The sequence below is a fragment of the Rhododendron vialii genome, chromosome 13a (assembly GCF_030253575.1).
Source record: "Rhododendron vialii isolate Sample 1 chromosome 13a, ASM3025357v1".
Lineage (NCBI taxonomy): Eukaryota > Viridiplantae > Streptophyta > Magnoliopsida > Ericales > Ericaceae > Rhododendron > Rhododendron vialii.
Genome location: NC_080569.1, coordinates 3,555,127 through 3,677,910, shown reverse-complemented (window position 1 = coordinate 3,677,910; position 122,784 = coordinate 3,555,127). Strand labels below are relative to the sequence as shown.

The 122,784-nt window shown below is 39.0% G+C and overlaps 9 protein-coding genes, 2 long non-coding RNA genes, 1 other non-coding gene and 2 pseudogenes across 23 annotated transcripts; 7 read left to right on the top strand and 7 right to left on the bottom strand.

Annotated features, from left to right (window-relative positions):
- The first annotated feature begins 5,489 nt into the window (after positions 1 to 5,489).
- Positions 5,490 to 8,068, top strand: LOC131313193 (11S globulin seed storage protein Ana o 2.0101-like; annotated as a pseudogene).
- A 9,349-nt stretch (positions 8,069 to 17,417) lies between these two features.
- LOC131313066 (11S globulin-like) lies at positions 17,418 to 20,118 on the top strand. Its single transcript, XM_058341137.1, has 5 exons — positions 17,418 to 17,782; positions 17,959 to 18,221; positions 18,439 to 18,960; positions 19,098 to 19,242; positions 19,743 to 20,118. Exons 1-5 carry the CDS (start codon positions 17,461 to 17,463, stop codon positions 19,982 to 19,984), a joined length of 1,494 nt encoding a protein of 497 aa, XP_058197120.1. The 5' UTR covers positions 17,418 to 17,460; the 3' UTR covers positions 19,985 to 20,118.
- An 8,141-nt stretch (positions 20,119 to 28,259) lies between these two features.
- Positions 28,260 to 42,959, bottom strand: LOC131313065 (protease Do-like 9). Its single transcript, XM_058341136.1, has 10 exons — positions 42,546 to 42,959; positions 40,552 to 40,786; positions 38,327 to 38,526; positions 35,853 to 36,018; positions 31,865 to 32,056; positions 31,537 to 31,769; positions 31,311 to 31,397; positions 29,320 to 29,376; positions 28,945 to 29,052; positions 28,260 to 28,627 (listed from the first exon to the last, which is right to left on the bottom strand). Exons 1-10 carry the CDS (start codon positions 42,894 to 42,896, stop codon positions 28,487 to 28,489), a joined length of 1,770 nt encoding a protein of 589 aa, XP_058197119.1. The 5' UTR covers positions 42,897 to 42,959; the 3' UTR covers positions 28,260 to 28,486.
- A 354-nt stretch (positions 42,960 to 43,313) lies between these two features.
- Positions 43,314 to 55,351, top strand: LOC131313064 (protease Do-like 9). The gene is made up of 6 exons (XM_058341135.1): positions 43,314 to 43,652; positions 47,603 to 47,837; positions 51,831 to 52,030; positions 52,914 to 53,079; positions 53,501 to 53,692; positions 55,083 to 55,351. Exons 1-6 carry the CDS (start codon positions 43,329 to 43,331, stop codon positions 55,334 to 55,336), a joined length of 1,371 nt encoding a protein of 456 aa, XP_058197118.1. The 5' UTR covers positions 43,314 to 43,328; the 3' UTR covers positions 55,337 to 55,351.
- A 123-nt stretch (positions 55,352 to 55,474) lies between these two features.
- Positions 55,475 to 59,152, top strand: LOC131313062 (uncharacterized). The gene is made up of 4 exons (XR_009196061.1): positions 55,475 to 55,527; positions 58,433 to 58,492; positions 58,597 to 58,704; positions 58,916 to 59,152. It is a non-coding gene; the product is annotated as an uncharacterized LOC131313062 (long non-coding RNA).
- Positions 59,153 to 64,180: 5,028 nt separating this feature from the next.
- On the bottom strand, positions 64,181 to 65,918 carry LOC131313061 (transcription factor MYB4). Its single transcript, XM_058341134.1, has 3 exons — positions 65,654 to 65,918; positions 65,406 to 65,535; positions 64,181 to 64,885 (listed from the first exon to the last, which is right to left on the bottom strand). The coding sequence occupies exons 1-3, from the start codon at positions 65,784 to 65,786 to the stop codon at positions 64,414 to 64,416; spliced, it is 735 nt and encodes a 244-aa protein (XP_058197117.1). The 5' UTR covers positions 65,787 to 65,918; the 3' UTR covers positions 64,181 to 64,413.
- A 5,433-nt stretch (positions 65,919 to 71,351) lies between these two features.
- LOC131313059 (protein root UVB sensitive 2, chloroplastic) lies at positions 71,352 to 75,939 on the bottom strand. Of its 2 annotated transcripts, none has more exons than XM_058341130.1 (10): positions 75,775 to 75,939; positions 75,450 to 75,587; positions 74,252 to 74,340; positions 74,075 to 74,159; positions 73,709 to 73,768; positions 73,523 to 73,616; positions 73,250 to 73,347; positions 72,808 to 72,987; positions 72,272 to 72,394; positions 71,352 to 72,188 (listed from the first exon to the last, which is right to left on the bottom strand). In XM_058341130.1, exons 1-10 carry the CDS (start codon positions 75,784 to 75,786, stop codon positions 71,763 to 71,765), a joined length of 1,305 nt encoding a protein of 434 aa, XP_058197113.1. In that variant the 5' UTR covers positions 75,787 to 75,939; the 3' UTR covers positions 71,352 to 71,762. The 2 variants fall into 2 exon arrangements, with proteins under 2 accessions (XP_058197113.1, XP_058197115.1); XM_058341132.1 differs by lacking the exon at positions 75,775 to 75,939 and adding an exon at positions 74,515 to 74,578 and having other exon boundaries at positions 75,450 to 75,588.
- Positions 75,940 to 79,518: 3,579 nt separating this feature from the next.
- Positions 79,519 to 80,785, bottom strand: LOC131313060 (ethylene-response factor C3-like). The gene has a single exon (XM_058341133.1). It carries the CDS (start codon positions 80,521 to 80,523, stop codon positions 79,891 to 79,893), a length of 633 nt encoding a protein of 210 aa, XP_058197116.1. The 5' UTR covers positions 80,524 to 80,785; the 3' UTR covers positions 79,519 to 79,890.
- Positions 80,786 to 89,922: 9,137 nt separating this feature from the next.
- On the top strand, positions 89,923 to 90,359 carry LOC131313192 (ethylene-responsive transcription factor 14-like). The gene is made up of 2 exons (XM_058341359.1): positions 89,923 to 90,100; positions 90,184 to 90,359. Exons 1-2 carry the CDS (start codon positions 89,923 to 89,925, stop codon positions 90,357 to 90,359), a joined length of 354 nt encoding a protein of 117 aa, XP_058197342.1.
- A 488-nt stretch (positions 90,360 to 90,847) lies between these two features.
- LOC131313058 (uncharacterized) lies at positions 90,848 to 95,952 on the bottom strand. Its single transcript, XR_009196060.1, has 3 exons — positions 95,665 to 95,952; positions 92,337 to 92,418; positions 90,848 to 91,478 (listed from the first exon to the last, which is right to left on the bottom strand). It is a non-coding gene; the product is annotated as an uncharacterized LOC131313058 (long non-coding RNA).
- Positions 91,748 to 91,855, bottom strand: LOC131315452 (small nucleolar RNA snoR100). The gene has a single exon (XR_009196780.1). It is a non-coding gene; the product is annotated as a small nucleolar RNA snoR100 (small nucleolar RNA).
- A 4,365-nt stretch (positions 95,953 to 100,317) lies between the features above and the next one.
- On the top strand, positions 100,318 to 101,145 carry LOC131313057 (ethylene-responsive transcription factor ERF096-like; annotated as a pseudogene).
- A 3,347-nt stretch (positions 101,146 to 104,492) lies between these two features.
- LOC131313191 (RING-H2 finger protein ATL16-like) lies at positions 104,493 to 105,506 on the top strand. The gene has a single exon (XM_058341358.1). It carries the CDS (start codon positions 104,493 to 104,495, stop codon positions 105,504 to 105,506), a length of 1,014 nt encoding a protein of 337 aa, XP_058197341.1.
- Positions 105,507 to 107,840: 2,334 nt separating this feature from the next.
- LOC131313055 (autophagy-related protein 9) lies at positions 107,841 to 116,277 on the bottom strand. Of its 11 annotated transcripts, none has more exons than XM_058341119.1 (11): positions 115,884 to 116,277; positions 114,256 to 114,392; positions 112,992 to 113,642; positions 112,505 to 112,825; positions 111,810 to 112,032; positions 110,883 to 111,062; positions 110,557 to 110,763; positions 110,011 to 110,088; positions 109,860 to 109,930; positions 109,621 to 109,731; positions 107,841 to 109,089 (listed from the first exon to the last, which is right to left on the bottom strand). In XM_058341119.1, exons 3-11 carry the CDS (start codon positions 113,567 to 113,569, stop codon positions 108,240 to 108,242), a joined length of 2,619 nt encoding a protein of 872 aa, XP_058197102.1. In that variant the 5' UTR covers positions 113,570 to 113,642; positions 114,256 to 114,392; positions 115,884 to 116,277; the 3' UTR covers positions 107,841 to 108,239. The 11 variants fall into 11 exon arrangements, with proteins under 11 accessions (XP_058197102.1, XP_058197109.1, XP_058197108.1 ...); XM_058341126.1 differs by having other exon boundaries at positions 114,313 to 114,392; positions 115,884 to 116,256; XM_058341125.1 differs by having other exon boundaries at positions 114,313 to 114,382; positions 115,884 to 116,256.
- Positions 116,278 to 122,784: the final 6,507 nt, after the last annotated feature.

Below are 122,784 nucleotides of genomic sequence, written 5' to 3'. Positions count from 1 at the left end.
TCTTCCCCAATCGCTATCTGAATAGCCGGAAAGATTCAGGTCACCGCCTGACTGATAGAATAGTCCGTCATTATGAGTTCCTTTGATGTAGCGGAGAATCCGCTTTGCTGCGAACAAGTGTAACTGATCTGGCGTCTCCATGTATCGACTGACTAGCCCAACACCATAGAGTATGTCTGGCCTAGTACAGGTTAGATATCGCAGACTTCCAACCAAGCTTTTGAAATAGGTTGGATCAACATTCCCAGTATCACTTTTCTTCAGTTCCAGTCCACTGTAGACTGGAGTCGTCACAGGATTGCATGTCTCCATCCCGTACTTCTTCAGTATCTCCATGGCATACCTGCTTTGGGAGATAAAAATTCCTTCGTCACTTTGCGTCACTTCAATGCCTAGGAAGTGAGCCATAAGTCCGATGTCCGTCATTTCGAACTCTTGAAACATCGTCTTCTTGAATGCTTCAAACATGGCTGGATTGTTGCCTGTAAAAATCAAGTCATCAACATAGAGGCATGCATACAACTGGCTTCCATCAGTCTCCTTCTTCATATAGAGTGCATGTTCGTAAGGGCACTTCTCGAATCCATTCTCTTGGAAGTACTTATCAATTCTGGTATTCCATGCACGAGGCGCTTGCTTCAGCCCGTATAGCGCCTTCGTCAATTTGTACACTTTGTCTTCATGACCTTTCTTCACATATCCAAATGGCTGCTCAATATAGATTTCTTCTTCTAGAAATCCATTCAGGAATGCTGTCTTGACATCCAACTGGTAGATCTTCCATCTTTTCTGAGCAGCTAATGAGATTATTAGCCTGATTGTCTCCATCCTGGCAACAGGGGCGAATACTTCGCCATAGTCGATGCCTTCTCTTTGTTTGTATCCTTTTGCTACAAGCCTTGCCTTGTATCTCTGAACCTCTCCTTGAGCGTTCTTCTTAGCTTTGTAGATCCACTTTACTCCAATTGCCTTGTGACCTTTTGGGAGGCAGGTTAGCGGTTAGCTCCCAAGTCTTGTTCTTCTCTATGGACTGAATCTCTTCATCCATAGCCTTCCTCCATTTTCCTTCTTGGGTAGCTTCCTCGAAACTAACTGGATCACAACTGATTTGCAGACAGAACATGGTAAAATCTGCATCCATCTGATCTGTATTCTGATACAGATCATTCAAGTTCCGAATTCCTCTGGGCCTCATGTCTGAAATTTCTCGTTCAACTGGTGAGGATGGTTCACCTTGTTGTGGTGAAGAGAAACCACGGGAAGATGCTGGTTGATCTTCTGGTCTACCAGGTACATCTCTGGTTTGTACCTGTTCTTCATCTTCAAGTGTTAGCTCCATATTCTTGGTAGCTTCTATTTGACCCCAGCTCCAGGATTCATTTTCCTCGAAAATGACATCTCTGCTGAAAATCACTTTCTGAGTGATGGGATTATACAACCTGTATCCCATCGTTCTGTCACCATATCCAACAAGGATACACTTAACTCCTTTGTCTTCGAGTTTGGTTCTGTTAGCCTCCGGAACTTTAGCATAGGCAATACAACCAAACACTCTGAGATGACCCACACCTGGCTTGTGAGTGGACCATGCTTCTTGTGGTGTCTTCGACTGCACATTCTTCGTAGGACACCTGTTCAGTAGATAAACTGCACACTGAACTGCTTCGGCCCAAAATCTCTTGGGCATGTCTTTATCTTTCAACATGCTTCTAGCCATGTTGAGAATGGTGCGATTCTTCCTTTCAGCTACACCGTTTAGTTGAGGAGTATAGGCAGGTGTGCACTGGTGTCTGATTCCTTGTTGCCTAAGGAATCCCTCAAATTGATCTCCAGTGTACTCTCCTCCTTGGTCTGACCGCAATGTCTTAATGTGGTAGCCGCTTCCTTTCTCAACAAGAGCTTTGAACTCTTTGAACTGTTCAAATACTTCTGACTTCAATTTCAGAAAGTATACCCACGTCTTTCTGCTATAGTCGTCGATAAACGTGAGGAAGTATCTGTTCTGACCGTTTGAGATTGGCTTTAATGGACCACAAACATCTGTGTGTACTAGCTCGAGAGGCATAGATGCTTTCCAATCAACTTGCTTTCCAAAGTTATTGCGGTGTTGTTTGCCAAGAATGCAGCTTTCGCATACCTCATTTGGATGTTGAATATGAGGTAAGCCCTTAACCATCTTCCTATTTGCCAACAGCTTCAAGCTTTCAAAGTTGAGGTGCCCATATCTGAGATGCCATATCCAATCTTTGTCATTGATAATGGCATTGAGGCACTTTGGCGTGTCATAAAGAACAGTTAGCGGAAACATCCTGTTCTTCGCCATCATTACTCGAGTTATCAGCTTCCCTCGAGCATCCGCAACCGTCAGCTGCATATCCTTCAGGCTAATTTGATAGCCTTTCTCAAGGAATTGTCCAAGACTAAGAATATTAGTCTTCATGTCTGGAACATAGTAGACGTTAGAGATGAATGCATGATCTCCATTCTTCCTTTTGATTATAATATCACCTCTCCCTCAAACTGGTACTTTAGAGAGGTCACCAAAAGAAATATCTCCCTGAACCTTTTCATCAAGTTCAGTAAAAAGCTGCCTTGAGCCAGTCATATGATTACTGGCTCCAGAATCAAGAAACCATGTACCTTGATCCTGCTCGATTGGGCTGTGTGCCATGAGACTCATTGAATCTCCTCCTGATGGCTCCTTGTCTGCATAGTTGGCTATTTCGCCAACTTGATCTGATGCTGATCTTCCCCGGCACTCGTTGCTATAGTGGCCATACTTTTCGCAATTGTAACACTGAACGTTACTTTTGTCAACGTTCGAACGATTGTTGTAACTGCCTCTTCTGCCTTGTCCTACTTCTCGTGGATTATGACCTTGTTGTCCTCGTCCACCTCCTCTTGGAGCATAATTTTGTTGTCCTCGACCACCTCCTCTTGGAGCATGATTTTGATTCCCTCCTCTGGAGAATCCTTTGCCACCTCTGCCTCTGGAATTTGAATTTCTAGAGCCTCTTCCATGGGAACCATAGCCTCGTCCCCTCTGAGATGTCCCCCCTTGCTCGTACCTTCCTTCATTGAGGGATAACTTCATTTGTAGAGCTTGTTCCGGGGCTCTATCATCGTCTCTGTGCAACTTCTGTTCGTGGGCTTGCAGCGAACCCACGAGCTCTTCAATAGACATGGTTGAAACGTCTTTAAGTTCTTCTAACGTAACAACGATGAAGTCGAATCTGCGATCCAAAGATCGCAAGATCTTTTCTATAACTCTCGTGTCGGTGAGAGTTTCGCCATTTCTCCTCATTTGATTTGAAACCACCATAATTCGAGCATAATACTCAGAAATAGATTCTGAGGATTTCATTCGTAAAGACTCGAATTCACCTCGTAGTGTTTGAAGGCGAATCCTCTTTACTTTGTCAGCACCTCTGTAGGTCTTCTGCAGCTTCTCCCAAATTTCTTTGGAAGTTTTGGCGGAAGCGATGATCTCGAATGTGGCTTCGTCAAGTCCTTGATAGATGATGGACTTGGCTTTGCAATCCTTCTTTCGCTCGGCACGAAGTGTGGTCTTCTGTTCCTCCTTTAAAGCTGTTTCAGCTTCTTTTGAGGCGGGTTCATCGTAACCTTCTTCTACCATCTCCATAACATCTTGAGCACCCAGCAGTGCTCTCATTTGGATAGACCAATTATCATAATTATCCTTGGTGAGCTTTGGAATAACAGCTTGGGATGTTCCATTAGCCATCGAAACTAGAAATGATGGAATCTAGTTTACTGGGGTCAAAGTGAAATCTTTGCAACTTTTGAACTTTGACTAGATAACTTCAAAAGTACAGGAGTTAGACTGCAATTGAACCTTCGGTGGACCAGCTTTTATGGAAAGTAGCTCGGTAGGAGTAATGAGATCAGACAACTTGTCTGGTGGTGAAATTAAATGTAATCTTTTGTTTTTTTAAAAAAAAACAAAGACACCTGCTCCTTTCTTCTTTGATTTTGACGATGGAACCAAAGAAGAAAAAATTGCTTCTTCAATCTGGAACTACAGAGACACACTGTCCGTCTGGCTTCGGGTGTGACCACTCCGGCTTCGTCTCAATGATTCGGCTTGGTTCACCAGACTTGTGGAAGATGAATAGCTGCGCTTTCACCTCCAGTCGGACGGCTTCGATCTTGCCGGGACTGAACTCGTCGGCGTGAGACGATTCAGTTTATGGAATCGAAAAACTGAGTGTCGATCACTTCTGTTTTTCTGGTGGAAAAAACAGATGGTTCTTTTTTTTCGGCGCACTCAAAAATCTGGGCAGCACCAAAAAAAATTGATTTTGAGTCTGTTTGAAAAATAGCAGGGCGAAGGTATGTTTTGTGAGAGAGATTTTTTTTTTCGGGATTAGCCTAAGAGCTCTGATACCACTTTGTTGGGTGGAGGAGTATTGATCACACACTTATAATGTATGAAACTCACAAGAGAATTGCACAAACACACTCACATATATTGAACTCATTCAATCTGAAAATAACATACAAAGAGGAGGAATTTCTCTCTCTGTAACTCTCTTATTCTCTTACTCCACTCACATTTTTTTCTCTCAATACAACCTGTATTTTATAGAGGAACTCATACAATTGGTCATAACCATGCGAGGCTTCCAAGTCTTCAAGCGTGGGCTGTCAATTCCACGAATTCGGCTGAGCCTCATCCATTCCACAAAGTCCACAAAGGCTGCCAAGCCGTCCTATTTTCACATGTGGGAACCCACTCCAATAATTAAGATTAAATCCACAAACCAATACAGCCGTAGGACTATCAGAAGGAGAGATGTAGAAGGGATCATCTACTCTTAATTCCTCCAACGCAATAGTTCCACACGTTCCAAATCAAGCTTACTGTTTATTTCAACAGAAAAACCTTTGTCAAAAGAAAACCTTCCTAGAAGTTGAATCAAGGATCTCTCCCATCCCAATTTCACGTACCTCATACAAACCACTTGTGCTAGAATTGACATTGTGTTAAAACATGGAACATTTATATAAATATAATATATTTGAATTTTTTTTTTTGTTGAAAAAATGAGGCCCTCGTTTTTTTGAAATTTCGGAGGCCTAAAGCGCCGGCACCTCGGGTTTTAGCCCAGGACCGGCCCTGGACTAATCCCACAGTCCACTACCAGGTTTCAATTACCAACAAACCGCAGTCAAGATGTAATTCAAAAATTAAACCCATTTTGGAAGCAGTATCCAGCCTAGACTGAATTTTGACACCAGACTCACAAGACCAACTTCATCAATCTTGATATGATTATCATGATCCCCTTTTCTTCATCAGTCTTCTCAGCACCCTTGATGGACTCATGGTTCATCACTGATCACACACCTCAACTCACTGGAACAGAACACAAACTGAGCTCCTTGTCTTCTTCCCAAAAACCAAAGACAAACTCCACCTGCCGTTAACAAACCCCTTAGGTGTCAGCCATTAACTTTCAGTACCCATGCCAACTGCAAATGTGTCCATGCAAACTGCAAAATGTCTCCAACCCCACACCATATGTAGCGACCCAAAAACCCACTTCTCCTCTCCTATAAATTTCACCCTCTCCAGTACTCCTCACTTCACCTCAAACCCAGAAGAATCATCAAAAACCCTCTTTCCCTTTTCAATGGCTAAGTCTAAATCATTGTTCTTCCTTGCTCGATGTTTTCTTGTTCTGTTCCAATGCTCTGTTGCCAAGCAAGGAGCAAGAGGCCAGCAGCAGCAGGGCCAGGGGCAGCAGGAGCGAGGGTAGTGCGAGCTTGGGAGACTCACTGCTCAGGAGCCCCAGTACCGGGTTCAGGCTGAAGCTGGTGTGACCGAGTTCTGGGACTATAACGATGACCAGTTCAAGTGCGCTAATGTCGCCGTTTGCCGGAGTATTATCCAGCCCAGAGGCCTTCTCTTGCCCTCTTACACCAATGCTGCAAAACTCATCTACGTTGTCCAAGGTAACTGTGTTACATGTACCCATTTTGTTTTTGGGATATTAGCTATGGAAACCGTGTTTTTTAACATTTGTTGGTGTGGTTATGTGCACATTGTGCAGGAAAAGGTATGACAGGGGTGATGTGTTCTGGTTGTCCGGAGACATACCAATCCTCCCAACAATATGAACAATACCTCGAAGAACGAGGACAGAGCCAGAGATTCCGTGACCAGCATCAGAAGGTTCGAAACTTCTGACAGGGCGATGTTATTGCACTGCCGGCCGGAGTTGCACATTGGTGCTATAACGATGGTGATGAAGAGCTTGTTATTGTCGCTATGGAAGACACTGGCAACCATCAGAACCAGCTTGACAATAACCCCAGGGTAATAAATGAATCCCACATTGCTTGGGAGTGGAATGTGTGATCACTTAATAACATATGTGACCTATTCACTCATTGCCTATTGATTTTGAGATGGACATAAAGTTTCTACATGGTATCAGAGCAGGGCAGAGATGGGTAAATCCCCATGAAAAAGGGGGAAAGGAGGGTGAGGGGAAGAGGGGGCACAGCCCTCGGCCCGATCATCCAATTTGCTCCAACAGACAGGCATGGTTCTGTAGTCAAAGCAACTTCATCACAAGCGGAACGTAGGCGCTTTAGGTGTGTGTTGACCATGCACTCTCGTGTCGTCAAATGTCAAATGTCGTATGTAGGAAATGAATTCCACATTGCTTGGGAGTAGAATGGGTGATCACTTAATAACATATGAGACCTCTTTCACTCATTGTCAATTGGTTTTGAGATGATGAACATAAAGTTTCTACAAAATAAGCCTTTCTCTGATATAATTCTCGATCTTCAACTGAATTGGGATGTTCCCAAAAATGAAAATCTAATTTGGAAGTTTAAACCACCTAATATTGCTCTTGAGTCTTGACATTGTAGAAATTCTTCCTTGCGGGAAACCCCAACAACAAGGGCAACAACAACAACAACGACCAAGACAACAACAGCAACAACAACGACCGCAATACAGGGGAGAATACGGCAGCAGGCGGGGCCAGGAGCAACACAACGCGGGCAACGTATTCAGCGGCTTTGACACGGAGGTGTTGGCCGAGGCATTCGGGGTGGACAGAGAGACTGCAAGGAAGCTCCGGGGCCAAGATGACCAGAGAGGACACATTGTCAGAGTTGAAAGTGGGCTTCAAGTTTTGAGGCCATTGAGCAGTCAAGAGGAACAAGAAGAGCAAGAAAGAGGAGGGAGATATCAGACCGCTAATGGGTTGGAAGAGACCGTTCGTTCAGCGAGACTCATTGAGAACATCAACGATCCGTCACGCGCAGATATCTATAACCCACGCGCCGGGCGACTGACCTCTGTGAATGGACACAATATGCCCATTCTCAACTATCTCAGACTTAGTGCTGAGAGGGGTGTTCTTTACAGGGTATGTCATTCTTTTGCATTTATATATGCATTATTATTTTCACTCAATTTTATCTGGCAGTAAAAATTGAGAAATGGCATACAAATAGTAAAAATTTAGAAAAACTGAACTATTCATTTCTGAAAGACCACTTTCTTGAAAATGCACTCTAAATTTTATACTATGTCAGTACCATATTTCATTTTCGAACTTATTTAAGTACCGTGAATGTATATACATGGTGATCATGTAAGAATTATGCAATTTCCTAAAATGACCTCCAAACTCAATTCAGAACGCCATGATGGCACCACACTGGAAGATAAATGCCCACTGCGTCCTTTACGCAACAAGGGGCGAGGCCAGGATGCAAGTGGTAGACCAGAGAGGCCGGGCCGTATTCAACGGAAGGGTCCGAGAGGGGGAGCTTCTGGTGTTGCCGCAGAACTACGTGGTGGCCAAACAAGCCGGAGACGAAGGGTTCGAGTTCGTGGCATTCAAGACCCACGAGAACGCCGTGTTCGACACTCTCTCCGGTCGCACCTCGGCCATCCGTGCCATTCCCGTGGATGTGCTGGCCAATGCTTACGGGATGTCCCGCGACGAGGCTGAAGACCAACAGGAACGAGGCTATCTTATTGGAGCCAAGGTCAGGGTCGCAGAGGAGGGGTTGAATAAGTGAATGTAATGTGGAGTAGTAGTGATGTGGGATGTGGTTTTGTAATCTCTTATCGTCGAGGATGAAATCGCTTTGAGGAGAGTTTTGAACATCTTCAATGAATAAAATTATGATTTTTGGATTGGTACCTTCCTTTTCTCATCGCACCTTTTGGTTTATGAGTTTAAGATATATTGAAATCTTCCTTTGGGATTTTATGTTCTGCGAGCCATGCAGTACTGCAGTCACGTACAGTTCATTTTGCAAGGCCGTCGTCGCATAGCTCACATTGAGTTTCAATTCTTTCATGCCGTGTTTTGCTTTTGAATTTGTTTTCTTTAAGCTTAATTTACTGTCGATTAGTACCTTGCACCAATTTCTAACGCCGTAATATTCCACATAAAATCAAAACCCCAAAGCTATTAGATTGTACCTCGGATTGTTACTCACATTCTTGGCTGTAAAATCGGACACTCTAGGCTTTAAGATGTGGGTCTGTTCCTGATCGGACACTCTAGGCTTTAAGATGTGGGTCTGTTCCTAATAGCAAAATCCGACACGCTGAGTCGCTAACACACCTCTACCGGCTGACTCAGTGATCGGAACTCGGATTGGTGGCTGTGAAGGTCAACGTTGATTTGCAATGATTATAACGGACTACGACCAAAAAGCCTTTTGAGAAAGGAAAAAAAGAAGTCGTCTTGCAATTTGTAATTAAGTGTGCACAGCTAACTTGTTTTCATTTTTTTCGAGGTATATCTTCTCCAATCAAATACCATTAGGTACTCGATCAACTTGATATTTTACGAAATTATTCTAATAAACAAGCTCTACAACATGGATGGCATTGCGTCGGGTATTCGGGCTCGATTCAGATCCCTTTGTTCCATCGTCCTTGGTTCATATATATGTCAAATGCAGTCAATTAAAGGATGCCCATAAACTTCGCGCGATGAAATGTCTGAACCAGATGTGGTTTCTTGGATTGCTTTAGTTTCGGGGTGTGCTCAAGTAGGACATGAAAGTGAGGCAAAGGAGGTCTTTGAGGACATGGAGGATAAAGGGATCGAGCTGAATGTGGTACTATCTTGCAATTGGATGATTGCGGAAGTCCATGAGAGTGGATGTTATTCGGAACCAGTATTGACGTTTCGAAAGATGCATTTATGTTCTTCCTAAAGTGGGGGATTTGGAGGATTTGATTTTGGGCAGTCAAATTCATTTGTATGTGAGATGTCAAAAGTGTTTGATGAAATGGACGCATTAGATAGAGGCGCTTGTAGTGCACTGGTTAGTGGGCTTTCTAGAAACGACTTTGTGGATGAGGTAGTGTTGGTATTTAGACAATTCAAGTACAGGACAATTTAACATTTATTTTTCAACTTTCTCGCAAGATTTCTTCTTATCAAATAAACGCACAAAAGAAAAAACATTTTGTTTTCCTTTAATTTCACTTCCACTAAATTTTTTTAGAGAACAATATTCATGCTCTAATTTCTTGACCAGTAGATGGAGCCCAAGATTCAACCCTTCTAAAATGCCCACATCTATATAATGTTACAAAACATGTCACATGAATTGCTTTCTTTGCAAGGGAAAATCTTACAAAACTGTGCGTCTATTTGAGCTTTAAAGGATTAACAAAAAAGTTAAAAAGAAACAGAAAAAGCCAATTCACGTACAGCACAAATCAGTGTTGTACTGTACATATGGAGCTTAGCGATTCCATCGATTATGTGAAGCAGGAGTGCAACTCAAGCTATGCTTTATAGATATCTTCTCTTAATCAGCTGTTTGCCCCCTGAAGGACAATCTTTCTGGTTTCGGCCCTATTGCTTCCCACCACACATCTGTTTGTACACAAGGGACCAGGTTGAAGAAGTGAAAATATGTCCCTCCGCCTCGTATTTTTAGAAACTTCCTTCCCTTGGAGATTTGTAGAGCCATTTCTTCAGAAAAGCCGGTAGCATTGTGGAGTAAAATCATATGCCGTATACAGTATATAGGATTGAAGAATCTGCATAGTTTCCCACAGTAGTGAGCGTGAGGCAGATGTCAAAGTTATTGAAGGATATCACAAACATTGGTGGAAGGAATGCCAACATGGCTACCATTTTCATGAACAATGTAGACATTGTATTGGGAGATGGAAGGTCAAGTTCTGGGAAGACTGATGGGTGGGAGATGAGCCCTTGAACCTCATGTTTCCAAGATTATTCAGATTAAGCACTGTTGTAACGAACGCTATGAATGCAAGCTAAGAACGAGAAATTGAAAACTAAACAAGAAATCACAAAGACACAAGATATACGTGGTTCCCCAAATTGGGTACGTCCACGGGCGAGGAGAGAGAGGATTCACTAACCAACGTGAAGAAGAGATACAAAGAGCCGGCTATGATCCGTAACTCGTCTAGAAAGGCCACCAATATGACAGCCCCAAAAAGATGATCCTTTAGGAGTTCCCCAAAAGCCCTATTTATAATAGGCTACATAAATAGGAACAACATAGATAACCAATGTGGGACTAAAGAATACAAGGCATATACAAGGCATTCCCAACAATTCTCCACCTTGACTTGAATTCCACCGAACCAAATCACCAAATATAGCTATCCCCTTCTAACCTCTCACTCGCCAAATGCCCCCGAGGGGCGATCAACTGCAAATACCAAGCAAGCCCAAGCAATGCTTGAACTTGGCAACCGGAACCGGTTTAGTCAACATATCTGCTGGGTTATCTGCCGTACCCACTTTCTTCACCTCAACTTGCTTCTGTGAGATGATATCCCGAACGAAGTGATACCTGACATCGATATGCTTGGTCCTCTCATGATACATCAGATTTTTAGTCAAATGTATAGCACTCTGCGAATCACAAAATACTGAACTCACACCCTGTGTAAGACCAAGCTCACAAAGCAAACCTCTCATCCACAATGCCTCCTTCACAGCTTCAGCAATGGCCATATACTCCGCTTCTGTTGTAGACAGCGCAACTGTAGCCTGTAAAGTAGCTTTCCAACTAATGGCACTTCCGGACAGAGTAAAGACATAACCTGTCAGAGACCTCCTCTTATCGTGGTCACCGGCAAAATCCGAATCAACATAACCAACAGCATGATCACCAGAATTGACAATCCCAAACAATAGACCAACACCTGCAGTTCCGCACAAATACCGTAGTATCCATTTCACAGCCTCCCAATGTGCCTTTCCTGGACGCCCCATATAACGACTAACGACACTAACTGCATGTGAAATATCAGGACGAGTACATACCATGGCGTACATAAGGCTCCCAACTGCGCACGAATATGGAACCTGAGACATATACTTCTCCTCATCCTCCGACTGTGGTGACAACTCAGCTGAAAGTCGAAAGTGTGCTGCCAAAGGGGTACTGACTGGCTTCGAGTTCTGCATGGCAAAGCGCTCAAGCACTTTAAGAACATAAGACTTCTGATTCAAAAATAGTTTGCCAGCTACTCGATCTCTGCAAATCTCCATACCCAAAATACGTTTTGCTGCACCCAAATCTTTCATCTCAAATTCACCACCTAACTGTTGTTTCAACCTGTTGATTTCTGATACACTCTTGGCAGCAATAAGCATATCATCAACATACAACAGTAGATAAACAAATGAACGATCTGGAAGTTTTCGAAAATACACACAACTGTCATACTCACTCCTAGAATATGACTGGCTTATCATAAAAGTATCAAACCGCTTATACCACTGCCTAGGGGATTGTTTGAGGCCATACAAAGACTTACGAAGTAAACAAACGTGATCCTCCTTACCAGAAACAACAAATCCCTCAGGCTGACGCATATAAATCTGTTCTTCAAGCTCGCCATGCAAAAACGCAGTTTTGACATCAAGTTGCTCTAACTCAAGATCATAACATGCAACAATAGCAAGTAAAGTGCGAATGGAACTATGTTTTACAACTGGTGAAAATACCTCATTGTAGTCAACACCCTCCTTCTGGCTGTATCCTTTCGCCACTAGCCGAGCTTTAAACCGAGCGTCTTCTACCCCTGGAATACCTGGTTTGCGCTTGAAGATCCACTTGCATCCAACAATCCTCTTCCCTTTCAGCGGTTCTACTAACTCCCATGTCTGATTCTTCTGAAGAGACTCAATCTCCTCATTCATAGCAACAAACCACTGTGCAGACTCAGCGCTCAAAACAGCTTCCGTATAGCTTGAAGGCTCCTCATACTCAACTGTTTCAGCAACTGATAAAGCATAGGCCACCATCTCAGAATAAGCCGAATACCTTTCAGGAGGCCGAATCTCCCTCCTTGGCCTATCTTTAGCAATAGTGCGTGGTTGCTCAACTAATGCATCAACCTCTGTGTCTGAACTCTTGAACTCCTCTTCAATTGGCTTCTCAATGTGCTTCTTCCCTGAGTCGGAAGATTCACCCAAAAACTCCACCTGCTTTGGAACACTATGTTCCTGAACTGTATAATCAACCTGCTTAGACTCCTTAATCAGATAATTTTCATCAAAAGTCACATCCCTACTGATCAAAAACTTCAAATCATCAGAGCACCATAACCTGTACCCTTTGACACCTGCTGCATAACCCAAGAAAATACACTTCTTGGCTCGTGGCTCCAATTTACCCTCATTCACATGAGCGTAAGCTGGACACCCAAAAACACGCAATACAGAATAATCAGCTGGATGACCTGACCATACCTCAAACGGAGTCTTACACTCAATAGCAGTCGACGGAGACCTGTTCACCAAATAGCATGTTGTGGAAACGGCTTCAGCCCAAAATTCTTTGCCCAATCTGGAATTGGACAACATACAACGTGCCTTCTCCAAAAGAGTCCTGTTCATTCGTTCAGCCACACCATTTTGCTGAGGGGTTTTTCTCACTGTGTGATGCCTCACAATGCCCTCATCACTGCAAAATTTATCAAACTCGCCAAGACAAAACTCCATACCATTATCAGTTCTCAAACGTTTTATTTTCTTACCAGTCTGATTCTCAATCAAAGTTTTAAACTGTTTGAATGTATTAAAGGCGTCACTCTTATGTTTCAACATATACACCCAAACTTTACGAGAGAAATCATCGATAATACTCATAAAATATCGAAAACCACCTTTAGAAGTTACCTCTGCGGGACCCCAAAGATCCGAGTGAAAATAATCCACCGTGCCTTTGGTGCGATGAACAGCTGTACTGAATTTTACCCTGCACTGCTTGCCGTAGACACAATGCTCACAGAAATCCAGCTTCTCAATTTTCTGGCCACATAGCAAACCCTGTTTGCTCAAAACTGTCATCCCCCTCTCGCTCATATGCCCAAGGCGCATATGCCACAATCGAGTCAAGTCTGAATCTGAAACCTTGGATGAAGCAACCGTTGCTGCAGCACCTATAACTGTACTGCCCTGGAGTGTATAGAGGTTACCACGCTTCTGACCCTTCATCAGTACTAATGCACCCCTTGAGACTTTCAAAACTCCACCTTCACCGAGAAATTTGCAACCATGAGAATCAAGAGCACCCAGGGATATAAGATTTTTCCTCAAATCCGGAACATGTCGAACCTCAGATAAAGTCCTAACAATACCGTCATGCATCCTAAGCTGAATCGTTCCAGAACCAACAGTCTTACAGGCCATGTTGTTGCCCATCAAAACTGTACCACCATTGACCGCCTCATAAGTAGAAAACCACTCTCTATGCGGACACATATGGTATGAACATCCAGAATCTAGAACCCACTCGGTATTAGAGCGAGAATCGCCCTCTGTAACTGATAACACATTATCTGACTCATCTGAACTTTCAGCAATTCCAGCAATTACTTTACCCCCTTTCTGGTCTTCTTTTTCCTTCTCCTTGAGTTTTAAACAGTCACTTTTCCAGTGCCCGGGTTTCTTGCAATAATTACACTTTCCCTTCTTCTTACCTGATGACCTGGATCTTCCCCTATTACTCGACTCCTCCCTTCCTGTTGTTCTTCCCCTAACAAACAAACCCTCCGCATGTGCATCACCCTCACCTGACACTTTTTTCCTCAATTCTTTCGAATATAGGCTGGCCTTAACATCCTCCATGGATATCGTGTCTTTGCCATACAATAGGGTTGTAACAAAGTGCTCATACGAAAGTGGTAAAGAACATAGCAAAATTAGGGCTTGGTCCTCATCCTCAATTTTACTATCAATATTTTTCAGATCCATAATAATACGGTTGAACTCGTCTAAATGATCTTTAACAGGTATACCTTCTCGCATACGAAATGTATAAAGACGTTGTTTGAGATATAACCTGTTGGTGAGCGACTTCGTCATATATATGCCTTCCAACTTCAGCCAAATTCCTGCTGCTGAAGTTTCTTCTTCCACCTCGCGAAGAACGTCATCTGCCAGACTCAACTGAATAGAACTTAGAGCTTTGGCATCCATATCATCCCAATCTTCCTCTTTGATTCCAGAACTAGTCTTGCCTAACAAAGCCTTGTGCAATCCTTGTTGGGTTAACAGAGCCTTCATCTTTACTCTCCAAAGACTGAAACTGCTGCTCTGCCCATCAAACTTCGCAATCTCGAATTTAGCCGCCATAGCCACAATCGGAAACGAAACCCTAGTTTTTGCAACCTAAGGCTCTGATACCAGTTTGTTGTAACGAACGCTATGAATGCAAGCTAAGAACGAGAAATTGAAAACTAAACAAGAAATCACAAAGACACAAGATATACGTGGTTCCCCAAATTGGGTACGTCCACGGGCGAGGAGAGAGAGGATTCACTAACCAACGTGAAGAAGAGATACAAAGAGCCGGCTATGATCCGTAACTCGTCTAGAAAGGCCACCAATATGACAGCCCCAAAAAGATGATCCTTTAGGAGTTCCCCAAAAGCCCTATTTATAATAGGCTACATAAATAGGAACAACATAGATAACCAATGTGGGACTAAAGAATACAAGGCATATACAAGGCATTCCCAACAAGCACAAACAAGGAGATAACTGAGGCAGGGATATTTCAACTATGGAGACCAAATAGGTCTTGGGATTTTCAACCAAGAAGGAATTGTATTCATGGGAATTGGAGGAATGGCAGATCTTAAGCAATATGTTGACACAAGCTTCTACACGTCTGGTGGTAGGAAAAATATGGATAGATAAATTATGGAGCATTGCAGCTCCACCTAAGGTTCAGTTCTTTGGATGGATGGCCTAGACGGGGAGGGTCAAAACTGCTGAGCTGCTTTTTGCTTTGGTTGGGAATTTTAACAGACCATAATCAAAGGGTATGCCATTTCTGTGGTGTCGGCTATGAGATAGTGGATCACCCTCTTCTTCAATGTTACCAAGTGTGGGCTATGGTAATCAATAGCATCTGAAGCTTGGTGAATCCGTATACTGCCCAGTTTTTTGCAGTGGATGGTCTCATATTGTTACAGCTGTTGCTATGATGCTTGTGGTGAATGGTCTCATAATGTTACAGGTTGAGTAAACGATGGAGAAAGAGGTTATTGGATCTCCACCACCACCACCACCGCCAATTATACCACCCAAGTCAAGCCAGAAAAACTGGATCTGCAGAAGCATTCTATTACCAATAGGCATGGGTCAGGTAGTGCTGGGCAGCGCATTTCTTTGTTGGCGAACCGACTCAAAGTTTCTGTCAAATACCCGGATGAGATGTTTTATCAGTACGGTGTATGATAACTACCATATGTCCATTTTTTTGGCCTCCACATTTTTGGTACTGTATGATACATGCAGGTTTCTATAAGTTCTGAAGATAAGAAAGCCGTTGAGAGCAAGGGAACTGGGAGAAAGTTGTTGACAAACTTTACCAAACATACTCCTCTGAACTTGGTCAGAAGAACGCCTATGATGGAGAGAAAACTTTGTACACAGTGGGGCCTCTTCCACGAAACAAGTTAGAGTTCGCAGTGGTTCTTGAGGGGTCATTTGCAAAACAGTGAGTCTTTTGATTGTATCTGTTCAGTTGAATAGTTGTACTGCATTCTAATTTTAGTTAATAGACTAAAATCGTTTCCCAAGACTACTATGGCAGTAAATGCAGTGGCAACCCATCTCACAGTGGGAGCCCTAGTGAGGCCACCAAAAGTTCAACGTGCTCCTTTCAGTCAAGGAGGAGTTTATTCCGTACGACGATTGCCTGTTCAATGTTTTGCTCCAAAAGGGAAAGAGAATGAGAGAGAGAGTGCTAGAAATTCCTTTGACGTATTTGAGCCTGGGAAGGAAGATGACTATAGCAATGGAACAAGAAGCCAGAAGAAGAAGATTTTCGTTGGGCACAAAAGCAAAGCAACCAACCCATACAGAACTTCAATGAGCTGAATATCATTAATTTGTTTATCGATATATCTAGCTTTATGCCTTTATCCACATTGTGTCAAATTCAGTTTTTGGTTTTTTCCTTATTCGTTTAACCCAAAGGCTGTGTAATTAGGAGTGGGTACAAGCTCATGAAGCCAACAAATCATAGTCAAGATGTAATTCTTCATAGTAGTGTATCTTTCCATTGAAAAATCGCAATTAACTTCAATGAGCTAAATATCAAAATATCACCGCATGCCAGTGGATAAGAGCACAAATTTTGAACAAACCTTAAACTGGGCTATCTTATGTTGATAATTTGATTTATTTCTTGGTAACGCGAAACCAATCCTGCCAATTGCAATCTTAAGTTTTCTGATAGAACCGTTAATTAGACCGTCCTTCCGCAGCTTTTTTGCACGAGCTAGCTTTTGCTTGCAAAAAGGGTGGCTCAAATTTTTAATCCTTTCTAGAGCCCGAAATATAAACATGTGTTTGTAAGGTACTTATTATGCATAACTTATTTTTCAATCGAACCCAAAAGGAAAAATTAATAAAAAAAAACTGCTCTCCCAAAATTCTCAACACCCTTGATGTCATGATGTGATCCCATGTACTTCATCAATGTTCTCAACACCCTTGATGGATTCCCCGTTCCGCTAAGGGTTTAATAAAATATAATATATTGTCGGATAATGACATGTCTCGTAAAACGAAAAATATGTATTTAAAAAATAAGAACTCTAGTGGACCGGGCCGGACTCAAGGTCCATGACAGATCAAGCTGGCACCTCAATCTCACTCAAACACCCTCCACAAATCTCCAAGATACAGACCTCTTTGTCTTCTTCCTAACAACCAACACAAAGCTCCACCTGCCGTAAACAAACTCCTTATGTGTAAGCCATTAGCTTACAGTACCCATGCAAACTGCAAAATGTCTCAAAACCCACATCAACACCACACCATATGTGGCAACCCACAACCTACCTCTCTTCTCCTATAAATTACCCTTCACTCTCCATCACTCACTTCACCTCAACCCAAGAAGAATCATCAAACCCCTCTTTCAATGGCTAAGTCTAAATCATTACTCTTTTTTGCTCTTTGTTTTCTTGTTCTTTTCCAATGCTCTGTTGCTATACAAGGAGCAAGAAGCCAGGGGCAGCAGGGGCAGCGGCAGAAGGAGCAAGGGGAGTGCCAGCTTGGGAGACTCACTTCTCAGGAGCCCCAGTACCGGGTTCAGGCCGAAGCCGGTATGACCGAGTTCTGGGACTACAACGATGACCAGTTCCAGTGCGCCAACGTCGCCGTTTGCCGCACTATCATCCAGCCCAGAGGCCTTCTCTTGCCCTCTTACTCCAATTCTCCTAAACTCTTCTACGTTATCCAAGGTATCTACCTTTCACATCTAAATGTCCTTAAATATATCCATCCAAAAAATCTTGTTAAAGAAGAAAATCTAGATCGCTGTGTTGGATGCACCTCTTCAGTGCACTATTGTTTATAATTCTTGTGTTTTTTTGTGATGCAATTTGTTTCTAATTCTTGTTGGTATGGTTATGTGCAGGAAGGGGTATGACAGGGGTGATGTGTTCCGGTTGTCCGGAAACATACCAATCCTCCCAACAATCGGAACGATATCGCGAAGGAGGACAGAGCCAGAGATTCCGAGACCAGCATCAGAAGGTCCGAAACTTCCGAAAGGGAGATATTATCGCACTGCCGGCCGGAGTTGCACATTGGTGCTATAACGATGGTGATGAAGAGGTCGTTATCCTTGCTATGGAAGACACTGGCAACAATCAGAACCAGCTTGACAACAACCCAAGGGTAAGGAGAAATAAAATTACCAGTCACCCAAACAACCTAACAAAAGTTTCAGGACGTGTTCATATGTGATACAAATGACATGCCACTACTAGATGACAAACACAGTATGACTTTTTGACGTGTGAAACAATTGTGGAGCACTTTCATTGATATAATTCTTGATTTTGTCACCTTATTTCGGAATTTAAACCACCTAATATTGCTCTTGACATTGTAGAAATTCTTCCTTGCCGGAAACCCCCAACAACAAGGACAACAACAAGGGCAACAACAACAACAACAGCGACGACCAGGACAACAACAACAACAACGACAACAATACAGAGGAGAATACGGAAGCAGGCGCGGCCAGGAACAACACAACGCTGGCAACGTGTTCAGCGGCTTTGACGCAGAGGTGTTGGCCGAGTCATTCGGGGTGCACAGAGAGACGGCAAGGAAGCTCCAGGGCCAAGATGACCAGAGAGGACACATTGTCAGAGTTGAACGTGGGCTTCAGGTGTTGAGGCCATCGAGCAGCCAAGAGGAACAAGAAGAGCAAGAAAGAGGTGGGATATATCAGGCCGCCAATGGCTTGGAGGAGACTGTTTGTTCGGCGAGACTCATAGAGAACATCAACGATCCGTCACGTGCCGATATCTATAACCCACGTGCCGGGCGACTTACCTCTGTGAATGGACACAATATGCCCATTCTCAACTACCTCAGACTTAGTGCTGAGAGGGGTGTTCTTTACAGGGTATGGCATTCGAAAAAGAAGATATGCAGTATAACCTTGCCGTTCAAAAAGATATCTACTATTAGTTTTGCTGTAGTTGTCTTTCTCAAGTTGTTTAGTACTACTCATCGAACCTTGCCGTTCAAAACTTGGTGCAGAATGCTCTGATGGCACCGCACTGGAAAATCAATGCCCACTGCGTCCTCTACGCGACGAGGGGTGAAGCCAGGATGCAAGTAGTCGACCAGCGAGGCCAGGCCGTGTTTGACGGAAGGGTCCGGGAGGGGGAGCTTCTGGTGGTGCCCCAGAACCATAGTTTTAAATCGCGGTATCGGTCGCCGTCGCGGTATCGGTCGCGGTATATCGGTATCGGGACATATCGGTGATACGTCGCGGGAATCGGGTGTCGCGGTCGTGAATTTTTAAAAATCATCAGCAACATGTATAAAACTTGAAAAATATACTTTTACCCCAAACATTGGCTTAATTATCACATTTACTTATTTTCCAAGACAAGATCCAAAATTTTTGCAAAAAAGCTGTGAAAAAAGCTGTGAAAAAAGCTGTGTGGAAGGAGTTTTTTGTTTTTTGCTTTTCTTTTTTTTTTTCAGCACCGATACGTATCGGCCGTATCGGCCGTATCGGTCCAAATATCGGTTACGGACCGATACGTATCGGGAACCGGCCGATACGCCTGTGAATTTCAATCTCACCGATATATCGGCCAATATCCGTATCGGAAGCCGAAAATTCCGGTACGTATCGGCCGATACGGTACGTATCGGCCGATATTTAAAACTATGCCCAGAACTACGTGGTGGCCAAGCAAGCCGGAGACGAAGGGTTCGAGTTCGTGGCATTCAAGACCCACGAAAACGCCATGTTCAACACCCTCTCCGGTCGCACCTCGGCCATCCGTGCCATTCCCGTTGATGTGCTGGCTAATGCTTACGGGATGTCCCGCGACGAGGCGAGGAGGCTGAAGATGAACAGGAATGAGGCTATTTTGCTGGAGCCAAGGTCTGGGTCGCAGAGGAGGGGTTGAAAGTGGATGCAATGTGGAGTAGTGATGCGGGATTTGGTTTTGTAATCCCTACGTAATAAATATCGTAGGATATGAAATCCCTTTTTATGTAAGGAGAAGAGTTTTGAACATGAATAAAATGACTACTTTGTTTTCTGAAACGGGTTTGGTTTGTTACTAGTATACGTACAATTATGTGGGTATACATACAACGGTTGTGGTGCTCCCAAGTGGTTTGAAAGCACCGTACTCCTATTATTTTTGAACCGTTGGATCTGATTGGTTTCATCTCAACCATTGATAAAGCTTTGTAAGATAGTAAGTGTTGTCATACTCTAGAGTAAGTTTTAACCTTATAAGATAGTAAGTGTTGCCTTCGTCAATAGTATATATAACACTTGTTTCTGTAGTAAGTATACCTACATTTTTTGTCAAAAATTCACAAAACCATCTCGTTTTTAACAAAATTACTCTACTTTTTGTTGATGATTTTGATTCAAAGGCTGTGATTTCCCTATTTAAGATAGTAAGTTTAATCTTATTAAGTGTTGCATTAGTCAATGATATATAACACTTGTTTCTGTGGTAAGTTTATTGGGAGTATGGTGCTCCCATACCACTAGGGAGCACCATAGAAGTTTTGATGGACGGTCACACGGGGATGAATGGCCTGCGTTTGATCCAAGTCTAACTAGCCTATCCGGACACACTTTCGAATCCACGAGATGTACACAATTTAGGGCACCCATAGTTTTTTTTTTAAATGCATCCCCTTTATCTCCTTTACACTTTTTTTTCATCATTATTGAGATGAAATTATTAAATTAGCCTTACTTGTACACTCACTTATTACATGGAAAGGGTAATTTGATTATTCTACATCGATAAAAGCATAAAAAAAAGTGCTTAATAATGTGAAAAACTAGTGTCGAAAACATTTTCTCTGTTTTTTCCTTCTTCAATACACTTAAATTCCGTATCCTCTGTCCTTTTCCCTTTCTGAATTCCGATACCCACTGTCCTTTACAAAGCTCATTTTCTTTCTTAGAGGGAAAAAGGTACTAGTACTACAAATTTTCTCGAGAAACAAACGACCTCTTGTGGCTGGAAAGCTGGTCGGAGGTTTTCTGCTCTCCAACCGCTCCTTCTATCGCCGACTATTAACATCCCAACAGGTTGGTTTCGTTTCTCCGCCATCATCTCAACACCCCCATATACTTGCACACGTTTCTTTGTATAAGCATATATATATATATTCGTTGTTTGTTCTTAGACTTTTTTTTTTTTTTTTTTCTGGTGTAGGTTTCGAATGCATATACTAGACTAAGTTTGGTTCCGAATGATGGAAGCTGGGGTTATCGCCGATTCGGTGTCTTCAATGAGTTCTGGGAGGAAGTTAAAGTTGAAGCTAACAGGTGTACTCACACTCCCCAAAGCCTGTTTGAGAAGAGAAAAAAAAGGATTAAAAAGTTTCTCGTCAAATCACTCATTTGGATTGAGTGATTTGGTTAAAAATGAACAAAAATGATTTGCTGTGTCGGTTGACGGTTTCTTTCCTTTTCTCGCCAAATCTTACCATTTTCAAATCTCACCACCCCTTTGTCATCACACCTAGGGTTTAAACAAGCCGAATCGATCTGAACACTTTCAGGCCCGGCTCAGCTTGATAAAAATGTTGGTATGGCTAGAGTCCGACTCATCTAAAAATTTTCGAAGCTTAAGCTCAGCTTGATTTAGCTCATTTGAGTTTAACGAACCAAATGGAGCTCAACTTAGGCTTGAGTTCGGCTCGCTTGAAACTTTTGAAGCTCGGGCTCACTCGTCAAAGCTTGTTAAACTCAGACGAGCCGAATTCAAGAACAAGTTAGATAATTTTATTTTATTGATACATATCACTATTACCTACAATAAGCCAAAAAAGTAAAATCCTTCAAGACATGATCAACAAAAATCCCTGGTTTTGCGAGCCTAATAGAACCGAATAATCTTAGGTTTGGGCTCGGCTCGTTTATGGAAGGAGCTTAAAAATGAGGCTTGGGTTTGGTTCGTTTAGTAAACAAATCAATCGAACTCTTACCAAGCCGAGCATCAAACCGTTCGCAAACGACTCGATTCATTTGTAGCCCTAATTATGCACATCCTTTCTCAGTGTTTGTTACTCCTAAATCGAGCATCTCCAGTCTTTTTTCAAATTTTTGCAAATCTGTGTATAGTTTTACCCAAATTTGAGTAAAAGCTTCATTTGATATGAAATACTCCAATGGGCAAACTCAAAGCATAATATGAGTACATGATTCATTAATTGCATCCTTATAAATTTGATTGGCCGTTCGAACCAAAATCCTTATAAATTTTGAGGGGGCAAATGGCCTTATAAAATTTGAGAAAAACTCAATTTGATATGGGTTTAAATTAAGGAATGAAGTGGTTTTTTGGAGGTTTTACTCGTATTTTGGTTTTCAGTCAAAAAAAGAGTAAAGGCTGGAGATGGACCAATTGGAAAACTTGTATATTGCACCTGTTCTTACTACAATGCAATTTGTACAGCCATAATGCACATATAATAGTAAGCATTTGTAGATAGTCATCTGTACAGGCATCAAGAACCAAAAATATGTTCTCATTGTGCTCTGGCTACTTCAAAAATGAGTTTACACGGGCAAGATACCAATGTTTGTCAATATCTGCTCGTGCCTCAGCATCCAATTTGACATGTTCTGAATGATCTGTCTGGGTACTCTAACAAAGTCTATCTACCATGTTAGATTAGAGCCTGTTTAGTTGAAAAGAATGAGGCAACATCAAATAAGAGCAGTAGAGTAAAATCTAAACCTGTTTTATATTTTGCACTGCAACTGCCATATTCTCTTTATGATCCTGTTCATGATCATAGATTCTACTTGAAACTCTGGTGTAAATATTATCCTGCCCATTCAATTGTTACGAGGGACATGCAAGCATGCTCTAATTGTTTGGGATGTCATCTACTCACCTTTCCATTCATTTGCAGAATTCAGCTATTGAAAGAGTCACCTAAGTTGCTGAAGGAGAGGATGGACGAGATAAAGGAGAAGGAGATAAAGGAGAACGTGGACAAGATAAAGGGGTCCACCAAAGATACGGGAAAATTTAGGTAAGTTTCTTATCAATTCGGTCACATGTTTCATTGTCCAGGCTGTTCATTTTTCAAGGGAGACACAAACATGCTCTAATTTATTGAATGTTATGTATTCTTCTTCCCTTTCAGTTGGGTAAGTCAGGAATTCGGAGAAACACACAACGGAATGTCGGAGAAGATGGACGAGCTACAGGGGTTGGCCTAAGATCTGGGAAAACTTAGGTAATTTTCTAATCAATTCGGTCATATGTTCCGTTGTCCAGGCTGTTCAATTTACCGATGGAGACACATACATGCTCTAATTGATTGGGATGCCATCTATTCATCTTCCCTTCCAGTTGGACAAGTCGGGAATTCGGAGAAACAATCAAGTTAATGTTGGAGAAGGCCAATTAGGAGGCAGACAGGGCGATGGAAGATCTGAAAATTAGGTAATTTTGTAACCAATTTGGTCACATGCCTCGTTGTAATCACTTAAGCTTGTTTTGGTTTAAAGGCTGAGACATACTATTGTATGTCAAGGCTGGACAAAGACTTCTAACAAAGGCCCTTAGTGGTAGTCATTAATGAGCTTGATACTGATCAACTTCATTTGAAAATATGTACGAAAATGAACTCTCTTAGATGTTGATGTTAGCGTTTCGACAACAACTTGCAAACACAAAAAATCGTATTGTTATCAATGAGGTTGAATATGCCTCTTTGGAAATGTGTAACTAAGCAACCATCTCATTGAATATTGATCTTTTATTTAGTGCTTTTCTACAATGCATAAAAGAAAAAACATTGTTGCCTTCACAAATAACTGGCTGACTGAGTTATATTGGGAGAGACGACTATAAGCATTGGAAGGACTACAAAATCAACTATGTAATGAATTGGGTTGAAGTTAGTTTGGAGTGACTAATAGCCTAATGGGGTTCGAATATGAATCTATTTTAGTTTGAATTGCAATACCTTTGAGTGTTCATTGTTTCCTTAACGTAGTCAATTATATATTCAATTTTGAATAAAATTGCATTATAACTTTTTCCTATTGTTCATTTGAACTTGGGGGTAGTGTCACCAATGTCCAGCAAACAGTTGAGAAGCTATACAAGACGGAGGAGGTGAGACTGACTTTACAAGTTATCTGCCATCCGCTTGATGCTCTACCGCAATCCACGAAGAATGAAAAATAGGTAGATCAAATTTGTTTCTTTGTTCTGTGATTCAGGTCGAAGAGACTTTAGGGATTGCGAAGGAAGAATCCTCTGCATGTTCAGCCACTTCAGCTAAGGATGACGTGAAAAATAGGAGTAATGTCACTTCTGGAGATAGTGATACTTTAAGTTCTTATCCAATGAAGCTTTTACTTAAATTTTTACTCAAACTTAAGTAACAGTATGAGCAAGGGATTAGTACTAGGTATTCGGATTTGATGCGGAGCTATAATTTAAAACCAAAGTGTTAAGTGCACAAAACCAAGGGCCTGGACTACCAAAACAACATGGAAAGCCTGTAGAAATGTCTTCAATCTTTATGTTCTAATTTTCAGTCTTCTGTGAACTTTGGGTCAAGTTTGGGTCAAGATTTGTCCTTGGTTCATGTTATAGCTCATGAATTTATTTAGAACATTATTGAGGCGGATGCCTGCAACTTTTTGGAATGGTATGCCATATTTCTAAGAAACTGTGAGTGAAGATGTTGCATTCTCAAACTCCCATGCTTCAATTCTCTCTCTGAAATTTATTAGGTGTAAATTTTGTGTATGGAGGTAATGTTTTGTTGACTGCAAGTTCATCCTTTGAGATAATGTTCAAAGCAATCATCTTGCCCAGTTCTTATCTACATTTACCTCTGGTTCCAAAGGCGAAAGTGATTTTTGTGTTATCATCGTCATATTGATGAAAGTGATGCAGGTCTTGTCTCAAATATTGTTTACTGCCAGGGAATATCTTTCGGTCTAGTGAATTTGGGTAATATGCCAAGCCATTTGCTTTAGATGTTCACTTCTGTTGATGTATAAGCAACCTTGTGGTACACATTGGAATTCGGATCCAATTGATCCTTGTACAAGTAGCTATAGCCGGATTCTTGGGGTTCACAGCGCCCATGTCAGTATCGTATACACTAGCCCAAAAGCAGCAGATGGGCCGATAGGGTTGTAGATATGAAGTACTTCCCAATCAAATTATCAGATATTTAATTTCTTGGAGTTATATGACATTGCATTAGGATGTGTGATGGCTGCCTGATGTACGATTCTGCTGAATCTTGTCTTGAAGTTTAGTGGGGATTAGAGTCTTGACATTGTAGATTTGCTATAGATAAATATCGTAGTGCCAAAGAACACAACATTAGTACTTAGTACAACTGCTGGAAGAAGAAGTGACCGTTTGTGAAATTTCCAGAAATCAATGTCGTTGCAGAAGAATAAACTCTGTAATTTATAAGGGTACGGGTACGGGATCCTCTCTTCGTAGATCCACTGGTTATGGCCCCAAGATCTTCAAAGATTACAGAAATTGCAAGGAGCAGGAGGTGGATGGAAGCTTGCTTGAAAAACTGACTTCCGAAAATATATTCAAGTTTGACTCGTTTATTTTTCTAAGTCCATGTCTAATGAGGTCGTCTGTGTTGAATGAAGTAAGGAATGATAATGACTGGGATCAACCTAATTTCTAAGCAACGAGAGAATCTTTGAGGTTAGAATTTACAGAAAGTAAAGGCAGCTGAATTGTCCTCCACCATTGAAAAGGAACTCTAAAGGCATCTTGCACTTTTCAAAAGATTCAGAATTCAAAAGAAGAACAAAACCGAGCCCCTAGATGCAAAATAGTACAGCAGAGCCCTAATCCAGAGTGGTAAACCACACGCATAATCAAGTTCACGACCGGTATGGCATAAGAATCCTTCTACTTTTTTCGTGGGGACTCCAGTTTTCATGATCCGAACTCATGTTTTTTATGAGCTGTAACACTGTGATGATCACATTTGAGTATAATTTGATATGATACGTACTATTGACCAATAACGTGTTATGTGAAGACCATCAAGTAATATGAACCATGCCATGAAAAGTGACAAGTAAGACACTTCAAACGTGGTACCCAAATGTAATCACGGGAACCTTTCTGTTCTCTTTAGAAAGAGGAAAACACTTTTACCAAGCTGCGTAGCACCTTGGTGTAGCTTGGTGTTGCTTTGCATCAAAGAGGTAGCGTAGGAACCAAGTCCGCAAATTGCACCAAGCAGATGAATCCAAATTTTAATAATCCCCAGCGAATCCAATCCTCACTTCTCCATTATAAAGAATAGGCTTTTGCGGTCTCCTCAATCGTCAATCCTGCACCCCTCTCACATGTCTTTCTTGAAGTTGGTTAAGAGGCTTCACCCTGCTAAAAAGGCATGGAAGATCTTCACCAAAAAACTCCATACCAAACTACTCCACAAGCTCAACAGGTCCAAATCCATAAAGAAGCCAATGAAACGGCTCAAACCTACAACCAAAGCTGTCCCCTGGCCGGCCTTCGCCTTCAAACCCCGCCTTAAACACAGAAGACATGCAATCCAATCAACCCGCATTTTTCGTTCTTACCACCGCCAGAAAAGGCCACCACCTGTTTATATCGATCATCCCTTCATAGAGCCGCCAGCTTCTGTGGTGGAGAACCTCTGGCCACCAAGAACAGTCGCAACACATATGGGGGAGGTGAGAGAGAAGAGTTCACAACAAAAAAGGGAAGCAAAACTCCCTTGCCGGTTTGCTGACGATGTATGTGGGACAAGCGAGGAAGTTGTGGAAGGCAATGACATGATTTCAGATGCAGATGGCATGTGGGAATCGTTAGCGTTGGCATCACCATTGATGCATGGAATCGATGAAAGAGCGGAGGAATTTATCACCAGAATCAGGGGAGAGATGCAGCTTCAGGAGATGATGGCTCGTCGGTTGTAGCTAAAATTCTTAGTTTCTTTCCTGTAGGATCAGTTTTCCCATCTTCAGAGAGAAGTTAAAAAAGCAAGGATTCCGGAAAATCCACAAGGATTGGGGTAGGGGTGCAGATGATGTACATAGCGTATATTGTCCACGATCGATAGTGTTTTTTTTTTTTTTTTGTTGAACGGCCACGATCGATAGTTGAATTGTTTTAAATTGGACCCTTCTATAGAATTCCACAATTTCTTTGATGCATAAAACGCCACACCTAATATTAAAACCTGCAAGTGGAGTAGAGTGCAGTCGGTGTCTCCCTTAGTCCCTTGTACTCTCATGCACATGTAAATGGTTCGATTCCCGTAAGCACTTATTCTCTTCCCAAGTTTTCTAGGATAGAGTAAATTAAAATTAACGAATAAAAAAAAATTATTGAAACCTTGTATTTTTTTTATTTTATTCCAACACCACTTTCACACAAAGAGATCTCATATCCAAAATGATTTAAAGTAAAATAAAAAACGTAAGCCAAAGAGTAGAACCAATGTTTGGTGTTACCCTAGTCCCTATAACACTGCAGAGGAGAACTATATTGTGCCACTTGTACGGTCGGAGGACTTCTGAGTAGACCACGCAAAGAGAAAAGAAGGGTAAAAAATGCTTCTCGTTGAATATAACTATCATTGTCCGATCAAGATAATTTTTAAAATGAATGAATAAATGCTCTTTTCTACAAGTCCCCTGATGTGGTCCATATCATGAGAATACCAGACACACAATTGTCTAACTTTTATTCAAAATTCATTCAGTATTTAAGGTCCTAAATTCTAAATAGAAAATTAAAAGTTCGTTGATCCCTTACAATTATCTGATTAAGTTGATGTTTGACAATATTAGTTGAATAATTATTTTAAAATTATTGAACAGCTCAGATTATTTGTGTGAGACTCCTAAATGGAGCTTACACACCATCGGTACCTTAGGAGACCCAGAGTCCCAACTTTTTGGCATAATCGAATTTGGTTTTCTCAATGCATCCAAACGGACCATAATTTGTCTTTTAAAAAAAAAAATGCAGCTTAAGGGTCCATGTGAAAGAACTAGTAGTTGTGATTCTTGTGAACCTTCAACCTTTAAGGAAGCAGACTGATTTTTTCCTCTAACTGGATTGGTGCAGTCTCCAGTCTACACCATACAACCTCTATATACACAAATAACACATGTCCATGCCTAAAGACACAACTTAAAAGAGTTTTGGTGCTCCATACGGGCTTTCGGTGTCTTCACTTTCAAAATGATATGAAAATCTAGCTAACACAACCAAAGGCGGTTAAAACTCAAGCTAAGGATCAACACAAACCACAGTGCATCAGTTAGTACCCAAAAAAAAGCTCATTTTTTTTTTTCTCTACCTTACAACTTAAAAAGGGGAAAAGACTAACGACACTCTTAATCGAAATTCTAGCTAACACAACCATTCAAACTTTCAGATATCTATGGGACTTTCTTTGCCTTGAGTCAACTTTACTACCTTCTTCAAATCATCAGACATAGCACAACCTATGGAATGTGCTTGAAGGATATCCGGAGTTCTTGATCTGGCAATATTTGTCGGCAATACTAGAATCTGTACAAAAATAACACAAAAAAGAAGAAAAAAACTTGCCAATGTTAATAAGATAGTTAGATCAAGATGAAAATTAAAATCTAGTGGTAATTATAGGGTTTTCATAAGAACACAAAATTGGTAAGAAGAATGACCTAGTAATTATAGGGTTGTCATAAGAATACCAAAATGATAAGAAGAATAATGCGAACAAAACCATCTACCGTTTTCTTGATCCAATTGAAAGAACAAAAAACTCCAGAAGATGAAAAATTGAGAATAAAATTAGTTCGCCTTTGCCGAAAACTAAGAACAAAAATGGAAAGGGGTCCGTCCACCTTGTGGTTCCCAAAAGTGAACTTCATGAAATCCTCATTACAAATCTCTACCATACTGACCAAGCTCTTTAGTCCCTCAACGGGCTTATCATTAAAAGTGACGAGAACCTACAATACCATAAGCAATTGTAAGCAAATCAGCATAAGGGGGTCTATTCATATATAGTTGGACTTCTGTATTGAAAGCAATGTTTTAAAAGTCACTAGGCGCTAGTCGGGTAGTCGGCCACCTTCGAGCGATTAATCGGTGCATATTAATTAGTAATCGGCGATTAATCGTTAGTCGAACCTAATCGGATAAGCCCCGCCAGCGACTAATTGCCGATTAATTCCTTATTTTAAAACACTATTTGAAAGTAGCACAAATTTCCAAACCTGATCCTGCACTAAGAGCTCCATGTCACACCCGTCATTGACGTCAGCTTTAAGCACCTGACAAACATATTCACTCCCGAAAAATAAATAGAACTCAAGAGACCAACATTTTCATGCTTGCTTTCCCCTAAAGACATATTCGCACCAAAACCTTGAGCAAATATTTAGCTTAGCACCACTGTGCAGCGTTTGTGGCCCTAAGGCTACCTAATAAGCATAAACTATTGATAATTAGCTAAGAGGCACGGACACTTCAAAGAAGACACGTCAATGTCCGACACATGTCAAACATGGACACTTTTCGGACACTAAGCCAATCTCTGACACGTGCCATTGATAGGCTGATACTACTTTTCCGCGTCCATAATTAGGAATAAAAATCTTAATTCGAACACTCTATTTTGCAACATGTCCGACATTTCTTAGGTGCCTACGACTAAGACACTAATAAGTCATCAACGCTTGTTTAGATGCTTACTAACATGTGATTACCAAAAATTGGAATTTTGCATATCGTTGTCTTAAACGAAAAGGTAAAATATTAGTGTTATGGCTAATCATATTTAAACCTCCATTACAATGTATAAAGAAATTACAAAGGATATGGTCCAATGATTCTTGAGTTATGTGGCCTTCTATGTTGTTCATTATTTATTTTCTCTTGTCTACTAAGAAATTTTGGATGCAGACTTATGGTCTCCATAGTTTTTTTTTCCTGAAGAGATTAGTATATAGTTGGCTATATATAGTACAACATGTCCCTTACTTTCTAGAGAAATAATGTATCCACGTGTCCTTGTCGTGTTGTGTATGTGTCCGTATCCATGCTTGGATAACTAGAATCCCAAACATCATATTCCATAGTTCTATTGTAGATTATGTAGGAAAAGATGATAATTGCAAAATATATCATCGACGCTATGAGTAAAGTTGTCAGCACATAACCCATATGGTTTGCATGACCCATATTCTGCCTAGCCCAGATGGGTTAGTAAGTAATTGGTAGCCACAAACCATTGGGATGGACTATACAGTCTCATGGCCAAAGGGATTATATAAACTCCAAAGGGATATCCATAATCGGCTGGAACTAACAAAGGAAATTTCCTTTTGAAACTAAAAGTCGGCCGCTAATAATAAGGGGCAAAAAGGTTCGTGCAAAACATTGTACAACAGCTGTCAGAAATGAAGGCCAGAGGAAAAAAAATTCGAAGAAAATTTGAAAGCATTTAGTTTTATAACCTCTAGTTATATGGGTACGTATTTATCCCATCATGTTTCATAGTTACTAATTTTGCACTTTTTATTTATCTCTTGAATGCATGGTTTAATCCATTAAATCATGCATTCTTGACTCATTTTAAATAGTTCAATAATTTTGGATATGAATTCAATCACTTTTTTACCTGATTTTGAATTATTGATTAATTGTTTTGCCATGTAATGCAACTCTTATTTGAAGTACTAGGCATCTTTGGTGATTTGTTCTCTAACTCATACATCCGATTTTAGGTCTTCAACAATAAGATTAGAAGGAGCAAATAGTGATTTATTAAATAGGCTTAAAAAATATATCTTCCATGGAAAGAAAGATTGATTTCAATACTATTGTGAGGAGTCAGAATCAAAAAACTAAAGATTCAAGTAATATCAAAGCATGAGTTTAAATTCTGAGACCAGTCACTTTAATTTGATCAGTTTCGTTCCTACAATCAACTTATTTAACAATCAACTTATTTATTAGTTCTTCCTTCTGCTTGTTCAATTTTGACTTAAAAAAATACATCACATTTTTGTTAACTAGAGGTTAGTGTCTAATCGCTTTAGATTTATGACTTCTTCTTTTCTTTTCTTTTTTGGAAAAAACTGAAGTCCTTGTGGGTTCAGCCTCTCTCTCACCTAAATACATATCAATACAATTCGTGAATACATTAAATTTTCACAACACTAACCCGTGAGAATAATATATTATGAAATGAACAGAAGGTCACCTGACAAAGCACAACACGCTCTTCGTATAAAGCCTGGGAGAAAAGCTCATCTTCGTCTGGCGTCTTATATCTATCGTACCTACCATCCTAGGATAAGAAGTTCAATAAATACAAGAAAAGAAGGCACAAAGGTTAGGAACATACCATACAAAGAACGAAACAAAGCCGAATAATACAACAATTTTATCAAAAGAGCTACCACGAGAAATCTAAACGAACCACTCACCATAACTTGCATATATGGAAATGAAAGAGTTGTGAAAACAAATCCTCCAATAATGTAATACGGAAGAGGAATCCCAATTATGTTGGTTGAGACGAATTGTTTGTGTGTTGCAAGATTGATGATGAATTCATGTATCTCTGAACCTCGGCGCACTTTAATAACAATCTTATCACCGTTATATTTTTTACCAATAAGATAACTGAATTCTATTCGCTGTCCTCTTGAAAATGGAACTGAAAATTAATTGACAGTTAGAGCATAAATTTAGAGATGTTTGAGGATCAAATGTTTCATAAAGTAAAAGTAGAAAAAAGAACGAAAGAGTTACCTGTTCCATCATTATTAATGTCAATCCCATCAATACTGAAAAGAACATCGTATGGTTTTAGAATCACAGATTCTGGATAGTTAGGCTTGACTTCTGTAATAAGGACGCCTTGTTCATCATGTTCCATCTTCATGAACAAGCGTAAATAAGGACTTTCCATCTTTTGCCACTTGATGGCAAGTAGTGGCAATCCTATCGGGATGCTTAGATTATTGAGAATTCGGAAAACCAAACACATGATTTAAGTGAAGGAACATAAAAAATGAGGTGTAGCGGCACTGGCGATAACAAATAGAAAGATAGGATCAACAAATTATTAGTATTAGTAAACGGTAGAAATCCGTATAGTGGCCACAGGCCAGAAGCAGCTATTTGATCGACATTGAGAGAGCAAGCCAGACATGGGAGCTATTTGACACCACCCTCCCATAAAGATCTAGAGCAAGCGAATCCATCTCATTCTAATTGACAAGGTGCCTAGGGTTAGCCCCAATGGAATTTCATAATGGGATATCCTCAAAACGGAAAGGGGGAAGCGGAGTTGAAAGTCAAATGTTAATCAGAGGGGCAGAGTGACTCGACCTTTAAGGTGAGGAGACAAGTTTGTGAAGGCAAGGAGAGCGGATAGGGAGATAGGAAATAACAGGATTTTGTTTCGAAAAACAAGTAAAGTGGCTTCTAGATGGGTTTAGTCCATGGATTTTCATTCCTTTTGCTGCATTTCGCTCAAAGCGGGCTCTCAAGAAGCAAGGGCCAACTTGATCATCTTCCCAGGGAGCCCAGATAAGGCTGTAAATGAACCAAAGCCGTTCATGAACGACTCAGTGTTCGGCTCATTTTGGGCTCATTCGAGCTCGGTTCGTTAAGTTTTTATTGAGCTCGAGCTTGCGAAAAAATTAATAAACAAGCCTAAACATTAGCATGCTCTGCTCCGCTACATAAGGCTCGTTTTCTTTTAAAAAGGAGAACATTACTTCTTATTCTTAGTTGCACGAAGCAACTGCGTGAGCGGGGGAATATAGAAGCTCCCAAGGTTGGGAGCGTGAGAGGTGTATACAGATATTATGAAAATCATGTAGCATAGAGTATTCAGTATTCATTTTAAAAAGTACAATAATTTAGGAAGTAAAAATATGGCCCAAGTCCTCCGTAAGTGTAAGAAATGGGCTAGTGGTACAATGCATAATTTTCTTTTCAAGATATCATGACTTAGGCTAGATATATGAGTTCATCAAAGACCAATTAATAAATCCCAGTTTTTCTACACAAATATCATACAAAAACTCTCATCTTCGTAAGGAGCGAGCTCCCATCTCGATGGGAGCAGGCTCCTGTAAAGCTCCTCAGTTGGGAGCGCAAAAACGGGGTCCCAAGGAGAGAGCGACACCACTTTAGGAGCTCCTTGCAACTAAGTTCTTACTCTATTAATTTAAAAGCAATATGTTGATGTACAATACTCAAAAACTTTAGTAAATTATATATATCCCCTTCCTATAAGGGCGTCCACCCCCAGCAAAGTGCGGACCTCCCATTTTCCAATCGAATTTCGATGATCCGAGCTGCTTAATGTGATCAAAACGTGATTTTAAGGGTCCCTGTGAAAAATCAGCAAAAAAAAAAGAAGACTGGGAAGGGCTTTATTTGAGCAGTTTTCATTAAACGGTTCAAAAAAAATTACTCGGATTGGAGCCCTTTCCGGTCATTTTTTTGCTGATTTCTCGCGGATACCCTTAAAATCACGTTCTAAACACATTGAGCGGCTCGGATAATCGAAATTCAATCGGGAAAATGGACAGCCGCACTTTAACACAGTACGGACGCCTTTAGGTGAAGTTTTGAGTGTGTGTATATATATATATATAAAGTTTCAATGAGGACCTCTTAAAATGTGGACCCCCCTTTTCTGATTGAATTTCGATAACCCGAGCCGCTCAATGTATTCAGAACGTGATTTTAAAGGTATCCGCTAGAAATCAACAAAAAAAAAAAGACCAGGAAAGGCTTGATTTGATCAGTTTTTTATTAAACCGTTCAATAAAAAACTATTCGGATGAAACCCTTCCCGGTCTTTTTTTTTGTTGATTTCTCACGAGTACCTTTAAAATCACGTTCTGATCACATTGAACAGCTCGGATCATCGAAATTCAATCCATCCGAGTAGTTTTTTTTGAACCGTTCAATGAAAACTGCTCGAATGAAGCTCTTCCTGGTCTTTTATTTTACTGATTTCTCGCGATAACCATTAAAATCACGTTTTGATCACATTGAGCGGCTTGGATCATCGAAATTTGATAGGAAAAGGGGACGTCCTCACACTTTGCTGAGTGAGGACGCCCTTATAGGAAGGGGATTGATATACGCAACCTTCACATAAGGGCGCCCTTAACTTGCTAAAATTCGGACCTCCCATTTCCTGATCAAATCAATGATGATCCAAGCTGTTCAATATGTGCAGAATGTGATTTTAACGTCCCTTGCAAGAAATTAGCAAAAAATATGACCGGAAAGTACTTGTTTTGAGCAATTTTTTATTGAACCATTCAATGAAAATTGCTCAGATGAAGCACTTCCCGGTCATATTTTTTGCTAATTTTTTGCGGGTACCCTTAAAATCACGTTCTGATCACACTGAACGTTTCGGATCATCAAAATTTGATCAAGATCTATAAGGTCCGCATTTAAGCTAGGTAAGGTCCCTCATAAGAAGGGGACTGATATATATATGAATCGGTCCCATATATATATAAGACAGATGCACATGCACAATCAAAACTTCTTATACTATGCAAGTATGTATGTATACATATACACATATACATATGTACATACATATATGTGTATGGCTCGTTAAGGCTTGTGAACAAGCTCGAGCTTGAGTCAAGCTTCAACTGGCTCGGCTTGTGCTTTGCTCGTTAACTTTTCTATATGTTTGAACTCAAGCTCGAGCTTAGTAAAAATTTAATAAAAAGATTGAACACGGCACGACACAGCTCGTTTTCAGCTCTAAGCCCAGTGGGAATCCTAAGAGAGCCGCTGACTCCAGCTACAATGCGTGAACGCCATACAAAGGATAGACAGGTTTAATTGAAGAGAATCTTTCCTTTGATCAAATCTGAATCATGTCGTACATGAGCAAGCTCCGTAAGATTCAGTAAAATAAGTGAAACTACATCAAGGTTTATCTATTTCACTCCTTTAATTCACGATTAATTAAAAAAAATTCATGTACCCAATCTAATATGAATTCTGAATTCATACATTTCTTTCCTTTTTTTAGCCCCCTTGTTCATCAAGCCGGCTAGTTTCATTTGTTTACTATGGAACAACTATCCTTTCAAGATTCAGCGCCAAAACACTTTCGATTAAAAACCAATAAAGGAGAGTATCACAACCTGTCTAAGAACGAGCAAGAAAAAAACACGCTTTTGCCGTCTTGGTACTTAACCGCATAAGCGGTTCCTGCATTATATTCAATCGGAGTTTTATATAACCATATAGATTGGCTTCTTTTTTTGACAAAAGAGTTCTTTAAACTATATATTAAATATAAATACATGCCTATTTAATTTCTGCTTATTTATAATTAATTTCTACTTATCAAGGCTTATACGGACTCACACCATAGACCGTTTGGGTGAAGGTAGTCCGCATCTTCTATTTCACTGAGCCAATCTCTGAGACGGTGCCCAAGCATGTATACTCTTATACAGGAGTTACGTGGTTTGGCAATGTGGGACAGTCCCTGCAATTGTCTGACTACGAAGACGATAGATTACATTGGGGCTGCCGTATCCAACACTATCTAACTAAGACAAGAACTTTGTGAAAAATACCACAAGCACCATTATGCATGGCTTACCATGAAGCTTCACACTCCCTAAAATAGATTTTCCTATTTAAGAAGCTTATGTAAAAGTAATAATTAGAAGAACGATCAATAAAAAAATAGGAGCGTTAGGATATTACAAGTTGCAAAATCATACCATACCAGTAAATGCACCATTGTTGTCATAGTCTTGAATGAAGTGCTTAATAACTTCTGCAGGTATAACGTCACTTTTGTTGCCTTTGGACTGAAATTCTATTCCTACACATTTGCATATTTCATCAAAAACAGGTCCCTCGTAAATCGCTCCATTCCCGGCTACATTGACCTGTTAAATGCAAACAGAGTTTTTTTATTTGGTTAACCAAAAACAGAATGGTATATCATTACAAAGACCAATGGAGTCGCTTAATTTTGACCAAACAATGGAGGCCCCACTTAGGCATAACTCTTTTCCTTGACAGAATAGTAAGATATCATTTCTCTTGGGCCTCAGGCCCTCAATTGATATCAAATTTACCAAACCAACTTAAGGTCTACAGTTGATAATTAAAATCTATTAACCATCAGGGTTAGCCCAAGAGAAACAAACTCTTGACCTCTAATTAATGGATGGCTGTTCGCCAAATGTAAGTAGGAAAATATTTGTGAGTATAGTAATTATAATTGCCGCCGAGTCTGGAGCATGACTTTTCAAAGTTCAAATTGATCAAGTCACAGCTTCAGGGCCTATGACCTGCCTGACAGTTTAGAGCCTCAAACTTAGGACCTAAAGGCACTAAAGAGGTGACACACAATTCTGCCACTAAACCACAACACTAACTTGCTTCTTTAATTGAACAACTAATTAATATTACAACATAAAAGAGGCCCCATTTTCAAATACCGCCTAAGGCCTTGAAAAACTCAAGGCCGGGCCTGCATAGCTTACCATAACAATGATCCTTCTTTAAAGTTGATTTTATCGCTTTAAATTCTGTGTAGCCCAAAAAGTTAGGGTATCCCTATAGAATTGGCAAATTTGGTTTTACATGTTTGATACAAGTCCTACCTTATACCAGAATATATATGATTGAGTATCAAACAAACATGTTGCCAATTATATATACTTAAATGATAACCCCTCGATGTACTGACAATGAACAATAAAACATATATGTATATCTATCTATATACATGCAGATGTTTGTTGTAGCTGAACTTATGGTAAAGTTGCGAAATAAAAAGCAGAATTTTCTTTTGAACATCTAAAAAGTGAAAATCAAAAACCATACTAAAAAAAGCTTTTTCATCTTGTTGAAAAGTTGTTTTTGACGCAAGCATAAACAAGAAACTGGGACAACAGTATACATAAGTTCTGAAAACCCAACCATTCAACCAGAATTCAGCCATGAGATCATAAATATGTCACAAATATATTCAAGTCTCAAGACAAGAAATACAACAGATATAAACAATTTGTTATTTAAAGACATTCTTTAGATGCAGTTGTTCAGTTCCCAACCAAGAATTCCCAAGTTTTTGGTGGTTGGGGATGACGACGGTTTGGAGGATCAGTGAGTTGATAACAATTAGAGAAGCTCTCGAAATTATTTCTTAAAATGATCAAAAACTACCTAACAAAGACTCTAGACATCTGTTCATAGACTCAAGGACCCTACTAAACCTAAAGGATGCTAAAACAACAAGTGAGGCTTTCTTGTTCCATAAAAGCACTCCCCAAACTCTTACAATCCACATCCGCTAGATATGTTTAAAAGTTGGCCGGATACTATAGCCATAATACTTCGAGTGGTGGTATAGAGTTATATTTACTGCCAAAAAAAAAGGCCAGTTCAATTGACCCACAACATGTTTGATAGGTTGCCCGGTCAACCAGGGTTCTTTTCGATTCTCGCTAATACTCTGGTTTTATCTCTTTAACAGTTTTACATTTAAAAACATTGCACTGCAGCACAGCTTCCAAGACAAGAAAGTCAGGGAACACTGCTTAGGTGTAGTGTACATGATACCAGTGAACACTCACATTTGAAAGAAATGCAATTCGTTCGTTAAATTATAGTTTCCAGGCTCTGTGTCCAACCTAAACCAACGTAATCAATGAGCACTTTCTTCTCCACAAAATTTGCATAATGATAGTCTTACATTAGAGTACTTCCAATAGTTTGCTATATACATTGCTACACCCATATTTTGGCATCAAGTTTCATTTCCTTCTTTGGTGGTAAGGTAAAACAACTGGTATAACTTGGCTGTTGGCACCAGTTTAACTATTAACTAAAATCTTATTAACTCCACTGTTTCTGCATCTTTGATGATGGACCCATATTTAGCATTTTTAAAGTTTGAGAAAATAGAAGGAAAAAAAGAAGCTGCATTTGTACCATTAAAGTAACAATTTTACAACATGGCACTATACCACAATTTTTACAATAAAGAATTATGACACAATTTATCGCAAAGTATAATAAATTAATAAGCTAATCCTATAACTAATAAACTACTGGAAATTCTCTTATGCAATTGCCGTGGTGGAAAAAGGAGATTTCAGAAGTTAAACTCCTGAAAAAGAAGTGGAACTCAACCATAAGATTAATATTACTAAGAAAATTACGGACAATTTTCCTTTACTGTACCTGCAAAGCCAGAAGTGTGGTGCCCCAAAACGAATAGCGTCTCATGCTCAATCTCGACACACTAGCAGCCATCAGAGACACATAATCTCTATCTTCTCGATAGCCAGTAAAAATCAATTTATCCCCAGGGGATGGCATATCCCCAAATTCCACCGGCTTAACTGCTTTCCAGAATTCATCATCATGTACTGTTAGCATCGCTGCAAGCAAAATCACCCCATATAATATAACCCACTCATTTTAATCGAAAAGTCATTCAAAAGTCCATCAAAAATGTAATCTTATCCAGCCTATCTTTCTTATTTGTTGACCAAGAATGCCTATGGTTTAGAAGTCTCTTTGTTTTTCCAAGAGTTGCTTCTTATTTTTTGAAGAGCTTGCCATTATTTACTGCAAACATGGAGATATAGTATCTTGTATTGTGCAAGATCTATAGCAGTCCAAACGAAAACATCAAACAACAACAACCACAGGACCAAATAAATTATTTGGCTGTTCACTTTTTCTGACCAGCTAAATTCTGCAAAAAGTTTTTCTTTTTCTCATTTGGGTAGAGACTCTATACAAGAATCATGAAACCAATTTTTCAAACTTGAGAATCAAACATGTAAGAACTAAGAAAGCCCCACATATAACCACACAAAAAATGCAAATAAGAAACAAACCACTGTTCACTTTTTCTGGACGGCAAAATTCTTCAATATTTTTTTCCTTTATCTCATTTGGGCAGAGAGTATAAACGAGAATCACGAAAACAATTTTTCAAACTTGAGAATCAAACATGTAAGAACTAGGAAAGCCCTACATCTAACCACAAATAAAATGCAAATAAGAAACAAACCACTTGAGAAAGCCAATAGCTGGAGGTATGTAATCAAATCCCTACCTTATGAAATAGAGATTTTAAAACACAGATGTATATAAGGGCAAAACAAATGGATATAGAAAAAGCAGAACATCTAATCAAGTGCTAGAAAGGTCAAATTGATATAAATACGTATTGGCATGAGTATTTTTTGAAAAAGGAACTATCTTTTAATCAGTCCAAAATTCTTAGGTTAAATTTATTAAACCCAAACCAAAACAAAATGCCCCTTAAATTCCAATCAATTAGGGTTACCTGCGAGGATAAGTTTTTTCCCCTTTGATCCCTATCGAAGGCATTGTGGTCCATTAGATCCAACAAACTTACATCCTCGAACAACCAACTCTAAGGTCCATTTGTAGCTACCTACCCCTTCGTTAGTGCCCCCAACTACCAAAACCATATCACTCCTCCTAACTATTGCATCGACCAATCTACGATAGGCATGTCCAAACCACCTTAATCTCTCTTCCCTCAACTTATCTTCTATAGGTGCTACTCTACCATTCCCCGAAGGTTTTCGTTTAATAATTTTGTCTCACAAGAGCTTTCCACACATCCATCTTAACACTCTCATTTCAACTACACTCATCTTGCTCCCATGTTTTTCAGTAGCCGAACACGCCATTTGTATAACATGGTTAGCTTTATAGTAGTACGCTATAATCTTTCCTTCAACTTTCGGGTATCCTCAATTCACACAACACTCTCGAAGCACTCCGTCACTTATTCAATTTACTCCATCGGTCCCCAGTTGTTGGTCCCAGTTACCCCTTTTTGTCTTTTGTTTTTTTTATCAGAAAGTTACCACTTTTTGTTGTCCCAAAAAAAATTGTCCCACTTCAAATTAAAAGAACAATATTCAATGAAGTTTCTCTTTTACCCATCACTTTTGAAATTAGCAGTACTCCAAAAGTAATAAAAGCAATAAAAGCTAATGACTGGAGGATAAAATGGTAATAAGACATGCAATGATAGTGTTTCCTTATTAAGTTCGGACAACCAAAAAGGGACCAACAAATGGGGATGGAGGGAATACATCATCCTCACTCTCTCCATCCTTACTACCAATTGAGCTAAGGTACTTAAAACACTTCGTTTCCTGGACCGTCACTTTGTCAACACTAGCACTTCTATTACCACTAAGCTTCCACTCTATGCATTCTGTTTACTCCTGTCCTGAGTCCTTTTGATTTTTTAGGTGGACTAATTGTTCTGAAAAAATAAATCAAGGAACACTAATAGGTAAAAACATAACTAATGTTTGCACGTTTGCCCAAAATCTCATACTTTAGCCGAATTTAATGATACAAAAAGGAATGCATTAAATGATGGAGAGAACAAGCAAAGTAAATCATACCAAGATCACACTCAGGTGCTATAGCAAGCATTGTAGCTGTATACATTGTATCACAGTTGTGTTTCTTAAGTTTCACTAGAGTGTGGTGATCAACTGAATGAGCAGTAGTTAACACTTTTCTCCCACTCACAATTAACCCAGTACTATAAGACTCTTCTTGTACCCTTCCCCATGGGGATGCAAAATCCGGTTCTGCCATAATGCAAAATACCTTGACGACTGCATCTAATTGTGGCTGCAAAAAGAAACCAATAATTAGCATATCCTTTCTTATTGTGGTATTCCGCATGATCACCGCAGGAGCACTGATAAATAATATAACTTCCAATGAAACCATATTGATGGTCTACCTTATCTAACGAGGATGTACGAAGAATGAAATAGAAAGCAGAGAATGCTATTATCTTTTGACAAATTCACTTAGTGTAAAAAGAATTACTAGTAGAGTTTATCTTGCTTTTTGCATTTGCTTTTCTGTTTGCCTTTTTTTATTGGTCGGCTGCTTTTCTTTTTGCTTAACCAACCTTAATGTGGCATGGCTGCAAGTAAGTGGTTTTTTAAGGGCTGAAAGTACAAGTAAATATAAAGAATACAGTCATACTACATGGGGTATCACTGATCAATAGAAAGTCTAAACATTGTAGAGAGTACAGCACATTGTATTTGTGATTTTTAATGGCAAGGGACACTAGGTAAACATGGTGTAGCAGTCAAACTCAATTCAATATCATTATTACGGTCCGTTTGGAATGTCTATAAAACCATCCCTTTTCAAATCTTAAACTTATTGTACTCCTTAATTCTTGTGGTAAAAAGCTTTGCACTTTTTTCAGGATTATCATAAAATCCAAATTGACTATATCTGCAAATTTACAATAAAGGGCAAACCCAGTGCACGAGGCTCCCGCCATCGCGACCAAATTTACAATTCACTTTTTAATTATTAATTGTTGTTCTTAGTTATGACTCTTATGAGATCACAACCACAGACAAAGGTAGTGCGGGCCAAAAGGGGCTGCCCCTGCCCCAGCCCAAGAGGACAAACAAAAAAATGAAGAACCCCCAATTAGTGAGCTAGGGTATTCACCTTATATAGTCTGATTTCAACCAAATACAAAGGGAGGTGTGTGTCTATGCACTCGTCACGCATAGCGTCACCCACTCACCCCGTGCCTCTGTGGGCAGGTTAGTGCATGGACCGATATTGGCCCCCGTTCATATTCGTGCTTGATCAGCCTAGCACTATCACAAGATCGCAAAACTTAAGACAAAACCAAGCCAAAAAAATCATGTTGATGTGATAACACATGATCGCAACACAAACAAATTGACTTTTGTTCCAGTGTGCCCATCTGTTTTAACTCAATATGTGCTTCGAAATCATAATGCTCGATATCTGATGAATAGGATTTTTCTTATTACTGACAAACTAAAGTGATCTTTCCTAATCATCAAATCGACCTCAAATCTTCGGATACCTTAATTATTATTTTTCGCTAGGCTGTAAAGGACGCCATACTACTTGCAATAGTGTGTGTGCTGCGTTCTCAAAATTTCCGTCATTGGCGAGCTGTCTGCATCCTAGCAGCTGGACTGCTCCATGAAGATAATTATAAACGGGAGACAAACCTGATCTCAAGTGAATCAGTTGAATGCTTAAGCAACCCGTGTTTTTTTATATTTAACAATCCCTCGTGTAAAATTTGTTATATAAAAAATAGTGACAGACGACAGGAAATTTGACTTTCAAGAGAATCCAAACAGGCCTGTCTATCTGATAGTATCTGATTAAAATGATAGACACCCGCAGGCCCTATGGACTCTTGAGTAAATGAGAGAAAAGAGAGGATTGGGTGACAAAAATATGGTGAGAAACGAAATGTACCAATAAAGATTCATCTTTTTTCCATCTCCTTTCTTTTCTATTTTCACCATTCGAAGGGTGTTAAAAAAAGAAAAGAAAAAAAAAGAGGCAGATAATTAATCGAACTTACGATATTCTTCAGCTCGTGTTCATCATCGTCATCATCATCGTCATCTTCACGATCTTCAGCCAAAACTAACAATTTCTTCCCAAGCGAAGAGACATCACCCCTGACAGAGGCGCGAGAGGTGAAAGACCTCCCAATAATGTTACTAGTACGATTATGTACTAGTAGAGTACAATGGTCGACCAGATCAGATGAAATTGAGAGGAACGATTGAAAACTGTTATTAGCCACTGGGAATTTGGAGGCACAAGAAACAACCGGCGGCCAACCGATGGGTTTTTTGGAATCTACGTTGGTTGACTTAAACTTACAAAAGAGAGGATCAGCGATGGGAGAAGAAGTAGTCAACATCATCTTGCTGGGATGAAGAAACGACGGACGGCCGAACTGAGAGATGCCCACGCTAACTGTACTTGTTGCCTTGTTGGAGACTTGGAGACAGGAGTATAAAAAAGCGTAACAGTGAATATCTACTTTTTATGCTTTATTTGAATTAAGATTTAGACACCAATAAAAATAATTTTTAAATTAAGATTTTCCTTTTTATTTCATCCTTTTCCACCATCAAAGAGGCTGAACGAGACAGGGCCCGCGGTTTAGCTTTTTTTGGGCCCAAATTGCTGTCGCCATAACAGCAGGCAGCTAAAACCCTACTGGAGGAAGCAAAATTTATGGAGTAAAATATGCCCACACAAAACCCAAGATGAAAACAAAATGGGGCGTCGGACAGGAATACAAGCACAATATTAAAGCTGTACGCGAAATTTCCATCCCTGCGTCGAAACTATGTCTTCTTCCCTGATCAACACTAGTAGTATTCCCTTCCTCCACAAGGCTAAGTTGTCGATAATAGATGAATTTAATGATATCAAGAAACCCTACCCTTCCGCCGCAAAATTCTCCAATCCTATCGTCTTCTGCTCATTGTATCGATCTTTGCCGACTACTTTTTCCAAGTGCTCTGTCCGACATTTGGTTTCTTCGGTAGGGCATAATATTGTAGATTGGGACTGCGACCATGACGAGGAGGAGAAGGAGGAAGAAGAAGAAGAACCGAAGAAGTCCTATAACAAGGTTCCGAGGAAATCCTATAATAAGGCCCACATAACTGTAAGCCCCGTTCGGATAAGCTACGGTGGCTTATTTTTTGTTTTTATTCAAATTTTTTTCGTATCATTTGGTTTATTATCATTTTTTTGGAATTATTGCATCATCATGACAAGTGGAATTTTTAGAATTTAAAAAGTAAAAAAATTTGACCGAAATCCAATTTTTTTTGAATAAAGACGAAAGTTATTGATTTACTTTCGTCTTTATTCAAAAAAAATTGGATTTCGGTCAAAATTTTTTACTTTTTAAATTCCTCTTATCATGAGGATGCAGTAATCCCAACAACAAAATGATAATAAACCAACAAAATGATAATAAACCAAGTGATACGAAAAAAATTTGAATAAGGACAAAAAATAAGCCAAAATGGCTTATTTGTCCGAACACCCCCTAAGTCTGATTTATTATTTGTGTTAATGTGTTTGTATTTTGAAATTCTTAATATGCACACATGCCTGTTTGGTTTCTCTTTGGGCGTGAATTTTTCCCGATTTTTTTTTTTTTTATAAATTTATTCAGGAAATAAGGAAAGTGGAAAACCCTTTGGGGTAATCAATTGTTGCTGTCCCGTAACTAAACAGAACAGCTAAAAAAATCCTAACTTGGTGTTTTCCCTTTTTTTAAGCTGTCATGGTTTTTCTTTTTCAAAATTACCCTCCGAAGTTATGATTTTCAATGGACAACGGCAAGGGATAAATGTAAAAGTAACTGCTGACCCAAATTATAATTTCTCAGTTTGAAATCTAGATTCGTGCACCCCGTGTTGAATCACAAGAATAGTTTTCTGTGCTTTGAACCGAGCCACTCACTAATTGTTCGAGGTTTGAGTCGGTGAAGACTCATTTGAGTTCGATTCGCCTACTATATGGACCGAACATTAGCCTAATTTTTTTAGGTTCATTTAATATATGAGGCAAACCCGAGCCTGATATTTGAATATGTACGAACTTATATTACCAGTAGTATATGTATAAATTTATATTACTATAACTTGTATATACATAAACTTTTACATTTGAAATAAGCTTAGTCATGTGTATTTGTATGACTTTGTATATGTATGACCATATATAGGACCTTAGGTGCATATTAAAAATTTAACATTGCAGTTTTAGACCTGTTTGCGAGCATAAATATTGATATTTTTGGCTTGTTAATGCTCGTGAACCAGCTTGGGCTCGTCTCGAGCGGTCAAGCCTAGTCTTGTTCGACTCGAGCTCGGCTAGTCAAATTCTCATTGGGCTCGAGCTCGAGTTCACTAAAAACTGAACAAACAACCTGGACATTCTAAAATTTGACTTGGCCCACATGACTACAAATTCATTCTTAAAGGTACTCCACTTGCACATGCATCGCGTGGGCCCGACCTTTGGTTAATACATAAAGAGAAAGTACAACTTGGCGTCTCTTTTTTGAAGCTTTGCATTGTCTTTCTAGTCCAAAATGTCAAAAAAATTCTCTTTATGACAATTAAAACAGGTTTACAATCGTTTACTTTGGAGTATAGGTATGAAAAAAGACTGCTTTCAAGAAGATGCATCAGTTATCAAATTAGGAACTGCCATAGAACAACTTCACAATAAATGGCATCAATATCATGCACCACTCTCCTCTTGTTGTGGCTTTGTAGAGACAGATTGTGATATTCATTCATAATCAAGGAAGTTTAAAACTATATAAGGAAGCTTAATGTTGATGTTATGGCTATGGGAGGAAACAATATTCTAAAGAAGGTATTTTCTCTTTTCCATGTCCTATAGAATATGATTTCTTCACCAGCCAAACAAAGAAGTCCCCTGCTAGCAACTCTTTGGGCCACCTCGCCCTCACGTGTAGACGTATCAAACGGTTGTGGTGGGGCTGTAGGGGATAGTTTGTGGTGCGTGCAAACGGTTGTGGTGGGGCTGTAGGGGATAGTTTGTGGTGCATGGGGCTGTAAGGGATAGTTTGTGGTGCGTGCAAACGGTTGTGGTGGGGCTGTAGGGGATAGTTTGTGGTGCGTGCAAGCTAGCCTAAGAAGCCCTGCTTTATCTAAAAAATGCAGGTCCAGCCTTTCAGAGCCTAGAGGTTGACCTCCAACTGAGCAATCATTAGGAAGACGCCACATGTCCTTCTATCACTTCCTCCAAGAACATTCTCCCATACATATATGGGCACTTGATCTTTCATAAGGCCCAACAGATATTTTACCAACCCAGCTACTCCATAACCCATATACGAATGCCCTGGTTTCTTCATTGCCTCTCTCTCTCTCTAGGATTTGCCCTCTTCTCCACCTTTGGGATCTCGAGTATTTTAAGTGTCTCAGTGATTTTCCCGGATTCCCTTCGAGGCTCCTACTAGCCTTACTATATACAAAAATACATTCACTGAAATTCCTTCTCATTTAGTTCTCCATTAGTTGCAAACTATATGGCTTTTTACTTGCTTATTTTTTTCAATGCAACTCAGTAACCTAAGATTCCATGTCACTAGTTCGACTACTCTCTGGTTTAAATGCTTCGAATTGATGTTGCTCTTTATAAAGCTCAAATCACCCTGTTATCCTTGAGAAGATATTAGTATGGGGTACAATGTGTTTCAATTTACTATTTTTGATTGGATGTTGATAAGTACAGGATCGAGACACATTTTTAATAAGATGAATGAGTTTTGGTTCAATGTGACAACCTAGTAGTTGTTCAAATCGAAGTGTTCCAAAATCATATTGATTGGTATCCGATTGACATGTTTTTTGGCAGGCTTGAACTTATTAATGAGTTCTAGAAAATAAACAGTACAGATCCTTGATGTGGGACCGGAAATAGCCTTCATTATCCTCTAATGGAACCATCCAATCCCTTCTAGGGACATGAGGGTATCCTGCTGGCTGCTCCTAAAGGTTATTTGAAAAGCAAAAAGGCATTGTTGGCTTATTGGAAAATTTTCAAATATGGTCCATGTTGATCGGTACATCAATTCTGTCTAGGTAAATGAGGATAACGGAAAAATTGACAAAGGAATGATAGACATTGAGTACAAGGTTGATTAGGACCAGAGCTAGAATCTGGTGATAGTGTGGTCAAAAGTTTCAACTAGAAGCGAGAAAATGTAATAGGACATGAATTTGATTTAAAGAAGATTGCAACCATATTTTATATTTCAAAAACATGCATAATAGTTTCCATCAGAATTGTAGTAAAGATGCTTTTGTCCATTTATAAACACAAGCTAAATATTGGCAAAGGCAAGAAATTTTGTTTCAAGGGGAATGTGACGGAAAGTACTTCTGATTTGAAGGAGCAATTCGCACTATTTTACAACTATTGTAGGGTGCTTGGGGACTGGGGTATTTATATCTTTAGTGGGGTCAAATTTGTACATTAATTCAAAAATTGTAGCAAAAGCGAAGAGTCTGAAATCTAAGTGGGTAAAGTGACCCCACTTGCATGCATATGGCTCAGCCCATGACGGTGATATCATGTACCTAGTGTCACCCGCAATTAAGAAATCACAAATAATTTAATAAATCAAGGTTGACACTTTGTCTCTTTCTAATACATCCGTGTTTTACTAGGTACCACATGGCAAAGTTGTTCATTGGTTGTTGATAGTTATCTCCATGATGTCTGATAATTACCCGCAGTTTAGGTTCTTAAAATCGAAAACTCAATGGAAGAAGGAAAATCAAAAGAAAAGTACCTACTGAAGTACTATAAAATTTTCACGTAAAGTAAAGTTGTTTAGGGAAAGTACCATTCCTGACTGTTTCTGTTTCATTGGAAGTTTTTTGTTTGAAGAATATTAGTCAAAATAGAATAAACTGCTGCCACCAAAGAAAACCCTATTCTTTGTATTTTGACTTTGATTCAGCTAAATGGGTACATTATACTGTAAATGCTTACTCTTTTGTGGGAATCATGCTTGGAATACTTCAAAAGCAAGAAATGTGAATTGTATGATCTTTTCAGCCATTTGTCGAGGCAATTGTCAAGGTAATTTGCGTTAAAGTAGATCCAAATTACACTTTCCCATGGAAAATGGAACAAGAAGAGGGCTGCTGGAGTGGATTTATTGTAAGCGGGAGAAAAATTTTAACTAGTGCTGGCGCTGTTGATCTCCCCAAGGAAGTGAAGGTCAAGAAAAGCACTTGCAATGTGTGGTACACTGCTACCGTGCTATCTGTAGCATTGGATACTGATCTAGGTACGATTACTTTGCCATCTCCATTCATGGTACTTTTTATGAATTCTAATTTGGGGACAAGGTATGAGATCCATGCAGATCATAGTGTTCTTTCTTTTCCTTTTTTTTTGTCTGTGTGTATAATATGTAGTTAATACATTATGAACTAAAGGAAAATCAGAATGTCATACAAGGGTTACAAACAGTAACAACCTCACATAGCAGTGCACATGCACATAAACACATTGCATATAATTTGAGGGCTATGATGCACGGACACGGACACCAAAACCGGCACCGGGACACTGGAATTCTAAAAAAATGGGGACACGGACACGCCACAAGTATATTTATTTATTTATATCTATATATAAATAAATAAATAATTATAGTTTAACACCCATAAATTTAAAAAAAATTATAATTTGGCCCCAATTTTTTTAAAAAAAATTATAGTTTGACCCCCAATTTTTTCAAAAATTGCAGTTTGGCCACCAAGAAATTGCAGTTTGGCCCTTGCCGTGTCACCATCGGTGTCCCGCCGTGCCCCCCTCAAAATTTAATATTAAAATATGGGACACGCCACGTTGCGTGTCCCGTACGTATCTCCGAGGTGTCCGGCCGTGTCCCCGCGTCCTGACACTGCGATTCGTCGACCTCTAGAGGTGTCGGTGCTTCATAGTTTGAGGGAATCTATAATGGGGCGTTCTATTGAAGTGTTGATTAACTAAAATTTGACCCAGAATACATATTCTATCCTACTACTCCAGCCGCTGGCCGTATTAGCTTGCTTCTCGGCCGGCTCACACCCAGGGAAATTTTACCGAGATTCATTTTTCACTCACTATAACATCTGTGTGAGATATGAAAACATGACTTTGTCTGTATCCATTCAAGACCCGAGTAGGCAGGTGAACCAAGTTGATTAACAAATTAGTATATCATCAAGATCTTCAATCTAAGTGAAAAAGACCTTTTCTTCGTGGCAAAATTTTGCGCCAGATTAGAAGTTTGGAAAAGGTTAAATTTCAGCAAAAAAGCTTCAGTACGTGTGTAGCTGTGCAATTTTATCCTCCACAGAAGGAATGCAACGAAGAATTCTGTTGAAAAATTCCAGGTAGTATGACCAAAATTGAAAAGCCCAAGAAGTAGAGCACTAAAAGTGGATTCTGGATATCCAATTACCTAGGAAGACACCATCATTATGTTGTAATAGTACTCTAAAAGTGAATTCTGGATATCCAATTACCTAGGAAGACACCATCATTATGTTGTAATAGTACAAATTGCCTAATTGTGTGCTTTTGGTTTATGGTGGGGAGCTATTACTTCGCTTCTAAAGATAAAAGACAAAAAAAGAAGAAGAAATCTTTCAGTAGTTTCTCTTAGATTTGTCAACATGAAAATGTTTTATGGGACCTATAAAAATATAAGAGTGGACAAAATTGAGGACATATGGTGTACCTTCTTGTTGGAGTTAAGGCAATATTACCACAAACCTCACTAATAAAACATTTTTCTTCCCATCATTCTTCCCATCCAGCAAAAAGTTTTGTTCTTCTGTGTCTGATTTGTTGATTTTATCCTTGAAAACAACTTAGTATGGAGTTTGAGTGGAAAAAAAAGTAACTTAGCAACAAGTTGTAGGTGTCCAGGTATGCCTACATATAAAGCAAGGTCTAAATTTTTTTATAAAAGAAACAAGTTGAGTGAGAAATGCTTTGACATTGCATGTGAAATTCAGCTTGTATTGAAGAGTATTGCACGACAACTCTGTTTTACTGTTTTACTGTTTTGCATTTTGTAGGTTATTATATCTTGAGGTTTAGGCTGACGTGAGGATTTAAATTTTAGGGTGCCTTGGGCTAATTTGTTTCACTTGTGAAAGATCAAGAGAGCAGTTAATCTTTAGTATTTTTAGCATAAAGGGGTCTGTAAGACCTACAGACATCTCTCACCATGGTGTATTTGTTATTTAAACTAGGGATTTCAGCTGAAAGTCATTAACTGAATACTCTGTTACCGTTAGTCCTCCTACTAAAAATTTAACACGAGAAGTCCAAACTAAGTAAAAAGTGACTTTCATTTTCATGAATTCTCCCACCCTTTTGTAAGAAAAGTTCAGACCTTCATTGATTTTCTAGTTTTCCTTTGATACACATCTGTTTTGTATTTGTTTGACCTTGCATATAAAATTTTGAATTGGAAAAGATTATATTAGCTATGTAGCACGGACACTTCGTAGGAGCTCGCGTACCAGTGTCGGACACTTTCTCGTACGCCGACACTCTCCAGACATGTGTCCGACACTCAAATTCGAAGTGTCCTTTTTCTCAACATTTTTGGTTTGGACACTCCAAGGACACTCCAAAAAATTGCCTAGGACACTCACAAGACATGTCGGGGTGTTAAACGAAATGTTAAGACTCTTGTTAAAGCTTAGAAAAGTCTTTCTTCTTTGTGTACCATATGATAGTTTATTGATGACAAAGACACATAGATGATGAAATGCTTTTTGTTGGAATACTATGTGAATAATGTGATGATATATAAGATTTAAGCTATATATGGTACTACATATATAGAGTAAGAGCCTTTTTGTACGTATAAGTGTGTGTGTGTATATCATTAAAACGTGTCCCCTAACATGTCATGTCCTCTAATTTTTTAACATTGCCGTTAATGTTTTGAAAACTGGACCGGTGAGCGAACTGGAAAAGGGACTTGGCGGACGGGTCACTGGTTCAACCATGGTCGAACCTGAATCAAACCGTTTGTTTTAAATATATAAAAATATATTACTCTGATAAATATAATCACAATTAGTACTTTAAAAAAATACCTGTACAAAAAAAAAAAAATGTCCACGCATCCCCAATTATTTGAAGTGAAAACAGGGTGAATTACTTCAAGATAAGGCAGTATGAACTTTTTTGGGCAAATCCCACATCAGGGAGGAAATAAAACTGAAGAAGCTTCTGGCTCTATAAATGCTTCAAAGTGTGAACAATGCAATCCCACATTGGGGAGGAAACAAAGATGAAGAAATAAAACTGAAGAAACTTCTTGCTCTATAAATGCTTCAAAGTGTAAGCAATGCAATCCCACATTGAGGAAACAAAAATGAAGAAACCTGTCACTCTATAAATTTTTCACAGTGTACATTGTGCTAAAGCGGCTTGGCTTGGGTTGCCTAGGCATTTATTGCCTGCAACGTGGACTTCAAGAGCCAGCTTTTGCCTTAAATGAATAAACTTCAGTTTAAAGTTTGCTACCACCCGGTCATCAATTCGTGGACGGTTCTTAAGGTTGGCCGGTTCAACCGTGTGGTTCAAGCAGTTTTCACTAAATAAGCGGGTTTTTGAATCTGAATGGTTCTCATACCAATCCGGACAGGTAGATGTGCCGGTTCACGGTTCAATCGGTTGAACCGGCTGGGCCGGGCCGGTTTTTAAAACATTGATTGGCTTGTTGGAGTTTTGGTGTCTTATCCGTGTCATGTCATGTGTCCGTGTCAGTGTGACATAGGTTATATTGGTTATATCCCATTTTGGGCTTTCAAATGGCCGGTGTCTGTCTCATTACGGAGCTTATTCTTATTGACTTGCGGTCATATGTTGGACTTTCTTACGCCTTTGATTTTCCAATTTGATGCACCTTGTACGATACACGTATATGGTCTCATACTGAAAACAAGAAAAAGATAGTATAAAAGTGAACTGTCTTGTGGTGTTGGTGATTGCTGTTCTCTAGCAGTGTTGCATTGTCATATATCTACGCATTTGTTAAAAATACTTGCAAATTCGTCAATAAAAGACAATTCGAGAAGATAGGACACGCACTTATAGAACCTTTAAAACGCGGGATTTTTTTATTGGAATTTGTTAAGACGGACTCATTGCTGGAAATTTTTTATTAGTGGACTTTTGACCAAAATTTTGCATGTTACTATTTGGTTAACTTTCTGTTCTTTGGTAATTCTGATGATATTTTGTGTAATGATGTTGCATGCAGCAATTCTGACAGTGAATGATGACGAGTTTTGGCAAGGTGTTAAGCCAGTGGAGTTTGGGGACATGCCAGCACCCAGAGAAAAGATAACTGTTACTGGCTATCCACATGGGGCAGACTATGTATCTGTGATTAAGGGCCGTGTGTCAGGAGTGGGCATGACACGTTATGTGATTTCAGGGGCCAACCTTCCGGTTTTTGTGGTAGTTACACGAAATTCTCAATCATTTATTCTTTCTTAGTATTGTTTATTATGTCATTGAGTTCTTTTTATTTTTAAGGGCCTTAATATGAAAAATCTCCTTTTTGATTCCCCGTCAACTGCCTAAGAGCAGCTCCAATGGTTCATATGTGTTGATTACATACAGTATCTCCAATGCTTCAGTGGGGAAAAAGTTCCTCCAGAGGGAATAGGGAACTATTGTTGGTACAATCCAAAATAATTCTATTTGTAATCCCCATATTTGGTAAACAACCATTATTGCTGTTATTTTTAAATATAAGTGATCACTTCTAGCATTTCTTTTCTATTTAAATAATTCAATTTGTAATCCTACAAACCCCGCCCCCCCGCCCGCCACCCCCCCCCCCCCAGATGTGTATTTCTAGCATTTCTTTTCTGTCGATTCCTAAGGTTCTATTGTTGTCTGAGAGCAAATCGATCCATATTGTTGTTTGTTTCAGTTGTCAATTTTTTGTGTTCAGCTAAAAAATGTTCATCTTCTAATATTATTTGATTTAGTTTATGAAACGGAATAGATTTCTTTCCATTAATGATGGGGATGCCATTACAATCCGTAGATGCGGTTTTAGGGTTTTTAGGTGCAGATTTTTGAGGGTAAATCTTTTTCTTTGATCGTCCTGCATCATAATGCAAGTAGTTAGTTAATTTTTATATTTGCTTGTAAACATGAGTAGATTGTGGCCAAGTTAATATCCGATTGGGGCTAAAATGGGCTCACTATTTTATTGGTTGAAATGTGACAGAGTGACTGTAGTGCTTGCTTGCCTTCACAGCCAGCGTTGCAATTTTAATTCAGTCTGTTTTTTGTTTACCATATTAGAAGTCATAGTTTGCTTTAACAGGTAAAGGTGGCTTGGAACCTAGGGAAAGTTGGTGGACCCGTTTTCAATGGAAGAGGCAAATGTGTGGGTATGATACTCCAGCATCTATACAACAACGTTGATGTTGTGCCTGCCGAGAGTATTAAGCACTTCGTTCAAGACTATGATAAGAATGGAGCATACACTGGTAGGATTTCTCCATCTCAGGGAGTAACCTAACTTACTATTTTAAGTACTTTTGGATCATGGGATCATGCATTCTGTTCTTATTTTTCTTTTTAAACAGTAGAATTATATATTATGGGGTGTGAGGCTTGATAATACTAGCCATGAATAAAGCTACTTTTTAGTATTTTTGGAAAACTGTTATCCTAGGTCTATATTGTAGCTAAAGTGAAACCCAATTAGCTATTTTTGTTGACATATACTAGGTGAACCGTGTAACTGCAGTATTCTTATGTTCATATTTGTTTTTTGTCTTTTTATGATTTTCTCTGTTAAAAAGGAAGATTTTTTTATTATTCTCTACTTGTCTCGCTTAGATCATGTGATACGGATCCGTTAATAACTATTAATTTAACCATATACTACATATATTGAAACAACAGGACTCCCATTTCTCGGCATCAAGTGGCAGAAGATGGAAAGTTCTAGTTTCCGAGTGTTCATGAAGATGGAACACGACCAACAAGGTGTTCTTATAACAGAAGTTATGCCCAACTATCCAGAATTTGAGATTCTGAAACCATACGATGTTATTCTCAGCATTGATGGGATTAGCATTAATAATGATGGAACAGGTGAATCTTTTTGGTTATCCTCTCTTTTCATGCAAGGTTTAATCCTCAAGCCAACTTTTTTCATCTATAGTCTCTTCTTCATTTTCTGTTTAAGCAAGAAAAGTAAATTCTACTACATAATTCGATGTAGCTTGAAATGTCCCATTGTTTTTCTATGTTTTCTATAAGGGATTTTCACTCACACCCCCCATACTTTTAGCAATTTTCAGAGAAACCCCCTTAACAATATTTTTAAACACTTACACCCCTTGTACTGTGGACTAAAGTGAGACCGTTAGTTTTGCGTTACAATTGACGGAAAAATAGTTTTTTCTCACTGTTTGTGGCATTTTTGCTTCCAAATATGGTTTTAAAATTCCTATATTGATCTTTTAAGTTATAAGACATTTACATGTTAAAATAAAGCTTTCTTGGCCATAAAACAGAGCCTCCTAGCTTCTTCTTTTTTTCTCTTATTTCTTTTCCTTTCTTTCTCTCCCATTCTAGTTTTGACGCCTGACCAATACAATTGCATTTCGTTTCGTGAACTTAAAATTAAACCGATTTAGGATTTACCCCATATAACTTTAGTCCCAAGAAATTAGTTGAAACTCCAACGTGTAAGTAAAAAAGAGATGATAATGAATTGTAGTACCAATATATATAGATTAAAATTCCAAATAAATAATCGCGTGGTTTATTAGTCAAACCCCCCATCCAGCATAAGGCCAACAATAAATTTTAAATTAATAAGGCCCAACAATAAATTTTAAATTAATAAGGCCCTTTGTTAGAGTTTTTTTTTTTAATTTAATTTGTCATCCTTCCCATGACAAACATAAAAGTAGATATCATTCCAACTTTCATTGATATTTGGTAGTAAACAACATCGGATCCAATTTAATGGATTTGTTACATTTGATTAAATTAATGATGAGAATTGACGTCATTAAATCGCAAATTTGATAAATAACACCATATTCAAGGTCAAAATTATGTGGGCTAACTTTTAGCTTGATTAACTTTTAAGAAGGCATTCATATTGGGTCGGAAGTCATAGATACAATGGGAGAGAAAAAGAGTTAGAAAGAGAAGAGAGAGAAAGAGAGATAGTACACAGGAATTTTGAAAACGTATTGAACCTGTAAATAGTTTTTAAGGTTAATATAGAAATTTTAAAAGCGTATTTGGAAACAAAAATGCCACAAACTGTGAAAAAAATCTAATTTTCGTCAATTCTAACAAAAATACTAGCAGTCTCACTTTAGTCCAGAGTACAAGGGGTGTAATTGTTTAAAAATAGGTTGATGGGGTGTCTTTGAAAATCGCTCAGAGTACAGGGGGTGTAAGTGAAAATTCCCCTTTCTATAAGCAAACCTGAATTTATGCTCTATGTTGCAATTAATTTCAGTTCCATTTCAACAAGGGCGACGAATAGAGTTCAGTTACCTTATTACTCAAAAATATAAAGGCGATAAGATTGTTATTAGAGTTCTCCGTGATTCGAAGATACATGAATTTGTCACACAACTCCCGACACGCAAACAATTTGTTCCAGCCAACATTACCGGGATGCCTCCTCAGTATTACGTTATTGGAGGATTTGTTTTCACAACTCTTTCTTTCCCATATTTGCAAGTTGTGGTGAGTAATTCACTTAGATAGGTTAGGTCTTTATCCAATATGATAAAAATGTTAAATTGGTATGTATTGCTTTATTATATGTGTTATTCACCTTAACCTTAGTGTTCTCTTTTCATATATTGTCAAATTCCGAATCCTAGGATGATCGGTACCAGATTTCAGGCAAGGTTTTGTCCCAGGCACTTTATGAAGAGCGTGTTGTGCTTTGCCAGGTGACCTTGTGATAAAGGAATTTCCTTGTGATTTTCCTTTCCTTTCATTTCTAATCATAAATTATTTCTACTGTTTTGGAGGTAACTTCTTGGGTCTTCGAGCTTGAATATGTTGTCTCCTAGATTGTATTTACTAGTCATGGGTAGGGGTGGAAGAAAAAACCGGTATACCGGACCAAAAACTGAAACCAGACCAAACCGGTGGTTTGGTTGCTACAGGTAATTGGTTTGGTTTTTAGCCAAACCGAAAAAAATGGTTTGGTTTGGTTCATCACCTTTCAATCCGGAATAAACCAGATATATGGGGCTGGATGTGTGGTAAGACTAGACGAGACAAGATTAGAAATGAAACAATTCGTGAGATGGTAGGTGTAGCACCTATAGAGGAGAAGCTAAGGGAAAATAGGCTAAGGTGGTTTGGGTATATCTACCGTAGACCAGAAGATGCAGTAATTAAGAGAGCGGATAGGATAGCTCTAGGTAGCAATGTTACGGGGAGGGGTAGACCTAAATTGACATTAGATGTTGTAGTGCGCAAAGATATGAGTATAATGGGTCTGGTGTGAACAAGTGGCCTTTGACAGAGCTCAATGGAGGAAACAGATTCATGTAGCCGATCCCAAGTGATTGGGACGTAAGGCTCGGTTTGGTTTGGTTTGGTTATATGGGGCTAGTTCTACCTGCACAGATTTTAACACTGTTCGTGACACTCCATCTGAGCCATTGAAATCAATGGCTGAGATTCAAACACTCTCCCTCCTCCCTCTCCCTCTCCTTCTCCTTCTCCTTCTCCTCACCTAATCCCTCCCTCTCTCCTTCCCACCCTTAGTTGCACGGAGCAGGAGCGGAAGTGGGGGCTGGAGCGGGGGAATACAAAAGCTTCCAAGGTTGGTAGCGTGTACATATATTATGAAAATAAAGTAGCATAGAGTATTCACTTTAAGAGTACAATCATTTTAGGAAGTGAAAATATGGGTCAAGTCCTCCATAAGTGTAACCATTGGGCTAGTGTGATAATATATGATTTTCTTTTCAAGACATGATTACTTGGGTTAGATATATGAGCTCATCAAAGACCAATTAATAAAACCAAGTGATAAATCCCCATTTTTCTATACAAAGATCATACAAAAGTTCCCATCTTCGTCAGGAGCGAGCTCCCATCTCGATGGGAGTGGGCTTCAGTCAAGCTCCTTCGTTGGGAGCGCAAAAGCGGGCTCCCAAGGTGGGAGCAACACCACTTAGGAGCTCCCTGCAACTAAGTTCCCACCACACAACCCCACCTTTCCCAAAACCAACTCCGGTAGGCATGCCGGCTCCTCTTTCTCCGGCACCTCCATCTGTGTGTGTGTGTGTGTACACTTAATTTAGCTATTTGTTGGCAAAACATATATATACACAAGAGTGTGTTCTCCTCTGTCCCCTCCTCACCCTCTGCCAACAACGCACCCGATCTCGCCTACGCCTCCCAGCGACCACCGGAACGCACCGACAATGAGGACTCCGCCGCATTGGGCTTGCTACTGCTTGATCCCATATTCCGCCAATAATGCCTTCAAAGATCCTCAATCAAAATTCTGGATCCAAATTCTACTGCATTTGCTTCAATTTCAGAATATTACTCTGACACGTAGATGTTATTAGGATGGAGAATGTGGAGGTGATTTTGAAAGGGGTGTTGCTTTTTAGCAAAGTGAATTGATGAGTAATACGGCGTACTGTGGTGTGGTAGGCCAGTTTCTGTGTCTCGCTGTGGGTGTTTGAATAGGAAAGGGACAGGGTTACAATAACAAGGCTTTCTCTGACCTCTTCGTTTCTATGATGGCTGCGCTGTCGATGAAGAATGGCCGTTGTTGTAGCGTTTTGTGTTGGAGGAGGTGATTGTGATGTTTTATGTGGTTAATTTATTGTTTTAGACTCGCCAGAGATGGAAGTGCCGGAGAAGGAGGAGTAGGCTGCCGGCCGGAGTTGGTTTTGGGAAAGGTGAGGTGGTGTGGTGGGGAAGGAGAGAGGGAGGGATTAGGTGAGGAGAGAGATGGAATGTCAAATTGTGTTAAAATTTGTGTGGGTAGAACCGGCCCCTATACACACACACGCACACACACATATTATGTTTATATACTAACAAAACCACTTTAAAAAAAATGCTTATGAAACTAATATAGTCGAAAGGGTATAAGTAGGATTCTATGATGCAGAAAAGAGAAAGAAGGGAATGTGCCTTCTTCCCGTAGTAATGGATCACGACGAAGATATTTTTGTATTTTCTTACTATAGAGTTATGTAATTATACATAATAATAAAAGACTAAAAGCCATGTCAAAAAATAATAATAAAAGACTAAAAGGTTACAACTTAGCTTAGGGTAAGAAATTTCTCCAGTTAACTGCTGAATTGGTTTAACACTACATTTAGTTAGATGTAGGTAATAAATTTTTTTAGTTTCCACTGAAGTTTATTTACTTGATTTTATGATACTTCGTCGCTTAATTAGTTAGATTTTTACTTTTTAGTGCTTGTGAAAGAAATGAAGGATGAAAAAGGTTTTAGTGAATGGATTGCAGTAGGGAAAAGGTTTTTGACTGTTACCTATGATCCATTTTTTTTTTTGTTTGGTTATCAAATGTGGTATGAGTAACAAACCGAAAACCGGAATAAACCGGTCAAATCGAACCAAACCGAGCCAAACCGAACTATTAATATTTGGTTTGGTTTGGTTTATAAAATGTCCAAACCGGAATGTCCGGTTTGGTTTGGAAAAATGTTAAACCAGACCAAACCGAACCATTTACACCCCTGCCCCTAGTCATGGGTGAAAATGTTGGTCTCTGTTTATTTCCCTGATGGGAGAATATGTTGGTCTTCTAAATTATATTGACTGTTTGGGCATGAATATACTGGTCAGGTGCTTAAAGATGACATTACAAATGGGTATGCTGAGGAGGAGGGCATGGTGCAAAATCAGGTTTGGAAATATGTTATGGTCATAAGGTTAAGGTGTAAAAAGAATAGACCTCACTATGATAATTTGCTTACAAACTCCTTATTTGTTTGCTTATTGTGATGTAGGTTCTTGTGACTTTTAACGATAAGCCCGTTAAGGGGCTAAAGAGCTTGGTTAGTATGGTAGACAGTTGTGATGAGGAATTCTTGAAGTTCTCTCTTCAAAACCACAAAGTGAGTCCCTCTCCATTTTTATTTTTAGTTTCAGTGCAGGTGCTCATTTTTCTCTCTCTTTAAGTTGTTGTAATCTTCTTGTAGGTCAAGAAAACAGCATTATTGTCGGCATCATTTTGCTGACTATTTTATGTTATTATCGTGAACCAATAATTACTTACAAAAATCCTCCTATTAATAGTGGCAAGTTTTCTATGTCGTGTTGGTACAGATTTTGGTATTGCCGGCGAATATTGCCAGAGCAAGAACTCCGGATATTCTTAAAGCACACTGTATACCTTGTACTATGTCTTTGGAGTAAATGAAGTTGACTCGAGGGAAAGAAAGTCTCGTAGATCATGTGAGATTGTAAATGGATGTGAGTGAGCCAGAATTTCTATTTCTTGTTTTTAACCTTCTTCACTTCTCAAATTGTATGGAGGGAAAGGAATCGACTTTTTTCACTTAATAGCTCTGCACTGTTTAATGTGGTTTGTTTCTGTTCATCCTTTGCTTGAGTTGGATCCTCACAGTTGAATTGATACGGATAGGAAATACTCCCTCAGTCTCAATTTAATTGTCTCTTGTTATGTTCTAACCAACTAAAAAACTAATAATTCGTAATAAATTTTATATCGAATATGGATTTTGTTTTATAGATCTCAAATAGTTATATAATATAATATTTTTGAAATCATATAAAATATTATAAATTATAAGATATAATCAATTGAAAAGTGGCACGAATTTTTAAAACTAATAATTAAATTGGAACGGAGGGAATAGTTAAAAGAATTTCTGTTTTGTTTACCTACACAATCATTCCAATGTTTTCACTATTACCAGTCTTACCTTTGCATGATCAAATTGAATCGTTGAACCGGTCTGATTCTATACTTCTAGTTGTGGTCCTTGGAGTTCCACGTAGGTGTTCTGGTTGTGTTTATTGGGAAAAAGCGGAATTGAACAGATGAATTTGTTTTTGACAATTCACAATATCTCATAGGAGTAGCATATTACGAGGATCATTTAAAACAAAATAAAATAAGATGGGAAAAAGTGTATTATCTAAATAGAGTCTCGATCGAAATTTGTATTTTTCAAGGATCATTTAAAACAAAGTAATAGCTTTGCGAATAAGATGGGTAAAAGTGTATTATCTGAAAATAGAATTAAATATATAACGGTGAGCTTCTCATAACGGATCTCTTATTTTCATAAAATGAAGACTTCTCAGTTTTTTTTTTTTTTTTGTCAATGGAAGAAGTATACCCATTTATAAAAGTCATACGGCATCATACAGATCAAGCCATATGGCAGTAAAAGATTTTCACCCGAATATAGAGATACAGTCAAACCCTAAAGCTAACGATATACAGGAAAAGCAAAGAGACAAACAGATATCTAACGCCTAAGTAAGAGCCATCGCTCATCCCACACCATTATCAACAAGGATCGACATAAGTGGAGCTATAGTACCCAGACACCAGATGCCTCGGGATGGCGGAGCTCCGTATAAAAAACAGTATAAAAAACCTGAAGGAAATTAACAACCCACCAAATTAAATTCGGACAGAAACCAGACTAAATCCGGACTGAATCCAAACTAAATCTGAATAGAAACCGGATTGAATCCGGACAAAAATAAAATAAAATAAAACACACTCCCCTCCATCATTAAACAGCCTTTCTCTTGTCTAACTCCATACCGATCAAAGCTCTGAAGCCGACGACTCAAGAAGTCACCGACGGCAAGCGGAGCAGTGACGAACGACAAGCGGTTTGGGTAGAGAAGGGGAATGAGAAACTAGATCTGAAGGCAGAGATTGATTCATCCTCTCCCGTTGTCCAAAGTTAGGTATAAACATGTGCTCTCCTTTAGAAAGAGAGAAGAGGTAAAAAAAAAAAAAAAAAGAAGAGGGAAAATGATGGCCAAGAACGTGTTTTTATAATTAATACGTAGTATCCACCAAGAATATTTTTAGCATTAATAAAAATTCTTAACTTGTTCTTGAAGGGTATTAATTATCAAAACACGTCCTGGGCTGTCATTTTTCAAAAAAAGGGAAAATGATGGCTAATGACTTGTTTTGATAATTAATACCCGCCAAGGAGATTTTCAGCATTAACAAATGTTATTAGTTTGTTCTTGACGGATATTAATTATCAAAACACGTCCTTGGCCGTCATTCTCCCAAAAAAAAAGAGAACAGGAAAAGGGCTCCAACTACTCCTTTATGTACCCAGCATCTATTTAAAACCTGAAGGACCCAAATTAAACCTAAGGGCCTACCGGCCCATCTTGATTTACATGATCTGCTGGAAAAAAGAAAAGAAAAAAAAATGACGGCCTAAGACGTATTTTGATAATTAATACCCGCAAAAACAAAAAAGAACAACGTTGCTCAGGCTCAATATTGGGCCGAAACAAATCACATTACATGCTGACCATCACTTTTTGGGCTTGGATCTAAAAGAATTAGACATCCGAAAGGAAATCACCACTTATTTTCACTCTTCGTTGACTTTATAGCTTTTCTCTTTTGCTAGCTTTTTTGGATTTTTTTGGTTTATAATCATCTTGTTCAATCGGGACATGAATCAAACGGGCCTAATTAAGTTTACAGGAGTATACGTTAACAACCAAGTTTAAGTGACGGTGGTATTGATGATTTTGAAATATTTTGTGGTATTTGGTTTTTTTTGTCCCCCCCCGCCCCCCCCCCCCCCCCCGATTTTTCCCTTTTGAATACTTGCATTTGTTTTTGAAAAGTACTTTTATCTACTCCGCAACTTGTTTTATTAAAAAAAAAAAAAAATTCATTAAGGGCCTCATCATCTATGAAACATACATAGCTAACAAAAAAAAAAAAAAAAAGCCAATTGGAATTCTCTTTACAATCTAGCCATCATGTATAGCGTACTAATGATTGTCTTTACAAGTTATAGGTGCTTTTAAAACAATTTTTCTTTTTAAAATTCGGTAGTCAATCAGCAAAATAATTGATTAGTTGGAGGCATTATATCACTCTTTAGTAGTATGGCCTACTACTTACAGAAATTGAAAGCACACAATTAAAAGTTAAATATACGGTGGCGTTTCAGCTTTGCCTCTTAAAAAATAACTACTTATTTGTAATTTTAAAACTTAAAAATAATAGACTTACTGAAATAAAAATATATATACAATATGGATCTTGATTGATAATACTTACTCTTTCTCTTTTTTTAACAAAAAAATGCCGAGAGGGGAGCTAAATTTTTGTAAGGGGGCAAGACTATATATTTTGCTGATAAATTTATTTTTCAATGTAATAGTAGTATTTTTTAAAATCAAAGTATCTACACCCTACATACTCATAGACCAACAACTTGTCGAATCCAAAAAGATATACTAGTATTACCTGCAGTTATTCTAGAACCACAAACACACATGCAAATACTTTGCACACACTCGCATCTTTTTAGGAGTCTCATGCACACTGAAAGTGTAGTATGTGCATGCGGGTCCCAATGTGAATGTGTTTGTGGTTGTATAGTAATTGAACTCTCCCCGCCCATGACAAGGTGATATCAAGTGCATATTATTAAGTGCTGTAATGTTTTAATTAAAACCATTTCAAGAGATATAGGTCAAATTTCAGCTATTTCTACCTTTATTTCTGCGGAGCATCTGGTCAGTAAATTTTTTTTTTTACTCCACCAATTGTAGTAGTACTAGTATATTCGTTTATTTGTCCATATATCTTGTTCTGGAATTATTTTTTATTTTGCTTAGTTTTTTTAAATAAAGGAGCAGTGAATATTCCTACTTAACTACTGTAGTACATTAATTAAAGTGCATAGAGGCAGCTTTTTGCATTTAAAACGTGCTGAATTTTGTATATCAACTCTCATTAGGAATGCATGAAAATGGACAAGTAGAACTTATGATGTTTTTTTTTATTTTAATGCAAGATGTCTCGGGTCAACTTGCTCGTACCTCGAATTAATTCTTATAGTTCCTCCCATAACCGTTTTACATGCTTACGCATGAGAGTGAGGTGGCCCCAAAAATTATTGACAAGGAAAATCAAACCTAAGGCCTTAAGATGAAGTAAACACTTAATAAATCTCAGGGCAAGATCATTAGATTGGCTAACTCCTTGGGGTTGAACTTATGGTGTTACTATACATACTTTAATAGAGTAAGCTAATCCTTGAGAAAAAAGGATGATAACTCCAAATCTGCCATTAAAGTATTTAACCCAATCAAATCCATTGCTTTAGTAAAGATACTTTTAGAGAAGTTCGGCTTACCAATACTGTGTTTTTTTAAATTACCGGCGCTTGTTCGTTTTGGAATTTTGGATTTGAATTTTGGGGTAATAAGTGAAAAGAGATAGAAAGAGAGAAATTATTGAGGACTGTGCACAAAGATAGAGTCCAAAATCCAAATTCTAAAACAAAAAAGGCTGATCTTGGCCAGCGCAGAATTAAATCCTGTTCTACAAGATCCTATATTAGCTATATATCCTCCTTGCATTTATTCCGGAGACGTCGCCAGTGCTATGGGCTTTGGCTTATGTAGATAAAAAATGATGAATGGGATTGTGGCACTCCACTTGCCGTCAATGCGGAAGGATGACGCCAAAAAGAATAGAACGTTGTTTTGCTCTGCAGGATGCGTCGGATCCCGTATAACAAGCAAGCTCTTTACCCTAAAATTCAAACATGTGGGGCGCAAAATGCTATCTTACTCTATTCTTGCGTAGCAATATAGAAGCCTGCTTATGCTACTTCGGCGGCACTTTTTTGCCTTCTCTTCGCTCTGGACAAGAGCGCTAGTGGACGCGGGGAGGGAGCAGGCCGAAGCCTGTCGTGTGCGCACCTCGACTAATTTTTTAGCGCTAAATTTAACGATTGGACGAACCCTCCAGTTGCCCCAAGATTTTGAATGTCTAACCTCCGTGGGGTTTAAACATGGAGGTCACGCACTTATTTGCTTTCTCATGCATGCCCGTTTGACCCTTGTACCGATTCTTAACTGAAGTAATACTATTTTCAATTCTTCGTAAAAACTCTTCAAAACTCAGTGGATTAATTAACTACTATATGAACTTTATGTTGTTACCCACATGATTAAATTCGCTGAATATAGTATTACATATTTTTGTTTAATTATTGCGCAACCATTAATCTAATCCAAACCGTGATAATCATGCTTGACTTGTTAATTATACTGTTGTGCAATCGCATTTGTTTCTACTAGCTAGCGATGGAGTACAAAGGACCTGCATGCTTCATATACAAACTAGAAAGTTGAGATCAAGTTGAGTTCTTTTGTGCCAATTACTAAGCTAATTAAAAAATGTTTGAGCGAGCTTACGCAAAACAGATTATAAAATGGGTATAATGTCGTCAGGTTATTATTGTTGCTTCACAAGTCCTTCCAACAACAGTAACACCTATTGTATTTTTTCCTGTGGAAAATGCAATAGATCATGATTATATATTTGGTGTAACCTTGTATATATATTATTGTTGCTTCACGAGTCATTTCAACCACAATGACACATATTGTATTTTTCTTGTGAAAAACACAACAAATACAAAAGATGGTGACAATTTTATTTTTGCCTGGTTCATGAATAATTAACCTACATTTTAAAACTAATTAGCCACTACTTAATACATAATTAACTATTCCTGTTCTTGAAGTATATAATTGGAAAAGTGGTAAATGCTAAGCTAAAATCCTGGCAGCTCTTGCATTTCCCCTGCTGTTGAAAACAGGTTGAACCAGTAGTCCATACCATCATGCATAGTGTTTGAATTGTACCCACAGACATTTTCCACCCCATGATCAAGTTGGGAGAATTGAAGATCACCGGAAATATCAACCGACAATACGTCCGCCCAGAAATTCTCATCCATCTCATGGAAGCTGTTGACGAATGAATCATTGCCCACGCATGTGGCGGCCGTGGTGGTGGTTGTGGCGGAGGAGGAGGAGGAGGTGTCACTGGCCGAGTGTTGTGGGCTTTCCAGCCTTGTCAGTACTTGACCTAGATCTTGATCATTCATGGGCTGTGGTTCTTGATCAAGTTTGGTTTCCAGCTGGTTTTCTTTGATCATCAGCTTCTTTTTCAAGTGGGTATGCCACACGTTTTTTATCTCGTTGTCGGTTCGCCCGGGTAATCTAGCTGCAATTGCTGACCATCTGCATTTTGGGAAAGAGTATCCAAAGATCATCAGTTGCTAAATTATGGGGGTTTATCTTGTTATATAATCCACAACAGAGGAAGAGAGTGACAGAGAGGCCATGGATATTACTTAAGCACTTGATATGTAACAAACATATCACAGACTAGAGCTTAGATGTTAAATTAAGTTCGACTGTTGTTTGACTCGTTAAAAGTTTGTTTCCAATCCTTCCACGCAACAAGCAAGTCAAGTTCGAGTATATTTTTCCGATGCTCCTTAAGTTTTCAAGCTGGCCAGAATTGAACTACTGATCGATATCAAGATTGAATCTTGATAAGCTTATTATACGATATTACAAAATTTGCAATACTCGATCGAGCTCATTTCATTATCTGTAACTTTGATTTTGAGATTGGGTCGAATGATAAAATCAAAGAACATTAGTCTCATCAAGTTATCGAACCAAATTTAAACAACCCACTACTCGCTCGGCTCACCCTTGTACATAAATAAGAAAATCAATCAATGTAACACACCTATTTCCCAACATCTCATGCAACTTAATGATGGTCTCCTCCTCTTCTTTGCTGAAGTTTCCACGCTTAATATCCGGTCGCAGGTAATTCGTCCACCTGAGCCTACAACTCTTTCCACACCTCAATAAACCTGAGAAAACAATTAAACAAAAATCATATGTATGGTTTGAAATGCATTTCCAACAAGCAGGAAATTAAGCAAGAGGGAAAACCCAGATGGGAATTTGGAAATATATATATATATATACCAGCTTGTTTAGGAAGTGCCCTCCAATTGCCATGACCATAAGCACTAATATAATTGATCAATATCCTATCTTCCTTGGGTGTCCATGGGCCTCTCTTTAACCCCATCTTCTCACAGCATGGAGCTCTCACCATCTTTTGATTTGATTTGAATTTAATTGAATTGAATTATCTCAAAGAAAGTTGATAAGTAGTGTGTGTATAATTATAGCCCAGGAAAATAGCTTAATGTCCAGTCCTATATGTCTCAGTGCTGGAAATGATTTCTGGGGCACGGGTAGTGGGTATTTATCATGATATATTCATGGTGGAAAATTCCGCCCCAATTGAAGTTCAAAGAACGTGCATGATTTTCAAAAGAGGCATGTACTGCTACCGCCTTCCCGGAATATCTCTCTCTCTCTCTCTCTCTCTCTCTCTCTCTCTCTCTACTTTTCTGCCATGATGTAATAATTGGACTCCAAATGGTCAAATGAAACGTGGGAACGTGCAGAATAAAAAGTAGTAGTACATGATATCAGCCAACCAGCCTCGTTGGTTTTTTCAAAAAATGGAGAACACATATGCGTAGTCAATATTCGGTATATTCCAATTTCCGAATTAAAAAAATGACAAAAAGGTGAAACAGCTGGTTGGTGTTTTACCAACTGGTCTTCTCAGCCTAAAATTAAAGAATAATAAGACAAGAAACGAAGAGACTAGCTAGTTGCCTACATGGTTATCTTTTTCACTTATTTAGTTTACTGAATGAATGACTAATGGTTGGGTCCACCTGGGAATTTTGAATGGATATGGGAATTATAATTACCACCCTCTCAAAAATCGGTCCCGGTTCTACGCATGGATAAATAACACAACAAATAGGGACAATGTACAATTAACATAGAAAAAGACACAAGTTACGGTGGTTAGTATATCTAACAGTTCGTCATCGGCAATCGGCGCGACGGCTGGCGAACTAGTATATCTTCAGCAACAGCGGAGACGGCAACATAGCAACGAGTATGTAAGTACGCTTGTAGCATATTTGACTACTTCTGCAACCACATCCATGAAAGGAATGGTATTTTTAATCCTCTTGACTTTTAATATTTTAGTTTATCCTTTTTTGTTTTCTTTATACCAATGCAATCTCATGGTCCATAATCCACATCCATGAAAGGAATGGTATTTTTAATCCTTTTGACTTTTAATATTTTCGTTTATCCTTTTTTGTTACTTTTCTTTATTTGGTGGTGGTTTTGATTTTTGTTTTCCCAAGACTATGGCCTCGTAATTTGTATTTGCTTTATACCAATGCAATGACACTTAGGCTCCGTTTGTTTGGGCGTAAAATATTTTTCGATAAAATGTTTTACCTATTTTCCAGTGTTTAGATGTGAAAAAAATAAGAAAAATATTTTACATGTAAAACATTTTCTATTAATTGGATGAAAATAACTTACCTTTAAATCTTACGTAAGTTATTTTCCGAAACGAACCCGCTGCCTTCTACTGCAATTCTCACTGCTCAATTTTCTCGATCGTCAGTTCTGACCCATGTGCAATTCCAATTTTCTCAGATCTCTCTACCGTTTAAGCCTCCTCTCTATCTCTCTACACTATTTTGTCGACTTCTGAAAAATATTTTTCAAGTGCCACCAAACACCGAAAAATAAAAGTTTAAAGTTGGTTTTCTAAAAAAATATTTTGCGTGAAAAATATTTTACATTATAAAATATTTTACATCGAAACAAACGGAGCTTTATTGCATAAACTGGTCCAACACCTTAAGTTATCATGGAAAAATGCGCGCAACAACACTTGCTTTGTAATCAGACAAAAACATGGAATGAGCTCTTTGACTGTTACATAACCCAATCCATTTTTGGGAAAATCTATTATAGCACAATACTTTGCGTAACTATATATACAACATGTTTAGGTGGCATTTTATAGACTGTATCACTAGACAATATAAAATGGCATCTCATCTATTGCCCAATGATTCTGTGCCACCTAAGCATTGTTGTGAAAAGTCTCATGCCATAATATGAACGTGTAAAAAGCATATGTCTAGATTTACAAAACTAAAATCAATGCACACGAGGGAAGCAATCGACATCTGATGTTGAAGACTTGAAGTATTGGATTGTTAAGAGTTTTCGAACTTATATTAAGGAAATTGATTTTTGCGCTCCAGTTTTATATGCAAGCGCTCCATTTGTGCATGAAGCTTCACGTTAAAAGTGGAGCGCCTGCGTACAAAAGTGGAGTACTAAAATCAACATCCTATATTAAACATGATATTTGTGAATAGGTCAACAAAAAAGGCAGTGTTCAAAAAAAAAAAACTCTAAAATTAGAGGCCAGTTGATTTTCTGTCCCTTTTGAAAAGACTACTATAAATTAATGTCCAGTCAAACGTGGAACATCACCTAAAGGCAAAGAAGTCGGCACAAATACACAAATGAAAAATAGGAGTGAACTCTCCATATTCAATATCCAGAATTATCCCAAATTTCACTTTTCAATTTATAATTTTTCCAAAAATCACATCGTTCAATGTAGGAGTATTATTTTCCCCAAAAATCACATCATTCCATTGAAATATATGCAGGATTTAACCAGAACGTACGTGTTTCTATCGTCGCTTTAGAAATCTTGAAAAGTCATATACATATCTACCATTAACACGTTTTTAACCTTCTACCACTCCAATTAATTGGGATGAAAGGCTTTTGGATAATAATTTTTCAAGCTTCAGGCCCTCCAAATTATTTTTTGATCGGCGAAAGTCAATATTGTTAAAACAGTCAGATTAGCACATTGGAAGAAAGTTAAACTCCTGACCTCTTTTCCCCTAACACGGTAACACCTAAGTACCTAAGTGCACCCCCTGCGATGCCATTGAGCCAAAGGTCTCTTAACTTCGGATCACGCCCCGGAATTTGCAGATGCAAAAACGAATTGTACAGTCATTTCAATGCCATGCTCTCCCCACTTTCTTTTATTTATCCTCTTGTGGTACACAATTTGATACATTGAACGCTATGTAATGATGCCAAGCAACCCTATTAGGACCGAGTTGCGAGTCTTATGACTAATTGAATTCGAGCATTATATCCAAAATTTTGACCTTTTCTCCCAAAGGTTTTAAAAAAAAAAAATGTTATTAGTGCCAAGCTTTTGAAGGGATCCCAGAAAGTCTACTAGACTAGAAGTAGAGGACACTTCAGCTGCACTTGAGTAACTTAGAGGATACTTCAGCCCTAGCTAGCTACTTATGTCAATGAGCAATCTTGAGGGACACTACCGGCCTCCCTAGGTTGAAAAGTTTACTGGATAGGATTCACTCTTACACTTAATTGCATCAAAATTTTGCCTCCATTACTTGTTAACTCAAATCATGTTACTGGTTTTGTGTCTTCATGCTTACATATATACTGTATAATTTACTTATGAGACACCTCATTGTCTGTTTAGCCATTAGGACCAAACTGAGCCATGGGCTGCATGGCTCTTCCCCGGTTACGTGCTGGTTGTCAAGCTAACTAACACGGAACCCTAGTCCTTTCGTGCTTGGGACCGACTATGTTCAATATAGGACTTCAAGGACACCGAGAGAGTAAATAAAAGGACAGGCACTAGCACCATAATGCATGCTATTACATAGGACTTGGAGATTTTTTTCCTAAATGGTGGCCCATACAAACGAGTAGTGCAATTTTGTTCACCCTCTTTTAAGGAGGGTGAACATTACCCTCCTTCCTATTGAATGAAATGGTGTGGATCCCACCACAAAGTGATGTCATACTTACCATGCAATACACTTTTTGATAAGCATGACATCACTTTGTGGTGAAATCCACACCATTTCAACCAATAGAAAGGAGGGTAATATTCACCCTCTTGAGTGGGGGTGAACAAAACTCAACTCCCCAAAACATGGTGTGACCACTTTTTCTCTCTCACTTCAAAGCAAACGGCTCGTCAAAGTGACTTAAAAAAATACAAACGGAGGCACCACATATCAACGATTCGAGCCAAAAACCAGTTTCTCTGGAAATCAGGGAGAAAAGCGGTTGTCAGATGCCGGAAATTTTATTTGGAGAACATAATACTAGTGTAGGTTTCATTTTATGACACCGGACTCCATGGTCCAACTGACCTGTTCAATTGAAAATCAACAATTACCATACCACGCCGCTGCACACCCTTTCGAGGCAGACTACTGAAATTTCTCAATTTCTAGAAGAGATTAAACTTGTGAATCAGTGATACCTTCTAATCCACTCAAAACATTGAAAAAACAAAGATAACTAAGAATTTGCCTCTAATTTTTCCTCTCCCGGGGTACCTGAGAATATGAAAATCATTACAAGTAATTTATTTGTCCTGCTCAGTCCAGCGCAGTTTTTCTTGGAAGCTAAGTTTGTCAATTTCCCAATTTGAAAGAAAACAAAACCAAGTGAACGTGCATAAGAGTAGTATTCAATTAACCACATGCAAGATCATGCAAAGGGCATATATGTATTGACTAAAGTAATACTCCTATTTGATTAGCCCCGAGCAGTCCAGCACAACATTTTACGCAACATGCCCATGTGGCAGCATTTCATTGGTATGTGGCAGCATTTCATTGGTACACTGCCATTTTTCGCAACATGCCTCATATTGCGTAAACAAAGATGCTACTCACACAACAATCCAAACACAACAACTTATACAACCTCTCACATATATGTGGGGCCCACACATAGTAGTGTATGTGGAGCCCACATGCATGTGAGGGGTTGTGTAAATTGTTGCGTTTGGATTGTTGTGTGAATATCATTTTTGTTGCGCAAAATGTTGTGCATGCGGTTGTGTTCATACACTTCCCATACGGTAAAGCTCAACATTGCAAGAAAAAATTGGAGCAACATGAGAATCCTGAGATAGAATGTATACCAACATCACATGAAGCATCAAAATATCCTAGCCAAAATACAGGTTTAGGACATTTCTATCACAGTGATTATCATAACGGGGACCTTACACCCGACCAAATATGGTAGTGACAAGCTGCTTAAGTATAAAGACTAGAAGAATCAACAAACAGATAATGAGGTCTTGTCAAAACAAAAAAAAACAAAAAAAACAAAACAGATAATGAGGTAAACCCAAACACAATTCATTCTTCAAGAGAAAATTTGGCTTAAAGAGACTGCAGAAATGAGTAACTTACATCTTCCAGGGTTCTTTACATGGTAAATCTGAGCACTTCCCTCAAGGGAACGGCAAACTCTGTTGGTGGAACTTGTATCACTCATGGAGTCATGAACCGTAATCAAATGCAATCCTGGTTTTGACATCCTGACCTCAAACTAGAAAAAATTTGAACAATTCCAGCAATTGACAGAAAAACAGATTATCATCTCCAACTACTTTATCATCCCAAAAATTACTTCTGGAGCAGAAAGTAAGCAAATCAAAGTCAATAGATCAGAACATTTCCTTATCCTTCTATTTATGAGTGTCGACTCCTTTTGCACACAATACAGTTAACAAAAACGTGAGTTCTCACCAAAATCCAAAAGTTGAACTTAGCCAAAGACTCAAAGGCTGAACTTCTAGCAAACTCGGATTAAAACAATTCTGCAATAAATCTCAAGTGCAGCTTTTTAGAACCATATATATCAGATGAAAGAAAAGAAGAAACCCAAACAAAGGTAAGAAGTCGAATAGAGTAAAACAAAGTAGATAATAGGTTATCTATAACGCAAGTAATCTTCTCACATTTGTACTGTCTTTTTTCTTGTGTCTGAACTCCAATGTACAAACAAAATACACATAGTGAAGATGAATCTCATACAGGCGTGGCATCCAATGAACCAATGTTTTTCCCAGATAGGGAACTTATCCCTTTGATGACAAATCATATGAAAGCCGGCAGCGAAAGTACAAACTGAATTTGCGTTAGGAGCTAATACTGTCCTTTTTTCTTGAACAATTAATACCTTCCCCTTCAGATGTAATAATACTCAAAGAAAGCAAAATGCTCGTAAACCATCATCGAACTCCATTGTTTCAAGTTACAATATCACTGCATCCTGAGAAAAACAAAAAAGAACCTGAACCTGTGTGATACTACCATGCAAAACGGCTTCCAGTACCATCAAGAAACCGATCAGTATGCCACCCTTTTGACTGCAGTTCGGACAGAAATGAAGAGAACACACCGTTCATCCTCTCGTAAGCCTGTTGTAGGACATTAGCCCTTGAACCGTGAATAGACTTCTCCATGTTTGCAGCATATGCAGCAACTAGCCAGCCCCTTAATGCATCTTCAGCTGTAGCATTATGCACCAATACCATATCGGTCCATCTAATTCCGCGATTTATAATAAATTTCTCGTCGGGGAATATTTCTTTGAGTTCACGAAGTTTTGAAGGCTTAACAATCATGTGTACGGCCTTTCCCACTTTAACATTACCAGCATCCTCTATCAGTCGCCCTGGAAATAGGAGATCTTCCCGGTATCTTAGATCAGCAGGGCTTGAAATTTTCCCGGTCTGGTTAAATTCCAGTTGAAGAATAAATTACATTCATAGACAAATATGCATGGACTATTAAGCTTTGCATTTCAATTACAAACCATCAGATAATCAGCCACAACCATTGCAGTTCTTTGAGGATTCAAAGTGTTGACCGGAGTAGCTCTCATTTCTTCAACTACACAATATACATGTATGACAGATAGAAGAGGTCCAACAACCAACTGCAAGATACAAACCATGATAAAGATCACGGAACACATTTCTCAAATGGCCTGATCCACTACACGTACCAAACAAAAAAAGACGAAGTTAAACATCATTCGGGAACTTTAATGATAAAGTGGGAAAACACATGCAGTAATGCAGCTAAAATATTTCTGAGAATCTGTAGCTGCATGAGACATGAATCAGTCTCCAATACTCAGTGTCTCAACTACAGGAAGCTTCATGTTCCAAAAAAATGGACACCAATAACCGTAAAACTTGGTATAATGCTCATTTGGATATCACCATCTTCTAAATATGTAAAACCTCGGATGTGATAGCCTGCAACTTTACTACTTTTCGAGGAAAATGCATTACAACTAGTCAAAAACCAGATACCATGCATCAGTTTAGGATAAATGTGATGTACCTTCGCTTGCGTTGATGAACAAATTGTAGAGGCTAACTGGATACCTGCTCCTATTCCAAGGACGTTAAAAAGAGTTGAGATGGCCTCGCCTTTTGCAAATAGGTCACTAAGATTTCCTTCTTTGGCAAAAGAAGAATATATGGGCAACCTTGTCGCTCTGGCTGCAACGACTGCCATTCCCTGTTGAACCATATCATAGACAAATCTGAAGTTAAAAGAAACTGTGATAAGAAATAATGTTCCACTGAGCGAGGCATTTCACAAAACAGTATAAAAGCACCTGATTTTTTAATCATTATCATTTAGATACAGCATAAAAGCACCTGATTTTTTAATCAATGTCATTTAGATGAAAATTCTGTTTAGCCACCTAATTGAGTATTCATCTTGACAATGAGCAAATGAAATTTAATTGTTGGAGACTGGGCGTTGTCTCTCCTACCTTTGCAAAATTTCCAAGGCCTGCCATTTCAAGAAATAGGTGTGGGCACAAGGGGGAAAGAACTTCCAAACCAGTTCCTAAGTCATAGAGCACGTCAGCTGCAACATGGAAAGCTCACTCTATTAGAAGATATTGCAAAACTGATAGATAGAAGCAAGCTAAGCTGTAAAACAAACTATACATCTTGAATGAATAGTTGAAGCAATAATTCAACTAAAGAACCATCAAAAATACAGAAAGGAAAGATCTCATGTTTTCAGGCAAGCTACAAACCCAGAATTCTCCAACGTTTGGGCTCTGAATCCATTCTTGCACCCAAACTGCTACATATGAGCTTTCCTACATGCTGCATACCATCCTTTAAAACCTGCTTGGCATGAGCACAACCCATAAATGCATCGACAAAAGGCTTTCAAGCATTGACATGTGTAGACTCATCCAACAAAATTGACATCTTACCCAACTTACTACAGTCGCCTGTGCAGGAGTAGGCCGCAAGCCTGCAGCAAATAGCAGAGACTGCAAAAGAGTAAGACTATTGAAAAATACTCCACAGTTGGGGGAGACATTTCAATTCAATAGCAAAGGATTAATCTAACCCAAAATGTTTCTAGAAGACAGATTGAATAGTAACACCAAGACCGTGACAAGTAGGCGCACAAACGCACTCAGGGTGTCACACACACACGTGCACACACAACAGACACACACAATACCGGGAACAAAGCCAGCCGTGAGCTGAATATTATGTATCTTCTATATTATAGAAACAACAAGCTAGAAGCTCCTATTGCTGAATATGTATTCCAAGTATCAGAAGAAGACCTGAGTTGATAGAACAGATAATGCTGCACTGGTAAAGTGCTGCATTGCCCGGAACTGTGTGTATCTAAGATAACCCTCATTCACACTGCACAAGCAATATACTATCAGCTAAATCCAGTATAAATGTGCTTCAGCAAAGCTAGTAATCCAAAAGAGAATAGATCATCTTTAGCTCACCTATATGGGTAACCTGAAGGAAAAAACTTATTCTGAAAGGATTCAACCATCCTATGGATTACTGGTCTCGAATCATCAACCACCGTCATCTGTAAAGAATTTAAAGTTCCAGAACAATCAGTTCAATGACTTGTAACTTAAACAGCAAACAAACAGGTACTGTAAACAATATTACTATCTTCTGTGCGCATCAAATACTTAAACAAACTTTGAGAACAACGTTTCTGGTGAATCAAGGCCCCGCAACGAGAATCTCCTATAACCTTATGCTTATAGTGTTGAGTAATAGAAGGAAGCATTCCATAACAGTGGCGCTGGACAACAAGACTGTTCAAGGTTGAAAACGAGGAGACAGTAAGAGAGGGAGAGAGGAAGCAAAGGGGGAGGATGGAAAATAGCAATCTCAACAATTGATTCCATTATCACACCACTAAGAGCATGTCCACCTGTTGGTGCCAAAATGGCATTACAGAGCCATTATTTGGTTGTTACAGTGTCAAAAAGTCAAAGAAAGGAAAAAAAGAAAGGAAAAGAAAAAAAAGCAAGGTTATGGTACCGGTTTGGCGTCATTTTGGCAAAATTTCAAAATCAAATCATTGGATTAAACTCATCTCATTTGTTTATACAAAACCAATGACTTCATAAGGATGCAAGTTTAGAAATTACCAAAGTTGATACCAAATTTGGCACCAAGAATAGCATTATCAAAATTTTGCATTGAATTTGGCACAAGGGTGGAGATTGGAGAAGGTTTTGCCATCTCATAGCCATTTGTCCTGTTATTGCCATAATTTGGCATATTCTTCCGCAGAATGTAAGTCCATCCATTGCCATTTGTTGATGACAAAAAATATCAATCCACACTTTATCCAAGCCATTTTATTTGTAGTATCGAAAAATAAGATGAGTTCAATTCAATAGTTCTGAATTTGAGTTTGTGTCAAAATAGCAACATTGCTATTTTTTTACTTTTTGACACTGTAGCAAGCCAAAAGTTGACACCGACGGGTGTACTCGCTCTAAGATGCCATAAGCAATGGAAAACATCGTAGGAATGGGTTTAAACATAAATATAGGTTTGCGTTTGGACTTCAATTTGAAGTCAAAAAAGAGTCAAAACAACGCCCAGGTAAAGTGCGTGTGATTCTGGGTTCCCTAAATGAATGTGAAGGAATACAGGGGGTTAAGGAAGACTTACAGAGAGTTGAGCAGGTGACTCGAACTGATAGAGGCGAGAGACGGACTCGGAGGTTTCGATCCAGGACACAGGGCCTCTTTCGGGCGGCGGCGGCCGTGAATCTTCTCCCTCTCGCTTCTTCTTCATCGTTATCTTGCCCTAGATTAATCCAAGTTCAATCAGAAAAGGCAAAGGCCTCCGTTGATAGAGTCATACGACGGATAAACCTTTTCGGACTTTCAGTGCAGAGTTCATGGACAAAACTCTTCTGACCGGACGATAAGTGCGTGCGTGTGTGTGTGTGTGTGAGAGAGAGAGAGAGAGAGAGAGAGAGAGAGAGAGGTACCAGCAAATTCATGGAAGGAAGAGATAAAACGAGCAGAGATCAGTTGCCAACGCCGCGGGATTCGGAATAGTACGTGGAGCAATTTACGAGGAGGCAATTTTGGGCGCGCCGCCGGTGCAACGAGGCGACGTCGTTCCGCGTCCGCGACTCCTGTTGTCGTGAAACGTGGGCCTCGTGGTCGTTGGAACGACACTGCCTTTGGGCCTTATTTCCCTAGGCCTAGAGGGGTAAACGAGTCAAACGAGCCGAACAGATACCTGATTAAAATTGGTTTGATAATTTAACAAATTTTAAAAATACGTTAAACCTTAGCTTGTTTATGAGATGATCCAATCTCAAACGAACTTTCATCAAGCCAATCTCAAGTAACTTGAATTTTTTATACGCAATAAGCCGAACGTGCGGAGTAGGAATAAGCTTGGCTTGCAATCTTAACGACCTTCAAAAAAAATGTTCAAGCTTGACTTGATTATATAACAAACCAATCTTCAATAAAATTTTAACGAACAAACACGAACATAAACTCAAGTAGCTTAGTTCGTTTAGCAACGTTACCTGGACCTGCATCTATATGTGACCCGAACCAACTAGTGCATGTTTGTTAGCCCAATGTATCTGAATATTCAGGACTTTGTGCTTGGGATCTTGAAAATGCACACCACATACCAAAACCGAGAAGGAAAGTTACACAACCATTCGGTGGAAATATTGAGCGCACTTGTTACAGATTTTTACGTGGTTTCATACACTGAGAAAACTACCACAAGGCAAATTAGGTGTACACATGTGATTGATATTTGTATTTAAGATTTTTATTAGGCGGAGATACCGTCACGTGATATCACTGTTGCACCCAATATCTTATAAGATCATGTGTAAACAAATGCACAACCTTAGTTTCAGAAATTTGTAACGATAGAAAGAAATAAAACGAAGATGACCCAACTGTTTGTGGCACTTACCCTGCCACACCCCTCACCCTATCTCTCCTTCGCTTAAAATGCCCTTTCCTCACCCTTTGCTTGCACGCATCAGCGAAATCCTTGCCATCTTCTTTTTGGAGTCTCTCCTTTCAGAGACTCCGAAAAGAAGAGTTCTCATATTCTTGCTTCGCAAACGAGAGAGGATAGTAGAGGACGTCAGAACCTTCTAATTTGTTACAAACGTTAAAGTATTCTGAAATAGAAAATATGTTAATTAACCACATGTCTTCGATGTATCGTCGATGTACTTTTCTCTTAATTTGAATTGTATAGAGGATCAGTTTGGAGGAGGAGCTTTCTGATTCGCCATATTGTTATCCTCAACATTCTTGAACATTAAAAATGGCCATACGTTTAGAGTCACAAATGGAAAATATTAGCCTTTAATTTCTTCACATGCAATTTCCAAGAGTTCGTGCATGGCAAATAAAATGAAACCAAGTTCCAACGTACAACTTATGGCTGTGTTTGGATGACAGGTATCTTATGGAAGAATGAGAATGTGATTCCGGAACTCTAATATTCCTATTTTTGTGAAGAGTAAGAATGAGAATGAGATTACTGATCTCCCAATCCAGGAAGAATTACATTCCTGAATACAGGAGGAATCTGATCCCTCCCACCTCCATGGGAATCTTTCGATCAATATAAAAAAAGAAAACGTTTGACTTTAGGATATTTTCAAAATAGTAAATAATTTCTAGAGAAGATTACTTAATTAATTCAAACGTCGGAATAGAATTACTCGGGGTATCGAATTACTAGGAATTTGATTCCTGATAATCAAATTTCTATTCCTACAAAAGATTACGGACATCCAAACTAAGCCTACAAGTATTCTCGCACATTGCTAGTACAATTAACAATCGCCCATAATATATATATATATATATATATATATATATATATATATATATATATATTAAGCGGCTCAGATCATCGCAAATTGGTCAGAAAAGGGACATCCTTAACTTAATACGGTAAAAACGCCCTTACTTGAAATTGTGTGTGTGTGTATGTGTGTATACACTATACACACACCATTAAGAATCAGGAAATGACCTGTAGAGGCTACAAGTAGTCAGGTCCTACTTGTCATACACACAATATATATTACTCCGAAGACAAGTAGAAATATCTAAGAGATGGATAAGGGAATATAATTTGACACCAATGCTGTGCTAAGAAATTGGATTTTGAATGAACCAATTGGCGTTTAGTTCAATTGGCCATCCACTCATCCTTGTGCACTTGCAATTGCGAGGTCCAGGAATCAATCAATGTTTGCAAAAAGTAAAAATTGACTATACATATATTTGGTTTTTTTTATAATCTAATGTCTGGGTCAGTTTGCGCACACCTCGACTAATTCTGGGACCCTAAATTAGTATTCTTCTGTTGTTTGTAATTTAAAAAAAAGAAAAAGAGAAAAGCGATTGAATTGAATCATCGACCTAAGCAACTGGACAATTTTACAGAATCCAATCATCTCCTGCTCTCTCACAAATTTGCTTTCCCTTCTCTCTAAACTTTCAAGTCCCCTTGGGTTTTTGCTGGGGTGGGGGCTGTAGTTGTACTCATCTTCACCCCTAATCCACTACCCTCTGGGAATGGGAATGGCAACGGGGTTAGGCGGATTTTGGCATATTCCAATCCAAAAATTATTACCCGACCCCGACCCGATCCCATTCGGGTATTTTTTGGGTACTCCCATTCCCGACCCAACCCCACTCGGGTATTTTTTGGGTACCCCCATTCCCGCCCCGATTGAAGAACGGGTTTACCCACCTCTCCCCACTTCGTAAGAAATTAAAAAAATTGTTAATCTAAAAGTAAAATAAAAGAAAATAGTTACTATAAATAAAGTGGTAGTTTAGTATAATGGTGAAATATAAAGGTAAGATTATAAGTTATTTTTTAGTATAATGATAAAAATATTAGGGTAAAAATATTAAAATATTAAGTATAATGATACTTAGATTAGGATAAAAGTATAATTTTATATATAAATATATTTCGGGGCGGGTTCGAGAGGGGGTAATATCGGGCCGGGTATTTTGGGGCAGGGTACTTCCACCCCGAACCCGGTTGGATTTTAGGATTTTAACCCCGATCCTATACCCGAAATGAGGTGGAAAATCCGCCCTGTTCGGGGCGAGTTCGATTGCCATGCCTACTACCCGGCCTCCACTCTCAACTCCACTTCCAGACCATCTCTCCACCTTCGACCACGAAGGTATTAGATCCGGCGACAAAGACATCACCTCCAACGATGTTTGTCAAATTCCATAAAGATAGCAGCAAATATGGCGAAGAACAACGACATAATAAGAATGGTTTTGCATTTCTCCTATGCAATTTTGTTGTTTTTCCCCTCCTTATGTGGTTTGCGGGGCTTTCCCATCCATCGGGATTTTGGATTTCAAGGTTTTATTTCCGTTGCTTCGGGTTTCTCATTTTCTGGGTTCCTTTTACTTCCTCACCTTAAAGTTTCACTATCCGAAATTATTTTCGGTCTACTTTGCACAATGTGTTAATAGAGCATGAAGCTCGTGTCTGGGTTGTACGATGGTGTTTCAAGCTCTGTCGACTGTCGTGATCAAATCTTTGAAGTGCTGTTGAATTTTCTGAATTGGAATTTATGATCATCTAACAAAACCGTAGGCAACTACCCAGCCTATATTTATTGATCTAAAATATAACCTGAATGAGCTCAGTAGAAAATACAAAAAGCACCAAAATATAAAATGACATGAAACCATTTTTCCAAAAAGAAAAGGAAAAATTGATTAATCAAAGGCATAGAGAATATATACATAATTTAATAAGATGGAAAACTTATCAAATTTGTACAAGTGAACAACAGGGTTGAATTTTCCAATTAAGGAAAAACCCATGCGCCCTTTTTAGAACACTTTAAAATCCCTATCCAAAACCAAAAGAGGAGATAAACAACATTTTACTAAAAGAAACACGAAGGGGTCAAACACGAGTAATTGTCCACGGAAACCGTCACGTGATGCTCTGAATCATTCAGAATCACATATTCATGTGAGGGCCGTATGCTGAAAGCATGAATCCCGCGTGAATGTGTTGTTATGGAGTGATACGGAGTATCAGGTGGCGGTGCTTTTTAACCGCTGAAGTTGTAAGATGAACTCAGTAGCTCCTCTAAATAGTCAACTCCCAAATCCTCCAACTCCACCACACTCTCCGCCTTTCTCTCTCTAGCTCTGCTCTGTGTACCACCAAATGACTTGTTTCTCAACATGTTCCTCTTCTTCAATGCCAAAACAGGGGAACCCCCATCCCCGCACCCACAGTCCATCTCCCTCAGCGATTCCTCCACCCTCTCCACCGGAAAATTGAGCACCGCCGTGGACCCCCTGGTGGAAAACGCCGCTTGGTCGTACGCCATGGCGGCCGCCTCGGCCGAATCAAACGTGCCGAGCCAGACCCGGGTTCCCTTTCTCGTCGTATCCCGTATCTCCGCCGCGAACTTCCCCCACGGCCGCTTCCGGACTCCTCTGTAGGACTTGATCAGTTCCTTCTTGGTAGTATCTAGTACTTTGGGAATGGAGCTGACTTCTTCCTCTTTACTAGCTTGGCAAACAGAGGTACCATTGGATTCCAATGAGCCTGTCGACGTGCCTTCGGCTAGGACTCCCAAGAGTAGCATCTGCTGGGAGTCGTCGATGTCGAATGGAAGGGAATTATGGTGGTGGAGAAGAAGAAGAAAATTATCCCACGAGGAAGAAGATTCCATATGCGAATTAAAGTGTCTTGGAATTCAAATTCCTGATCTCCTAATTCAGTTTCTCTTCACTTGGGTTGGTAATGCTTTTCAGCACCTAACCCTTTATATAGTGTGGTGAGTGAGGGTAAGGAAATTTAAAGAGAAACAGAGGAACTAAAATGTACCCTCCAGCACATACGCACTAGTGAGAGCAGGAACGCGAGAATTTTTTTAGTGCAAATAAGGTTACGGCTGACGAGGTATCCATGCAGCACATTCGAGCCGTCCAAACATGCAACCGACGGCTTGGATCGAAAGCACACCAAACGGATTTGAAAAAAGAAAAAGGGAAAAAGAAACGGAAAAAAGTGTTTCAATCAGAGCCGTTGGTTGCATTGTTTAGGCGGCTCGAATGTGCTGCAAGGATACCACGTGGTACCCAATTTGCAACCAAAAATTTCCCGCAGGAACGCGGATGCAAATGTGAAAGTGTCTTTAAACACATACACAACTAAAATTTAAGAGCGCAAGAAAATGAAGAATGGAATGGAAGAACGTCAAATGAAAGCGAAGGGATTTGCCGAAATAATTAAGAAGATCGACGCAAGGGATTGGCTTGGTGATCAGGCCTAAGACTAATTAGGAGCGTGTTTTGTTCTAAAATTTTACATTCGAGATTTCTCAAGTGTTATCAACTCTTCTGGAGTCAATCCATAAATAGCTTAATTGAGTTTTTAACAAATAGACTGGACGGAACAGTCCAAATTTAAACCATACACGAAATCATTAATTGTAATAATAAACGCTGTATTGTCCAGTTCTTTTTTTTTGAATTGCAGAAAAAGAATTTTTATTAATCTTTAAAATGAAAACAAAAATTAAAGGAAGCAAGAAGAAAGACACGTATCATCCCGTTCAAAACTTGGACGAAAGAGAATTTGCACCTGTTGAGAAAGTCCGTCCATGTCGGAAAAAGTCGTCAGTAGTAGCTTGTAAATGCCAATGTGGGGACCAAAATTACACTAAACCCCCTTCATTTTTTACTAAAAATAAACCATAGAATTATCGGGGCCACTTGCCTCATATGGATAGCAACTTGACAGTTAGACTTCACCCACAAACTTAAATTATTCCAATCTAACCCATTGACGTTCATAAAAAAATAAAAATCTAACTCATTTAGTTTAGTTTGATTCATCTTTTCTTAAGAGATCCTGTTTGGATCTATAATAAAAGAAGCCATTTACTTCTTTTGCATTGTCTTGTAGATAGAAACTGAAAAACGAATTAGCGCATTGGCTTCCCACAAAAAAATGATAAGATTGAACCTCAGAATTAGCCGAAATTGCATAAGTTGGCATGAACAACTAAAATTATTAGGATATAGAATTAATAATATCATAAAAATAAATACAATAATTACTTTCAAAGATGATACAACGTCGACTTCCGTGGAGTCTAATCATTTCAGATCTTACGGTACTGAAAATTTATGATATTTATGCGATTGTTAAACTGAAAATCCTGAAACTTTAGTTGATATTAACGCAAATTGTCAAGAGATAACAAAGCGTGGTTGATAAATGAAATTAAAGAAAGCGAAAGGTAGAGAGATTTTTTGGATTTTTTTTGCCGCAAGAGGGCCGTATTATAATGTTAGACCTATTGGAGCGCAACACCTTTTTTTCGGACAGTTTAATGTTTCTCTCGTACCGGGACGTGGATTCAAAATGACGCACGGCGGCGAGGTACGTCCAAAATAAAAAAGAGTGGGTTGCTGACGTCAGAATTTGGGAAATTTTATTCAGTGCTCCTTTGGGGCTAATTAATGAGTAATGAACTTCCTTAATTGGCCCCTTTTCCATTGTGTAACGTATTATCATCTCCAAGGACTCGGCTCTGGTCTGGTTCTTTCCATCCAGTCCGCTGTACAGTTTTGATAATTTGTGGGCCTTTTTCTGGATCCATAACAATGATCCGAATTGTTCACTTTTTAAAGTTTGTTGAGAACACTGGCCACGTCAAAAATCACGTTTATCTGATACCGTTTGATATTATTTTTAAAAGCGTTTAGCTTCCGATGAATGTATTAAATGAGTTGCAATCCAGTGTTGCACACTTTTTTTTTTTATTACAAGATTAATGCATTTTGAAATCATGTCAAACTGTATTCAATTCTGCAGCAAATTCTCATGGATGGAAAGTTTCTCTTCGCCGTTAAAATGTAATTCTAATTGCGCGATTCATGAAAAATGTGATTCTAATTCCTTTTACAACAATTCAATGAACGTACCAACTGAGAATGAAAACCCATAAACATGAAAAATGTGATTCTAATTCCTTTTACAAGAATTCAATGAACGTACCAATTGAGAATGAAAACCCATAAATGTAGATGTCATGCCCCAATAAACGAAGCATTGTGCTTGTACCTGAACAAAATGAATGAAATGAAATGATATGTAGCATTAAAAAAAAAAATACATCCCTAGTACTATGATTTTAGGATCTCTTTTTTGTCCCTTCGAGCAAAAAATGAAAAGAAAAGAAAGACTTGGCAGGGCCCGCACAGATGTCAAGAAAGGAGAAAAAATGATGGACAAGTATGTGTTTTCTGTGTTTTTATTTATTTATTTTTTTGGTTAACGGAGGAATAATCCCACAGCCAAACTACTAAATGGACCCGACTGCGAAACCCAAACATCCGGGAGAACTAGCGCGGTCACATTAGTCACGGCGCCTCATTTACTTCAGGGTACTCACCTTGTGTTTCCTGTATATTGTTTGTTGTTCACTTACCATGAAAGTTGTGAGAACTTATCCATAACTTTCTTAGTAAAATTTGTTTTTCCTCAAATCTTATCCCGCAAAAAACACAAAATTTTGCTAAGAATCTTATTCTTCAACTAATTTTTTTTTTTTTTTTGGTCAAACAAAAATTCTCTTCAACTAATTTCATTTGCAATCCAACTATACCATAATTCAACTTTCCTGCAAGATTCTAGTAACAAATGAACGCATACGGAAAAATAACTTTCGTTTTCCTTTCGTTCAACTCATTTTTCCTAACTTTCTAACTAAATTTCCCAGTTCGTTGACAAAAAAAAAAAACCCTTAATTTCCCGGTAACTAAGCTGACATGAGAGTTTTGATATAGGGAATTTTAGAACTTGAGTTGGGTCTTGGGTATTAACCTCATCCCTGGACCAATATTTCTTTTCGTACTCATCATTCTCTTTAAAGTTTATTTTCTTTTGACGAACAAAATCAACCTAGTTATATTAATACGAAAATAAAGTGCAATGAAACAAAATACTACGACAAAACAAAAACAAAGAAAAGCCAAGTGAAATCAGACGCCAGAACCAACCCCATCAGTCACACTCGTGAAAGTGGGTGGAGCAAGACCCATAACCAACTTGAGCAAGACCCGCAATCATTCTCTTTAAAGTTGATTGCCGAAGATTTGGATCGGCTAATTTTCAAATACATGTGGGACGAGAATTACCTATACTCAAGAGTCAAGAAATTAGCTAGAGTGAAGCACCCGACATGCACTTTCGTTACTTTTGCCAAGAGATATTAGAAGTGCTATTTTGTCACCTTCGTCAAGGAGCATTGCCCGTCACATCACACCACTTGTATATATATAGGAGATTCCACCGCACTTACGTCGCGATCGAAGCTAAGGTTTCACAACGTGCAAATTAGGAATTACATTGTCACGGCGGTGTTGGGAGCATGTTTAGCCCCAATAAAAAAATACAAAAACTCGAACCCGGACCTTGTACAATCAAATCCAAATTTCGGCCACCACTAAACCGACCCCTCTTTGGTGCGTAGAGATTTTATATTATAATCGCTATTATTTGGGTTAGGATCGAATTACTCCCATTGCCTACTGTTTTTTAGTATTTTTTAAGTGGGGTTCATGCGGTGAATGTATGATTAAATTGACGTCTTTAATTAATGGGGCCGTTGATTGTGAACCATTTTAGCAATGGCGCATGAACCCATTTATGGCTTCTTTGAAATCATACCACCAGCACATGTTGCAAGGGCAAAACGTGGTTTTTATGGATTCCTAGGAAGAATCCGTTTAGGGCATGTTTGAGTGTACGTAGGATAAGAGAGGCGGGAATAAGGAGTGGGATCAAGTAACGGGCCCATATGTTACCTCTTTTTCATAGTTCGGTGTTTGGAACTGTTGCACACAAGACAAAGGGCCGGATTGTTAGGGGTGATCCAACTCCAAATTGCATGTAATCCACTAATCCTATCCTATCCTACTTAGGTCAAAGTTAGCCTAATTACAGATCATGCATGTTTATTATGGCTAAAGCTTATCAGATCATGCGCGTTTTCCCTCGGCTGGGTTTTCTCTAGTCCGGTTACCTCTACCCCAGATTCTGGTTTGCCCAAATCCGGTGGTGGCTTTTGGTTTACTGGAGTGCATCAAGTGTCCGTTTGCAAGATCGGGATTGTGAGGTTCTAGCATTAGAACTTGGGAAACCAGACCTCCTGTTTCGTTATTGACTCTTTTGGGAGAGATGACAGTTTTTTTTTTATTTTGTTTTATGTATTCGATTATTTCGTATGATTGGCAATGAAACTTCTACTATTTTTTTAAAAAAAAAATAGTCACGTTCCACTAATAACTACTTGATTTGTTAATTTACCTCTGAGAAATCAAGTGCATGCATCTTTCAATAATCACATCTATCTGATTCTCGGCTTAACACAGGAGTAATTTGGAAAACAGGGTCATACTAGTAAAATTTATTGTGTTCCTTAATACAACCAGAAATGGATGGTAAATTAGTCATCATACCACCAACAGAAGAACACTCGGATATTTGCTCCTTAATGCTCCTAACAAGATAGTAGAAGTAACCAGGATATTGCTCTACTCTAAGAAATCAAAACCAAAATGGCCTCTATGATGTATCATTTATGTTTTGTCCAAATTTCAAGAATAGCCAAATCATTCTGTATCGGCCATTAATGGGTAATGGAAAAACAACGAGTTCGTATACGTGGTGATGGGCCGCCTCACACAAATATGCGATAGTAATGAAGAACGTTAAGATATTTACGTACGTGGAGTTCATTCCAGCAGCGCCCGATTAAATTAATTTTCGTAAACTAGAATGTGTCGAGTGAGTGTTTGTATGCAACACTGGTCCGTTGGAGTGGTTGAGATTCAAGAAATGTTGGAAAGTGGTGGGATGCGAAAGTCAAGATGAGAGTTGAAATGAGAAATTGGAATGGAATTCTTTTTTTATAGAAAGCTGTCTTAATTAAGCTGTTGAACCCCCCATTGATCCACGCATGATAATTGGAATTTGTGGTCATTTGTGTACGTGGGGCCAGTAAAATCAGGTTTTGGTAATTGCCGATGTGTCACGCAACATGACTGGTTGTAATTTCATTACGCTTTTGGAACCTGCCCGGAAGATCATTTTTCTTTTCTTTTCTTTTTTTCCTCTTTTGGAACAATGGGAGTAACTTCGTATCTTCCCTTTTTTTGCCTTCCGCCGGGATAAGATAGTATGAGGTATTGTGTAAGAAGTGTGGGCTCACATTGATAGGATGAGAGATTAAATAGCACTTGGTTTGGATGATGGATAAAATAGGGAAATAAAGTTGTTTTATAGTTGAAATGGAAGAGAGATGGGGTATTATGTAATAACACCCCAAAACCTCCCCATAAATGATCCTTCCGCAGGGGGTATTAGGGGGTTCAAAACAATTCGAGGCTTAGCTAATATCCCGGCCAAATGTGTTCCCAAACCATGGCTTAACCATGGGCCACGGTCTTAGGAGGGGGTATTACAATACTCCTTTGGTAGCCCCCATCCAAACAGACCCCAAGAGGAATCTCTATCCCTAAACAAGGGATCAAGAAACCAAACAGGATGGGACTAGTCTAAAGACTACACCTAGCTCCAACTAAACCTTTCGCTCCAAACAGACGGAGCACTGTAGAGAATAACTAAAAATACCAACACATGGGTGATAGAAGTCCCACAAACGGGAAGAAATCCCACACATGAGACATCAAAGAAGAGAATCAGAAAAAAAAAAAAAAAAATCACCAATCATTATTCAACATGGGCAGATTTCCACTCTTTATTTGTTGTTAAGCCATGTTAGATAACTGGTGTAGGAAGGGCGATTGGACTACGAATCGTGTAGGTTCATTAGTTCAGTACGTGGTTGATTACAATCAAGGATGGAGTTAGAGGGGTTAGTAGGGGTTGTCGTCCCACTTACAATTTTTTTTTTAAAAACCCTACTTTTACATTGAAATTTTTTTTATCATCAAAAAAATATTTTTGATTGTGTATATTCGCCTCCCCTAAGAAAAATTCTGGTTCCGTTTCTGATTACAATTATGGAAAGCCAGAATAGTAGCCTGAGTTGCAAATGAACTGAGCAGCTTATGAGCTCAGCTCAACTTGGCTCGTTGACGCTTGGCTTGGCTCGACCCCTTTAACAAACGAGCCGACCTCAAGCTCGAGTTTTCTGCTCGTTTGACAAAAGCTCGATTCGTTAAGAGAGGTTTGGCTCGATTAAAGAGGCTCATTTAGTAAATAATTAAGCTCGGCTTGTTAAGGCTTAAGCCGAGCTCAAACTCGACAAAGATCAGCTCGGCTGCAAAGCTAGTTTGCAGCCCTAAGCCTGACTAGAATGTTACTCTCCCTAAATGTGAGGATTAGCCAAGGCATTGGGCATCAATCGCTAATTCTAATCTTCCTCCCCAATCTGATATTATCGTGCCCATTTTTGTCTAAATTGCATAATTTATGGGCTTTTAAATGCGGTATCTTATTAGTGACCCTTTCAGGGCCTTCGAGCACCGCCCTGTCAAGGCGGAAGCTGCAGGTTCGAGCCCTGTCAGTCCCGACGGAACTACTTTGCCGTTCGGCGAAAACTACGCTTTCGTTTTTTGAAATACAAACAAAATCCGAATGGTGATCCATAAATAAAATATATGGGTCCTAAAAGGATCTACTAAATTCATCAAGTTGTTCCAAAGGATCAAAACGGCCATTCGTTCCACTCGCAACAATCCAATTAGTTCTCCTTTTTTACCAGAAAAACCTGAACTAAATAATTTGTGTCTCTCTTGATCACTTTCAGTTTATCAAAGTTACAATAGAATAAGGCCTCAGATACCCGTGAGTGAGGCCTATCTGGGTCGTGTTATAAATGCCCCTCGTCTACGAATAGAAACTTTTTGGAAATCTCGCCGCGATGATTTATTTCACGGGCGAGGTCTCTGGTTCAAGTCCAGGATGGCCCAGCTGCGCCAGGGAAAAGAATAGAAGAAGAAGATAGTTGAATCTAGAAAAGAAAAGTAGTCCAGGGGGATATTTGGGTTTCATAGTCCAACATGCCAGACTCTCTCTCTCTCTCTCTCCAACCTATACAAACATGGTTAGTTATTGCTTTGAAGGAGGACAAGAGGGTAATTCCACATGGTTAGTTATTGCAATCCCTATACAATTAGTATCTTCAAACAAACAATAATGTACGGGCTTGTCTACCAAAAACAATGGGCTTACCATATAGTCTGGCCTACATCAAGTTGGACGGAGCTGGGGTGGAAATGGAAGTGGACTCATTTGAATATCTATCCACCTTTAAGGCCTGGGCCCAATAAAAGGAATTTTTTTAATTTTAGGCCCTTTAAATTAAAAGATCGGAAAATAAAAAAATGAGCACAGCCTCGCATAGTTGCATTACAAAATTTTTTCCCTTTCATGTGGAGTACTTGAGTAGGCGGCATAGTAACACGAAAATTAGAATATTATTGCTCGTTATTAGAATTCCACTTACAAAATAAAAAATACACAAACAATTCTCCGACTCCGTGTATTTAGAACGATGCCAACAAATTTCAACTAGAGACTCTTTTGCAATATAACACAAGGAGGTTCAGTTCAATATGATTCTCCTTCGATTGAAAATTCAATTTTTCATAATTTTCACGAGGCTGGAATAAAATTGTGATGCAGTTGGGTTTCTGGGCTTGTTCATTTGGGGGTCTCAAAATTTCTGTGCACGGTCCTCACTAAATTTTCTTTATCTATCTCTCTACTCTACGCTCATTATTTTTAAAAACCTCACTCAAAACCCAAACCGAATGGATGATTTTTGGCCAAACAAAGCTTGAATGCAGAGGAGCCCAAGGTATTACTCATGGTACAGTTGAGTCAGGATTGAGCCATGCACATTTTAGGGCCCCCACAAAAGTCAACATCTTTCTTAACGGGTAAACATTTGTTTTATGAATAAGCCACCGCAGGAAGTCGACTCTACCATACCCTAGCTAGGGAAGCAATATTATGTCAAAATTGGCGATGCCAAACCACACATACCATCAAAAAAAAGAAGAAAAAGTACTCCACCAGGAGTAAACAAGTTGCTAAAACAGCTCCAAGGGTTCGGTTGGATGGTGATTTGCACCCACACATTTGACCAGGGTTCGTTATTGGGGTCAGACCGTAAAAGAATAATTTCTTGTGAATTTGACCGGACCAGGGGAGGGGTTAGTTGAGATGCGCGTAAGTTGATCCGTACACCTCTGACCGTCAAATAAAAATAAAAAAGTTGCTAAAACAGGGGCAACAAAAACATGACAAATTAATGGTGCAGAAATATAGAATCTTGGCTGTGCTTTTGGCGATGTTTCCTTCCTTTCACAAGACTTCCTTGTCAGGGTGCAAGAAAAAATTTCATGTGAATTTCTTAGTTCCAACGTAGATGTCCTGCCTTTGACCGGACCGAAGAGGGGATTAGTTGAGGTGCGCGTAAGCTGACTCATGCACTCTTAACCATCAAATTTAAAAAAAAAAAAAAAGTTGTTAAAACAGGGGCAACAAAGCAATTCAGCATTCTCGGGGGCATTTAAAACATGACAAATTAATGTCCAGAAATATACTACTAGAATCTGTGAGAAATTTTTGGTACCGGGTGAATACTACGTGGCCATGCCCACATGGTGTCCAAGTAGTCTATCTTGGCCGTCCAAAAGTGTGTTTGACAGCCCAGATTGAAACCCTCTCTCTCCTCTCATCCCACCACTCTCTCTTCTCTTTCCCTCTCCAAATCCGAGCTGTCCAAAACCGAAATAGACGGCTTGAATGTGCCGAGCAGGCACTACGTGGTATCCACCCGGCACCAAAAAATTTCTCAGATTGGCTGTGCTTTGGAGAAGTTTCCTCTCTTACACAAGACTTCCTGTCTGGCTGGCCTGGCACGCTTGAAATAGAATTCTATCCGTACGTCAGATGCGACCCAACCTACCAAACAATTTATCCTCCACGACCACACGTGACGGGATGCACAGAGAAACTATATATAAACCACGTAAAAATCACATTACTACGTCCAACTTGACCTTCACATTTCGAAAACGAAATGCAAGGAAGTGATGAACGAGGAGGGAATACGAAGACACGAGAGAAAGGGAGGGGATCGACAGAGACCAAGTACAGGGGAATTAGGCAGCGGCCGTGGGGGGAGTACGCGACCCGAAGAGGAACGGGGCGCGGCTGTGGCTGGGGACGTTCGAGACGGGGGAAGATGCGGCGCGGGCGTACTACCAGGCTGCTTATGCAATCAGGGGTCGCCAAGCCATCTTAAATTTCCCTAACGAATTCGATTGCAGTACTACTACAGATGCCACCCCCAGTACTAGCCACGGACCAAATTGTTCTACTTCCATTACTAGGAATGGAGGGGAGCAAGTGATTGAGCTCGAATATTTGGATAACAAGTTGTTGGAGGAGCTTCTAATTGAGCCAAATAATGAGGATTATAATTGGCAAGAGAATAAGATATCGCACTTTCCCTAAATATGATCAACTGGTTTCATTTAATCTAGCCTTGCTAGAAATAATGTTTTCAATATGTGATTTGTCAATTGCATTATACTAATTAACATCCAATTCTTTGATTTCCAATGATTTTTTTTTTTAATTTCTTTGTTCTTATAGGATGTGAGAGTATATCCTTTTGTGCTAATTAAGTACCTCAGAACTACTATTCATAAGATCTCATTTAATCACAAGAATTATTAGACCTGTTGAGGGTAAAGTCGTCATCTATTTTGTGTATAAATAATATTGGAGCCAAACTATATATATTGCTTAGAAAGTAGGCTAGAAAATCTTAACCACGTGCAAATCAGAGTTCGGAAATGTCCATGGCAAGACCGCAAAATTTAGCCGGTTTTAAACTTTCGAGGATGCGCCCAAGGTGCACAGAAATGCGCCTAAGGCGCATTAAAACTCTACAATTGGTCAAAGTTTGTAGGTTTGTCTAAGACACTCCTAAACTCCGATTTTCGCAAGGTATAAAAGCTTGTTAAGTCTGGTTTCTAAACCAAGTATGTTTGAATTAGAATTATTCGTACATCAAAAAATATGACCAATTTACCCTTAGCCGAAAAACAAATCACTTCAGTAAAAAGCTTGCATCTCCCTCTTACGCATGTTGAGGACGAATGCATTGAGAAGAGGCTCAACAAGAAGCCATTCCCCATCATTGAAGACTTGAAGTTCATGCACATGCACATGCACATGCCCTTGTTGTTTGTGTGTTTAGGCAATCCAAGAGTCACACTAGGGTCTGGTTACAGCAGGTAGTGGTTTAACTGCCAGGAACTTACTCGGTGAATTGATCATCTCCTAAGTACCCCAGTTCAAGTCCCAATCCTTGACAAATCAGCTGCATATTTTCCAACAGCTATCTCACTTCTGCTGAATATTGTCCAACGACCTCTGTCAATAACAAATTTAGCAAGGAAAATCATGATTTAGCTAGCTTGCCGAATTGTTATGTCTCATTCATGCATCTTTTGCGGGAGTCTGCGGTGAACACGCTTTCTTGACCACTTGAGGCAATTCAAAAAACTCCTGGAGCGCAACCATTGCTTCATCCATTAGACTTTGTGAAATTCCATGGCTGATCACCTGTTATTTTAGCACAATACGAATTTACCACCCTAGTTAGCTTTTCCTGCTATAACTTTCCTTCAGAATGGAAACAAGAGTTACATATTCATATCCGAAACAACAACATAATAACATAACCCATCTAGTCCCCAATCATTGAGGGTATGGGCGGGAGATGATTGGAGACAGACCTAACCTATGGCAATATATGCATAGAGTGGCTGCTCTCAGAATACCACTAAAACAGTGGCCCCCCTAAACCTCCAAGAACTGAGGAGTTAAAAGGACGTTTTGTTGTAAAACCATGCCCCCAAATCAAAGCCAAATGGCATCAGAGAGGGCAGGCCTAGAGACCCAAATCAATTTATGCGCACATTACCATGCTTCCTTCACTGATAGTCCAGAGCATCGGTATGCACAATATTCATATCCGAAACAGTTGTAATGAAATGTGGAACCAACAATACATTTATTCTAACAATGTTTTGACTCTTTTGAGAAAGATCACAGATAATGCAATGAAGAAACCAACCTATAACGTTGCATCCTTTGGTATTTACAAAAACCAACTTTACGACAACCATGAAATATGATAAATACAACAACTCTGGCATTGTGGCACTTTCTTCCTTTGATAACTCAAGGTACCCAAGCAAGCTTATACACATCTTAACTGATCTCTGGCGCACCATTGTTCACAGGTAAAATTCCGTATGAAATGGCCTCATAAGAATGATATCACTCGGAGAGTTTCCAAACCTGAGACCTATAGCGAATCCTAAATCCAGGCCTTAAAAGCAAAATAAAGTTTCCTTTGGTTTCTTTGTTAACAAGCAAGAGCATTTGAAACTTTTGATTACTGCTTTGACGCGTTACCTTGATGATTGAAGGTGGGATCAACAAAGGTCTCTCCGATCAAGCCCGAAGCTTCCACAAGAGTTCTCTGAACTGTATTCACCTACCAATAAAACCTTCCCTAATGAGCAAAAACTTAACATAAACTGATCCAACTGAACACCTTGATAAATAAGCCTCAAAAAGGGCAAACAAGAACATCAGGACAGATATATCATGACCTGAGGAACCCAAAAATAGGATCTAGTCAATATGAAAACACAGATGAAGAAATTAAAGACACAAACACAAGATAAAACTAGATTTGTGTGGTTCACACTTCACCCAACGTGGCTACATCACATTTTTTTTGCACGCTAAAACGGTTAGTAAAGGACAACAGGCAAAGTGACCGTTTCGGCATGACTATAGGAGTTTCTAACTGCTCTGTAATGTTCGGAGGTGGGTACCTATCACCACAGCCGCGATAAGGCGCAAATTAAACCCTTACCCACGATACCTGTTTACGAGGACAACTACCGCAAATGGTTTTGAACTCGCCACCCATGCCAGGGAGGATTTTCACCCGCACCATAATTGCCAAATCAATTACCAACTCATTGGCGGCCACTGTTATATTAATATTGGGATAATATCATGTTACCATAGTTTTTTTTTTTTGGGAAGTTAAGTATTTTATAACCAACCAAAAGAAAGGAAAAAAGGAGCAAGGGAATGTCCTTGAACTCCAGCAGGCTATACAAGAGAAGACTAAAGTTCCTACCCAACAAAGGTCATGTTACCATAGTTTTTTTTTTTTGGGAAGTTAAGTATTTTATAACCAACCAAAAGAAAGGAAAAAAGGAGCAAGGGAATGTCCTTGAACTCCAGCAGGCTATACAAGAGAAGACTAAAGTTCCTACCCAACAAAGGGCCAAGAAACCAAAACCTATACTAGAGATTTACACAGATCTGAGAACAAAAAGAAGAACCCTCCAAGCCTCAAACAATCTTCGGTTAGCTTCAGACGGGTCCACATTATGCCATCCATATAAACAAGCTCGAATGATTTCAACAATCTGATCTCCCACAGCCTGCCACTCCTCACCTTTCTAACAAAAAATCCTATTATTCCTTTCTCTCCAGATATGGTAAATGGCAGCTGCAAAAACCAGTTTGAAAACTGTGCATTTGATGTTTTGCCCTTTACAAAAATGGATACTCCAAACAATCTCATCCCGCAAAAACCAAGAAGCTCTATAGATGCCACATTTTGACAGAAGCAAGCGCCAAACAGCTGCAGAAAAGGGACAGTGGAAGAAAAGATGGTCATGGGATTCCTCTCCACCCCCACATAGAACACAGCTCTTTTCCCTAGTGACCCCCCAAACCATAAGCCTATCTTTTGTAGCCAGCTTGCCATGGAAAGCCAGCCACTGAATCAAAGCCCAAAGAGGGATATGGTGCTTAAACCATACCAATTTATGCCAGGGAACTTCCTTCCGAGGTGTCCTCAAAGCCTCCCAAGCTGACTTAGCAGAGTAAATACCATTATGAGTAAGAGTCCAGATTACTATATCCTCCTCCTCAGGATGGGGAAGCAAATCCTGTGGGGCATGCCTCATGATTTCTTGACTAATAGCATTTCGGGGTCTCGGCCACCTCCAACTGTGATTCACAACAATAGAACTCACTTTAGCAGACAGAGACCTACCCATACTGTAGACAACCCCTTCCCCAAACCTGGAAAAGAGTGGTCCTAAAGGGTGCCAATGATCCAACCAAAGAAAAGTAGAAGCCCCATTCCCAATAATGTGTTTAATAAAGGTAGAAGCAATATTTCTAAGGCCTAGAATCGTACGAAAAGTCCAAGAACAGTCCACCGGGATTTCCATGTACCATAAACAATGCTGCTTGATCATAAAGCTATGGATCCATCTAACCCAGAGGTTGTCAGCCTTCGTACTCAGGGCCCACAACCACAAATGCCTAATCATTGTTGCTCTATTCCAGTCTTTGAGACGCCTAAACCCAAGACCCCCTTCAGATTTAGGAAAGCACACTGAGCTCCAGCTGATCCTAGTTCCAGTGGATTTCAACTCAACCCCTTTCCAGAAAAAAGCCCTCATAAGAGATTCAATTTCCTTCAGAAGTTGTTAAGGAAGGATGAAAGTGGAATACCAATAGTGCTGAATTCCAGTAAGAACAGAACTTATAACCTGACATCTACCTCCATAGGTCAACAATTTGTTGGCCTATGGAGAGAAGCTGACATCTAGCCACCATTTTTTCCTTAAGGCGCACACAATCAGCATATCTTAGCCTAGTAGATATGAGAGGTACTCCTAGATACTTAACTGGGAGAGAAGCTTCAGGAACAGACAAAATACTCCTAAGAATCTCCTTCCTATCATCTGGAACGGCAACAAAAAAGACTGCACTTTTTTGCAGATTTGTTTGGAGACCAGAAAACTTGTAAAACTCAGACAACTTTCAATGATAGTTTCTTGGAGACTGCACTTTCTTGTTGGGAGACCAGAAAGTTACCATAGTTACTATGATATTATTCATGTTTCTCAGTTTGTTTATTATTCATGTTTCCTAGTTAGTTTGGTTTAGGTTTAAAAACTTAATAAACTTCAAAAATATGTTTACGCGTAGCTTGTTTTATGAGACGAGCCGATCTAAAATATGAGCTTTAAATATTGAGCCGAACACTAGCCAGTCTCAAGTAGTTAAAATTTCCATATACCACGAGCTTCTTCCGTACTCCCTCCGTCCCTTTTTAAATGTCCTACTTCGTAACTCCAACTTATTAAAAAAACATCATCATTATACCTTTCACATCAACTTTTTCCTCCACTTTCCCTTCTTACCCATCATCATTACACTTTTTACTCACTAACTTTTCAAATGGAATCTACTTTTAGGGACAAAATAGACAATGTACCAACTTTTACTCACTAACTTTACCAAATGGACACTTATTAAGGGACTGCCCAAAATAAAATACTGGACTATAATAAAGGGACGGAGGGAGTAACTTTTTGTTCATATTAAGTACGTATGTAAAAGGAAAACTAGAAGTCCACACAAAACAAGGTAACTTCAAGGGATCAAGTCCAAACTGAAAGCAATCATTTCGATTCTAATTAGAACCTAAATCTGTAGCAAAAACCAGTGCTCGCAAAAGCTCGTACAGTAATACACAAAGTACTTGACAATTGCCTCAATTTAAACATGCAATGGTGGTCGCAGATTAATAGCTGTGAAGAGATCATCAGCAGTTACGTTGGTGTTTTTTTGTTTCCATGTGCAAATATTATTGCCAAGAACATCGAAAGCTATACAATAATCGAAATTAGCGGACCTGTTACAATGGAGTGAGAATCCAGAAGGCCTTCTGCGCTGAAAACCCACATTCTCTCTCTCTCTCTCTCTCTATCTCTCTCTCTCTTCGTCGGAGTCGAATGTATTTTTTGCTAAAATGGGTTCCACACCCTGTGGCCAAGTCTATTTTCATAGAAGCAATTTCACACACATGATCGCCGATTATGTGTTGATCAGTGTTCGATTAATATGATCTTCAACAACGTTTATCGTCTTGACAAGCTCTACAACATAAACCCTTTCGATCATGGAGATAAATCCGAATGAGATCACAATTTGACGACGAATTCGGGTTGCGAGGTCTCAATAAACAAGAGCGGCGTCGTCTTCGTCAGAGTAATTTATTCAGTATGGCCACATCTATTTTTACAAAAAATAATTCAAACTAAATTTATGCGATTATAATTCAATAAGTGTTATATTAAAATGATCTTGAACTTAGTTTATCTTCTTAAAATTCTCTGCAAGATGAACAGTTTCGATAATAGAAACAAATCCTAATGAGATCAAAATTTGACTCAAATCATTTTAACATGACTTTCAAGGGACTTCGCAAGATGAAGATAAGAAGTCCTAATGACTACGCACGACGTCGTTTTTTAGAAACCTCCTGTGTTGAAATGCGAGCCTCAGGTCGACGCCATTTTGGAAAAAAAACCTCGCGCCTGTCATATGCGAGTTTTTAATGAGTGCCAGTACGATTCAGATAACCGAACTCCAGCCGTCGTCTTCCCCATTTCTCCCAAGATTTATCTCTCTCTCTCTCTCTCTCTCTCTCTCTCTCTCTCTTTATAAATATATATATAGATATATACACACACACACACATATTGTATTTCACTAAATGTTCGTTCACAAACGGGCATCAATCTCCTACAAGTTGATTCTGGCCTCACATGTTACATGTTTAGGTATGCGAAAGCTCAATTTTTATCATATGATTCAATCTGTCTCTCTTATCAATTTTTATCCGAATTAATAGAATCTGCTGTGTTTGGATTGTATTTTGAAAAGTTTTTTGAAAAATAATAAGAATAGTAAATGGAGAGAGATAGAGAGAAAAACAGTGGAAGTAGGAGGAATTTAGGGGGAATTTTTTGAAAAATTCTTTTTGAGAAGAGAAGAGAACAAGAAACTTTCTTGACTTTTCCCCCCCTAAGCTTACAGAATCAAGCAAAGACAAATCAGATGTATTGAAGGAACTAACCATCAAATCAAATTCCCTTGGTTCTCTGTACAGATTATAATGCCACAATCTATAGAAATATATGCTAAAAAAAACCCATTTAGCGGAGTGCTACTCCAAAACCTAATAACTCAAAGAGAATCAGGCAGCTACTTACCTTACAAATTAATCATCTTCTTCCAAAACATAGTTGAACTTTACTGGAAGACGATTGACATTTCGATAATCTTCTCTATTAGGTTGAAAAACACATTGAACACGACATAGAAGAATCTTAACTCAAGCTCAGCTGAGCCCATATTTGTATCTCCCAGTAATGACGTATGTTAAATGTCAGCCATCCAGCCAGAAATTGTATCTTTGGAAAATGCAAATTATGGAGTGAAAATTCTAAACATTGTTTAAGAGAATGTTTTTGGTGTAGAAAGTCTCAAATTTAGGATCTTTCGCTGTGCAAATTTCCTGAGAAACGAAATAATTTTGTTGTTTGGTTTGGTTAGGGAACGATGAGCAAATATAAGCGGTTACTTGTCAAAGTACCTTCATTTCTCTTTTGTTACCCATGGAAAACAAACGTTTCTCAGTACACTTCATTTCACTTTAACTAGCTTTCCTTTCAATGTAGCTGTATCGTGATTGAAAGTCAAAAGTAGCACCTTGTGTAGTGATCAAAATTGTGTTGTCCTGTTATGGAATTCCTTCATAATAGATGAATTTGAAACGTTGTGAAAGGGGCACGGCAATGATCCAAACCACCAAAAAAAGGCATGAAACTTCTCACCTTATCGTTATAAGAGAGTGATATTTGTGGGATGATGTAGAACCAACCTCTCTTGGGAAGGACAAAAATGTAATTTTGATACTCATTCTTATGAACTGACTACAGTCCCACGACTCCCACCTTTTTTCTGATTATAAAGATATTATCCGACTGTTTTTACAACATCACTGTTGGTTTGGAACAGTTACTATGATCAAGCGAGAGTTGTTTTCAGTGAATTTCCTTTTCTGCCAGAGCCAAGATTTAAGTGGATTAGTAAATCACATTCCTACTGGTCGATATTGTTTTTTTTTTCTTTTCTGAAATATCCAATTGGCAGTGGTTTTTGATCGCTAAATTACAGCGTATTGACTGGTGCTTGATTCTGCTCTCATGTAAGAGATGAGGCTATATCCACCCCTTTTGGCTTCATATAAATAAATGCTAGTATCTGTCAACAAGCCACAGAGCAGACTCTTAAGCCCTAAATGGAGGCCAAGGAGAATATAAGAGACGAAGAAACACATGGCCAGCAAAACCCTGTTCTGCACTATTGTTTCTCCTGCTGAATTTAGTGCCTCTGTTAGTGTTGAGCGCCGACACATTTAGCAGAAGTGAATTCCCACTCCCACCTGACTTTGTCTTCGGTTCAGGAACCTTTGCTTGTCAGGTTACTTTTTTTTTTTCTTCCTTTTTTCTTGATCCTGCTTATCATGTTACTAGTAACAAATGGTCTAGGAACACAACTTCCGGACACAACTGTGTCCGCAACCCCTTCGATGTATGTGAACCCACGTGCATCGGAAGCTTCCAAATGCAGTTGTGTTTTGAAGTTGTATTCCTAGCATTACTCTACAAGTAATCACTTGTGTACGTTGTGTCATTCTTTTCCTTTTCGTAGTTGCAAAACGGAACAACCCATTAGTAGAATCTGATGAATGTTGATGTCTTATATTATATCCATGTGCATATATGTATAAAATAGTCTGAGGGCATGAAATTCAAGGGTGGAAGGACTCTGAGCATTTGGGACACTTGTACTCACTCTGGCCAGTTTCTTGTTCTTCCCTCCTTTTTTTTTTTTATTATATAAAATACGGACAAGTTTGTTTAATTTCTTTAGCATGTGAATTTTTTTTCCGATTTCCTTTCACTCTCTTTCTTTCTTCATCTCTCCTTCTTGTGTTTTAAAGTTCATAAGCGATTGAGTGCCTAAAATTGGAGCAACGATAATTTTCTTGTAGCTTTATACTGCTGGCTTGTCAAAAATTGGTTCAGGATATACCAAAAAAAATTGTGGTTCAGTTATCAGTTGTTTCAGGTCCTTATCCTTGCACCAATACCTTACTGCGTCATTGGGTACCTTACTGCGTCATTGGGGGGTTATTATATTCTCATCATAACTCACTTGCATCCATAATGTGATGATTTCTGTATCGCTCCATCACCGTTAATTATTCTTCAAGTGATGATAAATAGTTGGCGAGATAAAAACCATACCAAAAAGCTACCTCATGTCGCCAGAAATTGATTGTTATGTGGATCCAATTCAACCAGGGAATGTGCATGGAGCCACCGGGGATGTAGCATGTGACAGGTACCATAAATTCAAGGTATCCTCCTTTTGTTTTCTGTTATTCTCCATTCTTTCTTTCCACTGGCATAGAAACAGTGTGGTCGATGATTTCCTCCATAGAGCAGCTATATGAGGTAGATGGTTTAGCATGAACAGGATCATTCAACCGTTTCTGGAGTATGGTTCGTGTGTGGTTGCAGCAGCATTAAATCTCATGCAGGAAGATGTCCAACTCAGGGTGGAAACCGGCTTACAGATTCTCCATCTCCTGGTCAATACTAATATCCCTGGTGCGATCGTATACCTGTATCATGTTTAACTTCACAGCATAAAGCAAATCCCGTTTCTTTTTCTCATTGCTTGCTCCCTCTTTTTTTGCAGATGTACGAGGACCTGTCAACCCAACAGGCGTAGAATATTACAACCACCTAATCAATGAGCTTATGTATCAAACATGGTTCAATTTCCATCATAAATAACACAAGAGTTTTGGTTAGCATTTTGGAATGTTTGATCATTTGAGAAAATACCCAAAAAATTGTTTTATGAATAAGCCAGGATTGAGCCACATTTTAAGGGCCCCACAAAAGTCAACATCTTTCTTAACGGGTAAACAGTTGTTTTATGAAGAAGCCACCGCATGAAGTCGACTCTACCATACCCTAGCTAGGGAAGCAATATTGTGTCAAAATTGGCGATGCCAAACCACATACCATCCTTGCACCTTTATTATATTGTAGCCGAAAAGGAAGAAGGAAAAGGTGCATCTTTAGTACTACTCCATCCCACCTACTACCAATGTGGGGCGTCTCTAAAATGAAAAAGAAAAGAAAAGAAAGTACTCCACTAGGAGTTAACAAGTTGCTAAAACAGCTCCAAGGGTTCGGTTGGATGGGGGTTTGCATTCACACAATTGACCAGAGTTCGTTCTTGGGGTCAGGAAGTGAGAGAATAATTTCTTTTGAATTTGACCGGACCAGGAGAGGGGTTGAGGTGCGCGAAAATTGACCCGTACACCCCTGGCCATCAAATCCAAATAAAAAAGTTGATAAAACAGGGGCCACAAAAACATGACAAATTAATGTGCAGAAATATAGAATCTTGGCTGTGCTTTGGAGATCGAAGTTTCCTCTCTCTTTCACAAGACTTCCTGTCTGGGATACTTCAAATACAATTCTAACCGTACGTCAGATGCGACCCAACCAACTACTAACAATTCATCCTCCACGACCACACGTGATGCACAGAGAAACTATATATAAACCACGTAAAAATCACATTACAACTACGTGCAACTTTTGACTTCACATTTCGAAAACGAAATGGAAGGGAGCGATGAACGAGGAGGGAATACGAAGACGCGAGAGAAAGGGAGAGGATCAACAGAGACCAAGTACAGGGGAATTAGACGTCGGCCGTCGGGGAAGTATGCGGCCGAGATACGCGACCCGTAAAGGAACGGGGCGCGGCTGTGGCTAGGGACGTTCGAGACGGGGGAAGACGCGGCACGGGCGTATGACCGAGCTGCTTATGCAATCAGAGGTCGCCATGCCATTTTAAATTTCCCCAACGAATTCGATTGCACTACTACTACGGATACTACCCCCAGTACCAGCCACGGACCCAATTGTTCCAGTTCCATTACTAGGAATGGAGGGGAGCTAGTGATTGAGCTCGAATATTTGGATAACAAGTTGTTGGAGGAGCTTCTAATTGAGCCAAATAATGAGGATCATAATTGGCAAGAGAATAAGATATCCCACTTTCCCTAAATATGATCAACTGGTTTAATTTAATCTAGCCTTGCTAGAAATAATGTTTTCAATCTGTGATTTGTCAATTGCACTATACTAATTAACATCAAATTCTTTGATTTCCAATGATGTTTTTATTAATTTCTTTCTTCTTATACGATGTGAGAGTATATTCTTTTGTGCTAATTAAGTACCTCATTTAAAGTATCTACACTGTTAGAACTACTATTCATAAGATGTCATTTAATCACAAGAATTATTAGACCTGTTGAGGGTAAAGTGTCATCTATTTTGATGTACAAATAATATTGGAGCCAAACTATATTGCTTAAAAAGTAGCTAGATAATCTTTTCAACAGTTCAAATCACGTGCAAATTGGAGTTCAGGAGTGTTTGCGACAAGACTGCAAAGTTTGGTTGGTTTTAAACTTTCGACGATGCGCCCGAGGCGCAATGAAACGCGCCCAAGGAACATGGAATTGCGCCTGAGGTGCATTAAAACTCTACTATTGATCTTTTAAACTTTTTAGGATGCGCCCGGGAAGCACGTAATTGCGCTTGAGGAGCATTAAAACTCTACAATTGGTCTTTTAAACTTTTGAGGATGCGCCCGGGCGCAATGAAATGCGCCTGGGGAGCACGGAATTGCACCTGAGGCGCATTAAAACTCTACAATTGGTCTTTTAAACTTTTCAAAATGCGCCTGGGGAGCACGGAATTGCGCCTGAGACGCATTAAAACTCTACAATTGGTCAAACTTTGCGATCTTGTCACAGACACTCCCGAACTCCGATTTTTGAAAGGTAAGAACCGTTATAAAATTTGTTGAGTCTACTTTCTAAACCAAGTCGTTTCATCTAGAATTATTCGTACGTCAAAAGATATGACCAACTTACCCTCAGTGAGCCGAAAAATAAATCATTCAGCAAAACACTCGCATCTCCCTCATATACCTGTAATTGGTAGGCTATGTTGACGAGGAATGCACTGGGAGGGAAGAGGCTCAACACCAAGCCATCCCCCATCATTGAAGACCTGAAGTCCATGCACATGCCCTTGCTGTATAAATGTCTAAGCAATCCAAGAGTCACACTAGGGCCTGGTCACAGCGGGTAATGATTTTAACTGCCAGAACTTACTCGTTGGTGAATTGATCATCTCCTAAGTACTCCAGTTCAAGCCCTAATCCTTGACAAATCAGCTGCATATTTTCCAACAGCTCTCTCACTTCTGCTGAATATTTTCCAACGACCTCTGTCAGTAACAAACTTAGCCAAGAAAATCATGATTTATCTAGCTTGCCGAATTGTTATGTCTCATTCAGGCTGGTTGTGAAATGTGCCCGGGGCGCACAGAATTGCGTCTGGAAGAAGAATCAACCCCACCGGATCGAAGGTGGAAGCTTGAAGAGAGTTCCCAACCTTAAACTTGCTACTGTAGTAAAAAAGTCATGCCTAATGCAGGGATTTATGTTTTTGTGCCTATGTCTTCCTATTGTGAACGAACTAGGGCTAGTTCAGTTCGCTAATCATACGTACTCGTAACTTCTAGGTCATGAGCAATGCAAGGTTCGATATCGTAGACCTCTTTATTTAGTTGTACATACACCTAGTGCTTGAAATTATCTGTTGGGTTGATTTGTTCGTAGGCTTAATTGTGAATAGCCGTTAGATATCTTGCGTAGATAAAAAGTCCCCTTTTGACCTAACTCTCATGTAAATTAACCTAAAGATGTTCAACTGATTGAAAAAAATATATGAACCATACGATGTCAAGTTCACTTTAAAAAAACAAAAGGAATGCAAAGCAGATGGAACACGCTTGCTTTATCCTCGGCTGGCATGTCGAAAACACTCCTTGAACAGATTCATCTCGTCGTCCATTAACTTCTCCGAGACACCATGGTTGATCACCTGTCAGTATCCAATATCCAACATATGATTGATCCTCGTAAAGTTAAGAGATTCCAATCTATGTTTCGTTACGTACCCAACAGACTCTTGGCTGGCCTCAAGAACTTGTTCAGCTATAATATGCTTTGATCATGATTCATGAACCTCTTCTGCCATGGAAAGATCAATCACTGGGATTGTGTTGCAAGGAGGAATAATGATCTACCCTGGTGGCAGTACATAATTTTCAGGCAGTCTTTGGACTCCAACCCAGCTCGATCAAAACAAGCCTCTCCATAGTCCTGTTTTGATTTCTTCACCCAAAATTGTTTGCTTTCGAATGGAAATAGAGTACGAAGTATTTGGCAGAGTTGCATAATTCGCGTGGAGCAGGAGCGAAAGCATCTTTGAATGGCATCTCAAAATGGTTTTGAGAGCACCTTTCGAAATTGCAAATCGTCAAACGCACAGCCACATATGGAAGCCAGCCGGCAGCTGCCCCACATAGCAACTGAATCTGCTGTTACTCACTTCTCAGCAGCAATTCACGCTGACATGTAAGCATTACACCTTGCGCTGTTTACGAGTCTTGACATCATTTCTTGCATATTTCTTGGAAAGTGATCAACGCCATTGCGTAGGACAGGGCTGAGTTCTAGTCAGCTTTCATCCCCTTTGCCCCATTATTCGTCTGGAATTAAGAGTTTATTTATTTTGTAGTTCGTGCAGAAAACTTTATGCAAACAATCAGATATCAACAACTACATAAAAGCTAGATACTACTTGATGTGCTAAGATTCAAAGAGGGTCATTACACCACACATTTCCAAGCTCACCCGCAAGTAAATTCACGTTAATAGAAAGAGCAATGCTATGGTGACCCGAGAAAGAAGTGCACAAAAAATTGCTTAGTAAAACTTGAGCGGTTCAATTTCAAACAGGTGAATTGGGAAGTTATTCCTCGCTAAGCCACAATCTATTTGTAGAAATTGCTGTGTATGATCGGGAATCAAAGATAATCACTCAAAGAAGAAAGGGAACCAAAACAGGAGCCTATTAGTTTCCCCAGGAGCAACCACATAATGAACATGTTCACAAGACCAGTCATTTTCTTACTACAGTACAAGTTTCTTTTACTATTACTATTAATTTTTGGGCGTTATGGGGCAATATCTTAAAGTTTAGAACTAAACTTGAGAGTCTATAACATCTCTCTCAATCCTTCGGGTCACGAGAGAGTTTACCAGGTTGTTAACTTCAGGACTTCCAAATTAGTCGAAGTGCACGCAAGTTGGTCCGTACATCCGGTTATAAAAAGTTTGACCTCTCTCTCATCTTTTCCCAACAGCACCGGCATTTAAGTCAACTCAGTTAGTATTTTTTTTTTTAAATCAATTAACCTCTTTTAGTAGTTTTATAGATCTTGAATATTTCATAAACAACTTATTAATGCCCTGTTGCCACGGAATCTCATATTAAAGACCTCTCTCTCTCTCTCTCTCTCTCTCTCTCTCTCTCTCTCTCTCAATATCTTGAATTCATGATTCTCAAGATCACACCAATTCCCACCATTCAAAACTCACACTACTATTCTTCTTCAAAAATCCCATCACTACCCAACTTTCTCTAACACAGTCCAAATGGTTCCATTTCACAAACACATGATCTACAACCATGAATCCCAACCCCTCCCTCCAATCAAAAACCCCCAAACCCAACCTCCCCTGCTCCCCACCTCACACAACAGCAGCTTCCCCATCCTCCCCATCTCAATCCTCTGCATATTCGCCACAGCATTTCTGCTAGTCATCTACTACATCCTCCTAGCCAAATGCTGCTTCACTTGGCAACAACTTGACCCACTCCGCCGCTTCTCCCTCCCCCGCCGGCCCCCACCGCCACCCACCGACGACCCACTCACCGCCTACTCCCCCTCGAGCCACGGCCTAGACGAATTCTTGATCCGAGAAATACCCACTTTCCAGTACAGGAAAATCGAAAACCGGGATAGAGAGGAGTTCATTAACAAGTGCATTGTGTGTCTGAGTGAGTTTCAAGAACAGGATGTTTTGAGAGTGCTCCCGAAATGCGGGCACGGGTTTCATTTGGATTGCATCGACATATGGCTACAAAGCAATGCCAACTGCCCGCTTTGTAGGACGAGCATTTCGGGTGAGACCAGGTGTCTGATTGATCGGATTGTCGCTCCAAATTCTTCGCCTCAGGAGCCGTTCGATGCCCTTTTGGGCGGTGATGATGACTTTGTGGTGATTGAGTTGACGAATGGGATACGAGAAAGAAGTGAGCAGAGGGAGGTGGGGAGGAAATTTGATGAGTTGATCAAGATTGGGAATGTGAAAAAACAGGGGAAACAGGGGAAGTTCCGCCGGGTCTCGATAATGGGGGATGAGTGCATCGATACGATGAGAGAGAAAGACGATCGGTTTTGCGTTCAGCCGATGAGGAGATCTTTCTCGTTGGATTCGGCAGCGGATCCGCATGTTTATTTGGCAGTTCAAGAGATTATAAGACAGAGTGGGAGTCAGAGTGAGGTTAGAAGCAGGGGAGAGTCAAGTAGCAGAGGCAGAAGACAGTTTTTCCCGTTTGGAAATGGGAGGGGGTCTAGAAGTGCTGTTCTTCCTGTTGAGTTTTAGCCCATTTAGATTGCAAATTAGTGTAAAGTTTTTTCTAATTTGTTTATGTTTTTATTTGTTTTTTGTGATTGAGATAGTGAAAATGTTGTATAAGTGGACTTAGTTTGTCATGGAAAAGGTTTAGGAGGATGTTTCCGACAAAGGTGTGTCCAAAAGCTGTTCGTTTTCGCAGATTAGGCTGCTCCCATTTCGCTCGCTGCTGCTACAAGAATCTCATTTACATTCTTTTGTTTTGAGTACTAAGATGTTGCAGTTTGTCAAGTTGTCTCTTGTCCGTCCATAGATTCAATAGCACTTTAAAAGGTTGACCTATTTGAGAATCTCCAAATTTATTTCAACTTTCAAAAGCATTTCGTCGCTCGCTACACCATTTCTCTTCTATGGGTGCCTAGATATTTACCGTAAGCCAATGTATGTAGTGCATCGTGTGAGATCTACACGCATCTCCATATGTGGCGGATTATTTGGGATCCATTTGTGTACAAAAATCTGTATTCGTAGCCCCACTCAAAAGTTTACATGAGAGAAAAGATACCGTTGTGGCCGAATATTTCGGTTCGGTAAGACTTGATACGCTCGGCGGAAGGTCGAGCCTAGTCCATCGATTTTGTCTAGTCTGGTCAGGTCTGGCATCGAACTCTTAGGTTTGGACAACTAGGCTCGGCAACGGCAACCTTCGGACGTGAAGTATCCAACCACCAACTCATACTGAAGTCAACAATCAACTCACGAGGTTCCGACTTTAGGTTTGGCCAACTCATGCGAGTGAGCTCATCTGCGTGAGTTTAACTGTCTTGGTCCCTACTTCGGTTGTGATGTCACTTGGAATGGTTAGGGCACGAGCAGACATGGGTGACAGCTCATGCACATCCACGATAACGGCCTTATCTGATGCGTCAAGTGGTGACGTCAACTGGAGCGGTCACCAAGCGTGCGACGCACGCACTAGAGAGAGCAAGTCAGTAACTTTTCTAATTAGTCTCAGCAAATGAACTCCCCTCCATATATCTCATCTATTCAAATCACTCGATAATCCAGACCGTTCATTCCGATGGTCCCGCCAGAGAATCATTTGCAAATGTTGGGGGGTTTTTTAGTCTGTCAGCAGAAATGTTGGCGTGGGTGTCAGAATAATTGCCTCAAACCATTATGAAACGGAAAGAACTCTCTTTTTACTATCAGGAATTGAGTTATCTTGTTCTTCACGAATGAAGATGATTGTGATTCTCACCCATGGAACAGAGGCCCCGGTAGAGGGCCCCTTGTGCAACTCTCTACCCTTGTGGGCAATGATCACTCATTTTCCTTTTCTCGTGTCAACTGTCAAGCCAATTACCTTATATCCGTACCCAACATACTAGCAGGACAATAATTGTCATAATAGGGATGGGATTATTAACACCGTGTTATTGTATACCCGTATTATGTGAGAACATATATCCGAGCCACGTTTAATTTAGGCAGTAACTTTTTTAATTGAATGAGGTATATTTGATCACCGTATTTATGTAACGGTCTTGCTATTGTCAGTCCACTGGGCTGACGATAAACACATTAAAAGACAAGAAAAACACGTATTTTTGTGTACTTTTTACATCTTTTAATACACATTCACACACCTACTATCGTCAGCCCATTGGGCTGATTTTAGAATTTTCCTTTATGCAATATAATAAGATGCTCGTATCCGATAAAACAAACGACATCATACGGTTGACGATTGAGTGGAAAACAGAAGCAATAGATTATGGGTCTTCATTGTTCCCAAGTTGGATTATCTTCCACTTGCTCATAGGCCCGATATGCTTCTAGGGAACTAGTCCCCAAACAGCCATGGGAACAAGACCGGCAAAAGTCTTGTATGACAGTGTTTCATACATAAAGAAAAGAATTTTTTTTTTTTTGCTATTCGATAGTGCCCATAAATCTCATAATAAGTACCTAAGGATACATAGTGAACCTCGAGGGGAACTTCTCTTGAAAAAATAACGCGTTGCCTTCACAGGAGCTTTTTTTATTTTAATGAAAAGCGCCTTCACGTGGGCTGGGGCATTTTATTACTAGATTGAACTGAATTGAAGTCATAAAATTGGTATATCTTGTTTGACTTTTGGAGATCTAATTCGATCCACCCTTGTCACAAGCTCACACTTCAAAATATACCAATGCTCAACTAGAATCCTAAGCTTTGACCAGAAGTACAAGTATTCAAATGAGCTCCATCAAGAATAAAAGTCTTTATTGATAAATGAAACAGCTTCAGATTCCCAGTTCCAACACATCGTAGAGCCTGATAGCTTGCAGAGCTTTATGCAATAACTCATATTTCTCCCATAGAAAATCCATTGAAAGACGTGGCAATAGTATTTTAGAAATACCATTAGGACAATGGTGGAACTCATGTCATCCTATCATTTTAGGGTAAATTCCAATGACCCCACAATGTACACATATAGTATCTTCATTTGGATGAAACCAAGATGATAAATCAAATGGGCCTGGTTCTGTTTTCACATTTTCAGAAGGCTAGGAGAGACTCTAGGGTCCCCCCTATTACCCTCCAAATCAAAGCCTGTTCACAATTACTTGACAATGAACTTATATACAACAAAGAATATTGAGCCTCCGGTCGGTATGAGAAGCGTAAAGATCATGGCCCAGACTTGGAAACCCATCCACATGATTTGGTGAATTATTCATCTGCACAAACCTCGTGGAACAGAGGCAACTTGATCACACAGAGCTTGCGGGATCAAAATTCCTAGTCGGGCTCTCCGAAGGTCTACTGTATATGTCATCGAAAGGAAGATCGAATTCTCCACCTGCCTCCAAATCGTTCATGTAAAAGGTCCGAGACAAACCCTGAGAATTTCTCCAGTCTAAGTGGTGTTCTTCCTCCTCTAATAAGCTTCTATCTGAGAGATTATCATAATAATTATGAGAAGTATTGTGGGCGAAATTCGGAGGCTCAAGGAAACTTGTTTTGGGGTCTACACCATGTTGGCGACTTCTAGCCCACCAATGGCTCTTATTAGGGTGTTGTTCCATGTTACTCGAGTCCTGATGGTGTAAGACACTTTCACGGAAGAAAGGAGCTGATGTAGAAGCTTCCAAATGACTCTGTGATCGGTCCTCAAAGAGATGGCTCCAATTTTCTTCATATTTTGCTTCGTTTTGGGGCAAATGTGGTGGCACCCAAAACTCTCTTGACCCTTCCGCAGCAATGTCAAAGGGTCCTGGGGGAACATCTCTTGAATTATCAGTCGCATGATGAGGTCGAGAGGTATAATACCAATCAAGGATATAAGGGTAATTCTTTGGATTCTTTGGATCAGCCTCGATCATCCACATTGAACCTAAATGGAAGCCGGTTCCTGGAATGTTCTGGGGAGTTCCTCTTGACAGGAAGCTGTTTCTGTCCCCAAGGCCTCTGGAACGTGGGGTCCATTGCTGCATCCTAGGAGGGGAATATGCCGGTCTTGTTTCATGTCCTTGTAGCATTTGGTCCCTGAATTTTTTAAGGGTCAAGAGGAATTGCTTCCCTTCAGCGTTTGGTTCCCATGTAGGATAGCTACTCTTAAAGCTGCCAAAAGTTAGAATAGCAAGTCAGGATTATATTAGAGAGTTAGGTTCCGGTGAGGGATCCCTCATTTTATTAAAATGCGGGACTCCCCTTCCCGATTGAATTTCGATAATCCGAGCCGCTCAAAGTGATCAGAACGTGATTTTAAGGGTCCCCACGAGAAATCAGCAAAAAAAATGACCGGGAAGGGCTTCATCCAAGCAGTTTTCATTGAACGGTTCAAAAAAAAATGACCGGGAAAAAACTGCTCGGATGACGCACTTCCCGGTCATTTTTTTTGCTGATTTCTCGCAGGGACCCTTAAAATTACGTTCTACACACATTGAACGGTTCGGATTTTCAAAATTTGATCGGGAAATGAAAGTCCCTCATTTTAACAAAATGAGGGATCCCTCACTTGAAAATTCCTCTTATATTAGAATAGCCAAAATATTACAGATACCCCAAGTTCAAATCAACTGATATAATTAGGGAAGATGAGGTGGAATGACCGTCAAAATCCATCCAACGAGAAACTCAATGGTATTTTACCTCAAGAATGATTTCTCCATTTTCCCTTGGGAACTCCTCTTAATGCTTGGTGAGCTGTAAGGCGCACCGTAATTGCCATTGCCATGATTTTGAAAGTCAAAGACACTTAAGCTGTCGGAATCGAGAGAGAAATAGTAATTAATTTCTGCAAAATTGCCAATGCGAGCAGAGCAACATAACTGACATGCTACCTAAATGCCATTTATAAATAACAAAAATACAAACAGTCAAATACTAACCTGCATACATGACCAACACCTTCAACATTTACCGTGAAATCTGCAATGAACTGCAGAATGTCGTCTACTCGCTGCAAGGTTGATAAAGCTGCTCAGTCGAAGAACTATAATCATGGTTTGGATTTAAATAAGAGATATAATGAATAATAACCTTGGGGACAACAAATAAGAGCAAATAGGGAGTGAGAAAGATTGAGGCCATCTCTTCTATTAGCATCATTCCGGAGTACTGCAGAGCAACAAATTTTAGTAACATAAACAGTAAAATCATCAAAGAACAATATTAACCTTGTTACTGTTCGAGGAGACTTAAGAAGGAAACTCTTATGTCATGTAGAAATGCTGAAAAATTACAGAGGAAGATGGCAAGGTTCTAAGACCTAGTTGTACAAACAAAATATCTTTGTTTCCTGCACTTCATGTGTAAAAAATATGAATATAATGGATGATACGCGGGAGAAAAAAAGAGTTGCTCATAGTTAAATTAAAATTAAATTGCAAACCTAATGACAAAGTGAATAACTTTTCTCACAACTTATCAAATTTCTATCACTATCTTCTTCACCTACTGCATTTTTTCTCTCCAAATGACCATAAACTAGCTGGTCCTATCCAACCTACAATGCGGAGGCGACAAATTCACCAGGAGGTACTCCAAACCACTCAAAACCAGATTTCAATATTTCAGCAGGCTTACCTGAAACAGAGTTTCAAACTCCAGGCGTACAGTCTCCGTATTTTCTTTCCCACGCCATCTCTTTGGCATATAGTGTGTATGCTGGACTACCAGAGACATTGCCCCGTGTGGATCCAGTACCAGAAGCTCCTCTGTCACTGCAGCCCGGCTAATAGCTGTTATTGTTCCAAAAACGGCAGCATACCAGAACAAGTTGCGACCAAAAATCTGCAGCATATGAAACAAAGTTGCATAAAAATGGGGATAACCCTACCCTATCTGAACTGGGAAAAAATCATTGAGGTCTAAACTACATATTCACGGTGATACAAATGTAGATACATTACATGGCCTTCCAGCAGAGATTCTTCCAGAAAAGCAATGATAATCAGAATAGCAGCAAAGCCACCAGAAACGAAAGATATGAACTTTGCGATGATAGTTATAATAGGAGAGGGGAATTGCTTTAGGTAATCAGAAGCATGCATCACACTGTTGTTGATTCGGTGTTTGAATAAATGGTCAACCTGAAATAGGAAGACAATAGGATGTCAGGGACATTCTATTGTGAAACCAACACAACTAGAATGAAGAAACTACTTAATAACTGTAGCAGAGGCAAAACCTTCAAAAAAGTTGGAAGAGGAAATAACCAAACGACGGAAACATACTGGCAAGAATCGATCATTCCAAACAGGATAACAAACCCAGAAAGAGAAGAATATAGAGAAACGTCCACAGCAAAGGAGGCTTTTACCGAAGCAACCAGTCTTTGAAACAGTACAACAAATAATGCACATAAAAGGTTACAAAACCAAAGTCTACCCATGAACCTTATGAATAGATGGTCATATGTGCTTGCCTACATTTACTGTGCACAAAACTGAGAAGTAAACCTTAACTTAAAAACCAAAAAGGTTAATTGCAGCAGTTTTTCTTCTGCTTTAAAGTTAAAAACTCACATATTCTTTAGTCACATATAAGTTCATAAATTGTCGTCTATATGTTGGTGTCTAGGTCAAGCAATAACAAGTTCTGGTAAAGGACATCATCAGAGTCATAACAAAACTACCACAAAAAAATTTCTCAATCTTTATTAGAACAGGAACTGAAAACATTTGAACCTCACAAAACTAATGCAGTTTGACTTCCCATATCCCATCAATGAAGACTTCTGAATGAGAAGCCACAGCCTAGACACAAGTAACAGATTCAAATCTAATCTATCTAGCAGCAGTAACACGAGCAAGTAAAACAAGGGGAAATAAAGATACCTCGTTAAATTCTCTAAATATCCACTTGGAGAGATTTGACCACCTTTGAGATGATGCAGTGCTTGGATGATTATAGAACTGTTCAGCATGCCTTAGAAAAAGATATACCAGCATGAAGATGACAAGAAATGGAGAAAGAAGGAGCATTGCAAGCCCAACCACCATAAGCCTCTTCTTTAATGTTCTAGGATTGGAAATGAAGTCCCTCCTAACACAAAAGTTTCTGCCACAAAGGTATAAAAACATTCTTTGGAGTAAATTCAGAACTGTCATGAAGAAAACTAGACACAGTTTACTTGAAACTACCAATCATTTGTGGATGTCTATGGGGCACAGTCACAATCTGGACACGTGTCAAACACACCCAAATATGTATCCATTTTCTTTAATATATATTCTTCAATCGGACATGCTTGGACACCTTGGGGACACGTTAGGATGACAATTGGAATTCCAAAATTCTGGGGCAGTTTCAAAATTGTAATCCATGCGTAGTTAATCGATGCTTATTTAGTGCGATAGAAACAATTTTCCATATGATTTTACAATTTATAACAGTAAAAGTCCCTACATACTCTTTTCTTATTCAAAGCACCACTGTCCTAATTTTCAAAATGCACGGACACATGTTTGTGCTTCTTAGATTGCAAAGCATTTACCAGGCTAGACTTGTCCTCATGTAAAAGGTAACACACCTGTCAAACATACTCTGAAGTATACACCAATTTAAGGTCCATTCCAATGTCTTTGTCAGCATCAGGCGGTATCGTGTACCATTTGGGCCAAATTTTACCGTTGGCCCAGCACCTGGGACCCATTGAGAGATTGGAAAAGCAAGTACACCTTTGTTCAGCATTCCAATCAAGTAGTTCTCTTTGCGCATCAAACGCATCACCACATCGTGAGCCGAAAGATCCTTCACTACACAGAGTTGTTGTGAACTTTGCAACTGAACAACCTTTTCAAGAATGGACGCCCATGGCATGGTCTGAATTTCATTATCAGTCACACGGAGACTGCAGAGAGACATGATAAACTTGCTTATTGCTTACAAAATGAAGAAGAAAACTTATCTACTATTCAATAACAAAATCATACTGACACTATTAGCACTCCCCCGCATCGAAACACAAGAGGGACAAAAATGCTATTATCAAAATAATCTCCGTTGCTCTGACGTACCTGTTGTAGTAAAACTGACGGATTTTTAAAGTGTCCTTCAGCTGTGCAAAGAACCTTAAAAAACAGAAGATCCAGTAGATAGAAAATATTCCCAAATACCCAACAATAATAGCTTTTGAAAGCGTCAGAGGGACTAAAGGATGCGGATAAAGAGCTTCCTTAGCCAGATCGCAGGGCTTCATCATTCCAGATTCAACTGCATCGATCCCACATTTTGCATTGCGAAGTCCACTCCAATCGACAAATAACAAGAAAAATCCCGAGAAACATATGGTAAAAGCTAGGCTCAAGAGCTCTACTATCCATTTTATGATAATGCACCAAAGCCCTTTCTCACAATAGTAGCTGTAAAGCCTCTCAAAATACAGGTCCAAATCCGCTATTGGTTCCACATTCAAGCTCTCACCATTAAGAAGCCCAGAAGGGCTTTCACTACCAGGACTTGGAGCTCTTCGGTAGTCTGACAATTCAATCCCATGATGCACGTCATCAAGCAGTCCAGTTGTTAAAGATGATTCACCACGCCATTTCCATTTAAATATGTGAAGAGCATTAACACCCTTTGCCCCACTGAACATTATTTACAAACAATTGCAGCAGGAGAACACAGCCAGTCCATTCCCCGATGTGCATGAATGATTACAGCATGGGCTGTAAGGAGGAAGAACAATGGGTTATTCCCTCTATTATTCACAATCTGCTTCAATTACAAGCATACCATGAATACCAGCAGAGTACCAACACAGACACATACTTTCAACACAGACAACCAAATTTTAGAAATTAGCCCAATGCAACATTCTCCAATCATGTAAACGTATACATAATACATGTCCCATATATCTCACAGCATAACCGCAAACTGAAACACAAAAAGTTGCCACCTCCATAATCAGAGCATAGATACTAAGATACCCAACTCAATCAAGACACGTTACACATATATGTTTTACTATATTTCGGACTTATTTCGGTGAGGCATATCCAAGAGAGACTATTTCTACACAACCCCAGGTAAGTACAAGTTATATAACCGAATGCAAGTATATTCTGAGAACCAGACCACTTTGAAAGTTTCCTTGCAATTTGAAAGTTTTTCGAGAAAATAGGAGCATAGTAAATTTCAAGTGTGGTGCAGTTTGCTTCTGAAAGATGACCTTTTTGTCACCCAAGCAATATGTAACGTTTCCGGGAGATCCCACCTCATTGACAAGTAAGCAATTTGAGTAGTCAGGTTCTACCAGGTGCACAATTACAGATATACCTTTGCATTAATTGCAGTAACAATCCTTGTAAGCCGTAAGAATAGAATCAATTCTACCCCTGGAGCTGCGATGAAATTTGCAGCAGTTCCAACTTCCTCCTCTATAATCCTGAAATAGTGCCTGTTCCTGAGATGCACTTTTTACATTACAACAGGTAAGATGAATATCACCAAGGTATAAATTGCAAGAGTTGTTTTAGAAAACTGTAGAAGTTTACAATTCAAAATCTGCAAGGAGTACAAATATACATTCTGTAAGGTAGAATAGATGAGAGAAAATTCTCAAGGATTCAGAGCCATTTCACAAATGAGATGGAGGCACAGTGAATGACAATTAAATCAATTCCTGTTAAATAGTCTAAAGCCCAACTAGTCAACAATGCCACAGGCCCTCAACAGCTAGATCGTTATAATTACCATGGTGAGTTCAATATTGAGTGCCAATGGAGACGGAGCGGGTCCGGAAAGTGTAGTGAAATACAAAAGCAAAAAGGGAGAGGGGGAAGCTCTAAAGGGTGCTTATTTTCTTGTAGAAAATATCATGAGTCATAACCACTATTTCATTTAGGGTTCTTAAAGTCTTGTGGGTCTGGAAGCTGAGAAGCCTCCGATGTTTACAATGTCACCACAAAAATTTCGTACAAAGTGCTGGTAAAAGTTACAGCTTTTTATGGCATCAATGACTAACTTATTCCAGATATCTTTGTAGCCTACAAATTAATATGAGGGCATCACATTGTTTACAAGCTGGCTCTACAAATAGTGCGTCCATCAGATAGTTTGTTTCGTGTTTCCGTAATTTGAAGTCTAGATAAAATATGAGGAAACAAACTACCCAATAGTATATCTACACGAATTTAACATATGCAAAACTAAAAGACCAAAGAATGCAGGTGGAAGCCTTCACTAGTCATACCAACCACTTGGGCCCATACTAATGCCTAGGCCCTAGGGTTTTATTCGCGGTATCGGAAAACGTAACGGTAATGGTGATACGGCCTTGTATTGGCTGATATCGGACAGAATCGGTAAGTATCAGCCGATACGCACACAAATAACTGTATCAAAAGCCCTAAATCCCGACGGTATCAAAGGCCCTAAATCCCGTTGCGTAATACAATTAAGTAACGGTCGTTATTTAAAACCCTGCTAATGCTAGAAATACCAACAGCTTTGTTGCACAAAACATCCAATGCACCCAAAGCCTCTGCCTACAAACACAAGAGGACCAACCTCAGAAAACATAACCCGGAGAACAATTGTTTCAAATCACTTTACCTCCAAATGCAAAGAGAAAAGTTTAACCTAGATAAATTAAGAACTTGGGTTTCTGATAATTTGTAACACAGCAAACAACTAAATATTGCATCTTTCCCAACAAAGCAGAATAATCAAACAACTAAATATTGCAGCTTTACCACAGCACAATCACTAACCAGCTAAATTAGGAGCTGATTTCCCTACTACAAGTCAACCTAGTCTAAATACCCATACCGAGAGCAATCAACAACACCTAAATCAACCAGACAAAAGGGGCAGAAAAAACAAAATCAAGAACAACGTAAACCACAAGTCATAATTACTCGAAAGCCGAAAAAATAAAGACAGTACAAAAGGGGGGTTTTTACCAGCAACCCACGAATAGTTATGGCCGATGAAGTGAAGGGCTGCCCAGAAGAGTTCAAAGTTTGGGACTTTTCAAGAAACCCAGTTAATAATCGCGCAAAACTCAGAGTAATCGAAGAAAAAATATAGGAGGGGATAGAGGTGAAGGAAGAAGAGGGAGGGAAGAGAGGAGAAGGGTTTGATTGCGTGGGAGAAAGAGGAATTTTTTTGCTGTAACAATCTCTTTTTTTAATTATAGGGAGAAACGTTTCGGTGTCGTTTGCCTCTCTCTCTCTCTCTCTCTCTCGGTTTTTTAAGAGAAGAGAAGACGAGGAGACGTAGAGAGGGGGTATTACCTCTCTCTCCTCCCTCTGTCCGTCTCTCTCTCTCTAACACGCCGACCGGGACAAAGAAGTTCTACCGCCGCTACAACTGGGTAATTTTGGTTTTTTTCACCCAGTGGGTTAATGATAGTTTTTCCCATATTGATAGAACCAATGGGCCTTGAAGGGCCCAACCCAGCGACCGTCCTTGATTACCCTTGTTTGGGCCCAGAAAATAGTATGGGCTGTGTCCAGCTTTTGCAAACCTTTTGACTTTGTTTTTTCCCAAATTATGAGGAAAAAAAATTTCTCTGCGGTTTTCAATAAGTTTCATCATTTATCTCTCTTCACTTTTTATCGCTAATTACATCAGAAAAATTCTCAAAACTAAACAAAGTGTTGTTTTTGGAAGAGTCGGTGAACGTGTGTTAGTTAGTCTGGGTCTTTTAATTTCAACTCGTATTGAACTCATTTTCAATCCATCTAAATTCATATAAATATGGGTTCGTATGGATTCAACCCATAAAACAACATAGGCGGGTTGGATTGGATTATAAATGAACGGATATGGGTGAACTCATGTATCGGGTTGCAAATTGCCACTTTTTAGTTCAATCGGCCAAATGGCTTATTTATTTGTCCTTATTTAAATTTTTTCTGCATTTGTTAATTTTTTGTCGATTTTTTTTTTGTGAATAATTACTTCAGCATGACGAAAGGAATCTAAAAAGTAAAAAATTATGATCGAAAACTCAAATTTTCTTTGAATAAAGGTAAAACTAACTAAAAATTAACAAATACAAAATATACAAAAAAAAATAAGCCATTTGACTTATTAGGCCAAAATAGACCTTTGTCCATCTAAAAAAGGTCTAATCGATCTTTTTTTTAGAGATGTATCTTCAAGTTGGTGATTATGCAGGGGATGTAAGTGCAAATTATCCTTAATGGAATTACCAACACAAGTTGGCTCAACTTTTTAAAGCCTACAGGAATGGAATTGGAAAACAGTCATGAAATGAATGCAATGAGGGGTAAGTGAACAATGTGAATTTTCTAATGTCACTCGAAAACTTCCGAGGATCCAACTCAAGCAAAGCATCAACACAAACCACGTTAAGCAGTGCAACAGTTGGTACCAAAAACACTATTCCTTCTCTACTCAACAACTTAAAAAAGGGAAAAAAACTGACGAATTTTTGATAGAAATTCTAGCTCCCCCGAAACTATTCAAATTTCATATACATATGTGACTTTCTTCGCCTCGAGTCAACTTCACTAATTCCTTCAGATCATCAAACATGGCACAACTTACGGTTACGGAGTGTGCTTTAAGGATATCCGGAGTTCTTGATCTGGCGATATTTGTCGGCAATACAAAAATCTGTACATAAATGTCCGAAAAAAGCTTGCAAACATTAATAGTATGGTTGGATCAAGATGGCTCAAAATTAAAAGCAACTATTACTCACGGATATGGTAATTATAGGGTTGTCATAAGAACACAAAAATGGTAACAAGCTAGCGTGATGCAGAGCGTTTTCTTGATCCTACCGAAAGAAAAAAAAATTCCCAGAATATGAAAAATCGAGAACAAAATTAGTTGACTTGTGCGGAAAACTAAGAACAAAAGAGGAGAGGGGCCAACCTTGTGAAAAAGACATAAATATGGTAGACAAAAGGACCTGTTTTGTTATCTGAGTAACCGATGAATGTTTAATTTGACTTTTTTTAGATTGTAAACTTCTCAAGGGTTTTGTTGAGAAAACATAAACTTACCATAGATACTAAATAGACCGCACATCCAAAGTTCTACAACCCAAACAGACGATCCCAAAAAAACAACATCAAAACGCAAACTAGAAACCAAACAAAGCCTAACATATTCGTATTTGCTTACCCTAAAGATAATACATTCACGCCAAAACCTTAAATACACTTAAGGATGAGCAAACATTTAGCTTAGCACCACTGTGCCACTAACTACTACTCCACCTAGTAAGCATAATAATTAGTAATTAGAGCACCAAATATCATATTTCAATGTTCTTAAGTAGTGCTTGATTGGATAATATAATTCATCTTTTGGATCATTTACCAAATGATTATGTAGCATTTTGCTAATAATTGCAAATATATCATCAAAGTTATTAGCAAAGTTGTCAGCACATAACATATACGAAACAGACACACAGATTTGTTATTCATCTAAAAAGTAGGACACCGTCACGTTGAGGATACTGATGTAGGACAATAAGGGATTTTAGTGTTTCAATGGGGTAACGAAAAAGTAGGGTTTTGGAGCTAGGAATAGGTAATCTTCCAGTTCTATTTTATGTGATTTAGGACTGTGAACAGTAACTTCATGAACAGAAATCAGGGCTGTTCTTATGAAAAAAAAGGGAACGCTCTAGGAATCACTCCTAGAGGGTTTAGGCACAGGGGTGGAAATTCCAAACATGACCCTTCAACACAATACGAACACGAGTATGGCATGACCCGCCAACATGAAAATTAAACAAGACGAATATGGGTTAGACTCGTGTAACTCAATAAGGACATGGATAATTGTTTATTTTTCCGTGTATTAACCCGAAATGACACGAGTAGATTTGATTCTTTTGAATTTCCTAATCAGATGAAGATTTGATTTTCAAAATCATGTCTAGTCAACTAGTATAGGGAAATATCAACGTAATTATGGAAATGGCCGATTTTAAAAAAAAAAAAACATAATTAATGCAAGACATGCATATTATTTACAACCCATTATAGAAATTATTTTCCATGATCAAAATCAACTGAATATCTAATAGCTTAATCACTGTGTTTCCATGCTACAAAAGTGAAAAATTAATTAAAATCTCGAGAGCAAAACATATTATATATATGAGCTCCCTTCTTATAAGGACCTCCTTATAAGGACCTCATTGATCCCGATCGAATTTCAATGATTCGAGCCGCTCAATATGATCATAACGTGATTTTAAGGGTCCCCGCGAGAAATCATCAAAAAAAATGATCAGGAAGGGCTTCATCCGAACAGTTCCAAACAGTTTTTTATTAAACGGTTAAAAAAAACTGCTCAAATCAAGCTCTTTCCGGTCATTTTTTTTTACAATTTTTGATTTCTCGCAGGTTCCCTTAAAATCACGTTCTGATCACATTGAGCGGCTCGGATCATCGAAATCCGATCAAGAAATGTAAGAAATGGGAAGGTCCATATATAAGGTCCGTATATAAGGGCCTTATCTTAAGGTCCTTACCTGAAGATTACTATATATATATATATATATATAGGCACGAAAAACTCCGCACTATGCCCTAATTTGGCTTCTCCTGCTTAAGCCTTCCACCTAGCAGTCTAGCAAGTTTTTTTTTTTTTTTTTGAATATGTGTCTAGCAAGTTTCAGAAGGCCAAAGCGTTAGCTTTGTGGGTGACCTCTTCATGGGATTCTGAGACTTAAGATGTCTATATTTAGGGCTGGGGTGCGGCGTGCTGTCCCAGCCGAGGGGGCTCCGCTCCGATCTCGCTCCAATGATCGGAAACGTTCACTTCGTAGAGCTCGTTGAGTTGAACAAGTACGTAAAAAATCAGCTCGATCAAATATCATTAAGTGCCTCATTGAAACCTTTTCATCTTGAAAAGAATGGATCCGAAACACTGAATCACATCTAATAGAACCTATTATTGGAAAGTTATATGTGTTCCGATCAGGCACTTAAAGATATCCGATCAAACTGATTTTTTATATACTTATTCAACTCGACGAGCTCTACGAAGTGAACGTTTTCGATCGTTGGAGCAAGACCGGAGCGGGGCCCCCTCGGCCGGGACAGCAGCCCCCAGGTCCGTCTATTTGTGGCTTAAGACAATTTTTAACGTCATGATTTTTTTTTTTTTTTTTGCGTGTGTTTTACCATTTATGTGATTATAATGATATTAAAAATGTCATCATTTTTTGTTATTGGATCTTGTTCATGTTAAACACTGTCATGTGCATTATTTATGTACATTAAAAAAAAAAAACTCGGAGTCTTAATAGCGTCAACTCGAACACGACACGGTTTTAAGCAGGTTCAGTTAGTGTCAAAATATTTGACACGTTTATGTTAATAGGAGTTTTGACACGAATCCGAAAAGACACGAAACCCGAAATAATACGACACAAATAAGGACACGGCACGATACCCACCCCTATTTAATTAGAAATTCCAATAGGGTTTGATTGCATATTTGCATCACACAATCCATAAAGAGGGTTCAAAAGCTCTCAAATTTCTCATGTTATTTAACTCCTTTTATATAGACTATAGACTTCCTAATTTAAAAATAAGGCAAAACTACTAAATTTTTAGCTTCTAAAATCAATCTAAACCTAAATAAGACATAATGAAATTACCAAATAAATAACTTGACCCGCAAGACAACCCATGGACGACCCCTACAGCCCATGGACGATTAGAACTAGAGACAATCCCCATACATTAATACAATTGTTCTGGAAGAGTTTGGCTTGAAACTAAGCAATTTCCAAACGTGAATGCTTCCTTAATCTTGTTCTTCTTGTCCCCTTTATGGACTGTATCAGATACGTTCACATATATCTAAATGCCTAAAGGGAATGTCTAAACTCTTAAGGGATATCCATTAGCATCTGGAACAAAACAACAACAACAACAAAAAAGAGTTTTCCTTTCCAAACTAAATTGGCAACTTAGAGCATCTCCAAAGGAGAAGCAAAATTTCATACCACAAACAGACTTTGGAACATTAAAGAGTAATTAAGACAAACAAGACAGAAATCACAGATCAAAGGCTTACCATATGAGAATATCCCCACTGGATGCCAACTTCTCATATATCCATTCAGGAGCGTCTTATCTGTCTTGTTTGCTTAAGCTCAATGTAATCAAAACTTGATTCTAAGGATACCTGCGAGAAATCAACAAAAAAAAAAATGACCGAAAAAACCTTCATCCGAACAGTTTTTTATTAAACGGTTCAATAAAAAACTGCTCAAATCAACCTTCCTTGTCATTTTTTTTGCCAATTTTTCATAGGTACCCTTAAAATCACGTTCTGAACATATTAAACGGCTCAAATCATCATAATTTGATCGGAAATTATGATATGAAGATTTTGTAACGCCCCGATTTTTCGGAAGCAAAGTAAAATAAAATTTTAAGAAAATTTGCTAAATAAATATAATTTTCCAAAATAAAGTTTAGCTATTACAGTCACAAGATAAATTTACTGATTCAAAATACATTAACTTCAGAACTGACTCTAGGCTTGATACAAATCTGACGCATACTCGATCTTCATTCCTGATATTCTTTTCGTGTCAAACTGCACCATCTTTGAATCCTCTCCAGTGAATCCTGCGCCCTTTGGCAAATTGATCGCCGAAGCAAACGATTTGCCAGAATACAGACGTATCCGTGAGTGATAAATCACCCAGTAGAATAATTCAACCCAACCACCCCTCTTACTTTACAGCTAACAAGCAACAAGATAATAATAATGCGAAAGAGCAGAATAAGGATTTACAAACACCAATTTATTACTATTCATTATCCTAATGTGAAATCTAAGATCTCTCCGCGAGATCTTTCCTCCCATCATCACTTATATACCACTTCACCATCATCACTGGACACACGTCAGTTTATCAATTTATCACTGGACACATGCCAGTTTATCAATTCATCACTGAACACACGCCAGTTTCAATCTCATCACAAATCTCATCACATCTCAAAATCACGTCTGCAGGCAATCTAAAAATAAAACTTTCCAATTCATCCATTACCTAGCATCGTCTAGGTGAATTCTATTCGCATACCACCCCATGTCTCTAGGGTCCAATCTAGCATTTCAAATCAAGTATCGGGCAATATGCAATTAAAACGAATAATAATTAAAACAATTAGTAAGCAATCAATCACGCAACTTTTTATGAATGGGCCGTTGCCCTTAATATCGCATGACCAAATGATAATAAGTAAGAACTTTTTAAAAGAATTAAAAAAAAATTCTAAGCTCCTATTAATTATTTTCAAGTAATTAGATTAATTAAAAACTCATTAAATGCATTAATTAGGTAAAATATTAGAATAATTAACATGACCTTAATAAGAGTCCTAAAGGTCCTATGCAACCAGTAGAGTGTCAAAAGTTGGGTTCGAAGAGTCGCGGAATTAATTTAAATAAAGACGTTAAATAAAGTGGCCGAAAGTGAAGTAATAGATAATAAATAATCTAATAAATAAAATATGTTGAGATTAACAAATTTTCTTCTTCAAAATGTAAGGAGTCTAAATAAAACTACCCGGGCATTAATAATATGGTTTATAAGGTCGTAAGGAATTTTTGATTGGAAACGCTATAGAAATAACAATAAATGGTAAATTAAATAAAAAAATATTAATTTAACAAGATATCATCTTTGAGATGCAAAGAGTCCAGAAAAAATTAGTTTGGGTGTTAAAATATTGTTTGGAAGGTCGCAAGATTTTTCGTTTGTAAACTTTGATAGATAACTAATAAATAATTTAATAAATAGATAATTAAATAAAAAAAATATGATCTTAACAA

Excerpts from the sequence above, each read along its gene's own strand:
- LOC131313066 (XM_058341137.1), top strand. The coding sequence starts at position 17,461 with ATGGCTAAGTCTAAATCATTACTCTTTTTTGCTCTTTGTTTTCTTGTT. Across the intron at positions 17,783-17,958 it reads ACTCTTCTACGTTATCCAAG|GAAGGGGTATGACAGGGGTG; the intron begins GTATCTACCTTT and ends GGTTATGTGCAG. Across the intron at positions 19,243-19,742 it reads GGGGGAGCTTCTGGTGGTGC|CCCAGAACTACGTGGTGGCC; the intron begins CCCAGAACCATA and ends TTTAAAACTATG.
- LOC131313065 (XM_058341136.1), bottom strand. The coding sequence starts at position 42,896 with ATGATGTTGACTACTTCTTCTCCCATCGCTGATCCTCTCTTTTGTAAG. Across the intron at positions 38,527-40,551 it reads AGCACCTGAGTGTGATCTTG|CGATGCTAACAGTACATGAT; the intron begins GTATGATTTACT and ends TTTTGCTTGCAG. Across the intron at positions 31,770-31,864 it reads CATTAATAATGATGGAACAG|TTCCATTTTCAAGAGGACAG; the intron begins GTAACTCTTTCG and ends ATTAATTTTCAG.
- LOC131313064 (XM_058341135.1), top strand. The coding sequence starts at position 43,329 with ATGTCTTCTTCCCTGATCAACACTAGTAGTATTCCCTTCCTCCACAAG. Across the intron at positions 47,838-51,830 it reads AGCATTGGATACTGATCTAG|CAATTCTGACAGTGAATGAT; the intron begins GTACGATTACTT and ends TGTTGCATGCAG. Across the intron at positions 52,031-52,913 it reads CCAACCTTCCGGTTTTTGTG|GTAAAGGTGGCTTGGAACCT; the intron begins GTAGTTACACGA and ends TTGCTTTAACAG.
- LOC131313061 (XM_058341134.1), bottom strand. The coding sequence starts at position 65,786 with ATGGTGAGAGCTCCATGCTGTGAGAAGATGGGGTTAAAGAGAGGCCCA. Across the intron at positions 65,536-65,653 it reads GGCACTTCCTAAACAAGCTG|GTTTATTGAGGTGTGGAAAG; the intron begins GTATATATATAT and ends TTGTTTTCTCAG. Across the intron at positions 64,886-65,405 it reads CATGAGATGTTGGGAAATAG|ATGGTCAGCAATTGCAGCTA; the intron begins GTGTGTTACATT and ends CCCAAAATGCAG.
- LOC131313059 (XM_058341130.1), bottom strand. Across the intron at positions 72,395-72,807 it reads GTTCATCAACGCAAGCGAAG|TTGGTTGTTGGACCTCTTCT; the intron begins GTACATCACATT and ends TGTATCTTGCAG. Across the intron at positions 72,189-72,271 it reads TTGTGGCTGATTATCTGATG|ACCGGGAAAATTTCAAGCCC; the intron begins GTTTGTAATTGA and ends GAATTTAACCAG.
- LOC131313060 (XM_058341133.1), bottom strand. The coding sequence starts at position 80,523 with ATGGAATCTTCTTCCTCGTGGGATAATTTTCTTCTTCTTCTCCACCAC.
- LOC131313192 (XM_058341359.1), top strand. The coding sequence starts at position 89,923 with ATGCAAGGAAGTGATGAACGAGGAGGGAATACGAAGACACGAGAGAAA. Across the intron at positions 90,101-90,183 it reads GGGGAAGATGCGGCGCGGGC|ATGCCACCCCCAGTACTAGC; the intron begins GTACTACCAGGC and ends GTACTACTACAG.
- LOC131313191 (XM_058341358.1), top strand. The coding sequence starts at position 104,493 with ATGGTTCCATTTCACAAACACATGATCTACAACCATGAATCCCAACCC.
- LOC131313055 (XM_058341119.1), bottom strand. The coding sequence starts at position 113,569 with ATGTTCAGTGGGGCAAAGGGTGTTAATGCTCTTCACATATTTAAATGG. Across the intron at positions 112,826-112,991 it reads CGTCAGTTTTACTACAACAG|TCTCCGTGTGACTGATAATG; the intron begins GTACGTCAGAGC and ends GTCTCTCTGCAG. Across the intron at positions 109,732-109,859 it reads GGTGTTGGTCATGTATGCAG|CTTAAGTGTCTTTGACTTTC; the intron begins GTTAGTATTTGA and ends CGATTCCGACAG.